The sequence below is a fragment of the Tasmannia lanceolata genome, unplaced genomic scaffold (assembly GCF_043159265.1).
Source record: "Tasmannia lanceolata isolate RefF3 unplaced genomic scaffold, GAP_Taslan_0.1 ptg000015l, whole genome shotgun sequence".
NCBI lineage: Eukaryota > Viridiplantae > Streptophyta > Magnoliopsida > Canellales > Winteraceae > Tasmannia > Tasmannia lanceolata.
In genome coordinates, this window is record NW_027518692.1 from 52,072,967 (window position 1) to 52,194,862 (window position 121,896).

Genomic DNA, 121,896 nt, shown 5'->3' on the forward strand with positions numbered 1-121,896 from the left:
GCTCAGGGTGTTGAATGAGAAAGACCCAAGTGTATATCAACGGGCAGACTGGCTGGTACATAAGTTGGGAACCAAGGTGCATTCTTACTACTGGCTTGATGAGTTCCCAGGAAAGGACGATTTTGCTCGATATCAGAAGGATGAGTGGAAGAGCGGTTTAACTTTGTGGCATCGAGCGTCATTGATTCCAGACTCTGATATTGTCTTGGAACATAAATATGCTAAAGTAATTAACCAGAACAATCGAGAAAAGGCACACATCGTAAGGAATCCAGGTTCGGAGTTTGCAATATGTGAATGCAATTGGTCTAGGATGGGAAACCTTTGTAAACATGTAATCAAGGTAAGTCGAGTTTTCCGTGAGAAGGGATTGGCATTACCATCTGTCAGTCTCTTTGATTATAACCAAATTTTGATGAATATGCTCCACTGCCCACCCCATGATTCTTTGATTCGTGATCATGCGGTTTCCCTAGCTGTTTGTGCCAAAATGCAATTAAAGGTGCTTTTTGATATGGAAAACTGCCGGAGCACGCAATTTGCACAAGTTCCCGTTGAGCAACCAACAGTCAATGAGGGTGTGCCATCAAATGACATCTTGGTTAATGGAGACAAAGATTTAGTGGATGAGAATCAATGTATGGCTGAAAATGTATCTTCTATTGGTAATGACTTTGAATCTAGAGATGGGGTTCAAGGTGACACTACATATGATATTGGTGGTAGTGACAGCACGACTGGCATCTTAGCAAATGAGGATGGTGCTTGTGGTGGTGTTGCAAAGGAAATAGTTACTGCCGAAAAGATGGATGTGGATTCACTATCCTTCAGCACCTCCCCTTCTGGGTCACTACCAATCGAACAAGAAAGAGTTGATGGGAGCCCACCTCCCAATGACATGTCACGAAAAGGAGGATGTCTAATATATAAGGGTCATGGCATGAGTATGAATCCATCCTCAAATGACAATGCCTTAAAAACTAGAGACGGAGTTCAAGATGATATTGCAGATGATGCTCATCGTACTGAAGCAATTGAGCCTGTAGACCACGAGAATGGTATTTGTGGTGACATTGCAAAGGGTAATATTACCGGTGACACGAGGGAGGGCTTTGAAGTTAGAAATGGGGTTCATGGGGTTCAAGGTGATAATGCAGATGATGTGGATGGTAGTGATAGGATGACTGGCATCGTAGCAAATGAAGAGGGCGGGTGTGGTGATGTTGCAGGGGAAATTAGTACTGTCAAAAAGGCAAATGTTGATTCGCTATCTGTTTGGAGTATCTCTTCTGGGTCAGCACCAGTTGAACAAGAAAGAGTCAATGGGAGCCCATCTTCCAATGACACCTCATTGAAAGTTGGTCTAACAAATAAGAGCCATGCCATTGGTAAGAATCCATCCTTTAATGACAATGCCTTGAAAAGTAGAGATTGTGTTCGAGATGATATTGCAGATGATGCTCGTCCTGATGAGGCAATTGGGGTCCTAGTATGTGAGAATGGTGTTTGTGGTGACACTGTAGATGATAATATTACTGGTGACACAATGGATGACCTTCAAACTAGAGTTGAGGTTCAAGGTGACACTGCAGATGATGCACATTGTAGCTACAGTATGACTGGCATCGTAGAAAATGTGGATGGTGCTTGTGGTGATGTTGGAGAGGAAATTGTTACTGTCGAAAAGATGGATGTTGATTCACTATCCGGGTCAGTACTAATCGAACTAGAAAGAGTCGATGGGGTTCAATCTCCCAATGATACCTCATGGAAAGGAGGAGAAATTCAAATAAATAAAAGCCATGACATGAGTATGAATCCATCCTCAAATGACAATGCCTTAAAAAGTAGAGATGGAGTTCGAGATGATATTTCAGATGATGCTCATCATAATGAAGCAATTGGGCTTCTAGACCATGAGAATGGTATTTGTGGTGATATTGCGGAGGGTAACATTACCGGTGACACGATGGACGGCTTTGAAGTTAGAAATGGGTTTCAAGGTGATACTGCAGATGATGTAGGTGGTAGTGACAGGACTGATGTTGTAGAAAATGTGGTAGTGACAGGACTGATGTCGTAGAAAATGTGGATGGAAAGGCTCTTAAGGGGCCGTTTGGATATCAATATTTTAAAATCTTGGATTTCCTCAAAATCCTGGATGGGAGATGAGATAAGGAGACCGTCCCGTGTTTTTTCTGATTGCTTGCCCCTCTTTTTACTCGAGAAAGACCCCGTGTTACCAGGTTTTAGAAATCTTAGGATGGGGGAGAGATTTCTAAAGCCTGGACTTACTTCAAATCCGGGATAATGGATTGTAAAATCCAGAATTTTACAATTTGTTTGTGATTATTTATGTCTGCTTTACTCTACAAGTGCCAATACTCTTGTAGTTTTTCATTCTATAGTTCAGAGGAATGTCTGTTAGTTACCATTTTCATTATTGTCCCTTTCTTTATCTTCATCTGAAATAATATTAATATATCACTCTTTTTTTTCATTTAGGGAAAGAGATTTTGATGTATTTGATTCCTTCTAATTGAAGAGGAAAGTCTTATGATTGATTGGATGATCTCCTCAATCCAAATTGAGTTGATAAAAAAACCCTTCCAGTGGATGGTTAGAATCGGCGTGATGAGTCTTTTGAATGTTAGACTGGTACTCATTTTAGTTCACCTCTCTTTAACTGTTCATTTTTAAGCAAGTGATCACGTACCTTTCAGGGTGTCAATGGGGCCGGATGGCTATGGTGGTTGCGAATATGATATCGGTATCCTTGTTTGGAAGGTAAAATCAAAGGTACCCTTTTGTATTCTTATGGAACTCCATGATTAGAGGATTGCTAGATAATAATGCCCCTAACAAGGCTATATTGTTCTATTGTCCAATAGTTGGGGGAAATCCCGGGCATAATAAGCTCACATTTTCCTCCTTGTATAAAGCATTTACTGCTAGAGCTATTGAATAAGGGATGCAATTGCATGCTCATGTTGTTAAAGATGGGTTTGGGGGAGATGTGTTTAAATCATCGCTCATATGCCGATCCTTGCTTTTTTCATCTGAGAAATGCGTCTTGCTTTGGACTGTTGATAACAGATTTGATCTTGGGACTATTTAATGCAATCATAAGACACTGTTTACAAATGTCTTGCTTTGGTTTTATGGATAGGTTGCCATAATTCTTGTATTAATCTAGTACTAGGTTGAGTCAATAGCCAGTTTTGGATTTGATGAATAATCTGTATTTTAGGCCCTGTTCATATTGGATTTTGAGTCGATAACCAGTTTCGGACACGAACTCAGCTTGTCTTATCTTGGGAAATGATGTTGACGAACGCCACTTTTATGGCAACCGATTGTTTTGATAATCAATGCTTGGCATAATCGGTTGCCATAATCAGCATATCACTTGCTGAATAATCTGAAACGAACAGGGCCTTAGGGTCTTCCCTAAAATGATCACTTTTTTTTTTAATCTTCGCGCTAGGTCTTCCCTAACAATCACCTTTTTAATCCCCTGTGTGAACATATGAGATCTATGGCAATGGTTAGCCAAAGGAAGAGAAGAGAGTGACTCAAAACTTGAGTGAGATGAATGACAAAATATTGACAATAGAAATAGTCTGAAAAAAATTCAGGATTTATTTTTACTAAAATGCCTCTCAAATAAAAAAACTCTTAATTTGAGTGATAAATCAACCCCCTAATATCTTAAATCGACCCCCATCTCTCTCTCTCTCTCTCTCTCTCTCTCTCTCTCTTGATAAAACAACCACAAACTGGGGCTACATATTTTATTAAGCAGCACCAAGATGAAGCTACATCAGCTGGAACCAAATTAGATGCTAATAAACCTTTCAGGTTACTCACTTGTTGTGCAACCTACTCCTAATTCAACTGTTTGCTCTTCTATTGCTCAGACTATAACTTTGCCGTTGGTTTTCTGTTGGTCTGAATAGGGTCTTGTATATCTGTTTCTTTCAGTATAATTCCATTTCATCTATTGAAATATGAATAACATGAGGAAGATATGTGGGTGGGTTACCCACCGGCTTAGTCGAACATATGAGGTAGGGGTCTCTGAGCCATGAATGCATCAACCATTCGAAAGAAATGAGAAAACAACAAGAATATAAGCAAAATGTTCACCAAAACACGATGATTACTGCTCTAATTATTCTCTAGAAATAAGTACGGTGTACTTAATTGGACCAATCGGTACATCTACCTGAACAACATCCAAAAAGGAAAAACATCTTAAGCACAGACAGTCCCACCAGACAAACACACACACACCAAAGTTCAGACTCTCAGCTAAAGGGTTTCTATAATCCTATCTACCAAGGAAGCTCCAATTTCTCAATAATTGCCATGGCATACATGTTAGACAGAATGCATCTATTAAGGATAAAATATTACTAATCATATTTCTTGTTCACCAATACTACTTGTCTGTCTTAAATTTTAATGCATTTGTGCACATCAATATGCACTTTTATGTGTTTGATATTCACATAACTAACATTTATGGCCATATTTGGTAGCCATGAAAATTGCTTGCATGGAATATTAGTTTATCCAAAGACGAGAAAGGGGCAAGGAGAGGGGGAGAGGGGGAGAATTGAAACTAACACGGAAGGGGAAGTACTGCTGTATAGTGAATCAAGTCAATCAACATCCATTCTTTTTACACAAACAGTTTCCTCTGCGACATCACCACAACCACCATCCTCATTTGATACGGCGCCAACCATCCTGTCACTACCGCCTGAACCATCTGCAGTGTCACCTTGAACCTCATCTCTAGCTTCTAAGTCATTACCAATTGAAGATACATTTTCAGCCATACATTGACTCTCATTCACTAAATCTTTGTCTCCATTAGCCGAGATGTCATTTGATGGCACACCCCCATCGACTGTTGGTTGCTCAACGGGAACTTGTGCAAACTGCGAGATCCGGCAGTTTTCCATATCAAATAGCACCTTTAATTGCATTTTTGGCACAAAGAGCTAGGGAAACCGCATGATCACAAATCAAAGAATCATGGGGTGGGCAGTGGAGCATATTCATCAAAATCTGGTTATAATCAAAGAGACTGATAGATGGTAATGCCAATGCCCTTTCACGGAAAACTCGACTTACCTTGATTACGTGTTTACAAAGGTATCCCATCCTAGACCAATTGCACTCACATATTGCAAACTCCGAACCTGGGTTCCTTACGATGTTAGCCTTTTCCCAATTGTTCTGGTTAATTACTTTAGCACATTTATGTTCTAAGGCAATATCAGAGCTTGGAATCAATGACGCCTGATGCCACAAAGTTAAACCGCTCTTCCACTCATCCTTCTGATATCGAACAAAATCATCCTTTCCTGGGAACTCATCAAGCCAATAGTAAGAATGCACTTTGGTTCCCAACTTATGAACCAGCCAATCTGCCCTTTGATATACACTTGGGTCTTTCTCATTCAAAACCCTAAGTTTCAACTGGTGATGATACAACTCCATGGCCGCACAAGTCTCTTGGCTTGCAAGTGAAAGACTCTTCAATGCAGTAGTCCACATCCCTAAGGAAAAGAAAAGAAGGAAATCTGGTTAGCCACATGGAAACACTCAAATTAAAATCTCAATGAAACCAAATAGCTTGAGCACTAAGATAATGGCCAACCCATTCTTGGAAACCAAACTGCCTTGCAGTAATCCAAGAAATCCGGGCAGTCGACGAAATCCTCCATAAAATCCTCAAACAAATCCACATCACAATTTTCTCTACAGATGCTATATATTGCCTGTCCAAGGCGTCTTGATATCTCAACACACATCTCAGTTTCCAAACACTTCTTCATGAGATTTTTATGCCAGGCATGACGTACACGCCAAAAGCAAATCAAGACGGAGCACTTAAACACCTCCCTGGGTAACAGAAATCAAATGTGAATTTCAATCTAAAACACCTTAATAAAAGAGCATCAAGAGAAGAGACAACAACAAACCTGATGGTAAGGACATCGGCTGAAGGATCGTCAACTATAAAACCCGCCAATTTCCAAGTCGGATCTTTCGAATGGATTCTATAATAAAGAACCCTAATCCATTTGTGAGCATCACCACTCGCAAACCGTGGTGTTATAATCCAGGCTACAGGGATTGCTTTGTTGTTTGAGTCAAAGACAAGGAGACTGTGAACAGGGTACTAGACAAAATTGCAAAAATGAGCAGCTTTAGTTTCAAAGGAATAAAAAAATGGATCAATTACTGTTGTATGCTGGAGAGTTGAAAAAATGACGAGAAAATGTTGAGTTTTGAAAAAACACTAACAAATGCTACTTTATTAAAAGAAATGTTGCTAGGGACGAAAATACCCCCCAACTTACTTTAATCTTTCTCTTCTCTTCTTGGTTTTACCATTTTACTCTTTTACTTGCCGGTTTTACACTCTTTCATTTTTAGGTTTTACTCCGACGCATTTTGTGTGAAACGACGAGATTTTCCGGCGATAGAAGCCTTCTTCTCCGGCGAAAAATCTCATTTCTCTGGCATCAGATGCTCCTTTGTCTTGAGGGATTCTGAGGATCAACAACTATGCCTTTCTTGAAAGCCAAGAGCACCGATCTATCAGTGTTTATATCGTCATGTGAGTAGAGGAATAAAATAGAATGGGAAGATGAGAAGGAGAAATTGGATTATTGCCATGTTGAGAAACCCCATTTGATAAAAAAAATTTGTGTTACTGTGGCTAATGGAAAACTCCACTACCTCTCTTAACTTCTAAACTTGTAAAAGAGATGCTATGGCAAAGTCATATGTTCATCATTTTCGTGCTATCCAATGGACATCAAATGATTAGTTATTTTCAGAGATCTCCCCCTCTTCTTCTCAACGCAAAAACAGGTACTCGAAGCCATAACAGGATATTCGAAGCCAAAATTTACTTGGTCGAAGCCAAAAATTACTTGGTCGAAGTGAAAAATGTGTTTCCTGTAACATTCGCCGTTGTGTTTTTCGCTTCGACTAAAGTTTTTTAGGCTTCGAATAACTGGTTTTTTTGCTTCGACTAACATGTTTTTGGCTGCGACTAAAACTTTTAAATTCCAGTAACATTTGGAACTTTTTTCGTCTTTAACTAATATATTTTAGCTTCGAGAAATATTTGTTGGCTTTGACTATCATTTTTTTTTTTGCTTTGACTATCATTTTTTGGATTCGACTATCATTTTTGGCTTGGAGTAACTTTTTGTTGGCTTCAACTAGCAGTTTTTGGGCTTCGACTATCATTTTTGCCAAACTTACATTTTGCTTCGAGTACCATTTTGGCTTCCACTACCCTCTTGCCTAATGAAAGCTCTTTGGGCAACTGATTTTGGCTACAGCCACTAAAAAAGAGAAAATACTTACAAAGATAATGAGATTTTAGATATTTTGAGGAAGAATAGGAAAATGAGAAAGGGGCGTCTCTAGAGAACTCCTTCTAACCTTTCAAGACAAATGAGCATATGCCGGGGAAATGAAGATGTTTCGCCGGAGAAGAAGGCTTTTATCGCTGGAGAAGAAGGCTTCTATCGCCGGAAAGATAAAGTAAGGTTAGGGGTATTTTCGTCTTAAAAAATTCTTTTTTAATAAAGTAGCATTTGTTAGTGTTTTTTCAAAACTCAACATTTTCTCGTCATTTTTTCAACTCTCCAGCATGCAACAGTAATTGATCCTAAAAAAATTTGCTTGGCAAATGACAGCTATCGGGAATATAAACTGAACAGACCTTCAATTTGTTTGTTCCAAATCTGGAATCAGATGCCACAAGGCTGCGATTCCCAAAACGAATCATCTGTTGTAACTGCCAGTCTGTTTGAATTCCCAAAACAAAAGGTTCTGAATCAGACAAGTCCTCATAAAAGAAAACATGATTCCGGTGATTTTCAACCCAAATGCTGATGCTAAGCTCATCATCTGCATCTGCTTCGTACGTGGAACGCCGTATGCTCCTCTCCAATCTGCGGACATACCTGTGTGTGAGAAGGTCATCTCGATTGCAAGGGCCTCCTTGCTTCTCCACTGATTTAGTGTGCCTCTGCATTATGGTTTCCACAGGGACACCTACATATAGCAAAGATAAAACCCGGAGACGGAGCTCATCCGAGATGTAAGGGGCATACATGGCACGAGTTCCAACAGCTTTCTTATCCAATGGACCATGGCATGGCAACCCTTTCTTGTCTACATGCTTGTCCTGATTATATTTGATAAGTGCAACTGTCGGATCAGCTATTAAACGCTTTACAAAGAAACGACAGACGCAACCTCTCTTTGTATTTGGCCGGCCAGCATTCTTCTTCTTTATATTATAAACTCTGCTGGGACGCACAGCTCCACCCTTCCTGTGATCATCCGGGCCAAATGAACACTGGTACCTGATAATTCAACCAAAGCAATTAATGATGGAACCAAAGTAACATGTGTAGTTCACTTTCACAAAATTGTCACATTGGACATGCGGAAAGTGCATATATTAACATGCCTACACTTACAAAACCATCAAATTCCATGGTAGGGTCTACTAGTAGGACAATCCAGATCACTCGTTGAACTGACACTGTCTCCTTATACAATGATGTAGTAAGAGTAGTATTGGACGATTTCTCTGTATCATAGTTGCCAGGGTGGGAAACAGATTCCCGAAGCGAAATGGGAAATGCAAGAAAAAATTAAAGGGGAAACGAGAAATAGGAAAACCATAGAAATCGTACTAGAAACGACCTAGGAAACACATTAGAAAAGTTTCAGAAACGACAGAGAAACGTTAATGAAAACACCTGTGAAACACAAGGAAAACATGAAATATATGGTTTTGTAGATTTAAATTTTGTTAAGTTCAAATTTCTACTTGGATATTTCTTACTTTTAGTTTTTATTACGGTATATGCTGTTGTTTTCCTTTTTAATATCTATTCCATAATTTTTTGTGTTTTTTTTTTAAATGATTTTCGTAAGTTTCACACATTTCCCACACGTTTCACATACATTTTCTATACGTTTCTCATGTGTTTCATATAAGTTTCTTATATGTTTCTATGCATTTGGAAAACAAGTTTCCCACCTTTTAGGGGAAATGAGTTTCCCATCTTTCCGAAATGCGTTTTAGGGGAAACGAGTTTCCCACCTGCCCAAGGAGTTTCCGGCTACTATGCTCCATAGACTATATAAATTGATTGTTATTCTCCATTTATTTTCCATACATATTGGATTCTCCATTTATTCATTCATTGCAAAGTGGCTAGATCGGTATGAAGTGGCATATTATCCAGGTTTGGTATAGCGTGGGTATTTCCATCCAAGCGAACTAATTTGTTGGAAGGGTGGGCGGCATCTCTTTGGAGAAAAAAAGAGGAAAGGTGCTTTAGAATACCATGCCTTCTTGCTACCATGTGGGTACTATAGAAAGAAAGGAATGCGATAGTGTTTGATGGTGTGGCAAAATCTCCTCACTTCTTGTTTGTTAAAACAATAGCAATGGTTATCGTGTGGGTTAGAACCCTCCTCCTGTTCCGACTTACTTCAGCTTAAGATTTATGGGAGGGTTGGATGGAGGTGTGCTCTAGTGTAGAGAGGCGGGCTTCAATTATCCAAGAATGGGAGGCTCCATTGGAGGGTATGTTCAAGCTAGATTTTGACGGTTCCAGCATGGGAAACCTCGGCCCGGCCGGAATTGGGGGATTTTTGAGGGAATCTAGAGGTGACATTATTTGGGCATTCTCAAGCCCGGTGGGTCGTAGATGCTAGTGAGGCTAAAGTAAAGGCTGGCCACCAAGGCATAAAGTGTCTAAGTTTAGATTCCATGGGCAAGACGATTGTGGAAGGCGACTCCATAAATGTCATCAGGTAGTTAAGAGGATCGGTTATCCCTCATTGGAGATTTGCTCTTTTTTTTTTATGAAATTCAAGATAGGGTGCGTGAATCTTCTATCTTTTTGAAGCACATTAGGAGATCTACAAATAGCGTGGCTGATAGCCTTGCCTGTCAAAGTGTGGGGAAGCCGGGTTTAGAGATCTTTGTCTCCCTTCCCCGTTCTTGTTTTATTTTTATTTTTATTCTCTTTCCCCGTATTCTCCTCTTGTATCTTGGAATCGACCATCTCGGTCCTCTCCTTTTTTCATTCAATGAAATTGCAAGCATTCCAAAAAAAAAACTGTATAAACTGATACTTATATAATAATATACCTTTCAAAAAATATCATACAACTGCACAGTCGGGTCATCTATCCGACCCACTCAGATAGGATGAAACTCAATATACAGAGCCACAGTATGAAATCTTTCACTTACAGAATGTATTCAAGAACGCCATCAACCTTTGGATTGTAGGGCATCTCCCGATATTTTTTTCTCCTTGCTTCAACATGAAATCTAGTGGGACAATCCTTATTTGATGACTCTCCCCTTACAAAGTCATCTACCCGGGAAAAGGGGATGCGAGCAACTCTATCGATTGTGTCGTGCCAGCCTTCAACCCTAGACCACACAAGATCAGCAGAAGAAAATTCCAAGGTTGGCGGGTTCTGCACCAGGAGTGATAAAATCTCATCCCATCGAGCCATCTGCAAAAACACAATGGGGATCTTATATATGTAAGAAAAGGCTTATAAATTTACCATCTTAACATGGGGTAAAGGAAATAATAAAGCAATCCAAAAGCAGGATAACTTGCCAAAAAAAATTCCAAAAAAGCTATGGGCTAATGCGTCAGGGAAAGAACACCATCACAGCTTATTGAGTAGGTGCTTTCAGATAAAATTAAGCAGAAAGTAAAACTCAGTTGAGAAACTTAGGAAACAAGCTCTAGATTCTGTATAAAGATCAATATTCAAACATGGGATCCGCCCAAGCATTCGTAGAAGATCTGAATAAATGAACCACGAATTACACCATTAAAGTTAAATGTTTGGCCCAGGCTCCCAGCTATCCGCCAAAAAGGGCTTTTTGAAAGACCCTCTAATCCATAAATAGCCACACTGATGAGCACATAGTAGGATTAACTAGACTTAAAAGTGCAAACGCATCATTCCTTACCCCAAACAAACAAGTCAAATAATAATAGGGGAGTGATAAATCGCCCCCAGATATCTTAATTGACTCCGAGTCGATTTAAGATATTTGGGGGTCGATTTATCACTGCCCAAACAATGATGATGATAACAACAATAATAATAAGGGGAATAATAGACTTTAGGGCACCCTTGCAAACAAACAGTTACAAGGGCACCCCTATTGGTCATTGTCAATCAAGTGCATTTATTGTTCACTTAATTTTGTATTTCTCAAAGCCTTTTCCATATTTTTTTGCTACTTTCTTGAGATGGACCAATGGGGGCGCCCTTTTTTCTTTTTTTTTTTGTATGATCACCAATTTTATTCAAAAAGAGACTGGGATGGTCAAAATACAAAAAGAGGAAAAAACATTGGAAAAGCAAGGTACAATGAAGCTACAATGTGAAGTCACGTAGGAAGAGAGTCAAATTGAGCCGAGGACTCTTTCGACACCCCTAATCTAGCCAAACTATCAACCACCTCATTTGCTGATTGAAGCAAATGCTTGAATACTAATGATGTAGCTCGCTTGCACTCGCCAATATCGTCAAAGAATCTGTCAAACCAACAAGGGGGCTTTGGGACCCCTCGAAGCCACTTGTTGACATTTAAGGAATCCCCTTCAACCACCACATTCTCCACACTAGTTGATGCCAAAAGTTTTATGCCCTGATGAGCCGCACGAACCTCGGCCTCCGTTGCATCCGCCAGCTCAATAGGCCCCGCAAAACCCCATATTAATTCCCCTTGATAATCTCTTACCACTCCCCCCACCCAATTCCGACAGGGCCGGGTTACCCATGCTTGAACCATCAAAATTTAACTTTAGAAAACCGATAGGTGGGAAGTCTCAATTTTGTACTATTTTTTGCTTCTTTTCCACACTGTTACCAATGAGGGCGCCCTTGTAACTGGTTTTTGCAAGGTGCCCTTCGGTCTATCATTCCTCTAATAATAATAATAGGGGAGTGAAAGACACATAGGGGTCGATTTAAGATATTTGGGGTCGATTTATCACTATCCTAATTATTATTATTATTATTATTATAGGGATTTGCTAGCGTCCATCGCAAAAGGCATTTCGCGGATGGGCTGTTGCATGTGAGAGCAGCCACACAGGCTCACTTTTCAGAAGAGTTTTTCTTCATTCACGAGATGGGTAACATGTGAGAATACCTTATGTCTAGATGACCATTTTTAAAAAAAATGTTAAAGTTCTATATTTGTCGTAATGGTATGGAAGACACTTTCAAAACGGGAGACCGTCCCAGATATAGAGACAATCATGGACAATGACTAGAATACCCTTGGATACCCACAAGATTTAGATTTGGATTTCTCACCATTTGCAGTTGAGATTTGGAACTGGATCGGATCCTTCGATTTCCAAATCCAGTGAAAAAAATTCTGATTTTCAAATCTTTTCTCTGAGACACATTGTTTGGAAATCCATGTCTGTGGCAATTACCTTCACCCTCGCTGCTCCTCCACCTTGCTGATGCAGCGGCAGCAAGACGTCCCTCCCTCCCTCCCCCCTCTCTCTCTCGCCTACAACATGAGAATGAGGATGATTGATGTATTTTGTATCCAAAACTCGAATCCAAATCCAAATCCAAAAACATGAGGTATCCAAACGCCGCCTAAATTCTCATAAACAGAAATCGAAGAATCAGAAATGAACAGCAGAAACATCAGGAGATTGGGTCTTGTAAACAGCATCGATGGAATAAGGAGAGGAAAGGAGATGGAAATATATATACCTTGAGAAGATGTTTGAAAGGTCTGAGGAAATCTGCAATGGCGTTATTTCGTTAATCCATTCTAGGGTTTGCGGTTATCGTATTAGCCTATTTAGGGTTTCTTTGAGAGAGAGAGCGGGAAAGGAAAGAGAGAAGAATAGGAAATGGGGTTTAATTTTTCTTATTTACTGCTAGGCAATTTCGCGAAAATCATTTCGCAGCTGGCTTTTGCATGTGAGAACAGCCACATAGGTTGCTTGTTTCCGCCCAATTATTCAAGCAAGAATGAAACCTTGCCGAACACAGGAAATCTCTTTAATATAAGAGGAATGATAAAATGAAGGACGCCCTTGCAAAATTCAGCTTCAAGGGCACCCCTATTGGTTGATTTCAGCAAAGTCATGGTAATTTAGAGGGGAAACTGATCTCAGCAGTACCATATTTTGATAATGGCACTACTGACATTGTTTTACTCATCTTAATTAGCCTTTGACGACTGTTACTGTGCTCATGACGTGTTAGAAGTGTAAAATAAAGTTAGCAAGGAAATAGGGCAATGATTTTTTCACCCCACTGTAGGATTATGCGCCCCCACTTTAACGCTTTTTGACATCAAATCACGCTTAAAAAGGGGGCGAACAGCACAATCCTACAAGGAGGGGCGAAAAAATCATCGCAGAGGAAATAATATGATTATGGTTAATTTAAAGGGAATATAGTCATAAATTGAAGGTCCTCTACATAAAATTTAAATAGAGTTGGTTTAAGTTATCTTCTTTGGGTGGTAAAAACAAAGGTAGGTAATTCTAGAAATATTTTTCCTTTCCAGACTTTTCCAGAAAATTCCTGCAATCCAACCAGGGCCTTAGGTTTCTTTACTAATAATCACATTTTATAAGATTTAGTGACCCTATCCGGGACCTCAAATTGGCCCAACTGCCTTCAATCCCACCTCAATCTGATGATCCTAGCCCTTAGATTTTGTTGTATTTTATTGAAGAAACTGTTAAGACAAAAATGGGGAAATAATTGTGAAGACTTCCAGACAGATTCCCAAGAAACGCATGTTCAAGCACGGAAGGTCCCCGTGTTTACATACTTAATAGATTAGTATGTGGGTTCAGTTTTCACTGCAATGTCTTATTCAATACTTTTTAAGGAGAATTTGGCAAATTCAGGCTTGCTTTCGAAATTTCAAATTAAGAACGTATTCAATTAAAATTTGGGGAGATGATTTTTTCACCCCCTGTAGGATTATGTGCCCCCCCTCCCCCCATCACAAGGCTTTCTAAATTATACGGAGAATTTTGTAACTGGTTGGGTTTGATCCAACAGAAACCGTCCGCCCAATCGTACTCTTGGATCAAACCCTGTGCCAAATTGAACACCCCAACGAGCCCAAATTGTAAAGAGAAAGCACAAAGACAGAACCAGTCAAACAGCAAAATTCATACCCCTAATGCAAATCTCGCACCACCACAGTTGATCAGTGATTCACTGTGAGGCCCACTAGATGAACAGTTGAGATTTCGAGCTACTTCTAATTCTTCCAACCTACACAAATTTTACTTTCAGACAGGGAGATCTACGGTCCAGATCAAAATGTAGAGGCTATATAATTAACTTCAATGTATCACAAAAACGGGATTATTCCCTAATAAAACAACCACAAACTGGACCCAACAAGAAGATACATCTGCTGGAACCAAATTAGATGCAAATAAACCTTTTTTCAGGTTCTCTAAATAGGAAGATGAATGGATTTGAAGGTGGCCAGAGCCATAACATAGAATCCTAGCCACATATGCTTGGTGTATAATTTCGACTCTTTGACGGCATTTGCCTTTGGTTTTTCTGTTGGCTTGAATAGGGTCTCGTATGTCTGTTCACCTGTTGAAAAACGAATAAATTAACAAAGATATACTCAACTCAACTCAACTCAACTAAGCCTTTGTGCCAAACTAGTTGGGGTTGGCTAATGAATCCTTTAGAAAATTTCAAGAGCAACTTAACAAAGATATACCATTCAAAAAAAAAAACACCCTTAACAAATTTATGTGCATTACCCATGAACTCAGTTAAAAAATGAATAGCTTACGAAGATATGTGCATTACCCACCAGCTTAGTCAAACATATGAGGTAGGGGTCTCCGAGCCATGAATACATCCACCATCTGAAAGAAATGAGAAAAGAACAAGAATATAAGCAAAAAGTTCACCAAAACACGATGATTTGGCGCAATCACCTCCACTGAGTTCCAATATAAGCAACTCTGCTGGATGGTTCTCACATGTGGGAACTTATAGGTGAAGAGGTCAACAGACTAGAAGGAGGCGGTCCCACATGTGATGACTATCCAGTCCAAAGATAGGGATGAAGTTACCGAGTGCTGAAATTCAGTGAATGCTGTTATCCTGGATTACTGTTCCAATTATTCTCTAGAAATAAGTACAACAGGAACTTGCATGAATGAGATTATCCAAGATGTTAATTAAAAAATCATAGCTTTCCACATTTATGCATGCATGGATATTGTGACTGGTCATGCAAGCGTAACGTGTGCTGCTCTGATAAAAATGTCTTTGTTTAGGCCCTGTTTGTTTTGGATTTTGTAAACCGATTTTGAGCCCAAAACTTCACAATCGATTCTCAAAATCCAAAACAGGGCCTAACTGCCTAAGTGTTCTCTTTTGGTGCTACAATTTCAACGTGACTCAGGTTTATGGCATGTGAAGTTTCTAATCCGAACGTAGTGAACCATGGGATGTTTACTGTTTCAAACAAGAATGCCATAAATCATTATATAGTACACAATATTTGAAATGATGCCTCCTGAGAAAGGTATTGAACTGGAAAATAGTTGCGGAGGCAGCAAGCAGAAATCCCAATCTAAGGTTTAGAGTTCTACAGAGAGAGAGAGTACTGACAGCAAAGCAATACTATGATTTTCGAGAATGGTCAAAGATCCAATGATCCAAAGTGACTCAAGTCATACCAGTTTCCATGGCAGAAGAGATAAAAATCCCATAGGTAAACAAAATAATAAATATTCTAGGAATTTTGCACTACGGCATGAAGAAAGGGTGTCATGGTCGAGCCATTTAGTCATGGTCAAACTCCAAGGAGAGTATTTCTTATTTAAAGGACACTAGAGGTTTTCTATTTGTACACTAATGCAGAACACAAGCCCTTCTTGGAAAACAAGGGTAAATAAAAACTATCTTTAAGTTTAATATTCATAAGAGAAGCATACATACACTCCCACCAAATCTTAGGTCGAGATATATGGACCAGATGGCTCTTTTTCTTTCTTGACCATCATAGAGATACTTTATTTTATTTTATTTTATTTTCTTGATCATCAAAGGGAAGTAATTGTGGTTGTTTTTTAACAAGATAATTTTGGAGTAGGAAGGTGACTGTAATCCTACTCGAATTAAATACCACGGAATGTTGAAAATTGGTTAAAATCTGATGTAAACCGTTAGCACATGATTGATTTGACTTCATCTTTTTTTCTTATATTTCTATTGTTTCTTACATTTCTTTAGTTGTCTAGAAAATCATAAATTATAATCCCATTCTATGATTGTTCTTTTCAAAAAAATTATGATAATAATAATAATAATAATCCCATTCTATGACCCTTCACAACGATAATGCAATACTCCTATAATTTTACAATTTGATTTGCTTTTTAGAACATAACATAAAACTGTCTAGAAGCATCGGCATCAACTATATAGGTTATGTTGTTATATACCTTGAAAAGAATTAAGCAGGAAGTTGCTTACCTCATCTGTGACTGCATCTCGGGCCTTACGATGCCTCTCCACTAAGGCTGATAGAACCTCAATAAGACGCTTTTTAACCTCTCCTGTCAGCATCCGCCCCGCGCCATATTCCTAGGAAAGGCTCATGAAAAAATGCTATAAGAATATATCCATCTTGGCAGTCTTTATGGAATATTTTATAAGAATCTCTCCTACAATTTACACTTCACAAAATAAGAAAATGTGAAAATACGAGAGAGAGAGAGAGAGAGAGAGAGAGAGAGAGAGATAAGTACCACCCACTAGATATAAAATTACAATAAACCAGTGAGAGGATCTTACCTTCCTTGTATGTTCAAGCTCAACATCATCTTCTAGGAAAAAACCAAGGTACTTAATTGGTATATCTACCTGAACAACATCCAAAAAGGAAAAACATTAAGCACAGACAGTCCCACCAGACACACACCAAAGTTCAGACTCTCAGCTAAAGGTTTCCTATAACCCCATCTAACAAGGACAATCCAATTTGTCAATAATAGCTAGGACAGACATGTTAGACAAGACAGAACTCAACTAATAAGAATAAAATATTACTCATCATATTCTTGTTTACCAATACTAGTTGTCTCGGTTTTAAATTTTAATGCATCTGTGCACATCTGTATGCATTTTTCCGTGTTTGAATTCACATAACTAATATTTATGGCCATGTTTGGCGGCCATGAAAATTGTTTCCATGGAATATTAGTTTATTCAATGACGAGACAGGGGCAAGGAGGGTGGCAGAGGGGAAGAATTGGGAGGGATGAGTTAGGAGATGGTGAGAAGTGGCAGAAACATAGGGAAAAGAAAAACTCTACTCAAAATAGAGTTCTATTTTTCCTATTTTTCACCCACTTAAGCACCATCTCCTCCCGTCTGCCCACTCAATTCTCTCCCTCTCTACCCCTTTCTAGTCCTCTCTCACCACTTGGAAAACTAATATTCCCTAAAAAAAATTCATGGTTCCCAAGCATAGCCTGTATGACTGCTTTTCATGAGTCTCTCAGCATTGTCAGTGTTTGATATTCACATAAACTTTCATGACTACTGTTGAATAACATGTGAGGGTAGCTTGCATTACATGTAGTGTAAAGGGCATTGTAGTCTTTGTACACTGTTGCCCTATTTGGGGCCTATATATACACCGTATACATGAGGAGCTCCCAAATGGAAACTCTCCATATCTTTACTCCTCTTCTTCTTCCTCTCTTCTAACCCTAACTCCATTTCTAAAAAAGGGAGGAAGAAGGAAAGAAGAAGAGCTCTCTCTCTCTCTCTCTCTCTCTCTCTGACCTCACACGCTCCCCTGTTTTCTTGCCGCATCTCCAAAACCCTTAGATTTTCTCTCCCTTGATTCTCTCCCCTCAAATGTCTCTCGTATTTCACTCTTCTCTCTCGCATGACGACCCCCCCGCTCTCTCGGTATTCTCTCTACATCTCCTTTTTTGCATGCGGCTTGCACAAAACCTTTTTTGTCGTAAATAAAAAAAAAGACAAATACGGCTATGCCGTAAGTCCCCACAACCCTTTTTTGGGTGCCGTAATCTCCCAAAATCCATTTTGGGCATCTATTCCTCCATTTCTTTCTCATTTGAATCCCCAAATTTCCACTCTATCTCTTATTTTCTCTTTTCTATGTTTTATTTGTCTTATTTGCCCTTTTTTACAAATCATGTCCTTGCTGAGTAGCAGTTATGTTAAAGTCATAAAGTTACTGACCCATACTAAGACTCTATAATAGCATAACAGTTTGCATACAGGTCAAAGACAAAGTGTGCTTCATGCCACTCAAACAGCAGTCAAAGAAAATATAGGGTTATTCAGGTTGCATCTTATGACAGATGTGGAAATTAATACATGCTAAATGTTTATTCAGCCATAGAAGGTTGAAATGCCACAAGCATCCTCTCAAAAGCATTAGTATTTCCCTTTCAAAATCTTAGTAGTCTTTCAATGGTAACTTAATTCAATAAAAGAGAAAAAACACCATCAATATTTACTTTCTAGTTGTCATAAACTTAATGTGGACTGTACTTTCTTGCCAGCACAACATTTATTTTCAAGTCCATGCAACGTTAGCAATTAAAAAGACAAGAAAACAGTACCTCTAGATCTGCTCCATATTTCCTATGGAGCTCTATAGTATCTCGGCCACCAGAAAAGGCATACTTATTCACCTACAAATTATAAAACACGTAAGGATTAGTATAAATATCAGGATTCTGGCTTTATGGCTAAAATGACCAAACTGAGCTGAATATGGCATGGGTTTATTACAAGGACAACTTATTTTGTAGGCATAGTTTATCTCATCAAATACATCATTCAACTCATGTCATTATCCAAAGGTATGAAGGGACAATTGAAGCTATGGAAAATGATGGGTACATGAAAAAGTCAATAGAAAATAATATATTCCAGTGTTAAAGTCTCATATTCCCCCTATGATTCAATGCTTTGAGTGGGAAATTGTTCATCAAAAGATCGATACTCTTAAAGAAAAATATGTGCCAATTTGTCCATTGCATTATTTGAAAGAAGGCCAAAGCATCTTGCAACCACCTCCATATTCATTGTGCATTGGTTAGAGACACATGAAAATATATTCTTGGATGGTTTGAAATTGATTGGGTCTGTCCATGCTCATTCCATCATCTTGAAAAATGAAAATTCCATTTTCTAAGTGCCAAAAGGTGGTGTGTGACCATTATGACTAGAAATCACACAGAGAAAGTATGAAATGAAAACATGCACCCCTTAACTCTTTTTTCGAACAAATAAACTTAACATTGAAAGGGGAACAAATAAGAAACAACTAAAAATCCCACGAAAATAAAAAAGAAGAAGAAATGCAATCCCTACAAATTGGGCATTCCTAAACATTTTACTCACGACAATTTACCCTTTAGTTAGCCAAAATATTCACTCTAGTTTTTCTAAATATGGGTGATATGGGTAAAAGAATACTCGTGTATCTCCACGGAGAGAGGGTGGGTGCGTGGGGGGGGGGGGGGGGTGGGTCGTTGCTCTGCCCTCTTTTATTTTTATCAAAGAAAGTGCATTTAGGGAATCTCCCTCGATCCATACTTTGATATTGTTGAATTTACAAAGATATTTAATCTTGTCCAAACTGCCTTAATTCCAGCCATTATCGCTCGACTATTACCACATGTTGCTGCGAAATCCAACAAAATAATATCATTAGAATCAATAATTATACCCCCATATCTTGCCATGCACGACACGGCATTATTCATTGATGTGACCTTGCATCTCCTGTCAAAATTTAAATGCATGGGAGCAAACCAAGAATCATAGTCTCTCTAATGGCAAGAATAGTCAAAACAAACTAAAACTGCTCTCCAGTCACTATTAATGGCAATCATAGAATAGCCCACAAAGAGTGATTTTGGAGGCTCGTTCAGAGAACTAAACCATAGTTTTTTTTAATGGCAATTATAAATATATAAAAAGAGGGCGAAATCCAAGAGACCAAGATCGTCAAAATACAAGTTAAAAACAAATGGAAGAGAGAAAAGCAAAAGCTAAAACAACCTCAAGGAGCAAGAAAATAAAATAGTTCTAAATTGAGCCTTTTGACTTTATAATGGGTTAGACGACCAGCCTCACTGTTGGCCGATCTCTTAAGAAGCAAGAAAATCATGGGATGACCCTCTATCCGATCCAAGAACTCTTCAATTGCACTAGTGAATCTCCATGGTAAGAGGCTTCCTTTGAGTGTCCAAGAAACATATCTCCAACATGGGCAACAAGTTAGAATATAGTCAATATACTATGATTTAGGTGACACATGTCAACACTCCTTTCAACACTTGAAAATGTATTGTTAAGAGTGTCAAACTTCAAGTGGGAGTGTTGGCACATATTTTACCATGTCAAGTGTGAAATACTTTTTTATTATTATATACTGTTTTAACTTCTCTTTTATAACTAACTCTTATTTTATTAGTAACTTTTCTTTAATTAATGTTTTTGTCAGCGCACCACCCCCCCCCCCCCCCCCCCAACCACACTCCATACCTAAAAAGCCAAACAAATCTTCTTCTAAAATTATATTCATTGTATCCTATTGTTCTCTCATCCCTGTCACATATTGAAGACTAAAGAGACCTGGATTAGATTGATTTTTATTTTTTTTTGAAATGGCTACCTGGATTAGATTGATTAATACACTTTAATTGATTACCTCCTCATTGCTTTAGTTGTGTAGTTGCTTAGTCCTAAGACTTCTTAGTTTATTAAATGAATATGACATTTATCTTGCCACAAACCATGGTTTTAAATTTCGGTTTCGGCTAAAATTTCGGACTTATACGAAACCGAAAGTTCAGCCGAAATCCCAAAATTTCAGTCGAAATTTGGTACACGCGCTCGAAATACCGTTTTTTTGGGTCGAAAATTCGACTGAAATTACCGAAATTTCGATGATTTTGATCGAAACTTTGTAAAAGAATAAAAAATTAATATTTTTTAACAAATTTCGCCGAAATTAACGACATTTCCGAAATTTCGACGACCATTTCGGTTTCGGAACATTTGGGTTTCGGTCTTGACCGAAACCCGAAATTTCGGTTGAGATTTAAAACCATGCCACAAACTATGATTAGTAATCAGTCATATTATATGTATATGTGTGTATGGCGTCCCCCCATTTCTGATTTTTAGGAGTAACAAAGTGAGACACATCTTATCCATGTCAACACTCTGACATGCAAATCCATGTCCACAGATCATAGTGAATAAACATTTTGTAGCAGGAGTGACAAAAATATGTAAAAAAAGAAAAATGAGTTACTTTATGATGCAAACCTTCAATGGAGCACTTGGATATAAGGAAAATTTTTGGAAAAAATTTCCATTGAAAAAATATTCATTTATAGAAAAGTCCAGGGTCCAATAGGGTTGAAACTTATGTAGAAAACAGGAAATTATTCTATGGAAAATGATTTAGCCAAACATTGGAAAACTCACTTTCCAGTGAAAATATTTCCCAACTAAAATTCTCCCTAAATTCAAACAGCCCCTAAAGATCACGAGATAAAAAAGTACGAGCAGCACCAACGGTAGAGAGTCCTAAATCTATATGAAAGACAGATGCCAACTGGACAAGGGAATCAGGGTCAACCTTCTGTACATGATTACATATAGAAAGGAAATCATATATACAATCAAAGTCAAAACCCATAAATTAGAGCCCATTCCATTTATGCACTACATAAACAAAATTATAGGAATATTGATACTAACCTTATTCTTGATTTCTTTAGCAGAATCTGTCACATATATTGCAGAAGTTGGATCACTAGCATTCATTTTTCCTGTCTCTCCCTGTGAATGTTCAGATATGGAAAAAAACATTTCTAAGATAATGGTGAAATGAAGCTAATGGAAACGCTGAAATTTTGAAGGTGTAGCCTCAAAATAATTTAATAAAACCGTTTCAAACAATCCTTTTCTATCGTGTGCAATCTTGAGTTCTTGACATTTCATTTTGTAAGAGAAACTGAGTATATTGACACAATTTATTATGATACCTTATTTACAAACAACTGGGGAGTACGGAAGCCAAACACTTGTTTTTATTGAATTGCTAGCAATTCTCTCTCTCTCTCTCTCTCTCTCTCTCTCTCTCTCTCTCTCTCTCTCTCTCTCTCTATATATATATATATATATATATATATATATATATATATATATATAGAGGGAGAGAGAGAGAGAGAGAATTGCTAGCGTCCATCGCAAAAAGCATTTCACGGCTGGTCTGTCGCACCTCAGACCAGCCACCTCGTGAATGAAGACAACAGCTTTTGTCTCCGTTCACGAGGTGGCTGGTCTGACGTGCGACAGACCAGCCGCGAAAAGCCTTTGGCAATGGACCTTAGCAAATCCCATATATATATAAACAAAGTAAATACAACACATCGAATTTAACGTGCATTAACGCAACAGTTACATTTAGCTCCTAGAAATATAAGCTCAGCAATATTTTTATTATTCATTGACATTGCAACACAAGAGGGCGAGCCTTGGCGCAACGGTAAGGTTGCTCCATTGTGACTGGTGGTCACGGGTTCGAGTCACGGAAACAGCCTCTCTGCAAAGCAGGGGTAAGGCTGCGTACATCTAGCCCTCCCCAGACAACCCTGCAATGGCGGGAGCCTCGTGCACTGGGCCGCCCTTATTGACATTACAACACAACCACCATAAGTTAGAAATAAGTTGAGGTTCAATGTTTTATGCTACACTAACAATATGTGATTAATCAAGATCAACTTTAGACTCGTTTGCCATGTGGAAACCAATCACCATCCACATAAGTTCAAATAAAAAAAAATACCTGAAGGGCAGGGAAGAACGATGACTCAATCAATGCGGGCTTTTGATACCCTATCCTGGGAGCAACATCGCGTGTCATTCTGAAATAAGGATCCTGAAGAAATAAGATAGAGAGTATGAAATAGAGGGAGGTTAGACGCAATTGTCATCTTGCTATTGTATATTGTATTATAAGAAAAATCAAACTAAGAAAAAAATGAAAGTGGTAAAAGATTGAAGAGAACAATGTCTCGAAAGAAATACTTCAGAACTAGCAAGTTTAGTGGTTAGTGGAATCTGTAGCCACAGTAAGTTACGGGCAAGACAAAGTGCACAATGTATGCAATTATGCATGACACAATTATGTGATCAGAGAGACTTACATGTCCAATAAATGTTTATTGCGTGACACAAATATGTGATAAATGTTTATTGAATACTTGCATTCAAATAGTTCAATAACTTCTGAAAGGTTTTCAAAGACTTAAGTTATTCATATAAATGTTAGCCACTCCACAGAACATGTGAAGATTGTCTTACAGGAAATTATAGATAAAATAGTGCATTCGAAAGAATTAGAGAATGGCTAAAACTTTTTACATTGAGAAAAGAGCACCTGGTCAATTGCACATGGAATCAAGCAACGGAGATTATCTTTGCCAGAAAAGAGATGTGGAAAAGAAGTAGGGAAAGATGGGACAGCCTGCAGTCAAACTCACATTAGTATGCCAAGAAGCTAAAGTGAGTGCTTTAATAAGAACTGTTGAGCATAGAGTTCATACCAAGACACGCTTCAATGTATGCATGTCACATGACCATGGTTTTAAATTTCGGCCGAAATGCCGAAATTTCAAATTTCGGCAGAAATTTCAGATTTTTGGCTTGGACCGACACCGAAAGTACCCTGATTCGGTGTTGGATCCAGATTTCAGCTGAAATTTCGGCTAAAATTTTGATTTTTTTTTTTTTGAAATTTTTTTTAAACGAATTTCGGCTGAAATTTCAGTATTCAGCTGAGGCCGAAACCGATACTGAAACCAAAATTTTAAACGTTGTGCATGACACGACTTATGTGATCAGAGAGACATAGTAATTGACCATACCTGCACAGGTGGAAAACTAATTTTTCCAATATGATCTTCATTAGTGAAGCCAAATATGCCCACTACCTGCATTGCAGAGGTCCAATAGCTTTAGCTCTGAAAGAGAACAATGAAGATTATTCCATTGAAGATCGATTACTTGTGAAAATCACCTTATTGAAAGTGACACATTTTGCGACTCTCACCATGTTTTTGTAGAATTCACTGCAAAAAAAATGCCCGTGTGAGCAATGGAACGTTCATTGCGGTAAGGTCATAATGATTGATTAAACACTTGCACTCAGAAAAGAACTAGAGGGCGAGCCTTGGCACGATGGTAAGGTTGCTCCATTGTGACCTGGTGGTCACGGGTTCGAGTCACGGAAACAGCCTCTTTGCAAAGCAGGGGTAAGGCTGCGTACATCCAGCCCTCCCCAGACCCCACAATGGCGGAAGGCTCGTGCACTGGGCCGCCCATTTTACTCAGACTAGAACTCTCTTCCAAAGGCACTTTGAGTAGACTTGCCCTAGTCAATGATTACTCCCTCCTTACCATGTCAATAATTAAACTTGGCCCAGCTCCAGCTAATGGTTTCGGCTCAAAGTGCAAGGTAATTTTTTAATTAATCGACAAAAAACTTAAACAAAGAAAAAACTCCTCTGGAGCAAGATTTCCAAAATTGTACGATGCACCTCACAAATTTGGCCTAGTATGAGCAAACTGAGTCAAAAGTCAGTTTGACTCGGTTCATGAATTCTAATGATCCGATACAAAGTCAGAAGCTTATTTCAGACTTGGTTCATCTACCTGATTCTACCCAAAGGTGTGCTTTGCCATTATGGTCTCACAGTTGAAGTTACATTTGCTTCATTCTGAGTTTACTAGGCTCTCCAGAGTTTCTAACATAAGTTAAAACAGGGTCGCCTCAGGTCCAAAAATTCATTTAGTAAACACAATGTTAACAGCTTAGAATAAATATAGATATTTATTTCTCTATACTAACTGTTATCAGTCTGAGAAGTTACAAGATAATCTGGGTTATGATTAAGATTATTAAAGTTAAGTAAAGAAGAAAGTTGGATTTTTTTTGTTTTTACAAACTTAAAATCCTACATCACAAATACAATTAATGTTTTCTAAAAAACAATCTGTCCTGCTAAACATTTGTGTTTTTTTATTGCATTCCACTTGGAAGAAAGATATGTTATCATTCGGTGGCAGAATCGCTTTGATTAAACTAGCCTGGCTAATTTTTCGATCACTATCGGTCATTGTTGCATTGCCCTGCTAGTGTCATTGATAAAATTGACAAGCTTCAATTTGTGGAATGATAGGAGATATTTAGGAAGTGTCATCTCATGAAATGGGAGTGAGTGTATGCAAATCCAAGGAGGAACGCCTTGTTGCCTTGGAATTACCAAAATTAGAGAGATGAATAAAACCTTATTGGGATAATGGATATGGCGGTTTGGGTATGAAGATAATTTATGACTCGTATTTATTGCCAGTAAGTATGGGTGGAAATGAGAAGACAGGAAAATGATTGCAACTACCTGTGATCTGAGACCCAATGCCGGGAGAGATATAGCCTCCATAGCAGAAAACTTCATGAAGAATATAGATTCCAGGATCGAATGGGAGATAGTTAAGACGTGTCATCATCTATGAGGGTGTCCATACACAGATTCTAGGGCCATATCTTATTCCTATCTTTTGGATGATGCCTGTGAGTGAGAAATGTGATGCATTGTTGCTCTATTTGAGACTATCTCGATCTTTTGGTGTTGTAGCTCGTGTTTTTCGCTTTTTAATAAATTTTATTATCATTCAACAAAGAAAATTTGCTATTTTATCTAAATTGAGCAGTTATATTTAATTACTTAGTAAATGCAGGGTTTAAGATTGTTTGTGGCAGGAACCTATTGTCTTCAACCAGAAATGACTTGTATTTTTTCACTTGCAATGTTGCATCACTTTAGAGTTTTGAAGCACGTGTGCAGTACAAAATATTTGTTTAAGTCTTTAAGAACAATGAATACACAATCTCAAATAAGAGGCTAAGCAGGGCAAATATTCCAACTGAACAAACAAGTTTCCAACCTATCAAAATTTAAAATAGCGCAACCAACAACAACCCTAGAAACACTATCCTCAAGAGCTAATCAGATAACACGCTATAAACTATGATGGGAACTCGAACTATAGAGAAATGTGAAATGTGAACTCGGCAACTATGCAATAATGTAAGTAAGGAGGGAACCTGAACTAAAGAGAAATGTGAACTCAGCAACTGTGTAATAACAATGTACTTTGAAAGTATTACCTCAAAACTCAAAATTAACAATCCATATCTTCCCAAGAGGAAGTCTTAGAATCAGAATAATAGTTGCATACAATCGAAAGATGAGGCATCTGGCATAGGCATAACTTACCCACCAACAAAATCAAAATCTGAAAAAATAAAGGTTCTAGTTATGTCAAAACCGCAAGCAATGATGTCTTTCGCATTTTCACGAGCTAGCCTTTGGCTCTCTTCCACAGAGAGGTTCTTCCACATGCATTTCTCATCATCAGTGAGTTGAATTACAAGAGGAACCTTAAAAGCATCCTGCAAATATCTGCAAGCAATGTTGAGCAATGCTTATTGAAGTCAATAAAGTAAAGATATTATCCACATGGTTTATTATCCATCTAAATGAGTTTCCTCAAATTATGTATTATCCATCTAAAACTAAAATATACAAAGGAACTTCCTCAAATTGCTTTAGTTTATCGGCAAACATTTCAAATCAGAACCAATTTCAAACTTAGAACAACATTCTCGCATCCTAGATTAGAAAAGCTGGGATCCAGTGAAGTTGCAATTTCCTGTAAATTTTCTAACGATTTCAAAAATAAAGTGAAAAAATGGAAAAGAGAAAAAATGAAAAACAATTTGAACAACATGAAGAATATACATACATACATCCATATCTACATGCATATATATATATATATATATATATATATATATATATGGGTAGATTCCAGTCATCTGTTAACTACAATGAGCCTTCCACTAGCAGATGTAAAGGCAAAGGAAGGGGAAGAGGGGATAGGCTAAGGGATCAGCAGAGGAGTTCGCTCGCTGTTGGTTCATCATGAAGATCCTCAATTAGAATATGTGGGGCTTGGGTTGTCAGGAAAAAAAAAAGTTGCATGCCAAACAGATGATTCTAAAGCGCATACAGGTGGTGTGCATCTAGGAAATGAAACCGGAAGAGATGAATAGGTCTGCGATAAGGAAGATGTGATGCTGAGTCAGTTGGGACTTCGCAACTCTTGATGCTGTAGGGATTTCAGGAGGCATTTTGATCATTTGGGCGATATGATCGATGTCTCCAAGGGCAGATTCTCTCTATCGGTGGTGTTAAGAAGTATCGCAGATGGATCAAGCTGGACATATACAGGAGTATATTTCCAGACTATGGATAGAATTTCTCTATAAGAAAAGCTGGATACAATTCGAAGATTGTGGGCGAACCCTTGGTGCATCGGTGGAGATTTTAGTGTGACTGGATTTATTGAGGACAGAGCAGGTAGCAATAGAAGCACTCCCTGCATGTTGGATTTTTCAGAATTTATATCCATATGTGAATTAATCGATATACCTCTAAGCAGAACCCAGTATACTTGATCCAGAGGCCAGAGCAGTAGGAACGATCAGTTCTTAATATGTCCTAGATGACTAGCCCTAATGATTTTCTGATAGCCCCGCCTAAAACTACGTCGGATCATTGCCCCATATTATTGGATCCCTGTTTGGAGTCTTGGGGACCTCCCCCCTTTAGATTTGAGATTGCATGGGTGGAAATCCCAAAAATGGAAGAGAAGTTAGTTGAATGGTGGAATGAGGCTTCCCCCTCTAGTTCTGCAGACGTGGTTAATATCCAAAAGTTGCACTTTATTAAAAATAAACTAGAGTGGAAAAAAGAAAATTCCTGTAGGGCTGGAGAAAGAAAATTGGGTATATTCTAAAATTTAGAAAATTTATCAAGTCGAAGAGATTGGTGGAGCAAGTCAAGAGGACATATCCAAGGTTTTAAATTTCGGTTTCGGTATCGATTTCGGTTGGTACTGGAAAGGAAACATTTCGGTTTCGGTGGAAATCTTGTAAAATCATGGAAACGTATGGAAACACATTCAAATGATGAAAGCTTTTGATCTTTTAAAATCATATGCAAATGATGAAATTTTAAGATGAAACATTGGGAAATGCTAGAATAAACACAAATGCATACTTGTATAGTTTTAATTACTCATGAGCTAAACAATTTGCAAAAGTAAACCAAAAACTACAACAAATAAGGGCTAATAGTATTGGCACTACCGTGTTTTGATAATTGCACGAACTCGTCTCGTCTTTTACAATTTAAGTAGCTGTCAAACTCTCAAAAGCCGATTAATAGAGAAAAGACAAGCTGAGTTGGTGCAGTTATTAAAACATGGTAGTTCCAATATCATAAGCCAAAATAAAATAGTATGTTTTAGGGATTTTACTTGGTAAACATGAAAGGAATCAAATGCCCCAGATGCAAGGCTTCTGAAGACGGTCCTCTCCCCGTATATAAATAGAATTTCTCTCCTCTCTCGTACACATCCAGAATCTCATTAAAATCCCTAAACAGAAACAAAAACACGGAGGAATTTTTCTGTTAACCAATCGATCAAACAATAGAGAGAGAGCATGCTAATTCAAAATCAATCGATCAATTAATAGAGAGAGAAAAGAGTACCTGTGAGCAAAGAAGACCCCGCGACGGAGAAAGACGTGGGCGGGGAGCGATGTGAGGCGTTCGACGCGGCGGACTAGGGTTTCGTCCAGGCGTTGGCAGCCAAACTTGTCGATGAGTTTGTCATAATCGATTTTCCCTCCCTCCTTGGCAGCAACCTCCCATGGCGTTATTACTTGATCTTCTTCTGAACCTTGTCTTTGATTCTCTATCTCTGCCATTGGGATTATCGATTCTATTATCTCTCTTTTTTACTTTCTTTTCTTCTTTTCTTCTTTTCTTCTCTCGCCGTAGAAAGAAGAAGAAAGAGAGGAAAAGCGTTTTGGGTAACGTTACAACTGGTCTAGCAATAAGAACTGCTTAACTGCAGGTGGTCTTTTAAGTCAGGGCCGAAAAACCCTCTCCCAACGCCGAAAAACCCTCTCCCAACGCCGAAAAACCCTCTCCCAACCCTCTCCCAACCCTGGATCCCATTATCTTGGCCCTGACCTACCCTGACCCTAAGTCAGGGCTCAGTCCTGGCCCTGGCCCGCCCTGATTGGGCAGGGCCGGATGGGGCCGGCCCTAATTGACCCTAGTGCAAATACCTGTTAAGAGTGCCAAAAATAAAGCAACCACTTATCATATAGAACAAAATGATCAATAAACATGGAAAGGGAACAAAATAAGACAATATGAATTCAACAACATGACGGGCAACAGAGACAATTAGTAATAATAATCTAAAGAAACATCAATCCAAGATAACAGAAAACATTAGCAAAAGAAACATGCACAGATGGTTCAATTCTATAATAAAAAACTTAGGGTCGGGCCGGGTCGGGGTACCCGAGGCATTAACCCATAACCCGACCCAACCTTAGTCATAATCTAAAACAAATGAACCCTGACTCGCCTTCAGGGTTGGAAAATCTAGCCTTGACCCTGTTCGGGCTCAAGGCGTGTCAGAGCTGACAGGGCCAAACTTGCACCCCTAGTTCTATTCATACTTCCAAAAGTAGGGCTGCAACAGGGTCGGGTTGAGTCTAGTTTTGCAAAACCCTAACCCAACCCTAGCTGCCATTATCTTAGCCCTGACCCGCCCTGACCCTGAGTCAGGGCCGAAAATCCTCAACCCAATGCCCGCCCTACAGGTTCAGCCCAACCCTTGCCCGCCCTGATTGGCCTTGATTGGGCAGGGCCGGGCCGGGCCGACCCTGATTTGGGCCGGGCTGGCCCTGCTTGGGTCGGACCAAGCCGGGCAATTTTACATGTTTTTGGTCTTTTTTATTGTCAAAAATGCAAATACTTCCACACAATCTATTATTTTAATTGATATATGATTTTTTGTGATAAATACATAACCAAAACCCAATAGACGGAGAAATGAAAAATAGAAAGGCTCAAGGGTGGGCCGCGGGTAAAGTGTAAACAGGGTCAAGTTGGTCAGGGTGGGCCGGGGTAAAGTGTAAAGGGGGTCGGGTCGGGTTGGGTCGGCTCAGGGTATCAACCCTGAACCCGACCCGACCCTGAGTTAGGGCCAAAAAAATGTACCCAAACCCGCCCTCGGGGTCAGATTTTCCAACCCTGACCCTGTTCATTCTCAGGGCGGGTCAGGCTCATAGGCCAAACTCGCACCCCTATCCAAAAGTATGAATGGAAACGTTTTTCCAGGAAACTTCTTTCTATTGAAAATGAATTTTCTAGCATTTGCTACCTGTTTGGATTGCAAGAAAAACATTTCTTACGAGGAATCTTTTTCTTTCCACAATTTAGAGGGGAATTATATGATTTGGTTAATTTGTAAGTGGAGAAATTATATGGTGGCCGTGTGGGGGTGCACTTCGGTCGAGTTGGCTCAAGTTAAGGCCAACCCTAGCCCAACCCTTATAGGAGTGCAACTTGGGTCGGGTTCAACCCAAAGCCATTGGGTTCAACCCGGAAAAAATAAAATCAGGTCAGGTTGGGTTGAGGGCTCCAGGCTTTAGCAAACCAACCCGAGTGGAACCCTAAATTTTTTATAAATTTTTTCTGTTGTAAGCTTAAAAACTCGGGCTGGGTCAGGTTGAACTCGGGTCGAGTTGGGTTCAAGTAGGACAAAGGGTTCCTCGGGCCGGTTGGGTTGAACCTCGTCAGGTTGGAAATTGGGTCGGGTCAGGTTCGAGTTGAGTAAATGGTTCCTCGGGTCGGGTCGGGTAGACCTCAACTCGACCCGAGTTGCACCCCTAATTCCCTCAACCCTAACTTGACACAAACTGAGCCTCGGGTATGGATGGTCAACCCCAACCCAACCCGAAATTAAATCAGGTTGGCTTTTCCCAACCCTAACCCAAGCCAAAACCTAGTTGAACCTCTCGGTTTCGGGTTGAGCCCAACCCAAGTTGCACCCCTATGTTCGTGCAGTTAAGGGTGGCAAAATTGGCCGAACCGAACTGAAACCGAACCGAAAATTCGGTTTCGGTTTGGTTAAACCAAACCAATTCAAATTTCGGTTCAATTTCGGTTTGGTTCGGTCTGGGATTATAAATGCAACCCTTTTCATCGGTTCGGTTCGGGGGTTTGGATCGGTTTCGGTTCGGTTAGATTCGGTTTGGACATACATATGTTTAGTTCGGATCGGTTTCAGTTTGGAGTGTAAGCATGTTCGGTTCGGTTTGGGGGTCAAGCCGAACCGTTGCCACCTCTACATGCAGCAGGGACGATCTAAACAATTCGTCTGCCGGTCCCGGCCATTTATGAGACATGTCATAAAACTCTTCTATCTAGGATGATTCTATTCTCTCGATATATTTGGTGTGAATGGACGGCTCAAAAAGTTCAAAAGCTGCACAAATCGAACCGTTAAAATCATTTAATGAAGGAAATTTTTTATACACAGCCTATTTACAGTGGGGCCAACAACTGAATAATTTAGTGGATATTATATATCCGTCTGCTTTTCTCCCTCCCACCCCCTGTAGTGTAAAAAGGGTAGGCATATATAAACTAGAGGTGGGTGTCAAGTGAAGAAAAGGGGGCGAATATATAACTTCCCTAATTTAGGTCATCCACTGTACCTTTATCTCCTTAAGTAGAACTTCCATAAGGCCTTGGATACCCACAAGATTTAGACTAACAGTTGAGATTTGGAAATAGATCGGATTCTTAGATTTCCAATCAGCTACAACAGCGAGAAAAAATCCGATTTTCAGATCTGTCCTCAACTCAACCCAACTAAGCCTTTGTCCCGAACTAGTTGGGGTCGGCTATTATGAATCCTTAAAAATTTTATGAAGTTAATTTTTTCATTCCATAGAAGAGTGGCAAAGTTTACGGCCGGCTGCCAACTCGATGCCAACCCTCCTCCTTTTATCCTAGCTTGGGACAGGCTGTGAAAAATACAGGCGGAGTTATTTGGAAATCCGTCGTGAAAGACATTAGCTGGAAATTAATATTTGTGGCAATTACCTTCACCCTCTCTGCTCATTGACCTTACTGCTACAACAGCCAGATGTCCCTCTCTCTCTCTCCCTCCTTCCTCTGGTACAACATCACGAGGATGATTGATGTATTTTGTATCCAAAACTCAAATCTAAATCTAAATCCAAATCCAAATAAAAACATGAGGTATCCAAATGTGGCCTAAAGTTACTTGCGACTTCGTTTTGGATTTTGCGAACTGTTATTTGAATGCAATAATCATTTCTTGACTCAAAAATCAATTCTCTTAAGATTGAAAACGAACAGCACGGAGTTTGCTTAGGGTGCACAAAGGCTAGGATAGTAAATGGGTTTTGCTCTGCATTTGTGTGCCCTCTCAGCAAAATCACTCATTTGGTTGCCAATGTAGGCATTGAAATCCCTAAAGACTAAGTAGACAATCTTATTGCATCCATGTCCCCTCGTACCTTCAAAGTCAGGTAAAACTAATAAACTATATCTCTCTCTCTCTCTCCTCTTTATGTGTTGGTAATGGCACCCCCTCCCACTACTCTACTAGGTTGAGAACTTGAGACCAAACGCTACTGTCACTATTCACCACTAGGTAAATTCTAGGCAAATCAAATGTCTGTCCCCTCTCTATTGCCCATATTACACCACTAATCTACAGAGGTAAAACTACTTGCAGCCAAAAAGAGCGAGCGCGGGGCTTGGGTGTTCATCTTCTCGGGGCTCTGAAATTTAGAAACCGTATATTTATACACATCAATGGCTGCCGTAGGAGGAGTATTGCTAGATGAGTCAATCCTATTCGCCCAAGACGGTGAAGGAAATACTCATTTTGTACCCGGATCAGAGGCTTTGCTTCGCAGGCTTCACTATTCAAAGATTCATACGGTACAAACCCTATACGTCTCGTTTCTTTCTTTCTCTCTCTCTCTCTCTTTATTTTTATTTTCTTCTTAAAATCGATGATTGAATAACTTGATATTTCTGGTAATGGTTAGGGCATTTGCATGCATTGAAGAAATGGGTCTTTTTAGAACAATCTTGTTATGTTAGAAAGCCTAAATTTCTTAGATTTCTTCATCGAATTTCTCCAGACTGTTCGATGATAGGGTTTGTAGTTTTTTGATATTTTTTGTTAGGGTTATAAGCGTATACATGCATTTGAGGAAATGAGTCTGTTTTTCCCCAATCTTCATTGTTATTCTTTTCTCAGAAAATTAGGTCACTCCCTGATCAAACACTAGCTGGATGACCTATTATTATTGTTTATTACTAATAGTGTTTTATTGTAGTTGAAGCTCATTATATTGAGCTATTTTACTGATTTGCTGATAGAAAATCCTATTCATATAATCATAAAGCAGTGGTAAGGATGTATGGTTTTCAGCAGAAAATTACTCTTTCTTCGATTTATGTTGATTTTCTATCGTCATAATATGCCATTGTAGATAACAAGAAATCAGATTGTTTCTATAATCAGATTGTTTCTATCAGATTGTTGCTGATATTGACTTGGAAACTGGCATCAATATCCGAGTTTCGCTTGGCCGAGGCAGTAAAAAACTCATCAATTTAATAGGTAGTCCATAATTTAAAAAAAAATAAAAATTAATAGATGGAGTTTGGATTGCCTGGCCAATCTGGATTTTATTTAAAATCCAAATTTGTCAAGCACTGGTTTTGAGCATTAAGCATGTAATCTGGTTTTTAAAAGGTAATTGAAAGTAAGGTATGGAACTTAAGATTGTAGTCAAATTCATGTGTTCTTTTCAACTTTTCTATTGTTGCCTCAAACTATTCAAAGTATTATTTGCTTCACTAACTTGTTTTTTCTTGTTTGACCTTGGCCACGTTTAAACCCAATATTTGAAAGCTATTTCTTACTCAAAACTTGCTAGTTGTTGAACCTATTGACTTGGCTAAGTCAAAAAGTTTAATATTGACCTGGTTTGACTTGCCCAAGTTTCGAGTCGGCAGCCGATTTTAGCTTACAACTTACATAATAACAATGTTTTTTTCCCCGTTCAATATCCAAGTTTTTTCCATTATGATTTGCAAGATTTTTGCTATTGTGTCGACTTGACTGTTTTGACCTGTGTAACCTATTTTTTTGCAGGGAATTTCCTATGGGGATGGTGTTTCATCTCAAAAGGTGCATTTTTTTATTATTCATGTTGCATTTCGCCCTTTGTCTTTATATTCAGCATCCGGTATTTTATTTCATTCTTTTTGTTGGATCATTCAATTGAGAAATATGATGCGCATGTACATCTGTGATTCTATTATTTCCAACTATATTTTTATGATTTGAAACCTTATTGTCAATGTTTCCACTTGTAGTGAAATTTGCTGGTGAGCTCTTTCCTTTGACCTTCAAGTTCCTTTTTCCCATTTTTTTTAAAGAACCCGTGACCTTTTATTCCCACAAGAAAGGACGTGTAATTGACCTATTATTATAGACGAGCTAATAGAAGCGTCTATGAAATTTGGACTGCCGCATCTAGATCACCATGTCAATTCATATATATGTCCTTTAGAAGATGATGATGGTGGGATAAAAACCCATCTAGGGGCTTTCCTTGAACTCCCTCTCGAATACTAGGGCACTAGCTGTTTTTTTACCTAAGAGGTTCACAGTAATTGCAAGCCACAGGGCCTGGGCTGTGCTTGACTTTGAAGTTTGAAGTTAATTCTGCTCTCTCAGTTGTCAAAAGCGACACGAAGCAAGGTTACGACCAAAGGAAAAGTCAGCTTGTTGTGATTAACGTTGTCTATGTATTTCAAGAATCATAAGTGGTAGTGGTGCGCCAAAAGTAAGATGTGTTGCTCTAAAAGAAAGATGTATGCACCTTTACACAACCCACCTACTACCACCATATCTACTATGTAAATCCAATTTGGGTCACCTCTCATCACATTCTTTTGAGTAAATTAAATCATATCAAGCTAGAATAGTACTCCATAGAAGAAATTATAAAGATGGGGAGCTACCTTCTAACAAACATGATTGAAGTATCACCCATACTAAGACTCATAGTCTAATATGTTTCAATTTTCATTTGAGCGATAGAAAAACAAAAACATTTGTTTGGTACATATACTATTCATATGAAGATTTACCATACTGCTTACAATGTTTTTCTTGTGCTACATGGTACGATATGTATATGAAATTTGGTATCTTGAACATGATAAGGGATAATCAATTGCCTTTACAAAACCATTATAAATTTTATCCTCCCTTTTCAATTATTCCAAAATAAAGTGGCTCGTTCGTACCACCGAAGAGAAAAAGATGTGGTTTATGATCAAACAAATATTGAGGTCTAGAGTCTAGACATCAAGTATCCAGCCATGTCATCCACTTGTAGTGAAGTCATTTGCTATGTCCCTCCACCTCCACCCCCACCCCCACCCTCTCCCCTCCTTTTACCTTGGAATTGGAGTTCATCTTTGTGTTATCTCCAGTCATATGCTTTATGAGTAAGAACATATTTTTTAGCATAAAAGGTTTATGAGTAAGTAAGGAGGATCAGGGAATGATGGTGATGGTAGCAAGGAGTAGGGGAATGGTTGGGGAAAGAGGAGGTCAAGAAGTAGAGGGGAAAGGCGAACTAACGAGGAAAAGAGAAAGGGAAAGGGGGAGAGAGAAAAGGAATAGTGATGGAAAATAGAAGATAAGAAGGGGTGACGGCTAACAGCCGTGGGTAGGAGAGAGTAAGATAGGGGAGACATAAGAAAGAATGGGTTTCAGAGAGAGAGAGAGAGAGAGAGGGAGGGAGGGAGGGACTTTATATGAAATTTTATAGAGATCCTATCGAGAGACTAAGGGTGGGATTCTGTAGTGGGATCTCTATATGACATTCTATAGCAATCCTGTTTTCGATAGCTGCCAATTATGAGGAAGACCAGTTTCTTTTTATTTTTTAGAAACTATCTTCAAAAAAGAGGAACAACATCATATGAAAGTAGAAATTGTAAAAGATGAATTTACAAATCTAATACAACAAATTAGTGGGATCTTTATATGAAATTCTATAGAGATCCTGTTTTTGATATTTGCCAATTATGAGGAAGACCAATTTCTTTTTATTTTTTAGAAACTATCTTCCGAAAGAGGAACAACATCATTTGAAAGTGGAAATTGTAAAAGATTATTTTACAAATCTAATACGAGTGGTTTGGTTACTGGGATACCATTCTTAACAATCATATAAACCCCAATCGCATTAAGTATCGTGACCACGGTATGAGAAAATTTCTAAACAGAAATTACTTAATATTTTTGATAGGAAGCAAAAAAAGTCAAGATGGATCTCTATTATTATCCTCAGTATTCTCTTCAAACTCCAGCTCTCTGACAAGTAGGGACTTAGAGTCAAGCCTGAAGGAGTGTATATTAAAAAACGGGAAAAGATGGCTGGATTATTGGAGAGAAGAGTTATCTTCTTTATCTATGAATATTTATGAAGGTCTAATGTTCTTTGCTAGATTTTATATGGGGATTTGGTTGATTTAAAATTGCAGAAGAAATTCTTAAGAAAATATCTGTGGCAAGTTTGGAAGTCTTATTTACTTTCTATTTTCAGTTATATGTGTCTTTCAGTCTTTCAGATAGGTTTAATTGGCTCTAATTTAAGGTTTAAGTTGGCTTGGATCGATGCCTGAGATTGAAAGAAAGGTTTTAGGGTTGCTTTTGAGGAGGCACATATGTCTGTTTATTTGGCTTGTCAATGAATATTGTATGTTCTGTGATGTTTATGCCTAATTAATAGCTTCTCTTCCATGGTTGATCATACAGATCACCTTTTGATGATTTCTCATCATTTTCACTTGTTTTTCATCCTAAAGGCATCTTAATTTCTGAAATTCTCATTTGTTCATAACTGGGATTATGGATTTCATGCTGTATGAAAATCTTCTGCCCCTCCTTTGACCTTTTTGCCCCTTTTATAATTAGTATCATAGTTGCTTTGGTATTTGCTTCATGAACCTCAGCATTAGTAAATGTCTCAATTACAATTAGTCAATGACAACCATATGTGCTTGTTTCAGGTAACCTTTATAAAGAAGATGTCAACGTTATACTCATTGGATTGCATAGCGTTGGATGCATCTTGTATAGATGCTTTTAATGGAACGTTACTAGCTTGGAGTGGTGCTGGAGAGAGTTATTTTTATGTAACTTCAAAAATCGATAAAGATTTAATTCTTAAATTAAGCAACCAGGGATGGACGATTGTTGTTAAAAGTGAGTACCAAATTCTACCTACTTTTCGTTTTTGTTAAAAATTTAGTACCACGTTCTCTGTTCTTTTAGGGAATGGAATCCTCGTCTTTTTAGTTTTGCCTCTGTTTTATGTTTCGGCACCCACTTTTAGGATTGTGATTGAGCAGAAACTTTTATTTACTTTTTTTTTCTAAGTTGGCCAAGGACACACAGCTTTGCGGATTGCTAAATCAAAGTTCTCGTTCCTCTCTAGGTTCTAAAGACAGTCCATTGGAGAATACGAGAGTGCAGTTTATTAACAAGCTGGAAGAGCTTCCCATCAATCTTTGCCGTTGCACTAAACTGGTCATAAATCAAAGAGATTGTGCTTCCTTTCCACTTTTTCGTTTATTTGTTTGTGTCCACTTTCACTGCACACCAGATTTTGTTGTGATATTACCTCCCATATTCTGATTTCAGGCACTCCATGATACAAAAGTTGTGACCATTGGTTATATTATGAAATCTTCTCGTGAAGAAGATTTTGCCAAGGTAAGGCTTCTTTAAAATCTTCTTCAAAGTAATAAAACCTGTCAGCCAAATTTTAGTTTGTCTTTGACAAAGACATCTCTTTCATGGTTGCTTGCTAAATTTAACAGAGAGGCGCATTCCCCATGTATCCTACGCAAAATGGGTTGATATTTGTTCCACTCACATTTGATCTTCCTTTAGCACCGCAACTACAAGAAGTAGATGCTGTTCTTCATAAAGCAACTGATGAAATTGTCCGCATTGACCCAGCCAATTTTTTGGATTGTTCTGAAGGAGTTTCTTTCTCCAAAGGGATTCAAGAATTGGAAAGGTAATTATTGAAGCCTATATACTTGTCACATTGTGTCCAAATAATGCGCGAAAAAATGGGTACTTAACAATTTGATTATTTCTTGCTTTTATTTGTAATTGATTGAGGACAAACAATATCATAGCCTGATTTTGTAGTGGGAGCTCTCAATAATATTCCCTGCATATATGTTTTGCGTATCGGCTAAATGTAGATGAAGCGATGTAATGCTTTGTCTTGTAGACTTGAAACAGTCATAAGTGATCTATAGTGAATAAGACAAAATCTGAGCCTGTGTGGTTGCTCTCACATGCAACAGCCCATCCGCGAAATGCCTTCTGCGATGGTCCCTAGCAAATCCCATAAAAGGATATGTTATTATAAATTTGTTGTTCAATTATAGATTATCAACAAAACATATCCTGTTAAACATTAACACGGAAGAGCTATATAACTAGTATACAAATGATATCTTAAAGCAAATGGCCATCTCAGAAAGTGTTTGTACCCAGCTTCTTATTTTGAAAAATGGAGAATCCTTGCTATACAGATTAATGAGTTTATTATACATATTTTACGTAGCCTTGTTCTTCTACATTATTTAGGTCCTTGAAAATATACTACACGTGGAAGGGAATTGGAAACTGGTTGGATGGAATTTGGAGAATGGGTACAACAAAGGAAACGGGTGATGAGGATTACTTTCATTCTTAGGAGTTCAATTGTCACACTTAGTCGAGTGGGTCCTTTCAAGTTGTTTCTTTTATTGTCATTGATTGAGATGCTACTGCCCTTTGTGCGCACGCGTGTGTGTGTTGGTGGGGGGGGGTTATATTTATTTAGTTTTGATGTATTTGTATTTATTTAGACATTGGATATAGTTTCTATCTTTGTACCAGTTATGTCATAAAACTGTCCATATATGGCGGTTTATTAGGTATTTTGGGATCTACTTGTTGGACACCTCGTATTGTGTCTAACACTGAAGCCTACTATGTCCAAATTACGTTTTGAACATCTAACCCATTCAAATCATTTACATGCATCTTTAGTAGACCTATTTTGCACATCAGAGTGCTTGCAGTAACTCGATGTGCTGGTGATTTTGAACCTTTGCCATATTTTATATTTTATTTTTGAAGGCATTATTTATGTTTCTAAGCAATTTATCATGAAAACTTACTTTACATAAGGAATCAAAGTTCCCCACTCATAAGGATTGGTTCTTGTACAGGTATATCCAGGATCACCCAGACTATTGCATAATTGACCCACTAAATAACATATACCCTTTATTGGATCGGCTTAGCATCCAGCAAATTCTACTAAAATTGGAGGATATCAACACAGAGAGTCGCTGTAAAATTCGGGCGCCACATTTTCTAAAGGTCTTTTATTCAGAATTGTATCCATTCTGTTTAGATTGCACTCTCCATATATTAAAATCGTTCCTGATGATTGACATGCTAGTGCATTTATAATCTTCATGCACCAACCATGGATTTAAATTTCAGTCTCAACCAAAGCCCGTTTTTTTTTCTTTCTTTTAAATTTCGGTCATTTCAGCCGAATTTTTTGCAATCTCAGCTAAAATGATCAAATTTCGGCCGAAATCCAAACCGAAATCCGAAATTTTCAGATTTCAGACCCAACCGAAATCCGAAATTTCGGAAATTTCGTATTTCCAACGAAATTTATAACAATGGCACCAACAGATTTGCTTCATTTTATCATACACTGTCGAACATACATTTCACTCAATTGTGTGTTCAATACTCATCTGTGTTGAGAAGACTCCATTTCCTTTAAAAGTGCTGTGTTGAAGACACAGTTCACACGTCTTGACACAACTCTTAGAGGAAGAACAGTTTTACTCTCTTTTTATATTCAAATATATGACTTTAGTCTTTATTATATTTCTATTTATCTGTATACATTTTTACATCTTATGCTTTTATTACCTACTGGTATGGAACAATGTTTTTCAATGCGTTCATTTAACTGTATGGAGGTGTAATCATGTCAGATCACCATGTGTAGTATGCAAAATTACTGATATATCCTCAACTCGTTGCTCATTATGTGCAGGTTGATAATTTTCACATGCCTAATATGGCAGAAAGACTATCAGAAGCGAAGCTAATTTTTCCTAATATAGTAAAGCCGCAAGTTGCTTGTGGGGTAGCTGATGCTCATAATATGGTATCAGTTCATATACATAGTTTCTCTGTGTTTACTTGATCTAAAGCTTAAAGGAAGTCTTATTGTTTATATTTAGAATATATAACCATTTCCATTGATCCATAATGAAGATTTTTACAAAGAGAATTGTGATTTACCAAATTATTCTTGAAAGAAAAAGAATTCATTTTGGTTCTTGAAAACTGTTGAAGGTATAAAAGATTAAATAATGCCATCCCCATCCGCTTAAGCTTTTGGAGTTACTGGTAGTTTCACATGGTAGTAGTTTCACAAAAAAAAAAAAATGTCCACAATCACTTTAATCAACTTGCAACTTCGCCAAGTTGACTACATTTGGCTGTATTTTGAATATCGAGTCTAAACACTAACCAGACAGAGTTCAACCTAGCATTTTACTAACCCAGTTGAGTTGAACATGGAGATCCTAATACTGGTTTTCATGGCGAGTTGACGTAGTCTGAAATTGCAATAGAAAAACCAATCACTATGTCATAAGGATTAGCATTGGTTACTTTTGCCGTTCTCAACATTCATAATTTAGATGAAATAATCATAGTTCCGAAGTTACAGTTGACTGAATAATAGTATATTTCGGCCATGTTGCTCTAACCATCCTTTTCCTTGTATCACAGGCTATAGTCTTTCGAACTGAAGATTTTAGGGACCTGAGTGTCCCTCTTCCAGCTATTGTTCAGGTATGCAAAGAACCATTTTTGTGACTGCATTTCGCTACTTGTTTTGGATCTTGGAGTTATCATTGTTTCCTTGTCTTATCTTTCTTCCTGTGTTGACATCATACTTTCTAGCATGATTCAAGAACTTTCAATACCATGTCTGACTTTGACTGAAGTGAACTATCTGCAAAAGTAGCCAATTTAATACATATACTGGAGTTAGGATTTGGTACTTGGAGCCCAGCCAAACCAAGTTCATCCGCCAAGATGTGACTTGATCATCGAGTTTTTCAATATGGATCCTCTACACAGTACAGGTTTTGTCTGGCAAAAGGAACATTCCTGCGGGGGTTGGGGTGTGGGTTGCTATCATTGTGATTTGGAAAGAATCGAAGTTCCAGCTAGAGAGAGAGAGAAAAAAGGGGGATATAAGATATTGTTGGAGTTAACTAATCTGGATATCAATCTGAAGTGGATGCTCACGGCATTTTATGAGTCGTTGGTTGCGAGCTTAGTTATCAATTCCGTTTCGTTCGCCGTTTCATTTTGGTGTCCGGAAGGGAATGTTTCGGTGTTTCTTCCGTTTCTTTTGAAACTTTTCGTTCCGCTATGACGGGGGAAATTTTTTTTAGAAGTTAAAAATATGAAAAATATCATATTTTTTTAAAAAATATATAAGAAACAATTAAATGAACTAAATATGTAAAAAATCATCTTTATTACTTAAAAAAAATAAATTCATTGCAGTTAATAAGTAAAAAATATAGTAAAATACAAAAATAAAATAAAATAAAATCTCTAAATCACATCACATAGCCCAATCAGTCAAGTATGTCATCTCCTCAAGGGTTTGGGACTTGAGGATCATTATACTCAATCGAGTGGTAGGAGCCATCTTTTTCACCGTCGTCACCACCAGCTCCAGAAAACAAAATAACTCTTTAAATCACATCACATAGCCCAATCGGTCAAGTATGTCATCTCCTCAATCATCTTAAAGGGTTTGGGACTTGAGGATCATCATACTCAGTCGAGTGGTAGGAGCCCTCTTTGTCACCGTCGTCACCACCAGCTCTAGAAAACAAAATAACTCTCTAAATCACATCACATAGCCCAATCAGTCAAGTATGTCATCTCCTCAATCATCTTAAAGGGTTTGGGACTTGAGGATCATCATACTCAATCGAGTGGTAGGAGCCCTCTTTGTCACCGTCGTCATCACCAGCTCCGGCATCTTTAGAAGGAGAATCTTTGAAGTTCGTGTCGTCGTCGGCGACCGCAACAACTCTAACAGACGCTTCAATATTTTCCCAACCAATACCACAACCCAATCCATCGTAACATTCATGTGATCTATACTTAGTGGGTCACTAGTGGTAGGAGATTTTCTCGATAAGTCCTTGAAAATATTGTCCAACACATAGTTGTAAATTCCGTTTCGGTCGCCATTTCGTTTTTGCCACCGAAACGGAATTTCGGTGGGATTTCGGTCATTTCGGTGCATTTCGGTCGAAACTTTTTCGTTCACACAAAAAATATATTAAAAAATATGAGAAAAATCCAAAAAAATAAAAAATCAATAGAAAAAGATGAAAAACTAATAAATAGTCCAAAATATGTGTCCCAAAAGGCATATTCATTACTTAAACACATAAAGTCTTGCACAAGTGCAACTGATAGTCTGATACATAGAAAAACATTAAAAAAAAAAGGATACATGAAAATGAAACATAGACAATAGCTAGTAGCAACAACTCTCAGTCATCATAACCCGGATGATCATACTCAATGTCTTCTTCGTCGTCGTCGTCGTCGCCGCCGTCATCACCACCTGGACCACCAGTATGGACATCTTCTTCAAGAGGCATGAGAAAGTCGTCGTTGTCGTCCCCGGCCCCAACCACAACAGTAGATGCTTCAAGATTTTCCCACCCAATGTCTTCCGGCGTGAATATGACATCTTCTTCTTCTGCAACCCAATCCATCATGACATCCAGATGGTCTATGCTCAAAGGGTCACTAGTGGTAGATGATTTCCTCAACAAGTCCCTGAAAAGGAAAACATTAAGTTTAATCAATGTCAAAGGTTAAACTTAAAAGCTTAAAGTGACGAGGTGAGAGTTGAAAACATTATATTACGTTGTATACCTTTCTCGAAACTTAAGATTGTAATGGACAAACACCAAGTCATCTAATCTCTGGTGCTCCAACCTATTTCTCTTTGCAGAGTGAATGTGTTCGAAGGTGCTCCAATTCCTTTCACACCCAGTCGCACTGCAGGTCTGACTGAGAATTCTGATCGCAAATGTCTGTAATTCTTCCACGTCACCTCCGAATTGATTCCACCATGCAACTGTAAAGTAACAAATAGTAAATCATTATTTGTTGAGAAACTGAAAGTTAAAATGAATTATACTTAATTAAACAAAAAACTCAAATATACCTGGTCCCAACTTCGTTCGGTTGCGGATTGCAAGCTTCATTCCAAACATACCCTTAGCCTCTCGATAATCCTCAATCTGATTGGTGATGAGGTCTTGTGTACCTTCATCAGGTACCAGTCGAGTGATGCATGCCAACAAGCCTCTGGTTACTTCACTGTGCCTAGAGAAGGTAGGAGTGAAAAAGAGAGCAGGGTTAAGAAAATATCCTGCTGCATGGAGGGGACTGTGGAGTTGCCTATCCCATCTTTGGTCGATGATCCTCCAGATGGGATTGTAATCTGATTTTCTCTTCAACCTCTCCTTGATGTTCTCTTTGGCCTTATCCATAGCCTCATATAGGTAACCCATCGCCGGTTTGTCCTGCCGATCTACCAAGCGCAGCACTCTCACTAAAGGCTCGCTGATGTTTAGAATGTACTTGCATTGGTCCCAAAAAGATTTATCCAACACAGTACTAACTACCCCTTCACTCAGTGGGTGTTGGACAAACCTACTAGTACTATACTCATCAGACACAAACATCTGCTGAAGTGCTTTCCGATTCAACACCAGACTTTGTATGCTAATGAAATTTGTAGCAAATCGGGTTGCAGCAGGGCGGCACAACTCCTTCCCTCCTGTGAACTTCTTCCTCATCAAATTCAAGAGGCTTCCATGGTTGTAGATGAACTTTGTAATCGTTCGAGCCCTCTCAATTGTGGTTGCTATGTGAGGAAATACAGTCGGTTTGCACAGATGCTCCAAGATGAGATCTAAGCAATGAGCTGCGCACGGAGTCCAGCGCGCGGAGTCCAGAAGAATGTACCAAACGCGGCTTCTAGTCTTTTCCCAGCAGCTTTGTAACTTGGCTCACTGTCAGTTACAAATTGCACCACATATTCCGGATTCACCTCTCCAACAATCTTTGCAAAGATATTGTATAATTCATCGGCATTCTTCACTATGCCAGATGCATCAACGGATTTGAGGAATATGACTCCTTTAGGGCAGTACACCAAAAAGTTGATTAGGGAACGTTGTTTGGTGTCTGTCCATCCATCTGCCATAATGCTACAACCAGTGTATCTCCACGACATCTTAATTTCCTCCAAGTAGTTGTTTACCTCATCCACTGTATTCTTCAAAATGGGACCCCTTAAAGCATGATAAGTAGGTGCCTTATAACCCGAACCCACGGCATTCACAGCGTCAAACATAGGTTGCCAGAAAGGTGAATTGGCAACGTTGAAAGGGAGATTGGCATCGTAGCAAAGCATGCCAACCGCCATGTCTGCTCTATCCATTGTTTCTTTAGTAGCCAAAGCACTTTTAATGCTTGGCTGGGCTCCAGGGGTTGTTCGTGCTGCAAAGAAATTCCTGATCCCTCCTGTGATTCCCTTCTTCTTCTTTTTTGTACCACTCGGTTCTACAAGAACTTCCTTATCTCTTCGTTGAGGGACTTGAGGCAATTGTGTGCCAAGGTCTTCTTCATCCTGCTCTTCTTCTTCGTCTGGTGTGCCATAAAAACCTCCAACCTCTGCTCTGGATATGCTCATCCTAGCCCTTTCTTTTCTCTTTGCATCTAAAAGGTACTTCATTCGATATTTTACATCTTCAGTCACTTTTTTGCATGATGCTACTTCACCAGGAACAGCCGCTAAATGTTCTTTCAAGCGGGTTATACCTCCACCCGATATGACTTTGCCACAGAATATGCAAGTTATTTTATTTCTTTGACCCGGAACCAATGTACCGTAAGACCATGCCGGGTCATCCGATCTAGCGGGTGCCGAACCAATAGAGGATGCTCCTGCAGAAGGTCCCGAACCCGACCCACTCATTCTGAAATGAAGTAGAAGAAGGGGAAAAATGAATTAGAAGAAAGAAAATTAAAACAAATTACAAAAAAATGAAGTAGAAGGGGACAAATGAAGTAAGAAATAAAAGAAAGGAAATGGAAAGAAATAAAGAGAACCTTGGGGTTGAACTTGAGTTGAAGAGAAGAAGAAAAAATTAGCCTTCACTCACTTGAAATAAGCCTTTGGAAATAGTTCTTGACTTCTTGTAGTGGTAAGTTGAATGTATGCCTTCCCTTTGCTCCAAAATAGACTTGGATTGAGTTGAAGAAGAGGGTAGACTTGTAGGAAATTTAGTAGAATAGATAGTGTAAGTGAAAGTAGAGAAGAGAAGGAGAATCACTTATGTGAAAGTGGAGGAAAAGAAGGTAGGGAAAATGCTATTTATAAAGTTTTTTATTGATTGTGCATTTAAAAATGACTAAAATACCCTTCCCAACAGCTATAAACAGTCACATTTTGAGGTTAAAATGGTCAAAAACCAAAAAGAGCCGTTGCAGGGGCATTGTCGTAAATTCTGCAAGTCAAACTAGCCGTTATGGCGATTTCGGCCGGAATGGAGAATTTCGTCCATTCCGGACGAAATTCCGGATTTCGGAAAATTTCATCCGGAATGGACGAAATCGAACGAAATTTCGTCCGAAACGAAATTTTGTCAATTTCATTCCGGAATTTGAACGAAACCGGTTCGTTTCGTCCATTCCGGACGAAACGAAACGGTATTTACAACTATGGTCCAACACAAATGAGTTTAAGTTTAAAATTTAAAGTTTAAAGTTAAGAGCTGTAAACATTAATTTCAATTAAGTAGTATACCTTTTTTGAAACTTGAGGTTGTAATGGACAAACATGTCATTTAATCTCTAGTGCTCCAACCTGTTTATCTTTGGTGAATGTATGTATTCGAAAATGCTCCATTTCCATTCACATCCACCTGTACTATAGGTTTGATTGAGAATTCTTACATCGAAGCTTTGTAAATTTGGGACGTCATTTCCAAACTGATTCCACCATGCAACTCTAAAGTAACCAATAGTTAGGCATTAATTTGTTGAAAGTTTAAATGAAAAAGCTTAATTAAATGAATAAATCAATATACATAGTCCCAATTTGTCTCGGTTTTGGATTTCCATCTTCATTCCAAACATACCAGAAGACTCCCGATAGTTCTCAATTTGACTGGCGATGGTGTCCTGTGTACTTTCATCAGCTACTAATCGATTAACGCATTCCATCTGGTGACGTCATTATTCTTGGACAAGGTAGGACTGAAAGAGAGAGCAACGTTAAGAAAGTTTTCCGGTGCATGTAGGGGACTATGAAGTTTTTATCCCATCTTTGGTTAATAATCCTTCATATGGGCATATAATCGGATGTTTTCTTTAACCTAGACTTTATGTTTTCTTTGGCCCTATCCATGGCGTTATATATGTAACCCTTCGCCGGTTTGTCTTACCAGAATGTGCCATATTTGGTTTCTAATTTTCTCCCAGCAACTTTATAACTTGGCTCACTATTTGTTATAAACTGTACCATATTTTCCGGACCTACTTGTATAACAACCTCATCAGAAATTTTGAATAACGCATCGGCATTCTTCACTGTGCCAAATGCATCAATAGTTTTAGGAAAGCTACTCCTTTAGGACAATACGCCAAAAAGTTACAGACTTGAAGGCATCACCACTCGTAGTGTCTCAACTTCTGCTCCAACATATCAAATACTTTCCTAAACTCTGCAGATGAAGTGTGACTGGAAAAATTGTGTGCTGTTTATTTCTGTTTTTTCTACTTAATGCAAAACGTATCTGTAATGACACCAAAATATTTGGAATAGAATAACTCCATAAAACTTGATAAATCAAGCTCATTTGAGTGGTAAGCATCTTGGTTGAAGAATTTTGTTTTGATAGGTAAGGATGAAGTTTGAAACCCTGACAACAATGGTTGACTTGAAGGCCTTACCACTAGAGCAAAGTCTCAACTTTGGGTCCAAGATGATCACATAATGCAGAACATGTATAGACTTTAAGCTATGTACATAGTAAATAAATGATACGGGCTAAAAGGCAAAATATATTACTTTTACCCTAATTGCCATGTAGAAATGTGTCTAAAATGGCAATCTTATTAAATATTTTGAGTATTTTTGTTACCAAAGATACATCATATTTTACTTTACGCCGTGATATTTTATCCAATTGCATTTTCAAAATAAAGATTCGGAAATTATTTTGAATTGTAGGAATACATTGACCATTCATCGCATATCTTCAAATTCTACGTCTTGGGTGAGAAAGTTTTTCATGCTGTTAGGAAGTCGACACCCAATACTGATGTTTTGTTGTCATCCTCTGAGAAAAATGGATCCAGACCAATCATCTTTGATAGGTAAACAAAGGTATTTTTTGTTTTGGCCATCTTTCATTGTTTCTAATGAATTTAACAACATATCTATCGAAGAAGGAAATTAAGAAGAGTATATATTTGTCAATGGATAACCATATAGTCTCATTCCGCAGCTTAAAATCCCTCCCTACTGCTAAGGATGAGCAGCATTCAGGAGCTGGATTCTGCTCCAAGGCAGATAAGCATTCACTTGATCTGGCTTTAGTCACTGACGCTGCACATTGGCTAAGGAAAACCCTTGATCTTACCATTTTTGGTTTCGATGTTGTGGTAAGAAACCTTGTTTCATTTCATTTGCGTCATTAAAGCCATTTTGGATTGCAGGAATTTTCTGAAAAAGTTGAAAGGAAAAGTATTTCTAAAATTTCATACCTCTTTAGACCAAAAAATATAACTTGAACCAACCCTATTCAATTTTTAGTTAAGCGTTACCTTCGATGTAGGACAATATCCCTCTAAACTAACCATAATCATGTCATTTCCCTCTAAATCATGGAAAGAAACAGTTTTCCCAAGAATTTTTTTCCTTCACAGATGTTTTCCTTGCAATCCAAACAGGGCCTAAGGCTTGATTTTTTCTTCATATGCTAATGCTAATTTCAGAAGACATCTCTTTCTATGTTTCTGTTCAAATTTTGTTCTAAAACATAAGCTGCTGAGGAAACATCTCAGTCTCCGAGTGTTTTATTTTCTTCTATGGAAAATTTCAGATTCAAGAAGGCAGTGGAGACCATGTTATTGTTGATGTAAATTATCTTCCTTCTTTTAAGGAAATCCCAGACACTGTTGCTATACCTGCCTTTTGGGATGCTATCAAGAGTTCGTATGAGTCAAGGAAAGCCAAATGAGTAATGGCCTCCCTTACAGTATTCTCCTCCTACCAGCCTTTCTTAGTTGCAGATGGCTAACACTCTTGTGCTTTTGTTGTATATGCCTCTAGATATGAAGGGCACAAGTTCAGTTGTGCATGGCTGAGGAAAATCTATGATTTGTACTTGTTGAACTTAGTATAATTAGATTCAATAAATGCAGAATTCAGAAAATGGGGAAGTTTACAATGTGGAACATTTCTTTTCTTCTCCCTACAGGTGATTATTCCAGTAGATGTTACTAAACATTTATGAGAGCAGTTCATCCGATGCGCTCGTTTCGATGGCCCATTGCTTGAAATCCACAACAATTTGGTCACACTTTGATGTGATTTTGATTAATAGGGGTGCAACTCGGGTCGAATTTTGGGAATTCAGGATGAACTTTTAGCATAAAAAATGGCCAATTTGCACCCCTAATTTTGAAGGATGTTTGTAACATTTGTGCCAGATTAGCCATGAGAGTGAGGAGAGACAACCATGTGAAGTGTGAACTTACAATCCAAAAGTTATCTTGTAATCAGTGTGAACCAGAGTTAGACCAATTAGTTTTATTTGAGTCCAACTCACTTGCACCCCTAATGGATTGCATCTACGGTTTTAAAATAATAAAATAAAAATTACCATTTTGAAAATTATATGATTGGAAAAACCTAAGCAATATCCTTCTAAATCATAAATTAGGGATTTGCTAGGGACCATCGCGGAAGGCATTTTGAGCGCCGGCTGTTGAATGAGAGAGCAGCCACTGGCAGTGATAAATTCACTCCCTTCTATTACAATATTCACCCCCTATTTTTCAAAATGGACGGTACAACCCACACCATAGGATGATCCAAACTATCCATTTGATGGGCCATAGGTTGTGCCCCAAAAATCATTTCAACAGGATGATCCTAGCCCTCATCTATAGTGAAACTCCATATAATCAAACCTCTATAGATCAGACGGCTCGGATCATCCTATGGAAATGATTTTTGGGGCATCCTATGGAAATGATTTTTGGGGCACAACCTATTTACATTGTGGCCCATCAAATGAACGGTTTGGATCATCCTATGGTGTGGGCCGTACAATCCATTTTTGAAAAACAGGGGGTGAATATTGTAATAGAATGGGGTGAATTTATCAGTCCACACATAATTGTATCATCAGACCATCACTCGTTAACAAACTAACTTGTTTATTTGATTCCATATTCAGAGCACTGCCTACCTCTTCAAATTCCACTGGATTGGGTGACGTGGCATCTGTTTATTTGAGTCCATATTCAGAGCCCTTAATCCTTATGGCAGGGTTTTTGCAATACATATTACACCCTGTAGTTGGGTGACGTGGCATATGTGGCTGAGTGTTTTTACTTTTGCAAAGGTACTTTTTAGTTTACCATTATCTCTCTCTCTCTCTCTCTCCAAATATTGCAATAAAAAATGCCCAACATCTTCTCATGTATGCATCACCTAAGTTTCCTGAAAAATATTAAAAAGAATAGTTGTTAGGCTCTTTCAGCCAATTTTAGGACCCCACACGTGAGGCATGTATGAGGTATTTCAAAATGTGGTCGAAGAAAATCCTAGTCGACTCGGCACGACACGGTCGAGTACTCAGTTGACGCGGTCATAACTCGGAGGTTCACAGGAGTTTTTAACTGATTATGTAGGGCTAAATGTGGAACGTGACGGCTAAATCGTTGCTTTTTTTAGAGCCTTACCTTTAATCTTATGTACGGATGTGGCCTCATGATGGTCTAGAAGATCAACGGTGTACATCATAGATAGGGACCCAAAATTGATTATTAGAATCAAGCCCAGCAATGTCAGTTAATTGGAATACTCTAGAGAAGGGTCGGGAAATAGATTCCGGCATTATTACTCCTCTAATTACGTCCTGATCGGAATAAGATTCCCACAATCCTAACGAAACCAAAAGGAGGTCGATGGTGGGGTATGAAATCTGAGGTGAAGTTATTGAATACTGAATGATTTAATGAGTGTAGGTGGGAAAGATTAAGTGGGGTCACCTTTTTTTTTTTTTTTTTTTTTTTGGAGGGAGGGAGACAAAAGGCATGTATTTAAGGAAGAGAGAGGGAGGGAGACAGAGGCATGTTCTTTTTGCTCTCCTCCTCACAAATTATACATACAAAAATGTAAGGAGTGTGTAGGAAAGCGTGATGTTTGGCAAAGTCCGAGAAGGAATAGTCAAAAGGGATTTAAAGAGTGTTTCATAGTGTTGGCACTGTCCATTAAATGCTCACCAATTCAATGACACAACACTCTCTTTTTCATACTTACTATTCCATTCATTTCATTCTGTTTCCATTGTCAGTGACTCTCTGTGCTAAAAAACAAAGGAGATAAAAGGAAACTCCAAAAACAAATATACTTAGAGGTAGAGAGATTGATTTTGATTTTTAATGTCTCGTTTTCCCATGCTCGTGCTCCTGTCGGGATTTCTCCCAACTCCAAAAACCGTTCCTTTCACGTCACTAATTAATACTCCTCTTCTAACTTCTAACTATTGGGCTCAATGGATCCACTTCCGATCGGACCCACTTAAGTCCGATCAAGATCCCTCCTACCTTGTTTGTTTGAGATTATGCCAACCGATTGTGAGTCCAAAACTAATTATCGGCTCCAATAATTAGGCCCTGTTCATTTAAGATTATGCTAACCGACTGTGAGTGCCAAGCTGATTTTGAGTCCAATAATTGCTTTGGCACTCACAATCGGTTGTCATAATCTCAAACCGAACAGGGCCTTAGTTTTGGACTCACAATCAGTTTGCATAATCTCAAACGAACAGGTTCCTTCTGAATTCTACCTGTATTTCGAATCGAACTGCCCATCGGAGCGTCCTAAGTCTACACAATCAGGGCTTGTGGTTGTAAAACTCAAAATTCAAATGTTGCCCTCATAGTTTTCCCCTATGCCTTAGGCATTTCAGGATTCTTTCTTATCTTGCCTATTTTGGACCTTAAGAGTGATTATCTTTAATTTTCCTTTCAAGCCCATGTTTGGATGCAGTAGCTAGGGCTCACCGAAATCTATCTACCATGCACATACATGCATGCATGGTTACATTTACATATGTGGATGGGAGGAATGACCTCATTTGTACGACATGCATGGATGACATTGGCATGCATGCATTTAAGGATGGCGCTATCATTGCCCAGATACGGCATCATTGCCACGGGTTTTGACTACGTTTGAATGAGAACACCACAAATCTTTTCTCCTTTTCCCTCCATCCCCCCTCTCTGCATTGGGATATTTGATCGTGCATGTCTCTTAAATGCTGCCATCATAACTTTTCTGCAACAGCTACTACATGCCTTTGCTTTCTAAACATATATCTGGTAGGAGATTTGGGGAAGTCCTTTGCCTTCCCTCACTTACCTTTTGTCTTCTTCTCATGTCCTCTCTTTTCTCATGCAAATCTCTTTCCTTTCCATAGCGTATACATGTGATATAATTGGAGATATAAATATAGTAATATATGTGTGTGCAAGCTCGTGTGTGCATGTAGGGATTTGCTAGGGACCACCAGATAAGGCATTTTCCGGAATGCCTGTTGCATGAGAGAGCAGCCACAGACTCACTTTTCAACAGCTTTTGTCATTATTCGTCAGTTGGCTGCTCTTTCATGCAACAGGTGTTCCGTGAAATGCCTTATGCGATGGTTCTTAGCAAATCCCATGTCTGTGCTTTGTTCCGGTCCCTTTTTGTTTGCCTTTTTTAAACATGATCTTATTCCTAATTAGTGTGTATGATATTGGCACTGCCATGTATTGATAATTGCACTAACACAAAAACACAGACTGAATGATTGGAACCGATCAAACGACTGTTGGACGATGAGTGATCCAAAAGGATAGCCACAATGAGAGATATACAAGCAAGCACATTGGATCAAACTTTAAAAGCTTTAAAATTATTCATGTTTCAGTTCTAATTTTCCAAACCTCTATCATCAAAGAAGAAACTATGAAGGGCATGACAAGCATCAATGGACCCATTCACCGCACACCTAGAAGGAGCAAATACTCTATAGCAAGGGCCAATCCTATAGCGTGCACCATAGAAACCAAAACCTCTTACTTCGGCTGTATGAACATGAACATAAACATGATGATAAAGGCAGCACAAAAAATAAATTCTATCTTCTCTTTGAACAATAACAGATTTAAATAAAATGGAGCTTTCTCTTTCTCTATCCCCTCCGAAAATCTCCATCCTCATATGCCTGCTGAAACCCAAAATAAAATAAAAATGAATTGAATAATTTATCTAATTAGTGTTAAGTAAAATGAGTCAACTGCTATTCAAAACAAATAAAAATAAAAAATAAATAAAATGAGTCAAAATTATCAAACCTACCCTTGAACTGTTCATGGTGATGCATGTTATGTACGTTTTCAGGAGAGGCATTTTGGGAAACTTCTGAAGTAAGATGAGAAGATTAGGTGGTTTGAATGTTCTCCTATCCATGATTTTAAATTTCGACTGAAATCCGAAATTTCGGATATCAGTGGAGACCGACACCGAAATGCATCAAAACCGAAATGGTCATTTATTTCGGCCGAAATTTAATATTGAATAAAATATTAGTTTAGGGTCAAGTACCAGATTTCGACCGAAATTTTGAAATTTCACGGTCCAAAACCGGTACCGAAACCGAAATTTTAAACCTTCCTCCTATCTTGTGGTAGGTCATTTGCTGCAGTGTAGGAATTGGTAAAGCACCATATATTTTTCTTGCGAAATGCAGAAAGAAAAACCGATCATATGCACAGCTTCTTTCTTACCCATTGTACATGATAGACCAAAATTGAAACCCTAATTTCACTTCTCTTTCTTACCAATCACGTCTGTTTTCCACTTCTCCTTTTTTATCAAGATTTTTAAACCCTAGAACTAAAATTTCAATGTAATCATCATCTCTAAAGGACCCATCAAATTTAAAAGAGATATATATCTCATCATCAAAAAATGAATGAATATGTTACGAACCCAAATTGGTTTGCAACATGATTGATCTTCTCAGAGGGAAGATCAGCCTAGTGGCCTACTTCGAGGGAAGGGTCAGTCCTCTTGACCCACTACGAGGGAAAGGTCGGTCCTCCGTTGCACTTGGAACCCAATTTATTGGATAAAATTCTTATTCATTCAATAATCCTATTCCAATTACCGTCATGCAATATATAGTGGACTCTCTAGCTACCAATAAAACACAAAACAATCATAACAAATAGGAAATACTTCTTAAATAAGAGCACCACTAATTAATAACAAGAATTAATCCTAATGATAACCTACAACTTTATTCTCCTACTTAATAACAGCAACTTACTAACTTTATTTTCCTAATTAACAGCAGCAATCAACCGAAGCAGCTATACTTATCATGCCTAACGTAACTTTTCCATCTTGCGCCTTAGGTGACATCTTTCCATACACGTAACCGAATAAACCGAAATCTGGAATGATTATAGCAAAAGCCATGAAGAAGAGAAACAAATGCATGATATATTTATTGAATTTTTTCCAACTAAAAGATATAAAATTGGGGTTTATTCAAACTCTAAATAGGTATGTTTTCAGTCAGTTTTACTTATTTAGTATAGTTTCAACATTTTATTTCTACATAATTTCACTCTACACCTTACATTTCAGTTCTTTCTTTGTTTATGATAATGTTTTCAATTTTATCCGAAAGTTTAAATAAGTATATGTTCGAGCCAAAACATAATATTCCAATTCATTTTTGTCATGTTGATATCTTCCCGCATTATCTCAATCTACGATATTTAAAGTGTAATTTTTCCTATTTTTTGTACAAAAATGCACCAGAAGGATTGAAAAATAAGAATTAAAATTCAGTATATTTTACTTATTTTGTATGTTTCAACATATAATTTTATCGTAGTTGATGCTATGAACCTTTTCCATCCAAAAAAGTAGTTTTTCAGTTTACACCCTACATTTCAGTTCTCTTTTTGGTTTTTGATAATATTTTCAGTTTTATTGAAAGTTTAAAGGGGTTTGCTAGGGACCATCGTAGAAGGCATTTTGTGGCCGGCTGTTGCATGAGAGAGCAACCACGTAGGCTAACTTTTCAAAAGATTTTGTCTTATTCATTTAATTCATCTGAGGTGGCTGCTCTCGCATGCAACAGCTTGCCCGCGAAATGACTTGTGCAATGGTCCCTAGCAAATCCCAAGTTTAAATAGGTGTGTGTTCGAGCCAAAAAAATAATATTCCTGTACATATTTGTTCTGTTGATAATGATTTCGATATTCTTCCTGCACCATCTCATTCTATGACATTTAAGGTCTAACTTTGCATGTTACCGTACAAAAATTCCAGAGAAGAATCCAATAATAAGCATTACATTTCAGTCTATAACATGTCATTTTATGATATATAGATCAAAGTTTTCATATTTTTATCCAAAAGAAACAAATTAAAACTGAAAATTTGAAAATATACCTGGGATAAAGTTAAACTGCCTAAACCACGTATTTGAAGATAGTCTTAAGAAGGGCCAATGCCGCGACGATCATCTCCCCCAGCCCGCGGGTGCGGGAACTGACCCAACTGCCCAATATTCGCTGAAACATTCATCGCCAATAGGCCTGCATCATAAGCACCATTCACGCCCAATCTAGCCATCTCAGCATCATAGTTCCTCATCATTATCTGCTGCTCTCGGGCAAAAAACTGGTCCCGTCCGAGCCCGATCCCAATCGGAGCATTTCCAATCAGGCCGATGTTTTGGTACCTTGAGAGCTCAGTTTTCATGAAGGTGAGATCCATTTGGACCTGCCTAAGCTGATGTTGAAGAAGGGAAATCACACCAACACAGCCATAGACAGGGTCACGAAGGCGCATGTCGGCCTCGTAGGCGAGGGAGTTCACGGCGTCTTCGCGCTGGTGGGGGTGGAGGTCTCTGAGGAGCTTGGTCACATTGCTTGCGCCAAAGACCTTGTGGACATTGGCGAATTTCTGGGGCTGGTCTGGTGGGAAGTAGGGGGCAAAGTCGCAGTCCGGCTGGCATTTTCGCCGGAGGAACTTGCAAGCCGCACAAGGGGAGTTGGTAGCTGCCATTTGAGGGTGGGTATGAAGTAGTTCTTAGACAAAGATGGGGATTTTGTCGGGTTTTGCCTGTTTTGAGCAGCTGGAAAGAGAATTATATATGGTGCAATTGTAGCTGAAACAAGGACATAAAATAAATAAATGAAACCCTGTAGTGATATAGTGGTAAATTTGACTGAAATAGTTAGTAGTTTGTTGGGTTTGAGGGTAAATTGATTAACTAGCAAGTAGCAAGAGACATGCAATTACAGCTAAAATGAGGAACATTTGAAAGTTGGATTATTTTTTTCTTTTCCTCCCCAAAAATAGAAAAGAAAATGCAAAAAAAATACCGGATTCGGAAGTGCGAAAGCGTAATCTTACGGTAAATCACCTCTGTTGGTTTGATCTGAAACTATTTTATCGCAAGATGGAAATGGGGAGCAATTCCAGCTGAGGAGAAGAAAGGAATGAAATTCCCAAATATGTTGTTTTAAATTTAAATGACTGAAAATTTAATAATAACCTCTGTGGTTGAGGAATAAGCTCAATAGCGAGCACAGACACCAAAAAATAGTGGCAAAAGTGTAATTTTAATAACAGTCGATGTCTTCTTAAAATTTAATGATTTATAGGTATTTGTGTTAATTAAATCACTAGGAGGTCCAATTCAGAAATGCAATTAGACATGCAATTTGCTTCTCTTTTACTCACGGAGAAAATTGAAATAAATATTCTAATTTTTCATTAGAAGAAAAAAAGGAAATTGTTCTTAGTAATATAATAATTCATATAAATAAAAAAAACTAGCAACCCAAAATTGACCCCAAATAGCCAAGAAAATTAGTAAAATAGCAAATTTATAGAAAGAGAATTTAGCGGCACCAAGAAGGTCTGTAAGAGAGAGAAATTATGTGCATACTAAGCCTTTGTCCCAGACTAGTTGGGTCGGCTAATGAATCCTTTAGAAAATTTTCATGAAGAAAGTGAATGGATTTCTTCATGGATCTACACGGTTCAAACTGACCATTTTTATCCGCACCAAGAACTAAATTTGTCAAAAAAAAAAAAAAAAAGAACTTCCCGAGAAGAAATATCAGAGAATAAAGAGGAAAATGCATAGAAAATTTTACCTCCGACTACTGGCGAGACAATGTCAAACTTGTAATTTCGGCTGAATCGACGGGGTATTTGCTTCCCTTGACCTAATTTTTAAAATGTAAAAATAAGATTTTTTTTTCCAGGAGGAATGAGGACGAACTGTAATTTAGAGAGAGAGAGAGAGAGAGAGAGAGATGAAATGTTAAATAGTAGTGTTTTGGAATGAAAAAGATTAGATGATATGAGAAAGATTAGATGATATGAAGAAAGTCGAAAGATCCGTACCTTTTCTTTAGCGTGCGTTTTCAGATCCAGTGATGAAATTCGATTCGAATAAAATCCTTTTGCTTCAATGCTTTAATTTGTTTCACAAGTGTCTGATTTCGCCAGATCTGCTACGAATCAACCCAGATCTTTTCTACCTTTTCTTCCTCTTTCTTCTCTTCTTATTATCCTCTTTGTATTTGTTTTTTTTTTTTGAACGAAATTAATTAAGAGCTTGAGCTGTAAACAGAAGATACTAAACAGTAAATAAACAGAGATCCGTAACTATTTATATAAGAATCAAAAGGATTGGATTTCAAATCCGTTAGAAAGATATGGAAAAGATTTCCACCGTTGGAGATTCAACCATGTGTCAAAATATAGATGATTTTACCGCTGGTTTTGGATTGGATCTCGTTAAAATCTTAACTCTCTAAAGAAAAGAGAGACTGGATTATGGGGATCTGAATAGAGTAATCGCCTAAAAAGGAGAAGAGTTGGTGATCCGAGAGACTGGATTTTTTCTTTTATTTTTTAATCTCTGGATTGCTTATCCTCGATTTCTACATTCGCTTTTTCTCTTCCAAGTCTACGAACGTTTAAATCGGTTTTTCTAATCCTTACAACTCCAACTCCGACGATTTTTGCCTTTTTTCTCTTCACCTTTCTAAAAACCTTCAATCTTCTCTGTTTTCTCCAGAAAAAGTGATGGATTTCCCCGGAAAACACAAAGAAAGGTGTTATGTCAGCACGGAAAGATGGTGTGGGGAGAGAGATTTTATAGAGTGGTTAGAATAAGTGGAAAATGCTTCCCTAATCTTGTGGTCACGTCAGCATGTCGTGGCATCACTACCTCTTCCTAGGGTGTGATTTTGTGGGATATTATGGTAACTTTTTTTTTTCTAAAAATAGAAAATAGTGAGATGAGATTGTGGAGAAAATTATATGGTGACCGCCCGTGCTCGCACGTGCAGCCCAAAAATATAGTGGGCTCACATTGTTGGGTCATCCAAACCTTATATTCTCCATAGGAGGATCCTAACCCTCCGATTTCAGGATATTTAACAGTATATAGGATCATCCTATAGAAAAGATTTTTTGGGGTACACACTATCTACGTCCACGCCCAACAGATGAACGGTTAGGATCGGCCAAATAATGTGGGGCCCATTGTATTTTTGGGCTTCATGTGCTTCCACAAGGGTGATCCGTACAGTCCATTTGATGAGCCACAACGTAAATTGGTTGTGCTCCTACCTCTCCAATCTATGGAGGCCGGGACTCCATATATTATGGAAAGCTCTATAGATTGGAGGTCTTGGATCATCCTATGGACATGAGTTTTGGGGCACAATCTATTTACGGTGTGGCTCGTCAAATGGACGGTATGGATCATCCTAGGGTATAAGCCGTACAGTACCTTTTAAAAAGATACTGGACTGTATGGGCTCACACCATATTAAAAAATTGAAATGACCTGTAATACAATTAATAGGAGCATCTTTTTCTTGGTTGAATGAGATTCATTCATTGCCAGCAAAGAAAAATGGTTAAAGATTTTATTCTTAACTTGGATATGATTGTCCCATATACTATATTATTCATTTTATTACATGTAATCCATGATCAAGGAATGAACGATCGTTTTTGTAATCCATATAAGCGTTGATCTACCAGATTCAGAACCAATGTATCCGCATCGGATGAAATAAACCAGTTTGCTAAATGCTAGGTTCCTAGTCTTCAAATCAGTGAGGCATCCGAGTTCAGCTTTGCCTCATCAGGGTCAGCTGGTTTGTGCCAATAGCAAGGTTTGGGCTCAATTGAGGAGGGCCTGAATTTGTACCCAAAGTTTATGGTGGTGAGCACATTTTGGGGGCTGGACGAATCAGTAAGATTCATTTCATTAAGCTTAGATTTGATATCTAGGAGAATGTCTCTGAGAATTTGCTGTTTATGGGGGAAATAATTTCAAATGCTCTCTCTCTCTCTCTCTCTCTCTCTCTCTCTCAAGATAAAGATATGTACCCAAGCAGGATAGAAAAAAGGGCGGCCCAGTGCATGAGGCTCCCGCCATTGTAGGGTCTAGGCAAGGCTAGATGTACGCAGCCTTACCCCTGCTTTGTAGAGAGGTTGTTTCCGTAACTCGAACCTATGACCACCACCAGGCCACAATGGAGCAATCTTATCATTGCGCCAAGGCTCGCCCTCACCTAAGCAGGATAGCTAATCCCCAAAAGATTCTTTCTTCCAAGGGTTTCAATCTATTCTAAATAGCTCCAATAATTACAAATAACCATATTTTTCACAACAACAACTACTACTCCTACACTATATAACCATTACAAGTATGAAAGCAACCAAAACGTAGAGTTTTCTATCACCCTACAAAATGTTTGGGACCCAATAAACAAAATTGCCAAGGATCAACATAACCCCCATCTATTCTTGCCTCCTCCCTTTGTAATGAAATTTCTATTTTCCAACTTTTTCACGCTTTCAAAGTTTCCAACTTCCTGCTCTTGGGTTGCTCGAGGACTGAAGTTTAAACTTCCGTTATTCTTCAGAGTCGTAGAATTCCTTGTGGAAGGAGTGTCGTAGTGATTAAAATTACTTGATTTCCTTTGTATCTCCTGAAAAAACACAAATACATTATAAGGCCAAAGTTATAACAAAATGAAACAAAGGGTTTTGCCAACGCGTGCACTTAGGGCACCAGTTAAGGTGCATTGGAAAAGATATTTTACACAATATTTTGATAAGAAATTTTAAAACGGGAGTAAAATTTGAGTTTAATACGACATTGGTTCCAAAATAACTTAGTAAAACAACGGAAACACAAAAAATGCATTTAAAATTTTGTCATTTCCAAAAAATAGCTAGGTAAAGTTGGAAAGTTGGCCGACAGATTAAATAACACCTTCTCCAACAGCTTAAGCTTCGGGAGTAACCGGTAGTTTCACAAATGGAAAACCAATTAAATGTGTTTTTTTTCCAAGAAAAGAGAACAAATTTTCCACGAATTTTTTTTTTCATGGCTACCAAGTATGCCTCAAAACATCATAGCAGTTCAAATATCAAAACAAGGGGTGCTAATGACAAATGAATCTTACCATGTGTTTAAGAGCCATGTCCAACGAACTCTTCGACATCATTCTCCCGAATCCCGAACTCTCATTCCCCAACCCCCCGAATTTCCCATTCGTTTCCTTTTCTTCTCCCCCACCAAATTTCCTCGCATTCATCACCTTCTCCACCATCCGACTCCCAGTAAACATATTCCCATTCCCATTCCCATTCCCACCTTCAACTTTCCCCTTCCCCGCCTCTTGACGGAATTCCGGTCTCCTCCCCCTCGTCATGCTCGGCGAGCACGACTGCCTCCTCGGCTTCCCAGATTCCGGCTTCACGTCCGTCGTTATTGTCAGATTCCCCGGCCGACCCCTCGTAACCGATGAAGGCCGGTCCGAAGCCGAGGTTCGCAAATTCTGTGGAGTTTCATCGGAGAATCCTGGCATTGTGGCCGGAATTCTCGATCTCACTAGTGGCGATACACCCCGGCTTTTCGGTTTCGAGTCCGAAACATTTGGTTTGTTGGTCTTTTTCGGATTGTGATCGGTTATCTTTGTGGTGGGTTCTTTTGGACTTGTGGTGGTTGCTGGGAAATTTGATCTCTTGATGGAATTTGAGGTGGGTCGGTTCGTTCCTTGGTTGGGGGATGAGATTGCTTTAAGGTTTGGTGATTTTGGTGCCGAAATGATGGGTTTCGTAGTGGGTGTTACGGGTCTTGATGATTCGGAGGGTTTCGGGTTCGGAGTTTTGGATTGGTTGTTACCGTTTGATGCCTGCGAATTGCCTGAAAACTGGTGGGACCCATTTGTTTCCTTGGTCAGAATGGTTCAAACAATATGCATAGGGCGCACCATAACTTTCCAAGACATGAATTTTGTCCGAAAGTGGGCCATAGGAGTTATGGCCCACTTTGCCGAATTATGTTAATTGCTGAGATTAGTCAATGGGAGCAACTCGGGTTGATATTTAGTTAAAGCTCAACCCGACCCCACCTAAGTTGCACCCATAGATAAATCTTAATGAAAAAAAAAAAGGCGGCCCAGTACACAAGGCTCCCACCATTTTGGGGTCTAGAGTCTTAGCTTTTCATTCATAGATCTTAATGAAAAAATGTTTTTTTTTTTTTTTTTTTCAGAATTTTACAAAAAAGAGTGGATGGCTGATTTTTGGGTGCACTTAGGCCATGTCCGCAGCTAGGAATTCTTTTCATGATAAATTAGTGTCTCCCATTGGTGTGAGAGGGGTAGGGCAGGTAGGAGAAGGAGAGATTTGAGAAGGCACGAATGAGTTGTGGGTGAGAAGTGGCTAAAAAATCAGGAAAAAGTTGTTCACATTTGGAGTGGAGATTTCTGTTTCCTGATTTTTCAGGCTTTTCTTGCCCTCTCCCTACTGAGTCCCTCTCGTGTTCCGAAAAACAAATCCATCTCCCAGCCTTCCTCACCACTTGAAGAAGCTAATTTATCATGAAAATAAATTCATGTTAGCCAAATGTGCCCTTAGTCGGACAGAGGTGAAACAATATTGAAAAACATACCCGAGAATATGTAATAGGTTGGAGGATAGGGATCTGTTTTGGAACAACTAAGCTAGGGTTTGCTTCCATTTCAAGCGATGGGAATAGAGGCGTTGCCGGTGGTGTTTTTAGCCTACATGAATTGAATATAATTAAATTAAGGAAAAAAAAAACTTGGATGGATAAAAAATTCAAATCTACAATAAAATATAATTAATTACAACAAAGACGGATAAAGACAGTAATTCATTATTTTACCAGTCATAGTCATTTTTATCGCCTTCTAAATCGAAAAACTCATGCCTGCCGCCCTTCTTTGCTGATGGAATTCTGTACAGAGGATAGTTACCTGTTGTGGAGCAACATATTAGAAACGGAAAACAATTTATCTAAAACTTATTAACTATTTACATTTGTTAGAAATTTTAAATTTAAAAACTTAATTTTAAATTTAAAAACTTTTTGAAACCAAAGTTTGGAGGGAAGATTAAAAATTGGAATCTCCCTATTATTTTTAAAAGCTATTGTCTTTAGTGCTATCTTGAGATTTGAACCCAAGACCTAGAGGTATGTAAAGAGGATTTCAACTCAATGCAAGAATTCTAGTCCCACATTGGAACTTTCAAGAAACTCGCCTCCTAATAAGAAGTATAGTGGAGGAAAGGCTTGGGCCTTTCAGGAGGCATTAGAATTTATTGGGTGACTCAATTTTATATGACCGTGAGTTTATATAAACACGCGCGCGTTGGGCTAGGACCTTCTAGTTTGGGGTAAATAAAAATAACTTTTTGTCCAAATTTTTTTTGGAATTTTCCATTAACTCCTATAATTTTACCGTTTTCCAATAGTTTTTTTTTCTACAAAAGAGAGAGAATGAAACCTCTATGATTTGTAGATTTTGCACACAACAGAAACATATTCTTCTACCCAATAATATATAGATTTCTCTCTTTCGTTTCAGCTCCTTCCTTCCTTTGTTCTGTGTCTGAGCACAGTTCTGAAGTGATTCGAAGTGGCCCACCCAACTAGTGCACGTGGACTAGAGCTTGTTAGGTTGTTTCATCTTGGAGCATCGATTTGCAGATCACGGTTGCACTGTAGGGGTAGATACCATTTTTAAGGAGAGTGACATGTGGCATGGCTCAGCCAATCTGATTTTTGACAAGAGTTTTCATAAAAAAATGATACGTGCAATCTGGTTTTACAGTTTTAATTTCATTTTGCAAGTTTCAATAGTACATAAAATTTGGGTTCGACTAACTCTAAACTCTTGTTCGACTATTGAGATTTGGGTTCAAGTTGCACCAATTTGAATTCGACCAATTCTGGGTTCGAGTTGCACCAATTTGGGTTCAAGTAAGCCCCTATTTGATCTATATTTGTCCAACAATCTTAAGAAACGTAGGATCTGATCACAATTTTTATAACAACATTTTCATTTGCTTAAGCTTAAGCATTATTTGGTGTTGAGAAATCTTGGATTAATCTCAATGATTCGTGGCCTTATCTAAATAATCCCCGGTAAAAAAGTTATGCCGATCTGGGTAATTTTTGCTACCATTAATGGGTTTTTATGCCTTTCTAATATAGAATATGAAAATTTTAAATTATTTTATTATTTTATCTTTTTGGTAGGTAAGCTTGTATTGAACCTACCTCTAGGTTGAAGAACAAAGCCTTGACCATTGAGTCCTTAATTTATTTCTAAACATGTATTTGAGATCGGACAACTAGATCATCTAAGGTCCTGTTGGTTTTTTATTTGAGAATTGATTTTGACCTAAAAATAATTATTAGACTCAAAATTGAATTAAATTGAATCTAATAATAATCAGTTTTGGATCCAAATCAACTCCAATAACAAGTATTGGACACAAAATAATTCTATAATCCAAAAGCCCAATTCATTTTGGATTATCAGCTGATTGATTTTGAGTCCAAAATTGATTATTGAACTCAAAATCCAGTTCCATTTAGTACTGGGGCTCTTGGTACCGATTGTAGAGCCAGAAGTGTAGGATGGTGATGATCAATGAACACATGTGGGTTGATTGCAATTGATCCCAATTAGTGAAAGTCTACATCTTTGTGGTTTTGGCTAGCTTGCTATGAACTGACCTGGATTTGGGTCAAACTCATCAGAAACTGGCTGAAGAAGATTAACAGTGCGTTCCTTTTCCCGTCTTCGTAGCTCATGAAAGAGATGCAAATCCTCATCTCGTTCCTTTCGAGGGTTCGTTGGTGGGCCCGAACTTTTCCATCGACTGCCTTTCATATTCTCCGGCAAGATCAACTCAAATGCAGAGAGAGAGAGAGAGAGAGAGAGAGAGAGAGAGAGAGAGAATGGTGAATGGGGAGAGGAATAAGGAAAGTTTGAATATATGCGTGAAGACAAGAGGAGGGTGCCATGTGGATGTGCTTGCCGGCAAATCCAATGTCTATTGTACAATATCATTCGAGTTTAACAAAGGGTTAATTTCTTTGGAGACTAGTATATCTTTTAGCTACTCTCTATACATATGGCATCTTTTGGGGGATTTTGTGTCTTTCTAATGTCATGTTTAGAGTATTGTAATTAGATTCTAATGTCTAATGTCATGGCTGTAGGGGATTTTGTATCTTTCTAATGTCATGTTTAGAGTATTATAATTAGATTCTAATGTCTAATGTCTAATGTCATGGCTGTAGTCCCAAATAGTATTGACTCTCTCTTTCTCTCTAGTAGGGCTGCAACTCGGGTCGGGCGGGTCGGGTTTTGAAGAACCCAACCCTACCCGAGAAATATCTCTGGTCGGGTCGGGTCAAGTCAAGTTTTTTTACTTTGACGCAATTTTTTAAGGAAAACTCTTGTTTGGCAAGGCAACTCAACTCATAGAAGTAGAAAAACTCAGGCATGGCAAACTCTTTAGTGCATTAACTAATAACTAGTCCAAAGAGAATAAATTGATGCATTACCAAATGAAAATGATTATACTCATATGAGATAAACAACAAACTATTTAGTGCATTAACTATTTAGCTGAAACTTGAAACCCTAGAGCTAAAGGGGGGAAACGAACATAAGATGGAAAGAGTCCCTGTGATTGTGTGCATGCGTGAGTTTTACTTTTAAAGTAACAAAGTTTTAGAAAAAAAAAATGCATACTATAGCTTAAGTAACTCGGGTCGGGCCCCTTCAAACCCGTCTCGACCCGAGATTCATGCAGGCTTTTGGATCGTAGACCCGGCTCAACCCGAAACCCGAGAAACATGAACCCAACCCAAGCTATTTTCGGGTTGGGTAAAACCCGACCCAAGTTGCAGCCCTACTCTCTAGGTTGTGTTAGAGAATTTTCAAAATGCAAAGTAGTATTTGGAAATTAAAATGTAATTACAAGTTTTTAATTTTAAATATAAAAAGAATTTTAAGACAGGGCCGGTCGACCGGGGTCTCCGGGGCGACCGCAGATTGGTTACTGGAAACTAAATTGATTTCTAGGGAGGTGTCGGAGGTCGGCCGCGGTTGTTTGGATCGTAAAAAATAAAAAGGACAGGCGCATGCCGGCAGCGACCGCGGTAGCCCAGTCGACCGCGACGGTTCGAAAAACTATCCGTTGGGAGAAAACAGACATGGCTTTTCACTTCAATTTTTCATCCTTTCTTCATGTCTTTTCTTTCCCAAGAGTCATGGATGTTTTTCATACATAAATGACACTTTGTGGGTGATCCAAGACACTTAAATCACAAAGAGTTATGATCGAATGGTCATTAATCAAACCAATCAAAGGGATGTTTTTAAGAGATGTTTCTCTTAGTGAATAGACATCAAGGATTCTATAAAAGGAACAAAAACCTATCTTTTAATAATGAGAAAAACAGTTATTGTTGTAGTTTTCTTCTCTCTCTATCAATCTCTCTCGCTTGTATTTTTGAGATAGTTTTGATCATAAAACATAGAACTAAAATCTGTTTTCTGCAGAAATAGTTTTAGTGATTTTCTTTAAGGCTTGAAGTTCTTGAAATGTGTTTTGGGTTTGATTCCGCCTGTGCAAAGCGTCATCAATTGTAGAATTGTTCTACAAGGCTTCATTGTATCTTGGAGGCAATTCGTGGATTCCCACACAACTGGTGGGGGCGAATATTGTCTTAAGGAAAGCGATTACACACCTTGAAGCTTCTCGTCTTCTTTCTTACATCCTTGACTGAAGGATATTCCCACAAACAGGTTGATGATCATGACCATTGATATTTTGAAACGTCACCAATCAATAATAAAGTTGGTCTCGGTTGCACGTTGAATTGAAATCTTATGGGTTAGATTAAGGCCTGTAACTCAACTCAACTAAGCCTTTATCCGAAACTAATTGGAGTCAGCTAATGAATCCTTGAGCTACATGCCCAACTACCTGAATCTGAACTTTGTAATGATGATCAAGGGTGATAAAAAAAAAGGGTTTTTTTGGTTCAAAGCAACATTGATTTTTTTTTTAACAGATTGAGGCCTGTAAAGATAAAAAAATCAAGGTTGCCTTGAACAGGAAAAACACTTTTTGTTTTTATCACCCTTGATCATCATTACAGAGTTCAGATTCGGGTGGTTGGGCATGTAACTCAATGGTTGAGGCTTTCGTTCTCAACCTTGAGGTCACAGGTTGAAAACCATGGAAGGGTGGTTAAGTGCATGCGTTTTCTAAATTAAGTTGAGTTTCTTTTTGGGAAAACTACTAAAACCACCCTAGATAAAAACGTATCTACCAGAATCCCCTCAAAATTTTCTTAATTACCAATAGCACCTCGATGCCTTTTAAATTTTTTTCTTTTATCCATTTTATGCCAGTTCTAGATACTTCGAAATCTTCTCTCATTTCACAGCCTACAAATCTCTCTTAAGAAGGCAACATCTCTTTTAAGATTTTATATGGTGTAAGCCCGTATAGTCCATTATTTTTCAAAAGGTATTTTACGTGTCACACCGTGGGATGATGCGAACCGTCCATTTGATGGGCCACCGTAGTATGATCCAACCATTCATTTGATGGGCACACCGTTCTATGATCCAACCATCCATTTGATGGGCCACGATGTAAATAGGATGTGGCCCAAAAATCATTTCCATAAGATAATCCCAATCCTCTGATCTATTGAGAAACTGCATATTATGGAAACTGCTATAGATCTTATGGTTGGGATCATCCTATGGAAGTGATTTTTGGGCCACAATCTATTTACGTTGTGGCTCATCAAATAGATGGTTTGGATCATACAACGGTGTGCCCATCAAATGGACGGTTAGATCATACTATGGTGTGCCCATCAAATGGTCGGTTTGGATCATTCAACTGTAGTGGTACGTACTTCTTCTTTTTTTCAATTATAATGGTCTGTTCGAGCTTACACCATCTTGCCTTTACGAGAGAGAGAGAGAGAGAGAGAGAGAGAGAGAGAGAGAGAGAGAGAGAGAGAGAGATTTTCAAAGGATTTAACTTTGCTTTAGTGATGGAGAGATTTTAGGGATTTCTAAGGGTAATATAATGAAGGGTATAATAGGTAAAAGAAAAAATAAAAAGCTATTTTAGGCTGAAAATTGTATCACTGGTGATTATGAAAATTTTGAGGGGATTCTGGTAGATATGTTTTAATCTAAGGGGTTTTTAGTAGTTTTCCTTACCGCACTACAAGAAAAAGCTTCACCGGCGACGGCCGGCGATTTCGGCCTACAAGGCGATGGAATAGCAACAATTACATAGCCATCTTAATTTATATGGGGATATTAACCGTTTCGGCCTAAAAGCTACTTCTCACCCCCATCTCAGTCGTGGCCTCTCAAATCTCTCTCCTCCTATCTGCCCTACGCTCTCTCGTCACTTTGAGGCACTAATTTATTATGGAAAAAAAAAAAAAAAAAAGTTCTTGGCTGCCAAGACATGGCCTTAGCAACAAAAAGATGTGTCCGTTTTTAGACAATTGATGATTTGTGTGATTTTTGGACCATAACAAGGGACCATCATGTGAACAATTTAGATCAATCAAAGGTGAGATCCACCATGTCATAGTGGGCCTACCACATTGTATTACAATAAGGTCCCGTCCTACTTAAGCATTTATTGTAACTCCTTGGAGACTTGAAATCACTGTAGCAAGTATCAACCCTCTTTAACTAATCTTTGCCTTCCTGACTCACCGAGTTGACTCAGTCAATTGTCCAACATAACCATGAGGTCTACTTTTTGGAGCTACGTCTCAATCTAGCAAAATGACAAAGGTTTATTTTTGTCCGAGTCTTTTGAATTTGGAAATTAGCTTCACATTTCCATGTACAAGTTTGTGGATAACCATCGGATGATTGGCATGATTTATTAATGGATCATATCAATTAATTAGGCCCGTTTGGATACCTCATGCATTTGTATTTTGACTTAGATTTGAGTTTTGGATACAAAACACATCAACCATCTTCATGATCATGTTTTAAGAGGGAGTGAGGGAGGGAGGGAGGGATGTCTCGTTGCTGCCGGTGCAACGTCGAGGAGCAGTGACGGTGATGGAACTTGTTAGAAATATTGATTTCCAAATGATGTCTCGCAGAAAAGATTTGAAAATCGAAAATTTTTGCACTGTTGTAGCTGATTTGGAAATCTAAGGATCTGATCCAATTCAAAATATCAACTAAATCCAAATCTAAATCTTGCCAGTATCCAAACGTGGCCTTACAGGTTGCGATCCATAATGTCAGAATAGGCATAAGGATTTTATCATCTAGGGTTGTAAAATCCTGAATTTTACGAGCTATAATATGGATTTTATAAGCTATAATCTGGATCGCACAATCCTGAAAATGTAAATTCCAAAAATTTATTTTATATTTTTTACATTTTTCTATTAAATAAGAAAACGTGAGGCCTATTAGCTCAGTTGGTTGGCTAGAGCGTCGTGCTAATAACAGGCCAAATAGAGTTTTTGTTAATCCCTTGTAAGTGAATTTATTAACGTTTTTGACGTCAAATCAGGTAACAGTAGGGCGCATTATCCTAAAGTGGGGTGAAAAAATCATCTCCCTCTAAATATTCCTTATTTTATTAATTAGAGAAAATTTACGCTTCCGCCTTTTCGCAAATCTATACTGAGATTTTATACCCTTATAGTCCATTATTTTTCAAAAAGTTAAGGTTTAAGCCTTTATAGCCCCTTATTTTTCAAAAGGTACAGTAAGGATCACACTATAGGATGATCCAAACCGTCCATGTGATGGGCTATAACGTAAATAGGTTGTGCCTAAAAATCATTTCTATAGGATGATCCCAACCCTCCTATAGAGGTTTCCATAATATGCACCGTTGGGATCATCCTATAAAAATGACTTTTTGGGCACAACTTTATAGCCCATCACATGGACGGTTTGGATCATCCTGTAGTGTGACTGCTCTCACATGCAACCGCCCCACGCCGAATTGGGACTCAATAGACAGGAAAGTTACTATGTGATTAAAATATCCTTTTCTAAGGGTTAAATTTTTGGTAATATTCCTAGAATCATTCAGCTGTGGCATAATTTAGAAATGGGATCCTGTACATCGTACCTTTTTCATCACAGGCAACCCTCGTAAAATATGTCAAGATAAATTTAGAAGTTCACAGAGACGTTAAAAGGTAAATTTTCTAACTTACTATATATCACTGTTCCAATTATTAACTTACTAAAAGCCCCATATAAACATATAAAGCCCAAAATAAATTCTTCTCCAAGAAAAGAAATAAAGCTAATTTTAACTTTAGAAATAGTTATATAAACCCAACTACTAGGCTTCAACCTCTCTCTCTCTCTCTCTCTCTCTCTCTGTCTTCACTTAAAACTTCATCATCGTCAGCATAGAGCAGAACCATGGAAGAAAAGAACAACAGAATAATTTTGGCTATCGGATGTCTCATATGCTTGGGGATAGTGGCAACGTGTATTTACATGTACAAACGATTATCGCACTAGTACGGAGTACCTGACTTTTCTTTTCAACATGAGGGGTTAAATTAATATGAACTATATACTAGAGTTCGTTGCAGCATCAAAGTTCCAATTGATTCTTCTTTTAGTAGGACCAGATGCAAGGTTAAGTTAAAACTTTGATCTCGCATGCATAGAAATTGAGCCTTTTTAGAAACTATGCTTTAAGGATTAGGCCAATATGTCTAATGTTTTTATGGTTATTTTTTTGAATGGCTAGATGGGAGAAATTGAGCCCTTTGAGAAACTATGTTCTAAAGAGTAAAGATTAGGCCAATAATGTTTTTATTTATATATTTTTTGAATGGCTGCATGGGACTATAACTATGTCTGTGTTCTTTCTTAATATTACTATTTTTTGGAGTATAACTTGTTCAGGTTCCAATTACTGTGAGCAGTAAAGGTTCTATTTGTTGATTTTCATGACAGTGCAAAATCCATGGAATTTTTCTTTCATTGGAGAACTTTTAGGGCCCGTTTGGATACCTCCCATTTGTATTTGGATTTGGAATTGAGTTTTGAATACAAATTGAATAGATCCGGCAGCTCATGTAGAGGGACACACAGAGGCAAGGGGGTACTTTCTAGTGGAGGGGAGAGGTTGAGGAGCAAAGAGGGTGAAGGAAACTGCCACATCTGTGGATTTCCAATTTCTTATTTCCACAGCATATTTAGAAATCGGATTTTTTTCACTGTCAGCTGCTGAATTAGAAATTCAAGAATTTGATCCGATCCAAATTACAATGCAAAAAGTGCTGCAAATGTGAGAAATCCAAATCCAAATCTTCTTGGCATCCAAACGGGCCCTTAGTTTATTCTTATTAGAGTGAGGAGAGAAAAATGTTACGATACATAAAGAAGAAAAATTCAGGAAATAATTTTCTTTTTTGTTTCTGGGTAAGCTAGGATTGGGCTTAAGACCTCAATGTTCCGCGCAAAGAGCCTCCTTGAAGGAGTTAGAGCTCAGAAAGAAAGAAAATTGATTAATCTGTTAGGTTTTAAAATCTGCTTTGTGATGAGAAGTGTTCAATCCCAGTTCACCTACCAAAAATGAAGTAATGTGAAGTGCACCCAAAATAAATAAAAGGGAAATGATATTTCCACCTCTTTCCAACATTTTCCCGGGCCAACCGGCCAACCCCTCATGTTTATTTATGACTACTCACTACATTACAAGGGGGTGGCACAGGGAAGAAAAGGAGGCGAACATTCCATTTCCCTTTTCAAATTTGGTTAGGACGCGAAAGAGGAAAATTATAGCACTCTCTTGCGTTGGGATTTCTGATAACACACATTTCCGGATTTGTAAGTCTTTAACATCGAATAGAAAAGTGTAACGTGCAATTTGGGTATGGTCGGTTGAGCTTTTGCTGAAAAATGAATTGGAATCAACCTGAACCCAACTCATTTTTATGGTAAAAGCTCAACAGAATTCCCAAAAATCAGCTGAGTTGCATTGCACCCAGGGGCGGAGCTAGGAATTTGCTCGATGGGGGGCAGAGCATTGGGTGAGGCCCACTACTCTTTTATACTAGAGGGTTGGTTTGTCTCAAGTAAAAGAGGGGGTGAATATATCTTCTCCCCTTATATTTTTATGTAGTGGGGCCCATTACCTTACACGTCATGTTTTGTTAGTGGGGCCTGGTACTTAACACCCCTATCATGGCATGGGTATTTTGTTTTTGGGAAATGACTTCAGCACAACGATATTTTGATACAGGCGCTCATGTATCTTGTCTTTTAATTGTCTCTTAGGTGCTTTTTGGGAACCTTAATAAACATTTTACATCTCTTTAAATACTAAAAGACAAGATACATGAGAGCATGTTATCAAAACATGTTTGTGCTGAAATAGTTTCCCTTTGTTTTTTTTTTTTTCTATAAAATATTTTGTGTGAAAATCAATTTTTTCCTATAAATTTTTTGGTTTTGGTGGATCCCAACGAGTTATATATTTTGGAGTTTTCAGATGATGAAAGCTTGTTTATTCTAGTAGTTTTCAACATGTAATGTACGACTTACATCATATGATGATCCAAACCGTTCGTTTGATATGCTAAAATGTAAATAGGCTGTGCCCAAAATATTCATTTCAGTAGGATGATCGTAGTTCTAGGATATGTAGTGAAACTGCATATTATGGAGACCTCTATAGATCATAAGATCAGAGGGTTAGGATAATCTCATGATTGGTTGAGAGCCTACTTATGTTGTGGGTTGTGGCCCAACAAATGAATGATTTGGACCATCCTGCGGAATGGGCTGCATGGCTGCCCACCAAATTTAATCACAATAGTATCCTCTTATCTTGATGAGGAAAACACCAAAGAAGGCCAGTTTATTGTCTGAACTTCCATAGGAGGCAAGTTTTCAACTTTACGCCCTGATACGCTCACAGGTTCTAGGTACAAGTCAGTCATGCTTTCTTTTAGCAACCCATTTATAATATTTTATGATTTTAGAAGGTTTCTTTCGGCTTGCATTTAATAATTATCGTGCAGACCATAAACGCAGTTCTACGATCGAGACACTCCCAAACCCACACACTATACATTTTAGCTGTAGCAGATAAAGAATTTATGGTATTAATGTCCCCGTTAAAGAAATTAGTGTATTAAAGTATCCTTAAATGAATTAGTGTACGTCTTAATCAGGAGTTGGCAATTGTGAGAATAATGAAAATAGGACATTTTCACCCCTTTTTAATTGTAAACAATTTATTATGTAAACAGTTTATTATTCTAGAACATTGAAAAAAATAATTACTTTCCTGCCAAAGGTAAGTAGATTTGTGTTAAGGTAATTAGACCTTGTAACTGTAATGGTTAGCATTAACTGATCTCGTAACCTCGAAGTTAATGTCGACGTTAACATCGAAGTTAATGTCGAAGTTAACGTCGAAGTTGACAATTGTACGAGGATTGTAAAATGTCTTAATTTGGTCTGACACATGTACTTTGAGCTTGTCAGGGTGTAAAGTTGAAAACTCGCCACCTATGAAAGTTCAGACAATAAACTTGCCTTATTTGGTGTTTTCCTCCTATTTTGATCAGCAGACGAACCTAAAAGTACTTTTCAGATCTGACGACACGAAGATGTCTGCTTGAGACAGTCCTACAACATGATCCTAATCCCTATCATTTTCCATGGAATTTTTTTACAATTCTTTTCCAAATAACTTCAATCTTTGTTTGTACCTAACGGTATTGGATGACCCTAATACCTTGATCCAACAACATCTTTTTGATGTTTCACGTGTAAGAGCTTTTTTTTGTTGATTTTTGTAACCCTTTATCTAATGTACAAGTCAATGATACCATTGTCTGCTCAATGACTTGCAAAGTGATAGTAACAAAGAAATTAGTAGCACTTAACGTTTAAGATCAACTATCAAATGGGTATATTGTACAAAGCTACAATTATCAAATGGGTATAGTGTACAAAGCTACTTATTTTAGGTCATTTCATCTACAATGTTCAAGTCACACTTTTATTGGCTGTGTATATGATAGTCCACTGCATGATGCATTCAACAAATTAGGGGATGGAACAACAATTGCATGCAGTCCAATTTAGTGTGATGGAATAAACTCTGACAGTGTGATGGATAAAAAATGAGAATAATTTGTCTTTGTTGTCCATTCATGCCATTGGAGCCAAAATAGAGTTGAGTAGATATAAGAATGCCATTGAAACTTCCTATTTTCTACTCAAGGAGGAGAAACTCTAATTTATTTTCTCTTCTCGGATTTTGCAAGTATAAGAGGAAGAGGTATATCTTCAACATCTTAAAAAGAGTAAATTATCATTCAATGAGCAATTTTTTACGGTATTGCTTTCTAATCTTCTATTTTACTTATTTTCAAAGGAATTTTACATGCTAAGAGTTCTTTAAAGACTTCAGATATTGGAGGAAATTGAAAAAAATCCAAAGGCCTAAACTTGCATTCGCATATGTAAGTATATGGGTATTATGAGTTTATCTGCAAAAATACAATTTAATAATCTCATAGATGATTGATTCTAATAATTCACTTCATTATTTGGCATGTCATTGGTTGTTAATAAATGATAAAAGAACATTTAAAAATTATAGAAAAGAGAAAATAAAGGAAGAAAATTGTTAATTAAACACTTTTTTTTATTTAAGTGAGAGGTCGAAGATTTTTTTTGCAACGAAGATCTTTTATATTAGAGTAATTGTTGGATTTTTATAATTAATTTTGAAAATAATATGTTTACACGAGTATATGCTTTTATATTAAAAAAATTATATATAACTCATTATTATACATGTGGGGTCCATTGATATTAGTCGATGTTTTCATATATCTTTTCCAAATAGCATGCATCTAAACAAGATGAATACCTTTCTAGGAAAAAGCTTTCTATTTCATCTTTGTTACCTAAATAGTTTTGGAATAACTAGTGGAGAGCCAAACAACAACCTTGTCTTGATAGACGGAAACGACTCGGTGGCACATTTTGTGGGAGATCTGAACCTTTAATCTGATGGGACATCGTAGGGAACTCATGGGGAACATGTGGGTCTAGATCCAACTCTGAATGGAGATATCTTTCCTAGAGCTGGCAATTTCACCCGAAAAAGAGGGGATCCGCCCCGCTTGGGGCGGGGATTCCCCGATTTGATAGGGGAAGGGGAAGGGGAATTTAAAAATTCCCCGGTGCGGGGAGGGGAAGGGGATGTAGTTGTCCCCGCCCCGCCCCGCCCCGCCCCGCTCTCCCTGTTAATCAATGCAATTTTTTTGTATATTTTTAAGTGTTTTTTTTTTTTTTAGGAAAACTACTAGAAACTCTGTGGATCGGCTACTAGATTCCCCCAAACATAAACTTAGCTTGTCTTTTCCTTTTAATTAGCTTCTGAGAGCATTTTGGGAACTATAATAACATTTTGACAGATGTTGAAATAATAAAGACAAGCTGAGTGTATGCCATTATCAAAAAATCGTAGTGCCAACATCGGTGGCCGAAAATAAAATAATAAATTGCATTTTTATTTTGGTTAGGGACTTAGGGTTTCCTTAATTCCTTCCCACGAAAGAAACATTGCTCAGGTAGGGACACAGTTCACTTTTTGCATTTTAGTGATTCCCAAGCCTCTAAACATTGCTCTGGCATCTATTTGGGTTTATAACGCCTATTGGTGCAACTGCTGCGAGGGCACTCAAGAGTCAAGTCAGTACTTCAAGGGATTTTGCTATCTTCTGAAGAGTAAGAAATATATCTCCTTCGTCTACAAGTATGTTAGTTTATAATATTTTTATATATTGAAATTGCATCAAGTTGATTAGGGACACCCATCATCAGTGTATCAATGACTAAAGAGGGGGTGATGTTGGAGTGGGGCGGGGCGGGGCGGGGATTTTGTCCCCGAAGGATGCGGGGAGGGGAAGGGGATTAGATATTCCCCGCGGGGAGGGGGATTCCCCACCATCCCCGCAGATGGGAGGGGAAGGGGAGGGGGGAAATTCCCCGCAAAGGGGAAGTGGTAGGGGACCCCAACATCCGGCCCCGACCCGCCCCGTTGCCAGCCATTCTTTCCCAATTTTTATCAAAAGGTCTAAACTAATCTGATGAGAGTAGGGTTAGGAGCGGCTTTACAAGGGCCAAGAATATTTATGAACCCGAATACCCGATCACCTTACAAGAGGCGAGGCACGGGTCCACGTCATACACGATCATTTTCCCTAACAAATGCAATTAGTCTGACCGTTTTTCTTAATGAAACCGATGTTAGTCTTCAAATATATGTTTTTAACTAGTAGTTATTTTGAGCTGAGTAGCAAGTATAGATTCCATCTTGATGAACAAAAATGGCCATCACTATTCATGGGCGGAACATTGATCTGATGGGCCAACACAAGGCAACAAGATAGGCCAAGGTCCCATGTCCAACGGAGATCTCATTCGAAATATTGAGAATTACAAAACTAAACGGCTTGAAGACATCTCGAAGAGCATTTCTTCATGATACTTCACCAAAGGTCTAAATTTATAAAATGAGAATAGGACCAGGGACAATCACCCTAAAATTAGTAGTTGGTCCATGCCCTACATATCATTTTGGATTTAACCAAGGTATATAGAACCTTAACCTTGTACTTGAAACTGGCACATTACCATGTGATCCTAAGGCTAAGCTTTCTCTTGGGCTTGAAACTTGAAGTCACTTTACCAAAAATGAATAGGAGAGACGAACCTGAATGTGAGAATTTTTTACAACAAAATAAACAAAAAAAATTGGGAAGAAAAAACCCAGTACCAATTAGCGTGTAGGGCCCTGAATCTGTAGGGATAATGTCTATGAAGCAGATGAACCACACTGAGGAAGAAAAGAAGTGAAACAAATAACATCAATAGAGAAGTTCAACCAGTCAACATATTTTCAAAAAATAGAAAATTGATCTGAAAAGAGAGGTAAGGTAAAGAACTTGATAATAATAAAGGACTCCAAACTGCTTATGCCCATGGGAGTGTAAGACAATTCAAAATAACAGATCAAAGGTCATAAATCTTGGGCAAGTAAATATATTGATAAAGAACTTGATAATAATAAAACAACTACTCAGTAAAATGGAGTAAAAAGGAATAAATCTCCATATGCAGGAAGATGTAGGGCAATAAAAATGAACGATGAAAATGGTATTCGTACCAAATGAAACGAAACGAAAAGGGGCAGATACTTGGCTTCTCTCTATATTGCTTCACTCGGAAAAAGAGATAGGTGAGAGGGGTAAGCTTTTCTTCTATTTACTGCTTCACACAGTCCAGAGCACGGTCGGAAATAGGAAAAAAATCAGAAATCCCAGGTTTTCTTCAATAACACGGGAGCGAAACATAAAAAATATACACACTCTCCATTACATATTCATAGAAGTCCAATAGACATTGCTGTCCATAAATATATCGTGTATCTAATCTGTACACACAACTTCTATGTATCGTCTCTTTTAAGAGAGAGAAAAATATACATGCCAGTTCTGTGTATAGACCCTTAATTTTAAGCGATATTTTCATTCCTTGATTTTAGCCTTTTTTTCAATCCAAAATAAGAAACGTATTTTACTATTTTAGGAGATTTAATCTGTGGAGATATATTATTTTAATCAATCCTTCATTTTTGGCGATTTTTCCATTCCTTGATTTTAGGCGTTTTAAATTCCGGGTGCCACATCCCCTTAAAACGTTTTTAAATTTCGTTACTAAGGTTACGTGTGATAGAGGAATACGTGTGAAATGGTGTGCCAATCCCCCTTGGGTGCGTTTGGATTGTCGGAATCAGGAATGGGTATCGATATCACATTCCAATCTCATTCCAATTCCCTCTGTAAATGGAATAGCAATTCCGATTCTAATGTTTTGGTAACTGTTGGAATTCAACAAGGGAATTAGCTGTGATTCCGATTCAAACGTTTGATACCGTCTAGATGAATGTTGGAATGGAAAAAAAAATTTGGTTGCTAGAGGTGGAAATATCAAATCTCAGCCCCCTAACACCTCCCCTCTCTCACCACTTGCAAAGACTATGTAGGCCAAACATGGCCTAAATAGCACCCCACACACACAGAGAGAGAGAGAGAGAGAGAGAGAGAGAGAGAGAGAGAGAGAGAGAGAGAGAGAGAGAGAGAGAGAGAGAGAGAGAGAGAGAGAGAGAGAGAGAGAGAGAGAGAGAGAGAGAGAGAGAGAGAGAGAGAGAGAGAGAGAGAGAGAGAGAGAGAGAGAGAGAGAGAGAGATTACAACCCCTACCCTAACTGAGCTATCTCATCACTTGCAACAACTAATTTACCATGAAAAAAAATTCAGAGTGAGAGCCTTATACCATGAGATGCAGAGAGAATGACATTCAGATGGTTTTGTGCTACCAGAGTAAGAGGGATTTTTTAGGTCTCGGGCAAAATAAAAAAAGGAAAGTCGAGTTTTTTTTGGAAACATAACTTGCGCGTGGGAAAGCGCATGGTTTATTTGATTCTGGAATTAGAATACCACCTATTTAGTAGGGAAACAATAACCCATGTGTATTCCCACGATATTTCCGTCTCCCCTTTCCTTTTCTACAAGCACTACCGAACCAAACATCTGATTTGGCCACATGAGAATCGGACTCCGATTCTTTCTTTCTATTCCCGCAATCCAAACGCTCCCTTAATGCGTTATTAAATTTTAGAATGCAGTGGGGGTGACACGTGGCGCAGCCTCAGCTTCCCACATTCAACTTTACTTGTATAGATAGATAGATAATAATAATAATAATTAGATAGAAACCTTACAATCATACACCCATGGCGTATGTACAAGGCGTAGTATGACCCGCCAAATCATTTTGAACTTACACATGACCGTTCAATTCAATTAAAAAATACAAATGACCTTCCAAAATTATTTTGGACGGTATCTTTCAAAAAGATCCAAAGCTGCATCATTTTCCTTTTCTTCATCCCCAGCTTACCCATCAAAAAAAGAAAAGAAAAGGAAATCCCTCTCTCTCTCTCTCTCTCTCGCCAGCCATGGTAGAATCCTTACCCCCAGACTCAAACCCAGACCCAAACCCAAACCCAAACCCAAACCCTAACCCTAATTCTGTGGATCAATCAACGGTACCATCTCTTCCTCATTCAAGCCCTAACCCTAATTTCTCTCTCCCACTCCCTGCAATTAGACTCACATCCGAATTTGACAGCGAAAGCTCCATCTTATCCCATAGAATCTCCTGTAAGTTTTTCGATCGCCTCGCCAAATTCAAACTCTCCTTCCAAAACAACCAATCTGGCGACATTTCAAATCCCCAGCTAGGGTTTATCTCTAAATACCTCTCTGTCCTCTACGATCTCGAAGGCCAGAATGCCATCGTCAAGGGATCTTTCGATATCGGGAGCAAATTGCAGTTCAGAGCAGCTCAAGACGTCAAGGTTCAAATCATTTGTTTTGTTATTTTCTTGATCTTTTTGTTTTCTGGTTGTGGAGAGGATAATTCATACAGTAGCCCATATCTTATATATTTTTCTGTCTGTTTATACCCGTGGATTTCGAGTGGGAAATGCATCAGCTTTCTTTGTCTGTTTAATTCTGAATTTATTGGTTGGGCAAATACTATGAATTTGTGGGCTTCTTTTACCAGATTATTTTCTTTACAAAAATATTTCTTATCATTTTCTGATTTAATGATATTTAGCTCTGGCTAAGTGGGCGTGATCATAGCTGTCAACCCGTGACTCTATTTCTTAATTTTATGACTCGTAACTCGTAAGGGTTTTTGACAAGAACACAGATTTAGTTGAAAAAAATAATAATTATATATCAAAAGATGAAGCATGTTTAAAATATAACCCAACAGCACATAGATAAAGCACTAAGCGGAAAATATAAATAACTATATGCTTGTAACTTGCATGCACAAAAATAATTAAGTTCTAAGTTCCTTCCATGTTTTCAACCATCAAAGCAAGAAAGTACAGGCCCAACGACTCGACTTGTAAGAGTCTTATTTTATCGAGTCGGCTCCCAACGACTCGTTCGAGTCACCAGACGACTTGGATGAGTCTTCAACAGAGGCAAGTCACCCATGTGAGTTGCCTCGACTCGGGAATTGACTCGTAAGAGTTTGACAACTATGGGTGTGATTGAAATCTACTATTTCTTACAGAGCTTTCCAATGGTGTTTAATAGCTGGGATATCTTCATTATATAGATCTCTTGCACCTAACGTAATGATCAATCTTGGAATGGCTAATTATTTTTCATACTTCTTTGAGCTGCTTGTTTAATTTGTTTAGCCAACATGACCTTATCATTGAGACTTCAATTTTTCTTCCTTTTTTTTTGAATGGCGAGACTTCAAATTTTCTTTGGAGATGTTTTATTTCTTGTCTTCTTCTGTTAAGATTTATGTGAAATCATTTACATTTGTCCACTTTATTGAGTCTTATGTCTTAAATGAGAAGTAGACTCCCACCAACTCTAGGCATAGACATTAGCAGCTACACACTCCGGTTGATGACAGAATTAACGTTATTGTGCATCTCACCTATTTACTTGAAGGTTACACAGTGCATATCCTATCTTATTTATAGAAACATGCAAATCTTTTCCTCTTAGTATTCACACATCCTTGTATTTTCTTCTCCTGTGCTGAGATCATTCCCATGTTTATATTTTGCTTTTATTTTGAGGAAATCGCTTATTACAACAATCATAGTTCAGCTCCCTGTATTTTTTTTTTCTAATATACCAAATGTTTGGGATTAGTACTGATGAGTAAAGTCAACATATGTGGTTGTTCTTCTAAGACACCTCGTGTTTTGGTCAGACTGGAGAATCAAATTATTTTGATATAGGATGTTCAACGAAGTGTTTTTCTATGTCATGTTCTTCCAATGATAACAAGTCTATTATCTCCAGTATTAACTTCGGTAGTGTATTCGTAGTCAAGTATCACCACAAAAAGGTGCGTGTTCTTGTTTTATTCAATTTTTTCCGCTTACCTAGTTTTCAATTTTATTCAATTGTAATCTTTATCTTGAAATTATCTTCTATTGTTGTGTTGGATGAACATGCCTGTAATTATATTGTTCTTTTCAGTGAAACTTAATTTAATTTTTAGGCATTGATTGACTTCCAGTGATAATTAATCAGACTTTTGTTGATATGTCTAGCTATTTACATGTTGGACCTGCACCTCTCGATGGGTGATCCATTACCTAAAACATTCACCGATTAGTGAGGCATGACGTCAAATATCCGACCAAGGGTGTTGAATCGTTTACTGAAGCCTCTCGGAGTGATCATTGGCTCGCCGGAGTTGACTCAATTTTGACCCAATTGGGTCAAGCAAAACACTCCTTTGGCTTACTGGAGTTAATGATAAACTGGCCATGTCAATCATTATCTTACCCCGATTCAAATCGTTTTACCTAGGCTTCTTACAAATTTCCAAACATTGAATTAAATATCAACTGGTTGACAATCGTTAGCTATTGATCAGATAGTCAGGATCTCACCTATCTCTGTATTTAGATCGCGAGACATTCATGTTGAGGTCCATCTATATGTGGGTCATGCACGCACAACAATGGGCCAAGTGTCTGGAATAAACATCCTCGCTGTGTATGCCCCATTACTATTGCATCTTGACCCTATACATTTATATATTCTAGCAGAGTTGTGTGACGTTGTTTTACTGTTGAATTGAATAACTCGTATGCTGCTTCTAGATTATTGTTTTTTATTTTTTCCTCTAGACTAGATAATTTTAGTGATGTGCCGTTCATCTTACCTAATAACATAGAATAATCACATTTGTTGAGACCTCTTTTTTTAAAATTGTGGATGGGAGAAACTTGTAGGAGGGAGGAACAGAGAGCATCCTCATATAGTGTATAATTAAATGTTCCATGCACAACATGATCGATAATATGAAAGTGGTCATATTGTAGGATTTTGAGGTCAAGGACCCCATTGCTGGAATGTGTTTCCTCATAATTCATGCAAGGGTTTCATTGGTTCAATTTAAGCCCTATAGTGATCTTAGGGTCTGTTATTATTTTTGATGAGTAGCTTCCAGGTGTAGAAGTCAGATGTTGGATGATTGAAATGATTTCAGTTTGAAAAATGATACATAGAGTGTTAGATCTGAACCAGTGGAATGGAAAATCAACTGAACCTCGCACCAACTACTAGAAAGTGCTGATTGGTCTGATTACCCAATGGTCTACGATCACCATCATTATACGTTAATAATTTATGGTTAATTACCCTACACTTCAATGAAAATTTCAAAAGCAAGCATAGTGAGATCCATATATATATATATACTGGTTCTCTAATGCCTCTAATCTAGACATGGATTTGACAAACCGAAAATAAAGTTGGTGACATTGGACTTGCAGAAGCCAATTGCTTTAAGTTGCATACAAGCTACTTTACATAATTGGTTGTGCAAAGGATTGGAGAAGAATTACTTAGTGTGAGGATGTACCGTGTTAAGAGTAAAAGACTCGACAATTATGGACTAAAGATAGGTCTTACTATCCAAATGTACTTGTTGTATGTTCCGAAGTTGAGGCACTGACGAAAGGAGCTCCTATAGGAATGTCATGGAACACTATGGGCGACAATTTAAAAACCTAAAAACTTGATTTGACTTGACCCGAACATGAGCTGGGTAAAAATATGGGAACAATCAATTTTATCTCACAATTTAAGATAAATGCATTTTATTACTTCTTCAAGTTCAACAACTTAAGGAAATTTGAGGAAAAATAGTAATTCAAACCTTCCAAGTTCCATAATGTAGAAAAAAGGAAAAAAATAGTCGGCCACATGATTTACCACCAATAAAGACGATGATGGTTGAAGAAGAGGAATAGAAACAGAGGAAAAATTGTAATTCAAACCTTCCAAGTTCCATAATGTAGGAAAAAGGAGCAAAATAGTCGTCCACATGATTTACCACCAACAAAGACGATGATGGTTGAAAAAGAGGAATAGAAAGAGGGAAGTTCACTAGTTCAAGTTGCATATCAATGATGTAATTTATAACATTTGACATGGAGCTTCTATGCTTGAGAGAATTTTCTAATGATGTCATTAGGGGGGATAAATAGGGCGCTGTTTTCTCATGGACGCTAGTGGATCTCATTGATGTTTACTTTTTTCATTTTCATCACAAGGCCAATTTGGAGGTGGATTCCTTGGCCAAAAAAGATAGTTGATGGATATTTTTATTGGTTGGGCATTGGTTTCCTTTGTAGTTTCTTTCATATACTACTTTTTTATTTATTTCACGACCATCTTGGTTATTTGCATATGTTTCATTTCCATTTCCTATTGTTCAAAAATGTATTTTTTTTCTTGTAGTGACTTCATTCAATGCTGTATACCTCACTACATCATCTCAAAAATTCAATTGAACCTTCTTTTGGGTTGTGAGATCGTTCTTAATGTTTTAAAACTATTTTAAATGAGTTTTAGAATGTTTCAAATGTCCTTGCTCTTAAAGAGCCCTATACGTATCGCAAAATTTACGTTAAATGCCCTTTTCTAACTGTACAACACAAACTTGTAGATTGGAATGACCCTTCAATCTTTTTCTTTGTAAGCCTCAAAGGAAAAAGAAAAAGAAATAAAGAATTCCTAGTTATGTGGTGGAATATTTTTATCCTTAACACTTAGGAAATTCAACCAAATTTATATTATCTAGGGTTTTGATAGGTGGAGTGTGGAAAAGGAGGGGTTTGGCATGGCATTACTTGAGCTCGTTGTCGGTTGTCCACTGCTATAACATTTAAAAAACTGCAAAAAACCAAAGTCCAATCTGAAAATCGACTTTGATTTTTTCCTCAAGCTTCATTTAAAAGCTCAATCAAGGCAAAAGAGACAAAAATGTTTGCTAAAAAATTGTGTTGGTATAGTCCTTGCCATAGTCCCATCTGAGAACTTGTCAAAAATTTCAAGTGCTGGTCCAAGTTTTCAACGATTACAATGAAGGATGACTAGCATTCGTACATGTGCAATCCATTATAGGTAGTATGGTAACTGTAGTAGTTTGACTAATGATAAATAAGCATGCCCACATATGCGGGAACATGCAACAAGTGCGAGTTAGCATGGGAAGATTCATCAGATAATCTCCCAAGCTGCTGATCACTGATGTTGTCTCTTATACAATCTGATGTATGTTATGTTGGTCATGGTTCACAGTAGTAGCTTGAGCATCATATTTTTCATCTAACCATTGTCACTCGGAGTTAAACAAAAGTCTAAGTTGATGCAAGTGCATCTAACCATTTTTCATATTTTTCATGGAATTGATGATGGGTTTCTCATTGACTTTTTGGTTTTTACAAAGATACGCTTCACTTTGTCTATTGGGATTCCATTTTACGTGCTCAACATTCCTCTATGTAATTCTCTGTATTAGTTTTTTCTTTCCCAAATAATGAATTCCTCTAAGTTTGTCATTTGAGAATGGGTTTTGACATGCATTAGAACTTGATTTTTGTTCCCTTTTTACTCTCAAATTTTGTTGTTACCTTTTTTCATTTTAAGATTTTGCCTCTTTCTGAGATTATTTTCTATTATCCTTTTAGGCACAAGAAGGGGAGGTGGGAGTGGTTGCAAGTCTTGTTGATCCTTCTTATAAGCTAGAACTGTCATCTGCCGTTCCATCAATTGGGTTGGTTCGTGAAATTCCAAATATGCTTGCAATTAACACTAATATCATGTGGCAACATTCTTCGATTTAGTGGTTTTTGTGTTGTACTTGATTTGCATCTTCTTTTTATTCTCCCTTTTGTAAAAAAAAAGTACATATGCAGAATAAAGAAATATAAATGAATAATTTTAATCTTGATTCCTTGTTGGTGTTTTAGCCTAGAGCAACCTTCAAATTCCCCCTTGGTGAAGCTTCATTGGAGGAGGAAGTTGACGAAGAAGAGAAGAGAGTTTTATCGATGAGTGGAATTTTGAAAGGTCAAGTTATGAATGGGATATGCACTGCACAGTACAAGCATAATGACTTAAACCTAAGATATTCATACAAGGTGGTCTATTGCAGGCTGATTTTTATCAACTCTATTATGTTTATCTTCTATTTTCATTTTCTCATAGTTCCCTTTTGTTATGTTTGTATAATAATCTCTTCTGATATAACTCAAGAGTTGGTTTAAATGGCAGGATGAGCAATTGTCATTCATTCCAAGCATCTCTTTGCCATCTAATGTGCTGTCCTTTGCATTCAAGCGGCGGTTCAGTCCTTCAGACAAGTTAAGGTGGGCAACCTATAATGTCATTAAAGGCACTAGGCGTGGTCTATGTGATAGTCCTTGGGATGCTTGAGACTTAGATGCTCGCCTAGGGATGCTTAGTCTTTCTATTCATTTTTCTTCTTATGGGATAAACACTTTTGTATATCTGTCTATAAATATCTCTTTGAAAAATCATTTTGCTTCCTTTCAAAAAAAAAAGAAAAAAAATCATTTTGCTTCACTAACTTGTTTTACCGTTCCACACACCATCTAACTGTTCAAAAATTTGATAACCTGTCTTCGCATAATCGATGTCTTCACATTATCGATGTACCGAGAGATCTATAACATGGTTGTCGTTGTGGAATTTACCAAAAGTTAATCAATGCCCTCCCTTGCCTATCCATCTATCCTTCTGGCTTAATAGTACAATATTCTTTTGTCCATCCTTCTTTGTAAGGCCTAAAAAATCTTGTATATATTTAACCTCGTTTTTCATTAAAGGTCTGGGTAACTCATTATAAAATTGGGGGCTTCATTCCTGGTCCAAACTGTACTAGGGCTTCAACCATTTGTTTGAGTCTTTCAAACGGGCCATGCTTTTCTTGAACGATTGTAAAAATTTGTACTAAAAGAACTGTCTAAAAAGAGAGAAAAATCACTGAGCTGGTCATGGAGAGATGCAAGGAGCATAGTAAGAAAAGGAAAGAGCCAATTTCTTCTTTTATCCCATAATTGTTTTGGTGAGTTTTGGGGTTCTATTTACTTCTTGCTATTACCACCCATTAGTTGTGGTAAAATACTCTCCTTATGCTGACCTTGAAGGGCACCTCACCGTATTTACTCCAGTTCCGCGCAGGCGAATGCTTGGTAATTCTTGCCTATGACACAATACTAAGCAAGCGCCTAGTTTCCTTTTTTTTTAATTTCCGAGTATCTATGCGCCTAGGCAAGGCCTTCCCAAACGTGAAAGTCATTTTATTTCATTATTAGTTTGTCTGAAAGTCATTTTAGTTGTTGTGATATTAAGCACTAGATTGAAGTTTTCAGGTTTTAGTTTCAGCATGTGCTTCGAACGTGAAGGAAATCATGGTTTCAAATTTCCCTGAAACAACCGAAATATTTTCATTTCCATGCCCACCAAAACGAAATCTACACGATCTCCTTCCGTGTCATTATTTCCCTGAAATTTTGATCGAAATTCTCGAATTTCAACCGAAGTTCCTGAAATGCGACCGTAATTCCTTGATTTCAACCGAAATGGTCGTAACGACAAAAAAAATGGAAAGTTGTTATGATTTGCATTTCATTTCATTAATGTAGAAAATGATATTTGGTAGGCAACAACATTCAACTGCACAACAAAGTAACCATATTGTATGCATGGGATTTCGGATAGGCACGGGACCAATAATTCGTAACTCTATGTGGTATTGACATAGAGTTGGGGTCATTAGAGGGAGACTGTTCATTCGACTTTCTTATACCTTATTACATTGTACTTCTTTATTGACTTTACTATTTCAAACATGTGCGGCACCGCTGTCACTAGTTGTTTGATGTGAATAGGCCATTATGTATGGCGTTCTTGTTTATGTGATGGTTTCTAAGTATGTATTTTGTGCTTATTCTATCATTTCCTAATGTTTAATTTTAGAATTTCATCATGTGCATATGTTTCCATACGTTTCCATGATTTTACCAGATTTCCACCGAAACCAAAATGTTTCTATTTTCGTGTTGACCGAAGATGAAATTTAAAACCATAATGGATATGGCAACTTGGTTTCAGATGTAAATTTCAGTTAAAATCCTTTAAGATCATGGAAACATATGGAAACATATGCAAATGATTGACGTTTAAGATGAAACTTTAGGAAATGTTTATTCATAAACAGGTCAAAACTATCACATAACATAAGAAAACCACCTATAATGATTTAGCAACATCTAATACCTAGTTACATGCGTTGTCGAGCATGTCTCATAATGAAGTACATACCACATTTCACGTGCAATTCCTTTAAATATAATTATGTAACACAATTGGTATATTATACCATGACTACACTAAATAACGAAGAAAGATATTTTTATCTTTTAAAATAAATTTTTAATATTTTATAAGAATAGTAAGAAAAAACAACATATATTTTGTGTATGATAGGCCTGTCTCTTTAAAAATAAATTTTTATAAGAATTGTAAGAAAATACAACATAAATTTTATGTATGACAGGGCATTTCTAAGTTTGCACATGCCTTGATTTTGTTATATTTTTATGAAAGTTAATTTTTTTATTTTTAAAAAAAAATTTCAGTAAAAATAAAAATAGTTATATTATTATAAAATCTTGTATATAACACTACAATGGTATGAGGTGTATTATTTATATAATGTCCTTATCCTATCTGTTTTTTCATATTTTTTAAAATTTTATTTATTATTTTCCAATATTTTTAACATAAGGAATTTATTGTTTTCCCTATTTTTAAGCGCAATAATTATTTTCAATATCTCTTGAAGTTTTCATTTTAAGTACAGAGGGCAAGCCTTGGTGCAACGGTAAGGATGCTCCATTGTGACCTGGTGGTCACGGGGTCGAGTCACGGAAACTGCCTCTCTGCAAAGCAGGGCTAAGTCTGCGTACATCTAGCCTCCCCAGACCCCGCAATGGCGGGAGCCTGGTGCATTGGGCCGCCCCTATCTGTTGTGTATGTTTTCATACATTTTCGTAATTCTAGTTGCATATGTTTCCATACATTTTCGTAATTTTATGAGATTTCACGGGAACTTGCAGCCGAAAATTACATTTTACCAAGTTCTGATCGAATTATTGTAATGTATATTGATATACCCTTACAGTTGCAGTTTTGGTACATATATTGATGGGGATGGAAATGAAACATTTCGGTCATTTCTTTCCGTTTCGACTAGAATTTAAAACGAAGATTAGATTTCAATTTATGAATACAAGAAACTCTTAGTAATGGAATCATATATTTACCTGGATGACATTCTTTTCTTCTATATGCTATGTGACTGATATGGACTAGTCTGTTAGTGTCAGACAATGGATTCTAGAAAACCCATGACATAAGGATGTCCATACAAGTATATTATAGTATGGGTATATATTATTGCATGGAAATTCTATCCATACTAATAAGATGTAAAAAATCATCTATTTAAGAAGAAACTATATTAAAACTTTATTATAAGTTTTGGTTCTGCCTACCTGTCACCTCACTTGTAGCCTTGAGTTGTTGTAGCAAAATGCTTTTGCATTGCTCCATTGACTAAGTGACATATTGTATTAAAAGTTCCCATACATAGTCCATAAGTAACACCAGAGAAAATTAAAGAATAAAAAATGCTTCAATATTTGGTCCCAACTATTGTATCGTCGTGTGGTTTATGCCTATGTTTTCCCCAAGTCGTGGCTATTTGTTTAGACCAAGCCACTTCTATTTGATCCGATTTTACAATTCTAATGATCTTAATTTAGTTTGAATGATTTTATGAGCAGCTACTGGTATAACTTAGACTCCAATTATTGGAATACTGTGTACAAGCACACGATCGGCAAGGACCTCAAATTTAAAGCTGGTTATGACTCAGAGGTTCGGCTTGGATGGGCTTCACTATGGGTAAATTCTATATTCATTGTATTTTCAATGCATCATTAACACTAGTTTATGTTGATTAAAATATACTCAATTCAACTCAACTCAACTCAACAAAGCCTTTGTCCCAAACTAGTTGGGGTCGGCTAAATGAATCCTTTAGAAAAATTTCATGAAGAAGGTGATATGTTGATTAAAATATAAAAAAACAAATATTGAAATTGAAATATATATATGAGGAAAAGGATTGTGAGCTTGAAGCTCATATAGCTTATATGAGCTTGAGGGCCCAAACACATGTGGGCCCACATTGTTAGGATGATCCAAAGCATTCATTTGAAAGGCCCTTACAAAGATAGGGTGTGTACAAAAAATCAGCTCCATAGGATCCTCCTAACCCATCCAAAAGTAGAGGGCAAAATGGACAGACCGTTTGCCACAAATCTGCCCATTTTTGCCCTCCGCTTTTGGAGGGGTTAGGATGATCCAATGGAGCTGATTTTTGGTACACACCCTATCTATGATGGGGCCTTGCAAATGAATGGTTTGGATCACCACAAAAAATGTGGGACCCATGTGTTTGGGCCCTCAAGCTCATATAAGCTATATGAGCTTCAAGCTCACAATCCTTTTCCTATATATATATATATATATATATATATATATATATATATATATATATATATATATGAGGAAAAGGATTGTACGCTCGACCGTACCTAAAGTTAGGTACGGTAGAGTGCCAAATCACATGGGTCCTCCATTTTTGGTGAGCATCTAAACTATTCATTTGCAAGGCCCCATCATAGATAGGGTGCATACCAAAAATCAGCACCATTGAATCATCCTAACCCCTCCAAAACTGGAGGGCAAAATGGGCAGATTTGTGGACAAACACTGTCTGTCCATTTTGGCCTCCACAAATGGATGGGTTAGGATGATCCTATGGAGCTGATTTTTGGTATGCACCCTATCTATGATGGGGCCTTGCAAATGAATGGTTTAGATGCTCACCAAAAATGTGGGACCCATGTGATTTGGCACTCTACCGTACCTAACTTTAGGTACGGTCGAGCGTACAATCCTTTTCCCCTCTCTCTCTCTCTCTCTCTCTATATATATATATATATATATATATAGAGAATAGAGTTCCTAAGGTGTCACCTCATATAGCTTATATGAGGTGGCGCTCACAAAACATAAGGGGCCCACATTTTTGGGGTGATCAAAACCATTCATTTGAAAGGCCCTTAGATGGATATGGTGCCTACAAAAAATCAGGTCCATAGGATCATCTTAACCCTTCCATTTATAGAGGTTAAAAATGGGCAGATTTATGGAGGTTTATACCCATCCATTTCAACCTCACAAATGGAAGGGTTAGGATGATCCTATGAAGTTGATTTTTTGGGCACACCCTATCTATGTGAGGGCCTATCATATGAATGCTTTGGATCATCCAAACAAAGTGGGCCCCTTATGTTTTTAAGCACCACCTCATATAAGCTATATGAGGTGACACCTTAGGAACTCTATTCTCATATATATATATATATATATATATGCGAGGTCCTTTCAAATGAATGCTCTGGACCACCCCAAAAGTGTGGGCCCACATGCTTCTTTAAGTGTGATTGCAAACATCCTATTCAAAAGGTGTCACATGTGTGCTGAACTGACGAAGTTGGGCATGATACTATAATGCAAGCATGGCACGGATGTATGTTCTCCATGGTGTTTGATTTTGTGTGCAACTTTTCCCCAGAACACCCATCCTATTTATACCTCATCTCGTTGTGCTCTTAGGTTTTAGGAACTAGATGAGCCTACCTTGCTTCTTTCTTAGGGATTGACTTGGCTTTCCACTATAGTCTTAACTAGCTAAAATCCTATGCGTTCTCAATTGCTAAATTTCATTGTAGATGCATATATATTTCTCCCAAGCTGATGGTGTAATCATTTCTTGTTGGTAATCTTTTTTGTTTATTTGCTGCTTATGTGCTTCTCCAGTCGATTTCTTATATTATTTGATTCTTTATATTAGCGAAGAACCCCTCACCAATTTTGCACATTGTTTGAAAACACGAAACTCATCTTGAATTGAAAGTGAGACATGTTTGGTCGACTCGATCGAGTTGGTCATTAGTTAAGAAGACTCGAGAACATGTTCTTTGTGTTTTCAATTAAAATACCCTAGTTACAGAAAATATAGCAGGGTATCTAATAACCTATGATTTAGTTGACACTTTGAATTTATGTCTGACATGCGTGTCAGCATCTTTCGAGATATGTTTTACATATTGCTAGAAGTGTTTGACTGAATTTACGTCGGACATGTGTGTTGGAGCAAAAGAAGTAAAGAGAACGAAGGAAAAACTCTACACACAGATCCTCCCAAGGAGGAATGCGATAAAAGATAGTAAAGCTGTCTCTATCTACACTGGAATCACAAAAGGGTGACCACGGAGAATGTCACAGAAGGATGACCACTTAGAAGTGCGTTCACCTCCACTTCGCCGGAATCTCTCTCCAATAGGACCAAAGATAGCCCAATTGACCCCTCTCTGACTTCCAAAGAAGGCCCCCTAGGACCTGGGTTCCCTAGGCTTGACCCATCAAAGAGATACAAACAAACATTAAATACTGTTTTAAGTATTTTATTATGACATAGGGGCCCACCCCTTTTTAGGGTGGGGCTAATCCCTATGAATGCGATCAATCACCCGTAAACCACGCTCATTGGGTTTACTCCAGGGGGATTCAAATTCATCACTGTGGAGCATACCCATGACTTCAACTCTTCATTTATCTATTCTTTACTTAATAAACCTAAAACCCTAAACAACCCTTTCTTCTAATATTATATTCATTGTATCCCATTGGCCTCTCTTTGCCACTGCATATTGAAGATTGAAGAGAACTAGCTTGGACTGATGAATATGTTGTTATTTGGTTATCTCATGTTTGTTTTATAACTTATGGTTGCTTAGCCCTAAAATTTCTTGGTACCACATTTATCTTGTTAAGAATTATGATTATCATTCAAATTTTTTTATATATGTGCATGGGCATGTCCCCATGTTTGAATTTTTAGCTGTCCGTGATAGACACCTCTTATCCGCGTCGATACTTGACACATGAAACCATGTCCACAGTTCACTATTTCCTAGCGGGTGCTATCTCGCAAGTTTCTAGAATATGATTTATTACTTTTGGCTATTATTTTCTGCTGAGTTTCGACTAAAATGCATGATGTTTTTGAACTATGCTGTGCAGCATAATTTTCATAATTTTGACTGTATACTCTGGAGTAAAGCTGACATTTCCATTGTTAATTGAAACTAGATTGTTTACCATACCATCCAGTCAATGATTAATAAATTGCTTTTGTCTTGTCTGATAAGGTTTAAGAGCTCAAAACTCGACTGTGACTCAATGAGTTTTGGTCTCAGTCTAATTGAAACTCGGTTGAGTAAAAATTTGAGTCTTTTGTGCTTGTGAACCTTACGCTTTTTTTCTTTTTTCTTTTTTTTTTCTGATTTTTTGAGAGTTTCAACTGCTAAGATCAGATACCATCATAAAAGCCTAGTTATTCTCCCTGACCCTGAGTGAACTAGACTCAACTTGACTCGGTGAGTTTTGTAGTACCAGATTGTATGTCTGACACTTGGGGCATGTTTGACAACCATGCAAAACTATTCCATGGAATATTAGTGGAGCCAGTTCTGAGCCATGGGCGGGAGCTTCAAAAGCCCATTAAAAACAGAGAAAAAACCCAATTTGAAGTAGTGTACTTGTTTTCTCTGTTTTTAGGAATTGCTCATGCTCTCTCCACCCCTCAAAGTCTCACTCTCCTCCTTCAGCTCCGCTTTTCATTGTTGGGTTCATGAATATTTCATGAAATAATTTTCGTAGTTGCCAAACATGCCCTATGGAACCATAAAAAAGTGTGAAGGAAGAAATGGTCACATATGACTGCTTGGATTTACAGGTTGGAGAGGAGGAAGGCAAAGCTAAAACAGCTCCGATGAAGATGAAAGTTCAATTCATGCTCCAAGTCCCTCAAGATGATATTTCATCCCCAGTCATCATGTTCCGTGTGAAGAAAAGGTGGGATCTTTTGAGCTGATTTTCTGTTGTCTTGTTCTAACTTCAAATCAAAGTTGAAAATAGCAGTACATTGCTGTGGGATTACATTATTGTATTTAAATTTGTTTCAGAATTGTTTTTCTGTGAAGTGTAAATGTTAATCCCTTTCTTCTTTGAAAGTTTCGTCATCAAAGCAATAGAAATTTCTGTCTTCCTCAGTGTAGAAATTTCTTTCTAACCCAAGTAAAATTTCTTCCTCATTATATAGGCTGTGCTTGTTTTTTTGTTTTTTTTTTTTGAATGATTAAAAGATCAATATCAGTTGACAATGCATGCCGGAAAAGGATTGTGATTGTTATCATTAAAAGAAAAATCAAAGGCTTTGATCTAGAATTTAGAAACTATCTTAAACACAATAACAGAGCCCGCGGTTGCGCCTTGTTTGCATCGTGTACTTCGAAAAAAAAAGTTGAAGTTGAAGTTCACCGATCAAGGAGGATGACTTCGCTCTGGAGATATCTTGATCTTCACAACCTTTTCCATAGCAATCATGCACTAATCTCCTAGAATTTCATTCACAGTATGTGGTTTTAAGCATGTCTCTTCTGCCCATAAATATTAATTCATTCTTCTCTGGGAGAATTCCCCACTAATCTCGCCCTTGTTCCTACAGTTTGGTCCCTTTTGCCAAATGAGTCTAGGTGTCAATTAAATAATAGGGAAAAATACACTTAGACCCCTGTGGTTTCTGAGACATTCAGCTTAACCCCTAATGTTTAAAAAGTTACAAGTAGACCCCAAGTAGACCTCCTGTGGTTTCAATTTGTATAAGGTAGACCCCCTCATTCAACGGTTCGTTCACAGATTGAAGGGTTAGGATGATCCTATGGAGCTGATTTTTTGGGCACACCGTATCTATGTCAGGGCCCATCAAATGAACGCTTTGGATCATCCAAACAATGTGGGCCCACTGTGTTTTTGGTAGTGTTTGGATTTGGGTATGGGTTTGGGCCCACTACCAAAAACACAGTGGGCCCACATTGCTTGGATGATCCAAAGCGTTCATTTGATGGACCCCGACATAGATAGGGTGTGCCCAAAACTTCAGCTCCATATGATCATCCTAACCCTTCAATCTGCGGACGAACCGTCGAATGAGGGGGTCTAAAACCACAGGAGTCTACTTGTAACTTTTTAAACATTAGGGGTTAAGTCGAATGTGTCAGAAATCACAGGGGGTCTAATTGTATTTTTCTCTAAATAATATCTTCTTGATGATGAAACCCAGAAGCACGCAAGATAGGCCGAATGGCTGTAATTGGCATTTTGTATGCTCAATTTTCTCATATTATTTGTAGGAACAAGGTGTTTTCACCATGTAAATGCTCAAATATTATTTTTTGTATATGTGCAGTGAAGCTTTTGAACGAAAATAACTTTTGGACCTTGAGGGGCCGTTTGGATACGCGGATTTTAGAATCCAGGTTTTCAGTTTGAAAACAGTGTAAAAGAGGGTTCATGATCGCTTACCGTATGCTGTCCTGACAACGTTTCTTGGATTTTAAGTGAGAAATTCAGGTTTTAAAAATCTCTCCTGCATCATGAGATTTCTAAAACCTGGAAATATGGGATAATCTGCTACTCTCTTGCTGACGGAAAGAAGGGCGAGAAGTAAAAAACGACGGCTGGTCCACTTCTTCTCTTGTGTCTTAGCTACAATTTTGAAGAAATCCCGAATTCTAAAATCTACGTATCCAAGCGGCCCCTAAATAAATTTGAAGATTATCCTCTAAACTCAGTTACCTTCTATCCAATGACAATACGATTTGTAAGGCCCTATTTGTTTCGGATTTTGAGAACCAATTGTGAGTCCAAAACTGATTATTGAAATCAAAATTAAATGTCGCTCACCATCAGTTGCCGAAACGAACAGGGCCTTATGTTTAATTTTGATTTCAATAATCAGTTTTGGACTCAACGGGTTCTTAAAATCCAAAACAAATAGGGCCTAAGCATGAAAGATTTCGTGGTGGGAGAGATAATCAATTAAATAACTTCAGGTTAAAGAGAAAGATAAAGGTCGGTCCTCTAAACTCAGTTACCTTCTATCCAAATCCCTTCATTTTGGATGGATGGTGAGGATCGAGGAAAGGTTGGTCCTCATAATCAAATCCCTTCATTTTGCAAATGTAGAAATGATATTTTCTTCCCCTTAAATGGATAAAATCCCCCGCTTTAACGGTTACTGTGAGAATGGTTCACTGCTTGAGGATAAATTCACCCCCCTGTAACGTTTTTCTTTTCCTAACGGATAACGACGTTAAAAGGGAGGGATTTAATCCGTCCCGTCAGAGGGGGCAATTCTCGTATCTTGTGGGCCCAAATTAATTGATCTTCACCGTCCACATGGCGGCCTCATATTAGCCATGACAGAAGACACTCTCTCAGGGTATTTTCGTCATTTGAAGATGTAAATATGTAATAGTAGTTTCGTTAGTTTCAGTATCGTCGTTTCAAATTCAGATTCCACTCAACAAGCGTTCGTTCCCTCCTGAAACTAAAAAAATCTTTCTTCTCCCGCTAAACTCTGTCCCGTTTCTTATACTTTTCCCGGCGAAAAACTCCCCGCCGAAATGAGAATTTCCGAAATATCGCTGGAGATCCGTTCTAGTGAGTCCGAATCACAATCTCTGTTACTCAAAGAAATCGAAGATTCAATCAAAGAAGCTGAGCGCCTCACTCCCGAAGATCTCTCACCTGGAAAACTCTCCGGCAAGCTACAAAAGAGCCTTTCTCGACTAAATTCCTTCCTTCCATTGCCGGAATCAGGCAATCTACAGATTTGGAAGCTCAGCTACCGCCTCTGGAACGCATGTGTGGATCTCTCGAATAACATCGAGATTAGTTTCAGAAACGAAGAGAAGGCTAACCTCCGATCAAAGATCGACGAAGAACAGGCAAATCTCCGTCAGATCTCAGCCGATCTACTCTTTTTAGCTGGAAATGTCACCGGAATTCCATCCCCGGCCTTTAAATCGGCCTCGTTCTTCTACAGGACTGGTTTGATGTGGCACGATCTGAAGAAATTCGATCTCGCCTCGAATTGTTACGAACGAGCAACAGATCTGCTTTCAAAGATCGAGATCGATGATATTTCGGACTGCGAAGAGAGAAAGCTTCTTTTAGATCTGAATCTCTCGAGATCTCGAACGGCATGGGAGGTTTCCGAGAGAAATTTGGCTCTCACCGTGCTCAATCGATCCAAGAACTTACTATTTGGTAATCCAGAGAATTACAGAGCCCTAGCGGAACAGTATCTTGAGTTCGGCAAGTTTGTCCTATCGAGAGATGACAAATCTGCCATTAACGAAGCTCTGAAGCTGATAAACGAAGCCCTAGATCAGTGCGAGAAGGGATTAGGATTAGCTTCTGAGGGAGGATACAATGAAACCCTAACTCTGAAGAATCTGAGAGCGAAATCTCTTCGTTTCCTTGCAGCCGCTCATCTTCAGATGGAGGAATTCGAGAGAGTTTTGAAATGCGTTAGGGTTTTGAGAGACACGTGTGGGGCGGATCACACAAGCGTGCCATTTTTGGCGATGAAAGCGTGGCTAGGGTTGGGGAGAGTGGTGGAGGCTGAGAAGGAGCTGAGGAGCATGGTGGTAAATAAAGGAGTTCCTGAGGGCATTTGTGTTTCTGCTTTGGAAGCTTTTTTTCAAGGGGCTGGGGTGGCAGGGGCAGATGCGACAAAAGGGATTTTTTTGGGGATGCTTGGTAGGTGCCACGTCAGCGCCGGAACGGCGGTGAGGGTGGTGCAGAAGATATTGGCCGGCGGTAATGTTTCGGTGGTGGCGGAGATTGTTTCCGACGAGAAAGTGGTGGCGCTCTTCGCCGGCGGTGGGGCCAAGGAGAGGAGCGCAATGCACGCCCTCTTATGGAATAGGTCGGATTCTAACTTGCGCCTGTATGATCTGATCAATGTAGTTAGCCTACGGCCCTACGCATCCAAGAACTTCCTACCGCTTCTGTCTGTAAATTTTTCCTTGATATAAGAAAATGATATGAGCACAACCATACCTTAATAATTGCACAAAAGCAGCTTGTCGTTTTCTTTTCTTGGGAACTGTAATAACCCTTCACAATCACATCTCTTTAAATAATAAAAGACAAAGATGGGTCAGTGTAATTATCAAGATAGGGATTTGTGCAATTATTAAAAGATGGTAGTGCCGATATCAATAGTCTACTTTAAATAGTATTGTTAAGCAGCTTTATACTTTTATTCAGTGTCTATGTTATCAAACAGTGGAGCTGAGCATTTCCGATCAAAAGACTACGAGACGAGTGCAGAGGTGTTTGAGAAATCGATGCTTTATGTTCCTCATGACGTTGAAAATCGGATTCTCCGAGCAAAATGTTTCAGAGTCCTGTGTCTCTGCCACCTTGGACTCTCTCAGCTCGATCGAGCGGAGGAATACATCAACGAAGCCGAAAAGGTTATTCCGAAAAATTAGAAGCTTCCTAGAGAGTGAGATTTCCTTTAAAATATCATTTCTTTCTGACCTCTATGGCGTGTTTTCTCCCTGCAGCTCGAGCCAAACGTAGCCTGCGCTTTTCTGAAGGTATTAAATATATCTAGTGAATGATATTTCCACCGCTTGCTTTCTAGCATTTGCATCCCATATTCGGAAATGATATAAACACAACCATGTTTTAATAATTGCGGAGCTGTAATAAATTTTGACGGCTCTTTAAATATTAAAAGACAAGAAGGGTTAGTGCAAATATCAAAACAGGGTTGTGCTGATATCATTTCCCTTTAAGAATAGACATGATATCAGCACAACCGTGCTTTAATAATTTCACTAAACCATCTTGTCTTTTATTATTTAAAGTGCTGTCAAGATTTTTACTGTTCCTAAAAACTCTTACAAGCTAATTACATAGGAAAAGGCAAGCTGAATTTGTGCAAGTATAAAAACATGGTTGTGCTGATATCATTTTCGCTAGATATAATATAAAATGCAAAAGACACACCCTTTCCAGCCATTTCCTTCCGTTTTGTTTGCCTTTTCTGGAAATAAACTTCATTTTTAGGAAGAGAAATTATATTGGCACAACCATGTTTTAATATTTGCACAAACCCAGCTTGCTTTTTCATTTTTAAAGGCTTTGCAGAGCTTTTTGGGAACTGTAATAATTTTTTACAGCTCTTTAAATAATAAAGAGGAATGATAGATGCAAGGGCCGGAGAATAGATCCACGTTGTTTTTAAAGTCGTTTGAAAACCTGAATTGGGTTGCACTTAATGATGTGGATCTATTCAAGGGTCCTTCTCCATCTTTGCATCTATCATTTCTCAATAATAAAAGACAAGATGAGTTGGTGCAGATATCAAAACATTGTGGTGCTTATATAATTTCCCTACGCATTATCTAATCATCAGTTTACCAACCCGGAGGTTTCTGCTGACTGCAGTTCAAGATCTACCTGCAAAAGAAAGACGAAAAGGGAGCAATTAATCAGATGCAAACCATGGTAAGCTGCATAGACTTCAACCCTGAATTCATCATCCTCTCTGCTCACGAAGCCATGGCTTGCCGAGCTCTCCCCGTAGCTATCGCTTCCATATCCAATCTCCTCAACCTCTACTCCCCCGGAAAATTAATGCCAATGCCGGAAGTCGCCCTTCTCCGCAACCTCATCGCCCTTCTCTTCCAAAACCCAAACAACGAATCCGAGATCCTTAAACAAATGAAACGAGCTAAGACTCGGATGTCTGAGCTTGGAACTGAGCAATTCTTTGGAAAAGGAGCAGTCGGTAGCCGGGAACTGAGTTGGTTTGCGGGGGATTCGTGGAATATGGGGATAAAAACTGCAAGAGAGAATAAGTATGAATTTTGTGCTGAGTTTTGGGAGATGGCATCGGATTTTTATGGAGTGATGGAGGAAACAGATGCAAACCGCGCCATGGTTTGTAAATCGCTGGTTATTTGCGTTGCGGCCATGATCAATGGTGAGAAGCAGATGGGTGTCTCGTTGACGGATTCTGATGTGAGGAGAGGTCTCGAGTTGGTTGATAGAGCAGGAAAGGTGAGGTTAATTCTAGTGTAATAAAAACCTACGTAAGTTGCTTGCACTGAATTCTCTCGGTGCAAGAGAAAACTACGGGGATTACGGGAAAATCTCTCACGCCCATATTCGCCCTTTCTTACTTGGATTGTAGTGATAAATACACTAGAGGTGGCTGTCCCAAGTAAAAAAGGGGAGGGTACATATAACAGTTCCCAACCACTAGGAGTGTGGTCCCCGAATTTGGGAACATTTTTCTGACTTTGCCAAGATCTTTGATATTTTGTGATTTTTTTTATTAAATTAGAAATCCTAAATTTTTCTCATGATTTTAAAAGTTTATCAAATAATTATATTTTATTTTTTTATGATGAAAATATTATAAATTCATGTTATTATTTTTTGTTCTAATTTTGTTTTAAATTTTTATATGTTTTAATAAATATACAATTTTAAATAATTTTTTACAATATTTTGTTCTAATTTAAAATTGGAAATAACGGAAATGATTTAAAATATCCGAGATACACCCTTTTTAAGAAATCCCCAAGACATTTTTTTTTAGACATAGGAGATCCAAAGCAAAACCATTAAACCAATAAGGAAAATGTGAATGGTTCATATTATCAAATGTGGGGTCCACTATGCCGTAGTTGTCCCATCAATTACCTGCTTAGGCCATGTTTTAGAGATGGTTGGATCAAATAGGGCCCACATTCATGTTAGATTACCATTCTTCTAACCTGAATGTCCTAGTTGGGCCCACCATACCTGACCCGAACTATTATCAGCTTCTCTCAAAGTGGTGCCCCCAATCACTGTCCATGGTAGCAAAAACAGAGGCTACCATCTAACATGTTCCATGTTCTACTAGAAGATTGAAACACACTCCCCTTGCCTGCATGCAGATACTATCTTCGTTCTCGACCGCGGCTCAACTTGTTGAGAATCAACCAGCAATCCAACCCAGCTTCTACTTCTTGCACACCTTCAGTGCCTACGATCTACACGGGCGACTTGACGAAGCCCGCTCCCAACAGCTTCTCCTCATAAAAAACTTCGCCTCCTCAAGAACATGCACCCCACAAAACCTCCTCCACATGGGCCTCACAGCCTCTCGAGCCCCCCGCCCCAACCCCGAAGCCGCCCACTTCGCCCTCAACGCCTGCCTAACTGCCCTCCTCGCTGCCCCGTCACCCAACTACCAGACTGTCGCCCTTGCCATTCGGAAACTGATCACACTCGCCGGATTCCGGCAAGGCGATTCTGATGATGAGGCTTATAGTGTATACAGGCAGGCTTATCGGATCATGGTGGGGTTGAAGGAAGGGGAGTATCCGGTGGAGGAGGGGAAGTGGCTGGCCACTACCTGTTGGAACCGTTCGGTGTTGCCGGGCCGGCTTGGGCAGACGGAGGTTGCTATTAAATGGATGAAGATGGGGTTGGAGTTGGCCCGGCACTTGCCGGGCATGGATGGGTGTAGGGATTGCATGGAGAAGTGTCTTGCTAGTGTTGAAAAGGTTGGTGAAGAGATGAGTGAGAGTAGACATCACCAACTTGTCTCATGATGTAGAAGATATTTCGAATTTTTCTCTGTTTCTTTTTTCTTCAGTACATGTAGATTACGAAATTACTTAATAATAGTAATGGTGGTGCGGTTAAAACCTTACTGCATAATCTCAAATATGGCTGATACTGTTTATGAGTTATATTGCTATTGTAAAGAGAGGGCTTCTAATGCCAGAGGACGAGGTTTCTCTTGAAAAGGCATAGTTCAATCCCCGAATTTTCTTCCTCTGTGGGTTCTAAAGCAACCTTGTATCATTTGCAAGTTTGTAAAAGAAGAGAGGCCTGCAAGCTTGGATAGAATTGTCATTCTATGGGATATATTTCGATGTACTTACAGATCCAGCACATCCCGTTTCAAAGATAATTTGTCTTAATGGCTGTCGCAAAACAACAAAATGAAACCGGAAAAATACTACACTGCAACGGCTATAAACAAAATAAGTAAACAAATACCTAACCTTCTGGAAATCAGCACCTGAACAGATGAAAAAAGAAGAGAACATCTAACAACAGTCCATAACATAGAACAACGAAAAAGAGATTATGCGTAGGGATATATCAGTAACAATATAAGCTGTTCGTTAGAGAAGATGAGCACAGTTTGCTTCCCCGCTCGCAAACAAACACTTAAAATACATGAAAGAAAAGCTTCCCAACTATGCAGTACTCAGTCTGTCCATAATGGGTTAAAACTAAAAAGTTACCAAAAAGATCACAATCAGCTTTAGCTACTTTACTAGTGTAGATAAGGAGTTGGATACTGATACCCATTTCCATAGTAGCTTCCATGGCCGGGAGAGATATTATAGGTGGCTGTACCCAAATGCGAGGAGCCATAGTTGTCGGTTGGATACGCATAAGGCCTATCATACATATATGGGTATCTTTCTGGCCCTCTGTAGAAGCTGTTCTCATGGATGTTTGTGATGCGGGGCGCATAGTTGCCTCCATTGGCACGAGGCCTCTTTGATTGTGATTTTGCGGCTTCTGCTGCCCTTTTCTTGTCGGCCTTTGCTTTCTCAAGCTGGAGAAGCCGTTTCTGAAGGGGGTCGAGGGGGTACTGCTCCTCGAGTTTATGCTCTTCGATGCACTTGATGACAGCCTTGAGGGAAAATAATTCTCGTTCATTCGCTTCATTCTGAAGCACGAAGCACTACAGATTAGAACAGATTTGTTTTATAGACAAGTTATTCAGACAATCCAACACACATCATCATGAGGTGATAGCCCCATATCCTTTGATCCAAAGCTTTTACATTCTTACAAAAAATAAAAGCATAAAATACATGGAACCGTTACCATCTCCTCTACTGAAATTTCTTTCGATGTTTTTTTTTATGGAAAATTTCTTTCAAAGGTTAAGCGATATGATGCAGGTGCATTCCCGCTACAATGTTGCTGTCTGATTTTCAAGATGATTTTTTGACCATTAGATAGAAGATTCTGGAAAAATGGTAAACTAGGAAGTTGTAGCCTTTCTAAGATGTTTCCAATGAATATTTACACTCTTAATTTGGATAAGTGGTTAGTGAGTTATAGCTGTTTTAGTGGACTGTGTATGTTAGTTCCTAAGCTAGTCAATTCGATGGTTTTTTTTTATGGAAACTTTTTTTCAAAGGATAAGATATATGATGCAGGTGCATTCCCGCTACAATGCTGCTGCCTGGTTTTCAAGATGATTTTTTGACCATTAGATAGAAGACTCTGGAAAAATGGTAAACTAGGAAGTTGTAGCCCTTTCTAGGATGTTTCCAACGAATAAATACACTCTTAATTTGGACAAGTGGTTAGTGAGTTATAGCTGTTTTAGTGGACTGTGTATGTTAGTTCCTAGGCTAGTCAAAGTGTTGTGAGTTCCTAAGCTTTTCATCTTGTATTCCTCTATAAAAAGGATAGCAAACATCTGTAATGGCCATTATCGTTGAAGAAGAAAAGCTTTTCTAATATTTTGGCAAGAATTCTACTTCTTGTTCTTCCTCCAGAACCCTAAGGATTGCGTTTGTCGATCCAAACAGTATCAAGATACATCTGCTTGTTGGGGTTGTAACAACCATTTAAAAGATGTTATAAAGAGAAGTTTATGGTTGTCTGTCAAAAGAATGTCCATCTAAAAGAGTTTATAAAGAGAAGTTTATGGTTGTGCCTGTCAAAAGAATGGGGCAAGTATCAGTCTATAAAATGTAGAACATTCAATGCCAATTCTACTCAGCACCTATTAAGTGCATTACAAAAATTCCAAAGTATGGCTATAACCATAGGTCAGACTTGAATTAGTTTTTTTGCTGCTTAATTAACATCAGCCAAAACCAAGAAAAAGTTACTGATTTATTTAGAAAGATGGACTACAGAAAGAGTATTAGGCGCCAACCCAGACCATGTCAACTTGGCCGGGCCGGGTTATAAGTTGATGAGTGAGTTTCACACTGGTTTTATCAATCAAAAAGAAAAAGATAATGATGCATAGAACCATGCCTCCCATGGTTCTCCGAGTAAAACCTCAGCTGTAGCCATTTCTGTTTATCAGCTCTCGTAGTTAAAGGAATGCAATATCAGGGGGAACCATTACTAAATTTTGGCTATAGGAAATCACACCTGAGCAGATGGAGATGTGTTTCCTTGTTTGACTTGTGAGGCTTTCCTCGCCTCCTTGATGTAAGCTTTTAGTAATGGTACGGGATCAAATTGCTCTGTAAGTTGAAATGCAAATGCCAGGTTAACAGCCTCGATTTGCCTCCCGCCATTCACCAGCACTTCAATCACACCTGCAGAATCATGGGTAAAAAATATTCAACAAAAGGCTGAAGATAAATAAAAAGTAACAAAAAGTAAATTAACTCATAAATACAGAATAATCACCAGCAAAAGCATATTGTCACTTCTATATTTTCCCAAATCCCTTGAAAGTTCGAGAATATCCAGAAGAGAAAGGTGCAATAATGGAATCAATAATAACAGGATTACTGAAAAAACCCTGGATTCTAGAGCAGACATATCTCCCACATTTAGTTAACCATTGCAAATCTAAGCCATTATAAAAAAATAACAATGTATCATTGATTCATTAAATATTAAAGCACTCTGGAAATGATACTGAGGTCTTCAGCATCCCAACCAATTGCCGAACACAAGGCGCAGTTGAGTGTTGGTTATTTCTTCTAGCTGGTGATAATTAGCATTCCGGAATAAATGTATGCAAGGGTGTGGCAGGGTGATGTGTTAACCAAGGGGCTCGCCTCAAGGCGAGCACTGGGCATTGATGCACAAGCCTCAATTTTTATTTTTATTTTGTCATTTTCTGAAGAAATGAATTATAAAGAAAATCAGGTGATCACGAAAAGATAGAGTTTGGAATAGGAAACAAGATCCTTAATCATACAGCCATTACAAGCCAACAATAGAATAAAAGATCACATTAACTAGATATTTTGAGTCCTTGACTCAAGCAGTAGACTCACCGGTTTTTTAAATTTGTGTCTAAAGGTGACAGCAACTCATGCCAATAGAAGCACTTACCAGCTTGTCACTTGACTTTCAACAATTGATTGACAAGGACTTACAAAAATATGACGGTGAGCTTCCTTTGGGCCCTTCCACTTCAATAATCTATTCGAACATGAAAATCCAACACTCCTTTCTGGGTATTCCACGGGCTGCAGATGCAAATATATAGAGGAAAATAGTAGGTTTGGGCCCGACAGATCCAGTCGAATCCGGAGAAACTTGGTCTAGTTACATCTCACTGCCCAACGGGTTGACCATTACAGGATCCAGATCCAGAATCCACTTAGATATTTCGGCCAGGTCTGGACCAATGAGGCCCGACCAGTTAAATACAAATAGAATGTAATGACCAATAATGACCAAGAAGTTAAATACACACATAAGACAATTTAAATACAACTAATACAGTTCAATAATCTAGAATGTAAGGATATGGGACTTCATCTGTGATTTTATTGTCACAGATGACTGAGTTCTAAAAGCATTTCATCAATAGGAGTCCTCTCAAAGCATCAAGGGCCTTCAGTAACTAGCACTTCTCAGTGTTTCACAAATGAATCTTGAGGAAGTGATCCCCCAGTCATGAAAAATGACTTACTATAAGAATAGCCTATAAGCACATTTTCGATACCTAAATCAACCAATTCTGACATTACCAAAGCTTCAGCTTTGCAAAACACATTAGCAATGACTGTAACAACATTACTGTCATAACCACAGGTTCTGTGAGAAATAAAAAGTCACTCCCTTGAAACTTCTTAAAAGAACACTCGTTTTGGAGATTTTACTGAAAACAAGGAATTTTCAAATAGTGTACCACTTCTAGACAATTCCAATAGAATAAGTCTGTATCATATTCACATTCTTAAACAAGGAATATTTCCTGCATTGTTGAAATCTCAAAAAGAACAACTGGATACTACAACCCTCTACCGTTCTTATTTGATTTTTTGGGAAGACGGTGAGATAGGGAGTAAGAAAATAGAATTAAAGTACAGACATCTGTCAAGAAACAAAAGTAATGCAAAATAATATCTTGGACAAACAAAAATAAGATGCAGAAAATTTGAATCTGAGAAGCTAAACTAGATAATATCTGCAAAGGCTCAATGGGAAAATAAAAAACTAACCTGGCAATTTCTCAGACAGCCCAAGTGAGCGGCACAGATCAGCAATTTGACGGCGACGCGAAACGGTCGGAATGAGTTTGCATATCTCATCTTGATCAAATTCAGAAGCGATACCAAATGAGGCCACAAGCTGCAGAAACGCATGTGCTTCTAAGGAATTTCCACTGCTGGCATCAACATCAAGAACATCCAACGTTGGCTTCCATCGATCCGCAATTACTTTGGCTTGCTCTTTAATATCCGACGAGATCACTTGATTATCAGAATCGGAATTTGGATTGATGCTAGTTATCAATTGGCCCAAAGACTCCATCAACATGAGACAAGTTCTACGCAGGCCCAAAAGGTTTGAGTCTCTCTTCCCATCCAATGATGGAATTTCTACACGGTAAAAATCCTCCAAAGAATCCAAAACTAATTGGGCTGGGTCAGTTGCACTATTTAATGCAAATGGGATCTCCTCCCGAATGGCACCAAGATTTTTGCGGTTGTCTGAAATAAATTGATGGAGACCTTTTGCATCCATTTCTTCACATAGTTTTATCAGCTGAGGACGGGGTTTAACATCCATGCTCTCATTTTTTGTGAGCTTCATCACTTCTTCTGGCTTCATCACTTCTTCTGAGTAGACATCGGCTGCCTTAATATCTGATTTCTCTTCTACACTAGCATCAGAATTGTCATTGCTCATATCGTTAATTAGGGTTTCAGAAGATTCCTTCTTATATTTCTCGAGTGCATCCCCAATAGCAGAAAGGGCAGCGTCTCTTTTCTCTTGTAACCGTTCCAATGAAGCCTCCTCTTTGGCCACAACTACAGCCTTGCGTTTCTCTAACATTTCCCGAGCCTCTGATGCCTTGGATTCATACTCTTTTTGCTGATTTTCCAACTCATCAAATCTGTTCTTTAGCGACCTCTCAAGCCCGTGAAAATGTTCTTCAAGCTCTTTCCATTTCAAGTTCAGAGACACGGCTCTATGGCTTTCAAGTTCAGCAAATGCTTGTTGGAGCTGTTGTATCTTAGTGGTTGTGGAATCAATGAGCGTAGCGACTGACTGTGTATCGTCCATGTCTTAGGAGCCCTAGAAAAACAGAAAATGTATTCCATCAAATGTTATATGCCATGCAAATGCAACAGGAAAAGAAATTCCACAAATAAATTCATTCAGTGATGTTATGTCAGTGCGTAGGATGTGGCCAGCAGAGAGAATTAACTAAAAATTGTACTCAATCAAGGACCCACCCAAGGCAAAACTCAGTTGACACATATTAGACAATGATTAACCTATTGAGCTTTTGATTGTCTTGGCTGAGTTGGTTGAATTTTTTAAGGACTCAGCTATGTCACAAATATCTCTCTCGGGAATTTCTCGGAAAGGGAAAATCTTGGGATATATTAATCCTTTTTTTTTTTGGGTTTATATCGGGAAAACCGATAACATAAAATTACTTAAAAAAATATTAATTAAGAAAAATAAAAAATAAAATTATCATGTCAATCATCTATTTCTCATCCACACCCATGACAATCATACTAATCATCTATTTCTCATCCACACCTATGCATATTTGGATAATAATCTTAAAAATAAAAAAAATAGACACAAGATCATATCAATTCTCAAAGTCTAAAACATCAAATGACAAATATCAATCATAAAAGACTAGAGTCGTTGGTGTTGTCCTCGTTATAGTTGTCTCCCGCCTCAATGTAAGTAATGCCCTCAAGCACATGCACTGTGCTTGACTGGTTCCCTTTGTTTGATCTCCTACTCCTCCTCTGTCTTCTTCTTTTGAATGAGAGGGATTTCGAAGGCTTCTTGTAACGTACAAAGGAAATGAGGTCTTTCGAAAGAAAGTCCTATTTTCTTTTATACACAACTTAATTTGGATAAATCGCATGAATTGTATGAATCGTACGCTTTGCAATCGAATTGTAAGATTCAATAAAAAATCATAAGATTCATACAAATTAAGATTCAATCATGGGATTCAAATCGTTCTGCATAAAATTTGATTTGAATCGAAAAATCAAATCGTAAATCGTAAATTGTAAGATTTTCAAAACAATGACTATAATATTTATTATTTTTATGATATTTTTATGTTTTGGTTTTTCTTTCCCTTTTGGAGTATGACTAGGGATGCAACTCGGGTCGGGTTGGGTCGCCAACCCGAACCTAACCCGAAGAAGAATCTCGTCAACCCTAACCTGACCCAACCTCAACCCGAACCCGAACCCTAACCAAATAGTATAACCTGACCCGACCCGAGGAGAGAAGAAAGACAAATTAGAACAAGACAAATCTAGAAAAAAATATAAAAACCAAAGAGCTTGTCGCTCAGTTGGATCCGAAAACCCTTTGAAACCGGTAAAGCCCTTTTCTTCCCTGCAGAAAAATGTAATCCCAAATTAAATTAGGTCTAAAAGAAGAAAAACTGAAAAAAGGAAGAAAAAACCCTAGAAAAGAGGGAAAGCCAAGTTTTATTCGTGGTATCCCGTCAAAGGTATCTTCTTCATCTTCTTTCTCCAACGTAAGGACACATAGATTTTTTCCGTGCAGTATTGTATTTGGTCTCGCACAGATTTAGGAAGCTTCAAGAAGTTACAACACTGTGAGGAAAATAATGGCGGTTTTTCTTTTACACGTTTTGTTTTTTATAAACCCTAATAAATAGGATGCCAGCTGGATACATTACATAGCTGTACTCTATGCCTTCCCCCCTATACCCTTATTAAATATTTAATTTTGAAAAGGGCAATAGCCTTTCCTCACTGCAGCCGGTATTAAATATTTATTTTAGAAAGGAGAGCTCAATGAAACCATTATTAAATATTTAACTTGGGAAGGACAACAGCGCGGGATGCCTTTACTTTAAGGTCGCATGCTTTAACTTTAATTAGGCGGTCGGGTTGGTCGGGTTGCCTATGGCTCAACCCTAACCCGACCCGATTTATCTTTGGGTTAGAATTTCCCAACCCTAACCCAACCCGAGGTTCGCAAACTACAACCCAACCCGGGAAAATTTTCGGGTTGAACCCGTCGGGTTCGGGTTAGGCCCACCCGAGTTGCAGCCCTAAGTATGACTAACTGACAATCTCATGATCACCAAAACATCAAACCATGTTAAAAGGAATAATCTTCACATGTACTCAACATTAACATCAAAGTATCAAACCATATTAATGACTTTCTTTCCGGTTTTTTACTTAAAATAGTAACTCCCAATGTTTTGACTTTTGACCCACGACAAGTCATAATAAAAAACAAAAGTTTTAAAACTGGAATTGGAGGCACCTGTGAGCACTTGCCAGATGGGTCGGGGGCCTTTAAAGGTTACTCTTTGTGAAGAGACACTTGAATGTCACCTTCTCTTTGGCCCATTTAAGAGATGTGGCGGTGATCCTCCTGCCACTTGCAATCCTACTACAGTGTTACAATATCAGCCCCAAGGCCCTGAACTATCTGAGGCTTCTTCATCAAATTTTTTTTATCTCCCTCCCACCTTTTATTGTTGCCAAAATAGGTGACTTGGGCATCATGACAGATGTCTATGATGAACATGACTACATGGATCGCAATGCTAGAATGATGAAATGGGAAAACATGTTGATTCATGGAAACAATAGAACAAGCGCAAAATCAAGTCATTCCACACTTGAATGAATCTAAGTGATTAACAAAATGCAAGACAAGTTATTAAAATCACTGCAATAAAAAAATTGGACTGCAAAAGCACCAACGAATAAAACACACACGAAATTTTCACAATTCCAGTAAAATCAAGATTAAATGCCTATAAAACCCATTGCCACTAATTTACTCCCGGCCGTTAATCCGCCATCCTCAAAAGTCCCAAACCACGCAATGGATTCGTCATAATTCAAAAAAAAGAAGAAGTTTCAAACAACACAAAAAAGAATAACCCCAACCCCCCTACGCAGGGCAACAGAAATAGAATAATAATTGTGAGTTTCAAACTTAAATTTAGCCCAAAATAATAAATAATAAGCACATACGTCAATAAATGACATGGAGAAACACCGATAAGAAAAATGACACGGAGAGATAGGGTATTATCTGAAAAAGAGAATAAAGAAAATGTAAAAGCAAAGTTCCCAGAAACACTTAGTTCGGGGTGGGAAACACATTTTGAAAACAGAAGCAAAAGGTTAAAAAAAACATTAAGGGAATCATATGTGAACCGTGTGCGAAATGCGTGGGAAACACACTTAAAATGTGTGAGAAATGTATGAAAATCATTTTGCAGAAATAACACCAAAAAATGGAATGCATATTACAAAGGAAAACAAAAGAATATATAGCAACAAAAAATAAGTAAAAAACTATTAGAAAAATAAAATATGTAAAGAACATACATAGATTTCTATGTATAACTCTAATTTAAATAAAATACATATGAAAATTATAAATGCATGTATTTATGTATAAAAGGGTGTAGAACTTGAAATTAATAAATTTCAAATCTACAAACACATACAAAAATGTATGCAAATAGAAATTAAAAAAATATAGGATAATGAGATAATAGAAATAACTAAAATAAAAAAAAGCATACCTCCTTGTGCATTTCACTCACGTTTCGGAGCAATTTCCTACATATATTAGAAGCGCTTCTCACACACTTCATGTGCATTTCTTTCATGTTTCCCTTACATTTCACATGCATTTCTATGCTTCTCTATCTTTTCACAAGCATCTCTAATGTGTTTGAGATGTGTTGTCTAATATGTTTCTCATAGATTTCCTAAACATGCTAGGGTGATTTGATAATAAAATTAGAAATATTTCAAAAGAAAAGTAGAAAACTAACTTAAATATCTTCCAAAATATAACTTTCTGTCCTTAACCATTTCAAATTATAAATAAGTCCTAATTTAACCATTCTACTTCAACTTAAACTTCTTCAATACAAAATAGAAACTCTAGGAGCTTCAATAAACTTCATTTTCTCCAAAAATACGGGTGTTCTAAATTCATCCTAGACAAAATTATTCTCCAATTTTTGGCTCGAAGAACCTATGGATCTGTGTTGCATCACTACAGTTGGGACTGTAATAATTAATGCTCTATAAATTTATAATCTCTTATATCTTATTGCTCAAACCAAGAACCAGCATAACAATTTTTTTTTTTTGAACAGTGCCAACATAAAAAGACTAATAATTTATACTCTCTTATTTCTAAAATTTAATATAAAAATCCAGTGATATAAGATATAAGAGAGTACCTTAGGAAGCGTTGTTCAATGTACATAAAAGTGAACAATAATGCTATTCAAAGTAGATACTATATGTGAGCACATAGTAAGCATTCTTCAGCCTTTTCAGTGGAATTCATTGTGGTAGCCACAACAGCTACCACAATCTAGCGTGGCAGTGGCAATCACTCCAATGACAGACATAAGTAGAGCAGCAACGCCAAACTTCCCTGGCAATGGAAGTAGGAGGGTGACAGGTTTTTTCTTGCCAAGCAGACAAGTATAAAACCTTGTGCACTAGAAGTGTGTGCAGAGCAAGGACAAAGAATTAGATCAAACCTTGTGCACTAGAAGTGTGTGCAGAGCAAGGACAAAGAATTAGATCAGGGAAGGGCCACTTGGCTAGGGGTAAGCAGGTGGTGATGGACAACACCTATCACATGATTAATTCTTTCTAATACCATACATAAAATGTGGCCATCAACAATATTAATTAATAGAGCCCCAACATGTACCTTTCTAACAATTTGGAAAACTCAATTTGCACTTGTTTTTGGTTGTACAAACCCAACCCAGAAAGAACCCACTAGAAACCCTAAAAACGGACCTCCTAAACTCCCAAAACATGAAAAAATGAGACCCCATAGTTCCAACTTGAATAAGCAGGGGCCACTAAATAGAAAATAATGAGTCCCTAGGATGACATCATGATTATGTCACTTATTAGGTTATTTTTCGACCTTTTTTCCACAATAGAACTATTGGCTTTTGGTCGACCCCAGCTTATTTACCAAAAAAAAATAGAACTATTGCCTTTTCCTTCTTTGCATTGGGAACAATTTTGGAGTCTGCGTTGCATCAATTTCCCTCCTACAAGGAAGAATTTGATTGCAACGATTTTATTCACGCATAGTCTTAGAGATATTTATTCAGTCATTGTAATTCCTTCATGGGAACCCATGATGTTTTGGTCATTAGCTTGTCTCCCCACTTTGCAAGGGATTGATTATCAGTGCTGCCTGACATGTAAAATAGTTTTTCCACATAAAAAAAATGAATTCAACGTCTTCAAAGGTTTTCTTCAAGAGTTAATTACCCAGACCTTTACTTCATCTTCAGCTTTGTTGGCTAATTGGTATCTTGTTAAATATTCATCAAGGTTGGCCACATGAAAGATTGGACTAGTATTGAGATCATGCTAACTGGTCACTTTTATTTTTCATTGTTATCTTCAACCATTTTATGCCCATGCATTCGATATTTTCTGCATAGCATCTTGGCTTGTGCTTGGTGGATTATTACCAAACAAATGAGTCAAGTCGAGCACATCATTAGTTGTGTTACCGTAGGCCACCTCAAATAGTGTAGGTCCATTAGCTTGATTCACCAGATTGCTATACAGATACTCAACAAGAGATCATATGGTCATAGGAAGAGATGAAAACGCCTGCTAAGCTTCTCATTGACTTTACCAAGCTTCAGTTAATCACTTTGGTGTGTCCATTAGAATATAATAAATGCAAGAATACTGGAGCCTGGTATCTAGCTTCTTCCATTATGAGCCCCAAATAGCTCACAAACTTCACATCTCTGTCCGAAAAAACAGATTTTGGCAAATTATGCAAACACATCGAGAAAAACAAATAGCAATATAGGCTGTGTCTATGGGTCTCTTGCATGCGATAAAAAGGGCCATTTTTTAACCATTCCTCAACAATCAGAATCAAATTGCTACCTAATGGAGTCAACGTTATACTAAACCCAAAATCCTGGGTAAAAAAATTGCAAGTTGATTAAGGAACTAGAAAAGGAATATGTGGTCCATCATTCTAAGCGTTCCTTTGAAAATTCGGCATATCAAGCACAATTTCACAATTCCCTCCAGCTCATGGGACGTAGTCGAGGCCAGCGAGCACTGCCTTGGTTCCTTCCCACTGTTGTGATAGTCTTGTCACGACCAATATATCCACCAAGGAACGTCTCAAAAAATATATATATATCCACCAAGGAAGACTGCCCCCATGCAACACTAATAATTTGTTTTCTTGAGGAAATCTTTAGAATGGGCAGTGAACCAAGAGAAAACCATACTTCAATATAAAGCGATGATTTTGATCACCTGACACTCGTAACCATAGTTGCCGGAAACTCCTTGCGCGGGTGGGGAACCCGTTTCCCTTAAAACGCGTTTCTCGCGGGTGGGAAACTCGTTTCCCCTAAAAGGTGGGAAACACGTTTCGGAAACGTTTCCGAAACATGATACAAAATTGGAGAAATGTTTCCGAAACGCATGGGAAAGGCATTTCAGAAACGTTTCCGAAACATGATACAAAATTGGAGAAATGTTTTTGAAACGCTTGGGAAACATATGAGAAACTTATGTAAATAATGTGTAAACACGTGATAAACTTACGCAACACTCGTAGAAAAAGCATGTGAAACATGTGTGGAACTTACGAAAATCATTTTGGAAAAAACACATAAAAAATTGTGGAATAGATAGTAAAATGGAAAACAATCGCATATATTGTTATAAAAATAAAAAATTAGAAAAATGAAATAGAAATTTGAAATTAACAAAATTTGAATCTACAAAACCACATATTTTGTGATTTCCTTGTGCTTCATTTGTGTTTTTTCTATCGTTTCTGAAACACTTCTAATGCGTTTCCTAAGACATCTATCATACGATTTTCTATTGTTTTCTCGTTTCTCGTTTCCCATTTATTTTTTTCTTTCATGCGTTTCCCGTTTCCATTTTACGTTTCGTTTCCCACCCTGGTAACTATGCTCGTAACACTTCCTAAGAATAAGCCTTTTTGAACTTCAAACCGAGTGATGCACCCAAAAAGGGTCACCCTCCGATTCAAAGCATCGACCACATGGTCCTATACTCTGATTTATGTCTGACCACTATTATGAAGAAATGAACACTATGTATGGAAAAAGTTCAATTCCAAATGAGAGTTAAGATACCAAATTGCCCCGTGATCTGAGTACAGGAAAGAACTGCCTGGGCGAAATGGTTCATCACATTCCATCTCCAATGCATTGATGGATTATGGAAATGCTAGTAGAAGTGATTCTATAATTTGTCGTTTCAGAAGCTGAAAATCTTAGATTATTAGTCTAGACGAAATGGTTCATTCGCCAAGCATTGTATAATCATCGCAATAAGGTTCATGAAGTTGCGGATGAACCTACTATAGAAAGGTCACATCACAACTACAAGTCCATGAAAACTCCACACTTCACTGATATTTTTCGGGATTCAGCCACTCTACAATTTCCCTTATCTTCTCCCAGTCCACCTTGACCCGTTCAATAGATAGAAAACCAACAACATGACAAGGTTTTGCAAAAGGTAGAAACCATCGAATCTTAGAAACCATGACAAAACATCAAATTTTCTGGACCAATATCATTAAAAGAAGGCAGTACAATTGTTCTGACATTTGTTGTTTTCAATGAGCTAGCAAAAAATCCCCCAATTATGGGTACCTAAACACACACAAAAATCCTCAAATCAGCATAAGGCAAAAGCCCTATTCACCTAGAAGTTAAGAACCACTACAAAAACATCCTACCACAATTACCATGCCCAGAAAACCCAGAACCAAATTAGCAATCTTCCCAAATTCCCCCAATTATAGATACCTAAACACACACAAGAAAAAAAAAATCTTCAAATCAGCACAAGGCACAAGCCCTATTCGCCTAGAAGTTAAGAACCACTACAAAAACATCCTACCACAACTATCACGCCCTAAAAACCCAGAACCAAATTATCAATCTTCCCAAACCCATACCTGAAAATATACAAGACGCACTTTCCAAACAAAACCAAAGAAAACCCTGATCCCTAAAGAGTTCAGAATCAGAAACCAAAAGAACAACCCACAACCATCAAACCCCTCAAACCCGTAACCAAATGATCAATCTGTCCAAACCCAAATCATATAGAGCCTGTTGCTTCATCAAACCTAATATTAATTTATCAGTTTTTTCTGTCACAAACTGACTTCTAAGATGCCCTAGGCTGCATTTACAGCCCTAATTCACCACAAAACATGATCCAATTACAGATAACAAAATAAAAAACAAAAGAATACATCGCACCACCACAATACACGACGTAAACCAACAAACCCTACTCAGTTAAAAATGATTTTGAATAAGTGCGAAAAATTAATCCAGCAAGCAAACCCTATTCAGCAAAAATGATTTAGAATAAGTGCAAAAACACATCACCCATGACCACCAAAACCCTAAAATGCGAGAACCAAACAATCAAATTTTAAAAAACCCAAGTCATAAAAACCCTAATCGCCTACGAAAAACACAAAAATACCCAAACCACAGGTCTACAACTACCAAAGACTGAACCTTTACAAAACCTTGACTAAGTTATCAACCTTTTAAAACCCAAATCATAAAAGAGAAAAAAATTAAACAATTAACCCATTTGATATGGTCACAAACTAATACGAATTGGCCAAAAGCTCCTCCAATTACAGGTACCCTAATGCGTAGGAAAAGGAAAAGAAAGCTGAAGATGAAAGGTAACTTACAGTTGTTAAAGGAATCTGAAGGTGGTCAGTGAAATGGCGACGAGAGATTGAGTGTGTAAAACGATCCGACAACATCAGAAAAAAGGAAAACACTGGTTTTTGGTTCGAGACTGTTTTTATAAGCGAGGGCAAGATAAAGTCCTCTCTCTAACTCTAAAATATCAGGTATAATGAGACTCTCAAACCAGTGTTTTGGGTAGGAAAAGACTAAAATGGCCCAATTTCTTTTACATTTTATGTGTAATGATCTAATGAGATAGATGGGGCCTGCTTTGGTTTCCATCAGATTCAGGCCCAATGGCGATCTTATCTTAAGCAAACGTACTGTTTTATCTTCGTATGCAGACCATTGATTTTTCATGCTCTTAATTGGATGATTAGGACATGTCTAGGCAAAGGGAGCTGATATATTGGCCCCTTTTTCTAATTTTCTTATTTGTGATTCAACCTGAACAAAAGAGGTTGGGTCGGGTGAAGTTCGGGTCTGATTTCAACCCGACCCGAGGGTAACCCAACTTTTTTTATTTTTTTTAAGCTTAAAAACTCGGGCAGGGTCGCATTGCAGTCGGGCCGGGCCATGCCTAGTTCAGGTTGGGAACAAGGGTTCCTCGGGTCAGGTCAAGTTGGCCTCAACCGGACCCGAGTTGCACCCCTCTCTAGCACACTAGAGGGGGCTGTACTAAGAAAAAGGGTGAATAAGGGAGCTGTCCTAAGTAAGAAAAAGGGGTGAATATATCATTTCCCCTTTACTATCATTACAAAAATTAATCAATGTATGTTACAGCCTAGTTCAATGAGTCAATATTAACATATTTGTTCTAAAAATTAATAAAATACAAATTAATAAAATACCCACATAAATGATTATAAATTATATCATATAATTAGTAAAAGGGAGATGATATTTCACTCCCTCTGCATTACGCATGCGCTCCCCTTATAACGTGATTTGATGTGAAAAATGGGCAACTTTAATGCTTTTTGACGTCAAATCGCGTCATAAGGGGAGAGCATAGGTAATACAGGGGGTGAAAATATCACCGCCCTTAGTAAAATAAGCTTACAATTTACATTAATACCTTAAGGAAGAAAAGACACGCATAGCCGAGTTCCACCTTCAAACACAAGTATTCATGCGGCACATAACCAAGGTTCACCTTCTAACATAAGTATTGAATTTTATATGAGTAGATAAACCCTAGAAGCCTCACAAAATCATGCCCTAAGCATACAATAATAGTGTTCAAATAGCTAGAAAAATAAGCTGTGTTTTCTTGGAGTAAGGTATAAATAAGCCGGCCATAGAAAGGAGGAGGAATGAGCATCAACTGTTGTGAACAGCTTGATTATTGGATGATCCTAGCCCTTGATCCATCAAACTTCTTTTAGGTTTCCTACATAAAGATCTAAAACATTGCATTTTCTTCATCCTTTATCTTAAACATGAGATGTATGTTCAACAAGGAACTATGACTATATGACCTGCCTCATGGTGATCTATAAGAACAACGGTCTCCATTGCACATGTGCTTCCCAATGTAGGACCTACAAATTACGTCTTAATCACTATCCCTTTATTTATATGTTTTCTTATAATTCAAATTTAAGCTTTTATATGAAGATCCAAGCCATTCATTTGCCGGGCCCTTACTTAAGTAGGCTACGCTAGCTCCAAAAATCATCTCCATAGGTTGCTCCTAACCCTCGATCTGAAGATATTTCTGTAATGTTACATCCCCCAATAGATCATAGGATTATTCTATGGGAAGAAAGATTATCTGAACACGGCATAAGTTGGGGCCAACAAATGAATGGCTTGGATCATCAAACCATGTGGACCCCACATTACTTGTAAAAATTAACTGTTCAAGTGCATGGGTATTTTTAAATTAAATACCACAGCCTAGCATAATTTAGTCAGTATGTCAATCCCTTCCAAAATGACGCGGATTCTTACGTTGGAAGTTTACCGCCAGAATTAATGAACAACATACGTTAACGGCTGAATTTTGAATACCAATGAACTTAGACACGACTTGCTTTGAGTTTTGGCTACCTAAGACTAAGGTTTCCTTGCTATAAAAAGACCCTAGCTACTATATATTAACTCCCAATATCCAATCATTCAAATCAAAGCCCTCCCACTAAAGCTCCAAATTCTTCTCTACAATGGCAAAAGGACTCATCAATTGGGTTATCTCTCTTCTCTTCCTCTCATTTTCTTTCCTCCAACTCCAAGCGAATGGCGACCTCAATGTCGAAGACTTCGGAGCTAAGGGAGATGGGCAGACCGACGCAGGCCAAGCATTCCTCAAAGCCTGGGCTTTAGCTTGTGAATCAACCACGCCGATGACAATCTATGTTCCGCGTAAGAGATATCTGTTGCGCCCTGTCGTTTTCCAAGGCCCTTGTAACAATACTAGAATAATCTTCAACATGGAGGGGATTTTGATGGCTCCTGATTACAATGCAATGGGCACCATTGATACTTGGCTCATGTTTGATGATGTCGAGGGAGTATCCATTATCGGTGGTTACCTTGATGGCCAGGGATCAAGCTTGTGGGCTTGCAAGGCTTCTGGCAAAGTGTGTCCCTCCGGATCAACGGTAGAAATTGGCACTATTGTGTCTTCTAATTCATACAACCAGATAACACAAGTATACTTAGATTTTCTTTCAAAAATGACAAATATGTTCAACAAGTTTGTGATTTGGAGAACTAAAGATTAAATTTAGAGATCGTTTTTTAGTATTAATCTCGGTCCCTCGCAACAAAGAAAGGGTGATTTCTGGGTAACACTAGCCAGCCTTTCACTTTTTTTGTGAAGGGTTAAGATTAAAAAAAACATGTTTTTTCTTTGTAAGATTAATCTCATCCCTCCACATAAAATTGAGAGGCTGATTTCTTGGCGATGCACTTATTCACGACTGTGGTGAAACAACCTCTTAAGTTTATTTTATGATTACAAAAGAAGAAGAAGAAGAAATTCAATCTAATCACATTGTAAGAGTTCTTTCAAATGCAGTCACTTGCTTTCAACAACGGGAAAGATATAGAGGTCAATAACTTGGTGTCGATAAACAGCGAACTCTACCACATTGTGGTCATCTCGAGCCAGAATGTAACTTTGCAGGGTGTTGTGATCCATGCGCCGGGTGACAGCCCAAACACGGATGGAATACACATAGAGCAATCCACGGATGTGCGTATTCTTAACACTGGTATAAGAACAGGAGATGACTGTATCTCAATAGGACCAGGAGCACGAAACCTCTGGATTCAAAAGATTGCTTGTGGCCCAGGCCATGGAATAAGGTGAGAGAGTCTACCTTAATTACCTTCACAATGCATGCATTTTCTTATGGGTTTGGTTGCAAGTGGGTTTTTGACCGACCCTCATTTGGGTAATGACACTCTGCAATAGGAAACTGCTTTAGTTGACAACTAAACACTACTTACCGCTACTCCACAAGGAGACTACTTCTCTCCTATTACAGTTGTATTACTTCAGTTCTAATTCACCACTACTCTACGAGACGACTATGTATAGAAATGTCTGTATTATATAACTCGAAGTGTGTAACTGCAGTAACTTGATGTATGTTGGCTAATGTCACAGTATTGGTAGCCTGGCAAAATCATTGGATGAGAAAGGGGTGGAGAACATCACAGTGAAAAATGTGGTGTTTAATGGAACACAGAATGGGTTTAGGATCAAAGCATGGGCAAGACCCAGTAATGGGTTTGTGATGGGAGTTGTCTTTGAAGGTGCACTCATGATCAATGTCCAAAACCCCATTGTTATCGACGAAAATTACTGTCCTCGGAACGATGGTTGCCCTAATCAGGTAACTCAAATTGGCAATCCAACTCAAACTCAGTTGCAGAATTTTAATAAGATTTAATGATTATATATTTCTTTCTGAAAATCAGAAATCAGAATAATTTCAAATTTTATTTTGTTCTTTGTTGAATGATACAAGTTGTTTGTGATCTGCTGAGCTACAACGATGTTTTTTTGTGCAGACTTCAGGCATTAAAATCAGTGGGGTGACATACCAAAACATCAAGGGAACGTCGGCGACTAAGATCGCCATGAAATTTTCTTGCAGCGCAAGCAACCCGTGCAAAGGGATTGGATTACAGGATATTAATCTCACGTTTTTTGGTGAACAAGCAGAATCATTTTGTCAAAATATAGAGGGAACTTCTCAGGGTGCAGTCATGCCACCGAGTTGTTTATAGAACACATATTACTGTAGAAATACACAAGAATGCATTCTTTCTTCATTCTTGATCAATATGGCAATTGCCCAAGAAACGAATAGTAGTAAAATAACAAAAAAGTGTCACTAAGGGAAGATCTTTTTAAACTGTCAACAAACCTTTCAGCTTTCACAACTCAGGATCATCGCCCTAATTATACTATAATCGGGTGACCCTTTCCTTTAATCAAGGGTGATGAGAAAAGAATTCTCTCTTAGGTTTCTCTAAGCCATTGATTGTCTTCACATTCCCCAATTTTCAGGTGGGATGCCCTTCTGCATGGCCTGGACTCACTATGTGTTAGGCCTAAAATCGGTAACAGGTTATGGTAGGGCTGGGTGGTCCGGGCTAACGAGCCACGACTGAGGGGCTGGTTGAGTCCTGCGCTGCACAGAGTACAGACAAGAAAGAAAAGGGGTCAGAGGACCAACCCGGAGTGATACTCCGGACGGGCGCTTCGACACTCAAGTCAGTATGAGCAGGAGTGCAGAGCAATGTCAGAGCAAAAAGCTTAGAGTTTTGGTTCTCAGATTTTCAGGACCCTCACCTTAGCACAAGTGAAGGCTATTTATAGTGATTCTGAGCCACCTGTCTAGGACAGGTGGTAGTTCTGAGCCAGGTGGTGGCCTCTGTATGGACCAGGTTTCATACCTAATAAAGGCAGGTGGAGGTCCCTGATTGGTCCAGGTGTCACACCTAGTGGAGACAGGTGTTGGCCTTCCAACGGTCCTTGTGCCAACGGTCCTTGTGAGGGCCACGTGCCAGAAGCTAATTGGATGCTGAGTTCGGATTCCATCAGTGCTGAGTCCGGACCCTATCAGTTGCCCCCTGGTTCTTCAAGCCATGAAAGTGGCTAGAAGAAGCAAAGAGAAGGTAAAGACAGCGTCGGGCCGGCCTTAAGACCTCCAGGCAGCTGAGGCCGGGCTCAGACGCAGCTAGGGGAAATAGTGGCTGGACAGGAGACTCCTGGCGCCCTGGCCTGGCCTTGGCGTTTGGCCTGAAGGAGTACGGCCGGGCAGAAGGTTGAGTCCTGCGCTGCACAGAGTACAGACAAGAAAGAAAAGGGGTCAGAGGACCAACCCGGAGTGATACTCCGGACGGGCGCTTCGACACTCAAGTCAGTATGAGCAGGAGTGCAGAGCAATGTCAGAGCAAAAAGCTTAGAGTTTTGGTTCTCAGATTTTCAGGACCCTCACCTTAGCACAAGTGAAGGCTATTTATAGTGATTCTGAGCTGTAGACACCCCATTTTGCTCTACCTTAATCGATAAAGAAATTAGGGTTTGTTTTCCGTCGGTTTTCCAATGTCTTTCTTTCCCGCATCCGTTTGTTACATTTCTAAATATTTTTGGTCGTTTCCGTCGTGTTTCGTATTTTCCCGCTAAATGTTGAGAAGGATTATTCAGAAAAATCTAAACCAGAGAGAATTGGGACCCGTTTGGTGGGCCCGCATTGGGTGCTTCGATTAAATTTGGATCGAGAAAGTTGGACCCATTTGGTGGGGCCGCATGATGCATTTTGATTAAATTCGGACTCGTTTGGTGGGCCCGCATTGAACATTTGTTTAAAATCGAATCAACCGAGGGCCCACATTGTGGGGCCCGCGTTGTGGGGCCTCAGTGGGGCCTCTTGTGAGGCCTCTTATGAAGAGCAATGATGGTAGCTCTCCACTAAGACAACATGATGGGCCCTCCACTAAGAGCAATAATGATGGACTCTCCACTAAGAAACATGATGGGCCCTCCACTAAGAGCAATAATGATGGACTCTCCACTAAGCAACATGATGGGCCCTCCACTAAGAGCAATAATGATGGACTCTCCACTAAGAAACATGATGGGCCCTCCACTAAGAGCAATAATGATGGACTCTCCACTAAGAAACATGATGGGCCCTCCACTAAGAGCAATAATGATGGACTCTCCACTAAGAAACATGATGGGCCCTCCACTAAGAACAATAATGATGGATTCTCCACTAAGAGGGACAACATGATGAGCTCTCCACCAACATATCTCTCTCTCTCTCTTTCTCTCCCTATATATATCTCCCTTCCCATCCATAAGAGAGAGGAGAAAAAAAAAAGAAATTTATCTTCCATTATCTCTTTCTCTTCCATTATCTCTTCCAACCACTCCCTCCATCATTTTCTCTAAGATATTCTTCTTCCATTAATCTTTTCAAATCACTCCCCAATCCCTCCCTCTAAGAGAAAGCGAAAGACGGCGGATCGGATCGGCGGCGGCAAGATCTTCACTACAGGTAGGTGCATTGTTCTCGAAATATTTCCGTATTTTTCCGAATTATTCTGATTTTTTCCGCAAATTGTGTTTTAAAAATGGAAAACTCTTCAAAAAACATCTTTTGATGAAGAAAAATTAAATTATATACCAAACAGATTCTAAAATTAATGAAATTTCGTGGGAAAATAATATGTTACTGATTCATTTTACCATGAATTTTTAAAGATTTTTGGAGTTTATTTGGTATATTATTTAATATTTTCTTTGAAACTTATCAGATTTTAGGAGAATTTTTACTAACATCAGATCATCATTAAAATTCATAAAATTTTTACAGTAGTCTTATCTTCCATATTACTTGTTACTGTAAACTTTTCGTGTGATTTGGATCTGTTTTAATATGGGATGTAGTGTTAATTTATAATCTGGTCTGGAAATTGTAAAATCCGAAATTGGTAGTAAATAATTTCTAAAATTCATGAAAATCTCACTGCATGCTATTTTGATTCATATAGTATTTCTGTAGAAATTTCATAGAATTTAGAGTTATATTTCTACTAGTTTATGTGTTAATTGTGCAATCTGGACATTTAATGGTTTAATCAAGATTAAATGTGAATTTAATGTAAAAATATGCAAAACTCATCCTGTAAGCTACATACATTTTCATCTTGCTGCTGTAGAAATTTCAAATCATTTCGAATTTATTTGCAACAATTTCACTTGTAAAACCGCTCATATGCTTAAAATTGATAAAATCCATGGAAAATTCGAAATTAATTGAAAATCATATAAAAATTCCTAAAGAACTTTAAAATTCTGTCACATGTTCACTCCTTAATCCATTGAAACAGAAATTTTAGGATCTTTAGATTTTCCTGGAAAAATGGCCCGTGCATCCATAATCGTATCCCAATTGCAACTTGATCTTTGACAATTTGAATATTTAAGTTATAGCATGTTGTTGGCTCCGAGGTTAGTGTCCACGGAAATCCTGAGATTCTGCCAGGCAATAAGATGCTATAACCTAAGTATTAAATTGCACAAGGAAAGAGCGCACGATTCCCTCCTTTGGATGCCATTCAAGGCCGAAATTGGTGAACCCTAGAACCATTGGTA

The 121,896-nt window shown here is 38.1% G+C and overlaps 11 protein-coding genes across 19 annotated transcripts in view; 5 read left to right on the forward strand and 6 right to left on the reverse strand.

Moving 5' to 3' along the window:
- LOC143892313 (uncharacterized) overlaps window positions 1-2,434 on the forward strand; it is a 7,130-nt gene extending 4,696 nt beyond the window's left edge. For both annotated transcript variants that reach the window (XM_077396832.1, XM_077396833.1), the window contains one exon: window positions 1-2,434. This exon is cut by the window's left edge and continues 85 nt beyond it. In XM_077396832.1, the coding sequence (XP_077252947.1) occupies window positions 1-2,083 (2,083 nt within the window). In that variant the 3' untranslated portion in view covers window positions 2,084-2,434.
- Window positions 2,435-4,453: 2,019 nt separating this feature from the next.
- LOC143846111 (uncharacterized) lies at window positions 4,454-12,964 on the reverse strand. 3 transcript variants are annotated; one of them, XM_077354531.1, is made up of 6 exons: window positions 12,847-12,964; window positions 10,325-10,596; window positions 7,763-8,411; window positions 6,000-6,199; window positions 5,675-5,919; window positions 4,454-5,573 (listed from the first exon to the last, which is right to left on the reverse strand). In XM_077354531.1, exons 2-6 carry the CDS (start codon window positions 10,594-10,596, stop codon window positions 4,975-4,977), a joined length of 1,965 nt encoding a protein of 654 aa, XP_077210646.1. In that variant the 5' UTR covers window positions 12,847-12,964; the 3' UTR covers window positions 4,454-4,974. The 3 variants fall into 3 exon arrangements, with proteins under 3 accessions (XP_077210646.1, XP_077210645.1, XP_077210644.1); XM_077354530.1 differs by lacking the exon at window positions 12,847-12,964 and adding an exon at window positions 12,555-12,622; XM_077354529.1 differs by lacking the exon at window positions 12,847-12,964 and adding an exon at window positions 12,430-12,560.
- A 1,447-nt stretch (window positions 12,965-14,411) lies between these two features.
- Window positions 14,412-29,235, reverse strand: LOC143892314 (Nucleotidylyl transferase superfamily protein). The gene is made up of 13 exons (XM_077396834.1): window positions 28,839-29,235; window positions 28,603-28,722; window positions 26,496-26,681; window positions 24,236-24,287; window positions 24,084-24,149; window positions 23,597-23,683; window positions 23,003-23,095; window positions 21,913-21,993; window positions 18,750-18,821; window positions 16,942-17,010; window positions 16,621-16,731; window positions 14,945-14,999; window positions 14,412-14,715 (listed from the first exon to the last, which is right to left on the reverse strand). The coding sequence occupies exons 1-12, from the start codon at window positions 29,054-29,056 to the stop codon at window positions 14,949-14,951; spliced, it is 1,206 nt and encodes a 401-aa protein (XP_077252949.1). The 5' UTR covers window positions 29,057-29,235; the 3' UTR covers window positions 14,412-14,715; window positions 14,945-14,948.
- A 3,587-nt stretch (window positions 29,236-32,822) lies between these two features.
- ITPK4 (inositol 1,3,4-trisphosphate 5/6-kinase 4) lies at window positions 32,823-48,899 on the forward strand. Of its 2 annotated transcripts, XM_077354362.1 has the most exons (12): window positions 32,825-33,131; window positions 34,360-34,395; window positions 37,299-37,494; window positions 37,727-37,818; window positions 37,933-38,004; window positions 38,112-38,314; window positions 39,528-39,681; window positions 40,382-40,495; window positions 41,128-41,190; window positions 47,693-47,838; window positions 47,970-48,126; window positions 48,567-48,899. In XM_077354362.1, exons 1-12 carry the CDS (start codon window positions 33,003-33,005, stop codon window positions 48,702-48,704), a joined length of 1,500 nt encoding a protein of 499 aa, XP_077210477.1. In that variant the 5' UTR covers window positions 32,825-33,002; the 3' UTR covers window positions 48,705-48,899. The 2 variants fall into 2 exon arrangements, with proteins under 2 accessions (XP_077210478.1, XP_077210477.1); XM_077354363.1 differs by lacking the exon at window positions 48,567-48,899 and having other exon boundaries at window positions 32,823-33,131; window positions 47,693-47,848; window positions 47,970-48,108.
- LOC143892315 (uncharacterized) lies at window positions 42,789-44,409 on the reverse strand. The gene is made up of 3 exons (XM_077396836.1): window positions 43,613-44,409; window positions 43,318-43,522; window positions 42,789-43,218 (listed from the first exon to the last, which is right to left on the reverse strand). The coding sequence occupies exons 1-3, from the start codon at window positions 44,247-44,249 to the stop codon at window positions 42,927-42,929; spliced, it is 1,134 nt and encodes a 377-aa protein (XP_077252951.1). The 5' UTR covers window positions 44,250-44,409; the 3' UTR covers window positions 42,789-42,926.
- A 3,732-nt stretch (window positions 48,900-52,631) lies between the features above and the next one.
- On the reverse strand, window positions 52,632-57,903 carry LOC143845964 (protein ASYMMETRIC LEAVES 2-like). 4 transcript variants are annotated; one of them, XM_077354367.1, is made up of 5 exons: window positions 57,561-57,903; window positions 57,188-57,406; window positions 56,935-57,006; window positions 55,217-55,891; window positions 52,632-52,973 (listed from the first exon to the last, which is right to left on the reverse strand). In XM_077354367.1, the coding sequence occupies exon 4, from the start codon at window positions 55,832-55,834 to the stop codon at window positions 55,262-55,264; it is 573 nt and encodes a 190-aa protein (XP_077210482.1). In that variant the 5' UTR covers window positions 55,835-55,891; window positions 56,935-57,006; window positions 57,188-57,406; window positions 57,561-57,903; the 3' UTR covers window positions 52,632-52,973; window positions 55,217-55,261. The 4 variants fall into 4 exon arrangements, with proteins under 4 accessions (XP_077210482.1, XP_077210481.1, XP_077210480.1 ...); XM_077354366.1 differs by having other exon boundaries at window positions 55,217-55,904; XM_077354365.1 differs by having other exon boundaries at window positions 52,632-52,970; window positions 55,217-55,937.
- A 1,513-nt stretch (window positions 57,904-59,416) lies between these two features.
- On the reverse strand, window positions 59,417-64,077 carry LOC143846884 (uncharacterized). Its single transcript, XM_077355482.1, has 5 exons — window positions 63,870-64,077; window positions 62,010-62,100; window positions 61,773-61,884; window positions 60,280-61,029; window positions 59,417-59,799 (listed from the first exon to the last, which is right to left on the reverse strand). Exons 1-5 carry the CDS (start codon window positions 64,024-64,026, stop codon window positions 59,593-59,595), a joined length of 1,317 nt encoding a protein of 438 aa, XP_077211597.1. The 5' UTR covers window positions 64,027-64,077; the 3' UTR covers window positions 59,417-59,592.
- A 14,029-nt stretch (window positions 64,078-78,106) lies between these two features.
- Window positions 78,107-92,421, forward strand: OEP37 (chloroplast outer envelope protein 37). 2 transcript variants are annotated; one of them, XM_077396837.1, is made up of 7 exons: window positions 78,107-78,654; window positions 80,052-80,189; window positions 83,833-83,922; window positions 84,115-84,285; window positions 84,419-84,513; window positions 88,018-88,138; window positions 92,106-92,421. In XM_077396837.1, exons 1-7 carry the CDS (start codon window positions 78,253-78,255, stop codon window positions 92,241-92,243), a joined length of 1,155 nt encoding a protein of 384 aa, XP_077252952.1. In that variant the 5' UTR covers window positions 78,107-78,252; the 3' UTR covers window positions 92,244-92,421. The 2 variants fall into 2 exon arrangements, with proteins under 2 accessions (XP_077252952.1, XP_077252953.1); XM_077396838.1 differs by lacking the exon at window positions 80,052-80,189 and having other exon boundaries at window positions 78,119-78,654.
- Window positions 92,422-94,705: 2,284 nt separating this feature from the next.
- Window positions 94,706-100,000, forward strand: ATSPO22 (Tetratricopeptide repeat (TPR)-like superfamily protein). The gene is made up of 5 exons (XM_077396839.1): window positions 94,706-96,146; window positions 96,510-96,699; window positions 96,793-96,825; window positions 97,682-98,296; window positions 99,184-100,000. Exons 1-5 carry the CDS (start codon window positions 94,837-94,839, stop codon window positions 99,841-99,843), a joined length of 2,808 nt encoding a protein of 935 aa, XP_077252954.1. The 5' UTR covers window positions 94,706-94,836; the 3' UTR covers window positions 99,844-100,000.
- Window positions 100,001-100,346: 346 nt separating this feature from the next.
- Window positions 100,347-114,425, reverse strand: LOC143892318 (FRIGIDA-like protein). Its single transcript, XM_077396841.1, has 4 exons — window positions 114,269-114,425; window positions 104,476-105,556; window positions 102,437-102,606; window positions 100,347-100,982 (listed from the first exon to the last, which is right to left on the reverse strand). The coding sequence occupies exons 2-4, from the start codon at window positions 105,542-105,544 to the stop codon at window positions 100,581-100,583; spliced, it is 1,641 nt and encodes a 546-aa protein (XP_077252956.1). The 5' UTR covers window positions 105,545-105,556; window positions 114,269-114,425; the 3' UTR covers window positions 100,347-100,580.
- A 2,012-nt stretch (window positions 114,426-116,437) lies between these two features.
- Window positions 116,438-118,600, forward strand: LOC143847038 (polygalacturonase-like). Its single transcript, XM_077355707.1, has 4 exons — window positions 116,438-116,875; window positions 117,295-117,584; window positions 117,889-118,117; window positions 118,296-118,600. Exons 1-4 carry the CDS (start codon window positions 116,438-116,440, stop codon window positions 118,512-118,514), a joined length of 1,176 nt encoding a protein of 391 aa, XP_077211822.1. The 3' UTR covers window positions 118,515-118,600.
- Window positions 118,601-121,896: the final 3,296 nt, after the last annotated feature.

Bases quoted from the DNA above. Each gene is read 5' to 3' on its own strand.
- ATSPO22 (XM_077396839.1), top strand. From the start codon at position 94,837: ATGAGAATTTCCGAAATATCGCTGGAGATCCGTTCTAGTGAGTCCGAA. The intron at 96,147-96,509 runs GTCGGATTCTAA...GTTATCAAACAG, and splicing joins CACGCCCTCTTATGGAATAG to TGGAGCTGAGCATTTCCGAT. The intron at 98,297-99,183 runs GTGAGGTTAATT...GCCTGCATGCAG, and splicing joins TGGTTGATAGAGCAGGAAAG to ATACTATCTTCGTTCTCGAC.
- LOC143846884 (XM_077355482.1), bottom strand. From the start codon at position 64,026: ATGAAAGGCAGTCGATGGAAAAGTTCGGGCCCACCAACGAACCCTCGA. The intron at 62,101-63,869 runs GTCAGTTCATAG...GCTCCACAACAG, and splicing joins TGAGTTTGACCCAAATCCAG to GTAACTATCCTCTGTACAGA. The intron at 61,885-62,009 runs GTAAAATAATGA...CAATTCATGTAG, and splicing joins GATAAAAATGACTATGACTG to GCTAAAAACACCACCGGCAA.
- LOC143847038 (XM_077355707.1), top strand. From the start codon at position 116,438: ATGGCAAAAGGACTCATCAATTGGGTTATCTCTCTTCTCTTCCTCTCA. The intron at 116,876-117,294 runs GTAGAAATTGGC...TTTCAAATGCAG, and splicing joins TGTGTCCCTCCGGATCAACG to TCACTTGCTTTCAACAACGG. The intron at 117,585-117,888 runs GTGAGAGAGTCT...CTAATGTCACAG, and splicing joins GGCCCAGGCCATGGAATAAG to TATTGGTAGCCTGGCAAAAT.
- OEP37 (XM_077396837.1), top strand. From the start codon at position 78,253: ATGGTAGAATCCTTACCCCCAGACTCAAACCCAGACCCAAACCCAAAC. The intron at 80,190-83,832 runs GTGCGTGTTCTT...TTATCCTTTTAG, and splicing joins TCAAGTATCACCACAAAAAG to GCACAAGAAGGGGAGGTGGG. The intron at 88,139-92,105 runs GTAAATTCTATA...TTGGATTTACAG, and splicing joins TTGGATGGGCTTCACTATGG to GTTGGAGAGGAGGAAGGCAA.
- ITPK4 (XM_077354362.1), top strand. From the start codon at position 33,003: ATGGCTGCCGTAGGAGGAGTATTGCTAGATGAGTCAATCCTATTCGCC. The intron at 33,132-34,359 runs GTACAAACCCTA...ATTTTTTTGCAG, and splicing joins ACTATTCAAAGATTCATACG to GGAATTTCCTATGGGGATGG. The intron at 37,819-37,932 runs GTCATAAATCAA...TTCTGATTTCAG, and splicing joins TTTGCCGTTGCACTAAACTG to GCACTCCATGATACAAAAGT.
- LOC143892314 (XM_077396834.1), bottom strand. From the start codon at position 29,056: ATGGCAGAGATAGAGAATCAAAGACAAGGTTCAGAAGAAGATCAAGTA. The intron at 28,723-28,838 runs GTACTCTTTTCT...GTTTCTGTTTAG, and splicing joins GGGGTCTTCTTTGCTCACAG to GGATTTTAATGAGATTCTGG. The intron at 24,150-24,235 runs GTGATTTTCACA...TCTGCAATGCAG, and splicing joins AATGTGTCACTTTCAATAAG to GTAGTGGGCATATTTGGCTT.
- LOC143892315 (XM_077396836.1), bottom strand. From the start codon at position 44,249: ATGAGGAAGAAGTTCACAGGAGGGAAGGAGTTGTGCCGCCCTGCTGCA. The intron at 43,523-43,612 runs GTATATTTGAGT...GTTACTTTACAG, and splicing joins CCGAACGAAGTTGGGACCAG to TTGCATGGTGGAATCAATTC. The intron at 43,219-43,317 runs GTATACAACGTA...TTTCCTTTTCAG, and splicing joins AATCTTAAGTTTCGAGAAAG to GGACTTGTTGAGGAAATCAT.
- LOC143846111 (XM_077354529.1), bottom strand. The intron at 8,412-10,324 runs GTAAGTGAAAGA...TTGAATTATCAG, and splicing joins GGCGTTCTTGAATACATTCT to GTACCAGTGTTCATTTGGCC. The intron at 6,200-7,762 runs GTCTGTTCAGTT...AATTTTGTCTAG, and splicing joins TTGGAACAAACAAATTGAAG to TACCCTGTTCACAGTCTCCT.
- LOC143892318 (XM_077396841.1), bottom strand. From the start codon at position 105,544: ATGGACGATACACAGTCAGTCGCTACGCTCATTGATTCCACAACCACT. The intron at 102,607-104,475 runs GTTAGTTTTTTA...ATGATTCTGCAG, and splicing joins GCTGTCTGAGAAATTGCCAG to GTGTGATTGAAGTGCTGGTG. The intron at 100,983-102,436 runs GTGTGATTTCCT...TTCGTGCTTCAG, and splicing joins ACACATCTCCATCTGCTCAG to AATGAAGCGAATGAACGAGA.
- LOC143845964 (XM_077354367.1), bottom strand. From the start codon at position 55,834: ATGGCAGCTACCAACTCCCCTTGTGCGGCTTGCAAGTTCCTCCGGCGA.